General features: G+C 45.9%; 1 long non-coding RNA gene across 1 annotated transcript; it reads left to right on the forward strand.

The window, feature by feature from the left end:
* Positions 1–13649: 13649 nt before the first annotated feature.
* Positions 13650–108454, forward strand: LOC141933817 (uncharacterized). Its single transcript, XR_012626228.1, has 3 exons — positions 13650–14096; positions 71343–71398; positions 108359–108454. It is a non-coding gene; the product is annotated as an uncharacterized LOC141933817 (long non-coding RNA).
* The last annotated feature ends 35725 nt before the right edge of the window (positions 108455–144179 follow it).

Here is a 144179-nt window from a genome sequence, read left to right on the forward strand (position 1 = left end):
ATAAAGAACAAAGGGGAATCTGCCTCTTGCTTCATAACCATCTCTTCCCTTCCTTGGTGAGACCCAAAGGATGGGATTATCCCATTTCATCAGACTGGAAGTGTTGGCATGTCCTGAAGGGTGCACAAGGAGGGGAAGAAGACATCAGCTGGCTCATGGATCTTCAATTCTCTAAGCTGCCACTGAATTAACTTTCAAACAGACTTGGGGACCTGACAGAGCACATGGAGGGATGTGGTGAAAAAGCTTTCCCTGCATGCATTTGGGATTAGCAGCTGAGCCTTTGGCAGTTTTGTCCCCGCAGGGGAGATTATGACTCCACCAGCTTGTACAAAGCTTCAGCCACTCCATGTCCTGGTTGTAAGAGTTACCAAACTCTCAAAAATGGGACTCTGATGATTCAAATCCCAAAAATACCTGCTGAGTTGGGGTTTTGAGGACTTATGCTTTAGCCTTTGGGCTAGGAGGACTGGGAAATGAGCCATAAAACACACCCACATGTGTGCACACCATGAATTCATTAAGTTATATATATATATATATATCTCACATCTGTGTGTGAATTCCTGTTTCCTGGGGTTGTAACTGCACCTGAAGAGACTTGCTACTCACCACCATCCTCAGAAATAGACCACCTCTTTGAACACCTGAGAAAACAAAAAGGAAAGGGGTTTTGAGATGGATGGATGGATGGATGGATGGATGGATGGATGGATGGATGGATGGATGGCAGAGCCATCTACCTGCAGCCTGTGATGGTGTAGCGGTGAAGCAAGTGTATAACCAAACAAACCTGGTAATCAAAGCTGCCTCCTGAGATCTCAAATGGGCCAAAAATCCACCTGTGCAGGTAAATTCCTGCCTGTCCTGCCTTTGTTCCCCTGAGCAACCTTCTACAGCTCGCTAAGCATCACTGTGGGTTGTGCTAATGTCCTGTCTTTCTGCTCTCCAGGTGGCTTATAGATTTCAAAGGGAGGTTATGGTTTTACATGACTATTTTGTTTAATATGCATCTGACCTCAGGATAGGAATCAGCATGATCTGCGATAGAAAAAATTATAGTTTTCCTGGGATTTTAAGTCTTTTTTTAAAAAGAAAAATAGTTGCCAAAATGATTCTCTGGCAGATAGCAAAGTCCCGTGCAAAGCACGTGTTTGGTGCTAAAATATTTTTGGCGAATCAGGGTGGATTTGAAAGCCCGTGCACTGTTTCATTCTTTCCTCTTGGAAAGAGGAACAGGTCCAAACCCAAGCAGTTGAGCAGCTGCCTTTAGTAGTTATGACAGTTAATGTTTTTGACAGGGCAAAGCCATCTGGGTTAAAGAATACAGAGAACCTGCAGACAGAAATGAAGGGAAAAGGTTTTGGAGCAGAGACCTGGGCTTGTATAAAACAATACCTGAGGTCAGTGGTGAGATCCTGCAGGGCTGAAATGCTCTGAGCCAGATCCCAGGAGATGTTAATATTAAACATGAAAAACATAAGATGATCAACAAGGTGTGGAAGGCTGGGGAGCATCCCACAAGGAATAAAGTGAAGGTTGAAAGTAAAAAGGAAGGATTCATTTCAGGATGTTCATAAAGCAATATATTGTATTTTGCATTCCCAAACCCACAGGATTTTGCAAGCTAGGACCTGGGAATATCATGCTTTTTGATGATTTTGTATTATTTTATCCTGGAGCTCTAGGCTCGAGCCCAGGAGCTGTCTCTGGATGGCAGCTCGTGGCTTGCTGAGCTGAGATATGGGGTGCTCTGCTTTCTCGTGATCTCAGCTGTGTAGTTTGTAACGGGGAGAATCCTCTTGAATATAGACTACAAAAAATTCTAATTAATTGGAAAATAAATGAGTGTGCGGTTTGGAACCAGCTGGAGACACAGTCCCTTGTGTTACAAAGTCAGCACTTTCTCTCAAACTTCTACTTTAGGCTATTTTTAATTTGCGATGGCACATATCATTGCTTTTATTTTTTTCCAGTCACAAAGACAATGTGTGTGTATTGGGTCAGGTTCAGAAAGTGAGAGGAAGAGATTGTGGAAAGAAAAAAAAAAGCAAGAAGAGAGGAGGACCTCCAGGAACTGAACTCAGCACTGACCTGGAGCACGTAGCTAACCCCTTCTTTGCTTAATTTAGACCAAGCGTAGGTGTATTCTGGGGGAATATTTGGATCTCTAATTAAGAATAATGATGTAAAAGGAAGTGCAGGCATAGTGAAAATGGATCAGAAAAGAATTAATTGACTAATGCGGGTGTTCAGAGCGCAGACTTTAAGCTATTTCTGTTCCTCCTTGGGCTGGACTGAAGCCAGGGTGACTCAATGGGCTGTGTGTGGGGCAGGGAGCAGACGGCCCCATTGCACCCTGTGCACCCCCAGTGCCGAAGCCACTGGGCTGGTCTCATTCCCAGGTCATTTTTCCATGTGGATTCAGTTCAACCTCTAGTCCTCAGACACTCCAGTGAGCGCTAGTAGGAGAAGAAGTTAACTTCCTATAGAAAATCATGTCTTTGTCCTCAGAAAGGGTGGAAAGCCCAAGCTTGAGACAATTCAGCAGCCACAAGCTGGGGTACATCAGCAGGGTGCCGGGGGACCCACGCAGGAATAAACAGTGGAGAATCACTGCTCCTAAAATGATCCTTTATTTGTTGGCTGCTCATCACAACTGCTGACCTCAGAGTGCTAATAATCCTGACGGGCTCTGGAGGCTTTTTAGCATGTGCATTTTAATGTAATAAGCTTTGGCATCTAAAATGTTTTTTCCCTTTTTGTCTTCTCCTTTGGGCTCGAAAACAACAGGGTCAGATCAGTCTTCAAGCAAATGGACGAAGACAACCCTCTCTTTAATGCGCAGAATTATATCATCAGCGGCCAGAGGTCACATCCTGCTGTCTTTTTAAAGATAACTCCAGCCCCCTCTCTATTTCCCCGGTCCCTTATAAACCTGGCTCGACCCATACCCTGTAGCAGCAAGACGACACAACGCAACATCTTGGATTAGTTATGAGCTTTTCAGATGAGCTCCAACTCATATTTCATATCATTCCTCCCCAGCCATAAGATTTGAGTTTGTCACATTTACTGGAGACTAAAGTACAAACATGTTTTATTCATTATCTGTCCTCTTCTCCGCAACAAGCACCTGCAAAACATTTCGACTCTAGACTGGATCAACAAGGCTTCATTAAGCATGACACTTTCTCCCTGGCTTGGATGACGAAGCTACATTTTATCCCTGCGCTTCTAGGCTGTAAGATTGCCTGGAGATCATCACCTTGGAAGAAGGCAAACTCCCAGGACCTCGTGACTGAGGTGGGGAAAAAAAGATCGAGGTAATTTCGCAGCCCAGATCGTTCCGAGCTGAGGGACATGGAGTTATTTTAGCCTTGTAGCATCGAGAAGAAAGCACAGTCCTTCTTTATCAACAGGGGAACGGAGTAGCACAGCTTTATCACAATCTCATATAGGGAGTTTGCAAGATATTGGGAGGAGACAGCCTCTATTATTATCTTTATTTTAACCAGTAGTCGATATTGGAGTAGGGGTTCAAAGCTCCTTGCCCGCTGCAGCCTCAGCCTTTCCTTCTTGCTGGCTCTTCTCTCTCGGCCAATGAATATTTATCGATGCAAAACAGAAAAGCTTCGCTAGGAGAGGCAGAGAAGCTGTTTTCCTTGCAAAATTCAGCAGCTTGGGGTGAGCCTTGGAAACAAGGGAGGAATAAGTCCCTCCTCTGAATCACGCACAGCTGAGGCTTAAGTGCTGCTTGTCAAGCTTAAATAATTAAGAAAAGCATTTGTGAATGATCTCCAGTCCCACAATGGCTTGGGCAGAGTGTGCTCCTTGGACCACGAGCATCACACCTCTGACTTTTGGCTATTTTTTGCCCACCAAGTAGATTGCCTAGTCCTGCCAGCCTTCCCTGGGGACTGAATTGCTGCCAGCAGCCTCACTTCCCAAATACTCCCAAGTCATGGGGTTTTATTCCTTTACATGAATCGCATTTAATGCTGCGTTGCTCTTTGCTTGCTGTCCCGCGCATCTGTACCCCAGGAGTTTTCGTTACGTTGCTTTCCTTTTAATTATCTTCATAAACTTAAATTTTTTCTCTCCTCGCCTTCCCTCTTTCATTTCCGAAGTCTTTAATCACTTGTTTTCCTTCCATCTCTTCTTGAGTTTTCTGACATGTGCAATAAAAATGCCAGTAAAATATTCATGAAGAAACACTGATCTAGGTTTGCTGAGATCCCGCCAGTGAGATGCCTATTGCTATGTAATTAAAAGATGCTGCCAATAAAGGAAGATATTGTGACAAGCTAATGGCCTACTGTTATTTGAGAGGGGCCAGGGAGATGCAAAATCTGATTTCCACAGCTCTTTTATATTTAGTGTTACAACAGTTGCTGGTTAAAGTGATCAAGCAAAACATCAGGTAAAGACGTTCCCGTGCCTGGGGGCAAAGCAGTGGCATATATTTACTAAGTGCTAAATACAGAAGCAAGCTTTGAAATATCAGGATTTCACTTTTTTGGGGTAAAAGTATGAAATAATCCGAAGAATTGCTACACTCCACAGCCCAAGGCCTTTAGCTAGGCAATAGGGCATAGCAGAGATGCAAGTGCCAGGCTGTGCTGATGCCTTCAGTGTCTGCAGCTTCCCTGTCTCAGGGGCTTTCAGCGCTTTTTTATGAAGAACCATTTCTTTCTCCATTTTCAGCCCTCTGCCTGGTGATATTTTCAAGTGGTTCCTGATCCTTGCAGTGGTGAAGGCATGGATTAAAGGGGAGAAAACTGTTGAATAATCTTTTTGAAAAACGCTACAAGATTTGTCACATCAATTATTCAGCATCTGGGCGCAACCAGCTCTGGATAGAAGATGCTGCTGATGCAAAATACCCTTTTCTGTGCAGTTTCAGAGCAGGAAAGGGTCGTTCCAGGGGAAAAAAATGACGACTTTGGCATTGTCCAAAAGTGTCTTTATGCTTTTCCTAAGGCTGCCAGGAAAAAGCGTTGGTCAGATCCTGGCTGAGGAAAGGAGGGCAGAGATTTATCCATGCTCTGGCAGAGAAGGAGGATGGATCAGGTAGCCAAAAGCAATTCCCCTCTGCTTTGGGCAACCATCATCCCAATTTCCAAATGATGGGCAAAGAAGGACCACAGGAGGAACTGAACCCATCCCTTTTCACCGTGCCCTTGAGCCGGCGTAACATAGCGCGCATTTTGCTGGAAATAGGTGAATTTTCAAGCCCGTGAGGAGGGGAAACAGCCTTTCATCCTCTTGCCTGCCTTCCTCATTACTAACCTGTCTGCGCACAACCGGCTTTTTCATTGTGTGGCTCCAAATGGTGTTTTGCCAGGTTAAATATCAGCCCAGCAGCCAGACCTCTGATTAGATGTGTCCCCAGGGGCATGGCTGAATTTTGCTTTTAACCCCTCATTACTCTCTGCCCTTCCCTCCTCATCCCCTGGTGAGGCCTCCCTACCCTTTCCTGTTATTGTCCTGCCTGCCTCTGATAAGATTAAATACGTGCCCTTCAAAAAAAGGGCCTTTTTTCCCCCACCCCCCCCCATCGTACCTTATTGTTCTTCAAAGAGATGGTGAAGACAAGATCCCGCTCCTAACTCCCGCTAAGAAAAGCCCATGATCTATGAGGCTGAATAAATAACCCTGAGTCCCTGCGGTGCGTGAGAGCAGCGTTCACCTCGGTAATTGAAATGCGTTAACGGAGAGACCTTGGGTTTTGCTTTTCTAACTCAATGCCAGGATTGTGAGAGACTTTTTCTTCCCTTCCATTTTTTCTTTTTTCTTTCTACTTTTTCTATTTTTCTTTCTATTTTTTCTATTTTTCTTCCTATTTTTTTCTATTTTTCTTTCTATTTTTTCTTTCTATTTTTTCTTTCTGTTCTTTTTTTCCCTCCTATTTTTTTTTTCCCCTATGAAAAGTGAACTGACACTCCGCGGGCCGCCTGTGAACTATCTGCCCTGCAAAACCCTTTGATTCTGACAATGCCGAAGGTTTATGATGACTTGGGGTGGGGAGGTTTATACATGCATTATGCTTTTTGCTCAAAGGTGTATCTGGAAAACACATACCTACAGCAAAAATATGGAGATGCTTTGCATTTTCACTAAAACTTCCCTGACAGGGCTGGCTGGCAGAGGGGGAGAAAAAAAAAGCTCAAATGAGCCCCAGGTGACCCAAAGGGATGAGAATTTGCTGTGGTTTAATATAAGGTTGATGGTGAAACATGGTTTTGTTTGCCAGGGCTTTGGGACCTTTGTAGGGAAAGGGACCTCTTGGGCGGAGGTATGAGTTTATTTATAGGGCTGTTTCCTACTGGCTTCAGCAGAGATGATGGCATGGCTGTGCCAAGTAAAGTAAGTGCATTTACATAGACATATGCATTAGAAAAAATAAGGTTTTCACCCTAAAAAGAGGACACAGGTGCAAGTTTGGGTCTGGCAAATGTTATTTTCCCCATTCTGCAGTGGGAAAGCCCAGGGCGTGGTGAGGTCCTTGCCTTGGGCCAGTGCTGGATCTCGTGTGTTCAGCTGCAATCCTGGAGCTGGATCTCTCCCCCAGGAGCTGACAGAAAACATCCCCCAAATTTAATACTGGCACAATCACAGGACCCCTCAAATCCATTTTATGAGCGTTTTTCTCTTTGTGATACCCTCTGCACAAGCAGGGAGTGGTGCTGGAAACTTTTCGTTCCCAAAGCCCGGAGTCAGGGTGTGGAGTGGAAAAATATCCTGATGCCAAGGGTTTGGCATGCCAAGGGCCGGATCTGCCCCTGGTGTCAATTGACACAGTCACCATCAGAAGGGTGGCCTCGAGGAAAGGGGTCAGGGTCCAGCCCTGCCATTCCCCCCCAAATCGCTCCCCCAGAAAGCCTGGTGTCCCCATGGATGGCAATGGGAGCAGTTTCTTTCTTAGCTTGGACAAGTTAAATTAGGGCGGAAAAATAATCCTCCATTATGGTATCATTGAGCTGATGAGCTAAAGAACTCCTTTTCTTTCCTATTTATTGCCTCACCATTGCCTCCAGCAGTCTGAGGGACAGTGAAGCTTCTTTGGCCTCATCCTGCCTCTCCATTTGGGCAGCATCCAAAAGTTCTCAGCTGGGGCTTGACTGCTGTTGCAGCCCTCGATGGGTCCTGCCGGTCTCCACAGGAGGCTTGGAGCATCTCCACCTCTTTCATCCTCAAATGGCAGGTAATAATTTATCCCCAAATAATGTCTTGCAGAATAAATCTGAATGCATCCCTCTCCGAAGAGGCAGCCCAGCACTCTGTGTGCTAAACTAGATTGGAAATTACAATTACTGCCCCATAAGAAAGTCCAGCATTTATTGCAGCCCTGCAGGGGAAAAAAGACCAAAACCAGCAAAGTTGCGTTTTGTGGAGCAAAATGCCATTTTTTCGTTAAAATCACCAAACTCTTTCAAACTGAGCTAATATTTACGGCTGCTCTTGGTGTGTGGGGTGTCCTATAAGCAGAGGTGCTGTATGGAAAGCATCTCCCTGGAGTCATCACATCCTCTACCCTCCAAATCTTCCTTTCCCCCTTTCTTGAGACTGGAAAACTTTTGCCTTCTCCAATACCTGCCCAAATCACCATGAATTTTACAACAAGGGAAATTTCCTTTCTCATAAGACAAAGGGTCCAACCTCCTCCTCTTGCCACCGCGTTAAAATACCCCTGTTCCCCAATTAACCCATCTCTCCCTCAGCCTGTAGGTAAAAATCCAACATCTAATACTCCCCAGAGCATGTCCACGGCTTGACAGCCTTCAATAGGTTAATTTTTCAAAGCAGTAAGCTGATATTTCTGCATAAAATGCACATCTGCAGGGTAAATGCTATTAAGTGTCGGTGAATTATGGTCCCAGAGTACAGATCACTTGAGCCTTAATGCTACAAGCACCTTAATGTTTTTTTGAATGAAGTTGCTGCTAATTGCTTCCATATGATTTCTTTTTTTGTATCCCTAAGTTTTTTTGTCTGACCATGTACGATGTTACAAATAACAAGCAGGGAAATTACACTTTATTTAAGCCAGGATTAATACCCACTTGTGGGAGGGTTTTGCATGGGGTGCTTGACATGGAGTTGTCCTCACAAAGTAAGGGGTTGCTCTTAGCCCTAAGCCAAAGGAGAGTGAAATATGGAAAATTCAGAGCTTTTCCCCACAAATCAAGGGATTGAAGTACCACCTTGATGCCCTGCACCGTTCCTTAGGCAAAAGCCTGTCTTTAGCCTCTTTTGGTGCTTTCTAGCTCAAAGGTGAAGGACTCAAAGGTGGTTTTTTTCCCCCAAGGTAATGCCATGTTCTCTGTCTGCATCTGCAGCCCCATCTGGGTTGTTTCTTCCTCCAAGTGTATCGCCTGGAAACAGGAGCAAAACTTCCCCTGCGAACAAATGGGAGTGAAAAAATGGGCTTTTTAGAAGCAAAGTTTCTGGATCTGATGTAGAAAAGGGGGATACAGATCCCTGGAGGATTTGCAGCAGTTTTTAGTCCATGGAAGGGTCTCCAAACTAACAACAATGGCCATAGGGATGATGGCAGGAGTGGGGTGCTGAGCATTTCCCCTCTCAGCATCTGTATCCAACTGCTTGCTGCATCACATCTGAGTAAATCATGCTTGGACATCTCAACCTGCACCTTGGAGACCCTAAAACCATATGAACATCAACCCAAGTCCCACCAAAGAGATACATTTACATCCAGGGTTTCATATGTCCAGTGATGGACATCTCAAGACAGTTTTGATTCCGCCTTTCTAACAACATAAAATGAACCAAAACTCCCCCAAAAAACCCTTTCTGAGTGGCTTTTTCATTCCTGGGGGAGCAGGAGAGAGGAGCAGTGCTGGTCCTTACAGTTTTCCCCTGCAAAAGCAGAGGTAAGCTCTGCACTGGGGGTAGCTCTTGGGAAATTCATGTGCTGCCCACTTAGAGCTGGTTGTAACATGGGGATATCATGTTGCAAAAAAAAAAAAAAAAAAAAGGCTTTTTAGGAAAATCGTGGCTTGTTAAGGTTTCTGGAGCTGGAGAGGTCTGAGTTCAAACACCCCGCACAGCTCCGGTGGGAAGGCAGGAGGGCAACGCGATGCAAAGCAGAGCTTTGAAATAAAGCAGAAGGTGCTGGGTGATGGGCTCTCTGATTTACAGCCTGTATTTTTTATGGCCAGGTCTTGGGGGTTTACAGTAGAGCCCCAAAGCAGTCAAATTAATTAGTATAACAAAAAGCCCACGGGCTGCTGGAGGCTGTTGCTATGCATCACCCCTTAATTAAAGCCTAAATCCCTTATTCTGGTCATGCATAGGTGCACCTCTGCTGTCTGTAATATGATTAACCTCTATACCAGTGTAAGAGAGAACAAAATATGACCCAAAGGATGTGGATAAGGAGACTTTTAGCTCTTGCTGGAGTTCAGCTCAGGTCAGGCTGTCAGTGGGGACTGTGCTGGGTCTAGTATTTAGCCCCCTCCAAGCAGAGCCAGAAGAGGTAAAAACATTTGGCTCCTCGGCACGGAGGAGATGCACAGGGATGTCAGGATCACGGAGCATCTGTGTTGCCACAGGGACTAGAAAGAAACCCGGGTGTAACAGCAAAAGGGGCAGATTGATCCCAAACCAGGCAAAATCTGAATTAAAATCTTTCTCAGCACTGCAGCAGTGTCGAAGCGCCTTCCCCTGGGTGGGAGGGTAATTGCGCATCCCATGGAAATGCTCACTTTGGGGGTTTGGTTGCAATCGAGAATGTCAGAGGGATGGGAACTGCAAAAGGCATTTGCAGACCGAAGCCAGGGGATTTCTCATGGCTTAATATAAAACAAACTTTCATTCATGGAACGTATATTTCTGCCAGGATTAGTTTTTCATCCACCTGTGCTTGTGTCAATTCGATTTGCAATTCTCTCCCAAAGAGTGACTCTGCATGAGTGTATATATATAAACATCTGTGCCTGTACTATATTTGTATATATTTGTGTCTTAATAGCTATGTAAAATATTAAAATTCAAAGGGAGGAAAAATGCGCATGAGGAGTTAAATCTTTTCTGCATAGGGAACTTAATTTGAATTACAGGAAGGAGTTAATTGAAAGCAGAATTGCTCTCCCCGGTGAACTCCCCCCACCAATGCTCCCTGTCTGAACCGGGAGTGCCGGATTCACCCCGTGAGCGGATCGGGATCAGTTGCATCTCCAAGCTCCTCTCCGCTCCCTCGACAGAGGCTGACGAGAGCTGCCTTTGGTTTAGATGAGGCTTATTTGCTGGAATAAACATGGCAATGTAGAAGGCTGCGTTGCATGAATTAATTTGACTCAGCAATTAGCCAGAAGGAGGTTTACCCCAACCAGTAAACTTTAGCGGAGAGGGAATTCATTAAGCATCTCTGTTTTGCCAAGCACAGGGCTGATCTTGCAAGTCAAAGAAGATTTTATTTTTTAAATTGTATTTTCTTTAGTGGTTTTGCCAGGAAAAAAATCCATGCATGTCATTTCTGAGCTCCAGCAGATGAACGCAACAGAGACAGGCGCTCAGCTTCCCCAGGTTTTGCTTCTTGCCTTTTAATTCAGGAGATTTTTTTGATACAATGTGATACAATGACTTTCAAAGCAAGGTATGGGGAACTTGAGGCTGATGCTGAACATTGCTCACCACTGGGGTTTCGCAAAGGCAGAACCCCTCGCTTTCAAAGCAGGGAACAGAAAGTGCTACATTAGGGACTTTTTTTGGCTCTCTCCTCATGTTTCACATGGTTTTCAGATCCCTTTTTGAGGAAGGCATGGCACAGGTGAGAGGCTCTCCAGATGTTCGGGGCCAGCTGGCTGCAAGACCCGAGCTTTCGTTTCCCAGTGTAAACCAGCAGCACTCTGCTCCTGGTGCTGGTCGCTCGCCTGCTCACCAGCTTCATCCCAAACCATGTACCAGGAGTTGGAGCTGGGTCCGTGACCTCTTCTCTTGCTTCTGTGGCATCCTGGCTATTCCCAGCCAGCTCTGCCTGAATTCCCATAGCAGGTGAATAAAGCAAACCCCTCCATCATCATCCTCGCAGAGCGAGAAAGAGCAGCAGAGGGGCTGCAGGCACCGGCACTGATGTACTGCCAAGAAATTGCCTTGGCTGAAGGGATGATGCGTGTGACAGTGAGCTGAAGGGCTGCAGCATCAGGGCTTCCTCCTCCTCTGCAGCGATTTTCTCCAGCCAGGAGCCGCTGGCAGTTCAGCACCTTGAAGAGGCTGATGGCAACCAGATGGCCCAAAAGCAACAGCACGTTCTTGACTGATGGGGTTGGACCTACACGCAACTCTGTGGTTCATCTGGTGGGCTTGTACGGCTTTCAGAGAGAGCAGGATGCCACCTTTCCCTCTTGCCTACTCCACTAGCTGTTGCTTTGTGTTTACAACTCCAACTCCAAGAATAAGCCTAACCAGAGACTGGAGAAAATTTATTTAATTTTCCTTTACTTCATTTTTTTGCATTTCTTCTTCAGATCAATTTTCTTGGCCAGCTCTAAAGCCTGATGCTGGTGGTGGCTTCCTCAGAGGCTGTTTTGCCCGCAGGGAGCAAAGGGAGTTTGCAACTGGTGGGCAGGAATTACCTTGCTATCTCCAAACATCCCAGCTATCAGAAGATAAAATGTGATCCTTGGCAGCAAATGATATCACCTGAAACATGGTCCTCTTCAGGAAGCCCTCACTGCCTGCTCTCAGGCTCTCAGGGACTGTGCTGTGGGGAGAGGAAGGAGAAATTGAGGGGATCAGGACTGCCATTAAATCTTGTCCTTGGTGGGCTGACCTCAGTGGAGGGACTGTTTTTCACCACTCCTCCATCTCTTTTGAGAGGCACAGTTGGGGATAAGTAATATGTTGCTTGACAGGAGGTCGAGGCAGGTCACCCTCCAGGACTTTAGGGGTGTGTTTCCCCAGGGCAGCTCCAGCTGGAGCCGAAGCAAAGGCAACAGCAGGATCCCATCCCATCCACAGTGTGGTATTTCCTTGGGTGCAGGCGATATCGGAGCACCCACACAGTTCCTATGAGCTTGAGATCACACCAGTGGACTTTTATATCTGGCGTCCAAAAAGAAGATGTGCTGCTGGTCCCTCACACTTGATTACTGATGCAGAAGGTTTTTCCTTTGGGCTATGAACCTCTTCTTTGGGGTCATCACTCTGCTCTTTCAGCCTGATGTTAGAGGGAATCCCTTTGCAAACATCTTGAAATCCCATTTTCTCTCAGTTCTTGGAGAGAAAAGTGGCTGAACATTCCCATTTTGTTGTATTTCTGCATGGGGAAGGAAAAGAGGTTATGCAAAGTGTCAGTCCTGACAGGAGCTGCAGACAGGCTGTGGCTGGGAACACCAGGGCTGGGTTTCTCACAGCGTAAAACAACCCAAAAGCTCTCCACCGAGGCCAGCAGCAAAAAAGACAAGTTATGTTTTCTTAAGCCTTTTCCCCTCTGCTTTTTCTCTTGAAAAAAAAAAAAAAAAAAGCATTAGAGCCCAGGGCAAGCCCAGAGCTCTCTCCAGCCCAGAAGCAGTGAGAGCATAGCCATCTCCTAAGCAGTCCCAAATGGGATTTTTTTTTATAATGGTTTTATAATGTTAGCTGTTATCCTTGCAGACAATCTGCACTGAGGATTCAGCGTGTCTCTGCATGCGTTTATCCCATTACCTGTAATTACCAAGCCTTGTTTTCCAGGTGGGGAAACTGAGGCACTGCGCTCGAGCTATTTCCAGGTCAATACTGAGGTCTGGCTGCAGCCACTCTGATGGGGCTTGTTGTGTTTTACTGATGAGGATGTGCGTGAATTTAGGAATTTAATATTTAGGGACTGTGGCTCGTTACTAGCCTGGATGGCAAGTGCTCCTTCTTCCCCATCCCAGCCGCCCCGGGAAAGCCCATCACAGGTATCAGCTACACTGTGTTACGGCTCTGGAAATGCTGTTACAGGAGAAAACAACTCCCACCTGCTCAGGAGCATGCTGGAAAGACCCAATTTTCAAATTCAGAAAGAAAATAAAAATTACAAAATATGCCCTGGAGAATATGGAAGCCGACTCATCTCACTTCGGGACAAAAAGGGTGCGATGAAAAACACAACTTTATTTGATGGGCTTGAAACGTGTCTGTTTGGACAAGGATGTGCACACGTAATGTGGGTATTAAGGAAAGGCTTGGATGGTTTCATTCCTCCTGCCAGCACGCTGCTGCACTTCAGGGTTTTCCAAGGGGGATGGGGGGAGAGCTCAGATGTGCCTTTAATGTCTGGGAACTCAGAAAATTAAGCTTTGCCTGAGGGAAATGAAAAAGAGCTAGAATCCATTGAAATAAAAAAAAAATAAAAATAAAAAAAAAATCCAATCCCAAATAACCCAAAAAAATTGGCCAAGTCACTGCCTAGGATTAAAAAATTATTATATTAAATCATTTGCTGAGCATAGCTGCGTTTGGATGGAGGTTCTTCATCTGAAGGGCTGCACTGCCATCTCCAGGTCTGCCTGCACAGCCCGGGAGACACGTCCGCATCTTCAACATCATCCACGGTTAATTCTGCAGTGGCTTTGCAAAGAAAAGCAGTAAAATATTTTTGTTGAACATTTTTTTAACTAAATCCCCTCTCATCTTCTTTTCCCTGTAAGAATTTACCACTGGAAAAAAAGCCAGCCTGGGCATTTTGCTTCAGGACATGCAACATGTGGATGCTCGCAGCGACAGCGGGATGCAGTGGTGTGCTGGCAGATTGCTCCCATCCCTGTCTGGGTCCCCAAAATCTTGGGGAAAATCAGCCATTTCCATGAGAATCCCCCCCCCCCCTTTTTTTTTTTTTTTATGTCTTTCTTTTTTGTGTGTGCAGAAAGTCCTGGTGTGACTGTGAGCTCTTTCTCCTCTGGTGCCATCTCCCTCAAATCGAGGTGTCCCCCCGGTGTCACACGCACCTGCTCAGCTCCACTTCTGCTGCAAGAGGGTCTGGATGCAGCCTGAAAAATCCGTCCATCGCTCACGGTGCAGGGCTGCAGCATCCCAGCGTACCCATGAGATGTCACTGGAGCCACAGCGTTGGTGCCAGTCCCAGGATATGCTCCAGCTTGGATTTGGTGAGCAAAGCTATCTCTTTTTTGGGGAAAAAAGTAAATCCATTATAAAGGTTAGCTCCACCCCCCACCCCCCAATATACTCTTGTATATTGGGCACACGACCAGGATTTCTTTCCTTCCTGGGGACCCAAGTGATGTGTGGAGGAGCTCATAAAGAGGGAAGAGGTTGGAAAGCAAACAAATTGAGACGTGGGGCATGCGGCGAGTCAAAGAAGTAAGCTGGGGAGCACTTTGCAAACTCTCTCCTTCCCTCCAGCCCCTGCTTTTATACCCTGCCAGTGTCTGAGGAGCCGATGCAGGAGCTGCCAGGCTGAGCTTTCCCATGCTCTGTTGAGCTACAAAACCCCAAACAGGCCAAAAAAGAGGCTGAGCACACAGGGAAGGTGCTGGCAGGGGGTGCGGGGTGGTTTTGGGTAGTGCATAAGTGCACAGTAGTGCATATATCAGTACATATAATTAGTGCCTAAGTGCTGATTTGTGCAGAGCAACCCACCAGGTCTCTCACTTTATAATCTCATCCTGTTTCAACACCTCTCTCTTCTTCGCAGGTGTCTAAGCATTTATTTCTGCCTGGTTATGCTCACAAACCTCCTGCAGGGATTTTCCTTCTGTAAGAGGCATGTTGAGATGTGCCCATGGGTGTCCCAAAACAATGCGCATCTCTGCCGGCACCTCCAAAATCTCCTGAGCCTTTCAGCTTGGCCGGAGTCATTTCTGCTGCTGGGGCAGGATCTGGAATGGTGTCACGACCCTATAACTTTGTGGTGTCAATCACGCTGTCCCTCAGGGTGGTTTTGGGTGGTTCATTTGCACAGTTTGGGCTCTGCTTGAAGGCAGCTCCTTTGAGGTGAAGCAGTTGGATCATCTCACCTCATGTTAGGTGGGAATGGGTGGTGGTGGTGCAGCTGGGTGCTGTCAGGCTCTGCCTGTGGTTTGGGTGGGTGCTACAACAGCAATGGACAGGTCAGGATGAATAGCTTGAAGAGTGGTTGTTTGCAAATCTGGGACTTGTGGTTTCCTGAAAATATCCCATACTTTCACCAAATATATCATTTAACTCCCTCCTGTCCTTCCAAATCACAGGCTGGTGCCAAAGGTCATGACAAGGTGACATGGGTGTCCAAGCACCATGGCATGTTGCCTTTAGATGTGTTGCACAGTTGCATTTGTGCTTCCCACATCCAGGGGATTATTATTTCCCCACACACAGGGACTTGGCTTTCTGATAGAGATTCGGTACCCATGAGACAGCAGAAATAAGTTAACAAGCCCTGGGAGCCACCCGAACACACGTTTTCCTGTTGCATCAGCTTGTCATCTCTAAAATGAAGATGACTGCTCCTGGGTGATGGTGGACTCTGCCTGCTGTGGTCAAGAAGAGCCTTTCCCAGGTGTTTAGGAGCACTTGGCACACAGATCACCATGGAAAAACCTCCACCACCCCATCAGCACAAGCCTAAGGGATCTCTGTATCCTTACCATTTCTCCACTCTGCATTTCCGCAGACACTCAGACACCCTTGCACTTGACTGGTAATGGGATTAAAATGTCATTTTCCCACTGGGCCTAAACAAATAAATGAAAAAAAAAAAACCCCTAAGATTGGCATTGAAGCACACATATTAATATCAAAGCCACTGGAAAATACCAGCAGGGAAAACCTGGCAACCAAAAACCCACATCAGGAAATCACCTCCAGGGACAAATGATATGAGCTGCTGCCTGCGTGGAGCTTTGCTCACCATTCAGTAGCTCCGAGGTTTACCACACGCTGCCTTATACCTGCGGGAAAACTAATGTAATTTTGTCCAGGCAACTCCTCTGTCCTCTTTCTGTATCTCAATGCAAAGCAGGTGGAATAAAGACATTCAATGCAAGCAAGATGCAGGGATTTTTTTTTCCCCAAATCCTCCTTTCATCCCTGTATTTGACTCCCTGAATTTTTCTGGTCTGCCAGATCAGACTGGGACAACAAGGGCACGTCTGGGCCATAAATACACCACAGTTTTCACTGCTCAATAGTACATGTGTGTATATACACATCTATACATCCAGGATGCTCTGCAAATGGAAAATCAGCCAGTTATATCTTGCAGATAATGATTTGTATTATTATTATTGTTTATCAAGCTCAGGGAAAACAATTAAAAGTTCTCCTGAAAAAAAAACCCTGCAAGAAATCAGAGCCCACATTTAATCTGCAGTCTTCAAAAGTTTCTTGGAAAGCTTAATTAAATGGTAATTCATCTGTGCATTGGCTCTGTCTTGTAAAGCCTGATAATGCCGGAGTCTTAATTAAAAAAAACTAATGCAGCTTTTAGTTTTTATTCTGCTAGTTCAAGGGGAAAAATCACCAGCCAGCACCGTCAATAGAGCTGAAAGATGCCTCAGCATTGCATTGATTTTATTCTGTTTAAATTCCCAGTGTCGGTTCAGGTAATCATATTAAAAGTTATTCCAAATTTATTTATTTATTTGCTCTTACAGGCAAGATGAAAGAGCACCAGAGAAATTTCAGTGCCTGTAAATATTTCACCCCGAGCTGTGACCTCAGGGCTGAGCATCTCCCATGGTGAAGGACATTTTTCCCCCACAGATCACAAATCATTCTTGTGCCTCTGTTTGGAGTTTCAAAATATCCTTTAAAAATTGCCCCAGCATGGGACTTGGCTCCTTTCCCTTCAAATTTGGTTTTTCTTTTGTGGAAAATTGAAGAGTTGGGTTCATCGGACCCATTTTAGATGTTTCTGTTGGGTTAAAAGGGGCTTTTTTCACTGTCCTCCCATCAGCATCATTTCCTGTCACTTCTGTCATCCCCAGATTTTACCAGAGATGATGAAACTCAGACACCACACCAGGACTTCCCACCCCATTCCTCTCCAAAACCTCCAGCTTAGTTCTTTCTCTAACCAATTTTTGGGGCATTTTGCCTTCTTTTTCAGCAGCTTGCCAGGCAACCAGGGTTAAAAAAGCACCCAAAGTCAAAGAAGCTCCTTTCAGAGCATCTCCCAGGAGGTGACCTGGAGAAAACAGTCCTTGTGACAATAGTTCTGCTGCCAAAAAACACCAAAAAAGGGCTGATCTTGCTAAAGATCTTACTTGTGCTCCAGCCCCTGAGGAAGTTATGGAGAGTCTTAAGTGGATTTACCAGCTTTGGTGGGTTTAGGTAACATCGTGCTAACAACATCAGGGCTTCAGTGTCTTTAATTGCTTAAAAGGAAAAAGTGTTGGTGGGGAGATATTTTCCCATCTGTGAATATCCATTGGGATGCTGCATTGCTGCTGGGAAATGGCTTTTTTTTCATAAAAAGCCTCATCCAGATGTTTTTCTTCCACCCTTGTGCCGCACTCTGACAGGGAATATGGAAAAGTTTCTCTGCGGTCTCCTTGCAGCTACAGACAGTGATATAAGGACCTCTTTAATGCTAATTAATGCAATGACACAATGAATTAATACTGTATTAGGCAAAGCTGTTAATTATACCCAAATAAAACAAAAGAAAAAGGGGAATCAAAGCAGGCAGAAGTGATAACCGGTACTTGACTTCCCTCTCAGCATCTTTCCCAAACACCCTGTTCTGGCTCAACCGAGGGGAAAACCGACCTCAGGAGCATCTTCCGGGCAGCCTCAAGGGGTGCAGGTTTATTTTGGAAGGAGAAAGAGGTCTTCCCTGCCCTCTGAAGGATCTCGAGGTGCTTGGCCAAGGATGAATGGCTTCATCCTCATTTTACAGATAAGGAAAATGGAGGCAGCAGGGCTTTCCCAGGGAGATTTGTCTTCTCCCAAGGAAGAGGAGGGATTCAAATCAGCCTATCCATCATTGGGAAATACAACCCCAAAGCCATATCAGGTAGTATAAAGGCTTGACATTCCCATTGCTTTGAAATTCCCATTGCAAAATGGAGCCCATCAGAGGGACACAAAAGCTGAGTTTATCCCCCATCTCTGCCTCAGTTTCCCCATATGATGCAGTGCAATCACATCCCCGTGTTGCCTCTTTAACTTCCCAAAATGCCGATTAAAGAAGCATTAAAGATGTGTCTGGCATCCTCCTGACCTGAGCACAGTCGGTGATGTCTCTTCCAGAAGGCACGTAGTTTGGTTTAGATAGGAGAAACAAGTCTTTTTTTTTTTTTTTTTTTTTTTTTAACTTTGCTTGCCTTTTTATTTCCAGTCTTGATATTAATTCAGGAACAACTGGAAAATAGAGAAGTTAGAGGTGGATTTCCCTCCCTCCCCCCCTTTTTTTTTTTTAATTGCTTTTTGTTGCTGAACTGAACTGGGTTAAAATACATGATTTTTTCAAGTTATTTGGGACTCGATGGGGCTGGTGGCTGCTGGGGTCTGTGAATGTGGGAAACAGTGGAGGGACTGCACTGTGGTGTCTGTGCACAGTCTCATTACCTTGCCCAGGCACGTGTTACCCCAAAATTGGGCTCAGGGTGGGAGTATCACTAACACAGGGTTTGTCTCCAGCGTGGCATTTTACACTTTGCAGCTCTCCCTCTCCACAGTTTAACCTCACCCAGGTTTTTTCACCTTTGTCATGCCCCAAGAAAAGAGCTAAGTGAGCGTTTTCCTCCCTGGATGCAGGGTTGAATGGATGACTGCATGACCAGCAGCCTTGAAACGACTCCTTGAAAGGCCGGATGGGCAACCGAGGGCAAGCAGAGGGGATGCAGCATCCTTCTGCCAGGCTGGATGGGCCTGGCTCCTGCCTCGGCTCCCCGGAGCTGCCTCTGAACAGTTGGGGAGCAAAACAAAGGGTGAGCAGAAGTGCTCATGGTCACTCTGAAGCATTCAGGCTTGCAAAAAACAGCAGAAATTTTGGGCTGTGGCTCTCTTTTGGACATCTTTCTTGCTTTGCCGGAAGCCAAGAGGTGACAAAGGATGCTCTGTGCCTTCGGCACTGCTGCACTGGGGTGATTTTTTAAGTAAAACTGGGTTATAACCCTACCTAGATCTACCTAGAAGGTGCAGAGCAGCCCTGGGCCTCATTCTGCCACCCTACAGCCCAAATTAATGTGTCCAGAGAGATTTTTTTAAGGTTTCACTGATAAACAAGGAGCAGGTTGCTGTCCTTTTCATCTGCATCCTGGACCTTAGCAGGAGACTGGGGAGCACCACCAGCCAAAACTGAAGAAATAAGTAGGAATGGGCCAGTTTAATGCTGTTGGTGGAGATGTTGTGGTCTGCCAGGGCAGCTGAGCTTAGCCAGCAGCAGCTTAAGCCCTCCATCCCATGTAAAAAACTGGTAATAGGAAGGGTGCAACGGGCTTGTAGGAGGTCAGCTCAATGGATAAGCTTCTCCAGGCTTCTTTTCCCTCCTCTCCCCTTCTTCCAAGCATCTATCACCAGAGATTATAGCCCTTTAATAGTGTCCTTCCCCCCTCTATTTACTGCAGGAGCTGGGATGAGCCTCGCTCTCTCTTTTCCCCTTTCAATGCTGTTAAGTACATCTCTCCCTGGCTTTTCTCGTGCAAAGGGACATGGTGCTTTGGAGAAACTATCTCAATGGCTTAACTCATTTTTGCTTTCCCTCTGTCTGCCTCTCATCCCACGAGGTTGGCTGGTAAATGAAACCCTGCTGAGGAGCCGCGTCACGTTCAGGGAGCAAATTTGGGGCTTTTGGGTTGCTTCAAGCCTAAATTGGCAGCTGCTGTGGTCAAGAGGATTTGGGCATAGAGCAGAAATGGGCTCTGGTCTCTTGGTTTGGATAAGCAGCTTTGGTGAGTCTTAGAGGAGGTAAAATGAAGTGGGCACAAGATCCTGGACTAGGTATTATATAGGGGTTAGCAAGGGGATGAATGCAAGGAGAAAAATAATATGCCTGATTCTGGCTGGGTGTGGATAAAAGCATAAATAATACCTATTTTGGTAAAAACGTGCATTGCAATTATATATAATACATCAGCAAGGAGCTAGACAGGACAACCAGACCCTCACACTGCCTGTTTGTACTCCCTCTTCTTCCTACACATCCTTTCTTCAACACATCCCCCAAAAATGAACAGCCTGGAAAGGGTTAAAGAGCACACTTGCCAAATTGGAATTAAACTGTGCTAATATCGGCTAAGTGACTGTTCAGGGTAATAGCAAAAGAGAAAAATTATGTGGCATGTATTTATAAATAATAAAGTATAATTTATTAATAATCTGGAATTGAACAAAGAGTCTATGAAGCTTAATTAATTATTACTTGTAAAGTGCTTTTGAGATTATTGGATAAAAACTGCTACAGAAAGGTATTGCAAGAAAAACATATCGGCGTCGTACAGGAGCCATCCCACACGAGAGCAGCCCCAAGACCTGGCAGGACAGACCCAGGTGACGCGTATAACCCCAGGGACAAAGTTTTTTTGGTGTAGAGCTAAAAGCATTTCTTCACAGCACAGCACGTGCGTGGGGACAGAGGGTCGGCGGGGCGCTGTGTCACCCCGTCCCTCGGGCAGGGTGGCTGGAGGGGAGGAGATGGACCCTCTCAGCAGGGTGGTGTGGGCTCCAGGGCCTGATCCTGCAGGCAGCTGGTAGCAGGCAAGAGGATGGGTGTTTATGTTCGCACTTCAGCATTAGAGCTAGTATGAAAGTGCAACCGTTACTAAAATTAATCATTTTTTTTCAGTGAAATGAGGCAAAATTGAAAAATGAGCAGTTCCCAGCACCCCACCCTTCTGCTCTCCATTTTTAATTGCTCTTAAAAAGAAAAAGATGGGGAGAAAAACTCTTTGAATGCTCAAAACAAGCAGTGGGAGGGAACAAATAATTCTCACCTTTCTCTCTGTGAAACAACACACCCAGCCATGGTCTCTCTGTCTGGGGCTGAGTGCTGGTGAAAACCATCTCTGGCAGCACAGAAATGTTGTCCTGCTCCAATTAGCTCATTCTTATGGCTCCAATTTGCTTTCTCCCAGGAAGAAAACACAACCCCAGACAATTAAAGATGCGTTAAATGCAGTTCATCAAGCTTTGAGTGAGTTCATCTCATTAAATACCCCTTGCAAAGAAGCTCATACAGGATACCCAGCCGACCATCCCCGACTGTGGGGGCTCATGGGGTCCTTCATCACCCATCTACAGGTTTTGGATGTGTTATCCCGGGATGGAAAGGGGATGCCAAGGTACCCAAGGGACACCTCATCCCCCTGCACCTATAGCTCCTATAATTACAGCTTGTAACCAGGTTGGACCACTTCGAAAATGTTTTTTTGAGCTTTATTTAAGCCCATGGGCTTTAAGCACAGTCTAATTGCTGGGGTGCTGCTATTGATGGCTGTGAGATGGCTTATTAGACCCTGCTTGAAAGTGGGGAAACCGAGTCACAGAGCAAAAACTTTAAAGTTATCCTAAAGTGAACCCATAGATCATCTCTAGTAGGTGGGGAGATGCAGAAATCAGGGGACACCCCAGATTAGGAACTGGAAGTGGTTTCTGCTGCAAACAGGGGTCAGACATGAGCCGTCCGCTCTTGCCCCAGAAAATCAGTGCAGTGCACTTGCGGCAGCGCTACCTCTCCTTTATCGCCCCCAGCATTGCCAAACAGCTTCCAAATACAGGGGATGAAGCTTGCTGCCTCATCTACCCCACCCAAATCCCCATCAGCATCTTCTAGGAGGTGATATCTCCCCTTCCAAACACCATCATCCCCCTCCAGGATGACCACCTGCCTGTGTGTAATGATTCTGCCCACTGGGTCTGTGCTTGCTCACCATCCTCCCTCTTGCTCTAAATGAACCTTGTTACGCATCCTCTGTTTCTATTTTTATTAAAAATATAATGCATTGCCTATTTGCCCTCTCACCAGCAACAACTGCAGCAGCAGCCGCCGTAAGAATCCTCCAGAGAAATAAAAGGAAGCATCATTGAATGATGTACAAGCAGCAATTATTATCTGTGTTTTGTCTTTTAAAGCATATATAGCTTAAAAAGGAAGGCTTGGTGGAGCTCAGAGGGAGGAGAAAGATCTCTGCTTGCTGTGAGAAGCTTTGATTTATGCGAGAGAAGGTTTCTCTAAGCCCCTCACTGCTCCAAGCAAGGGGTGAAGAGAGGTGATGCTCTGAAACTTCCTGAAACTTAAGGTCCTTTGCCTACATAAGCTCCTAGTTCCTGGTCATTGACCAAAACATCAATTTTTTACACCACAAATACCCACTTGGAGCTGCATCAGCCAAAGAAGAGTTGGTTGTTGATCCCCATCTCTGATCCACGCTATTTTTGTGCTTTCACTGTTTGATGGAGAAAGAGCGTTGATGGGATCTGTCTTCTCACTAACCTTGATTTCTAGAGGAAAATAAGTATGTGCTTTATAATAATCATAGTTTTAAAAAACAAGCAAATCTGTCTAAGTTAATGAAGGCCACACAATCAGCCTGCTGGCATAAATCATGCTATTTTGTAGAAGACGTTGACAAATGACACCCAAAAGTGTCGAACAAAGGAAAACAAACATCACGACTCCCCCTCCCAACATTTCTGGGAGGAATGCAGAATTTGGCAAATGCATCAAATTTCCATCTTGTACTCTTACAGTTATGCCAGATAAGAGGCCAGATTAAAAAAAAAAAAAAAGCAAGTGACTGTTGGAAAAGAGGTGTTTGCAACTGATTTAATGCCAGCATCGATTTAAATGTGAAATATCCAGGCTGGAATTTGTCTGCCTTTAAGGGATGCTGTTTAAACTCATGCATCTTCCTTGTATTTCCCTGTCTACCTAACGCACATCAGTGGCTCCGTGACTTCATCTTCAGCTTGAACCATCCTGAAATGAGACCTTTCTGTAGTGCCAAGAAACACTGTGGTCTTTGGCTCTTTTTTTTTTTTTTTTTTCTTTTAAATGTTTTTTAAAGTGCTACTGTGTTCTTTTGGAGTCATATTAACCATGCAATAAATTTGCATAATGTGTATCCATAATGTTTAATCAAAGCCTCTCTGGAAAGCTGTTATTGTCCATGAGCTCTCATAAATTCTCACTATCACCTCCATGTTAAATACTAAAGCTGCCCGGGGTATATTGTGCACTAATCACCTGCAACATTGAGTTTGAAAGAAATTACCCTTTTTCTTTCTCTTCCCTTTCCGCGCGAGCAACCTCAACCTCCAAAAGCACCGTGTGGAGGCATTTTTAGCAAGAAATGCTGCTGGAGGGGAGCAGGTCACCTCCATCTTTTTAAGTCTTTGTGGGTGTATCTGCATCAAGCTTGGGTTCCCCCCAGTTTTCTTTGCCAGCATCCAGAGGTTGAGTTATGTGTCCCCATCACAGCAAGCAAGCATAGGACAAGCGCGTCTGCAGACAAGAAAGAGATGGAGAACCAAGTGTCAAAATCGTTTGCGCTTGGAAAATTATAAGACTCAATTAACTCCTGGGTTTCTTTTTTTTTTTGGTTTTTAATTTCCTTTAAATGAGTTAGGCAATAAGGCATGACAGGGGGGAGGCTGAAGAGCTGCAATTGTACCCGTGGGGTGAGCCTTAAGAGCAGAACCAAATCCTTCCCAAAGTGACTTGTCCGTAAAAACACCTCCCTGGGGCCACAGGATCAGGTCCATTAGGGCAATAAAATATGAGAAGGCCCGGGGGGGGGAGAATTGTCCCACTGACCCCATCTGCATGACGTCCTCCTGCCCTTGTCCTAGGCAGTTAGACTAGATGATCATTGTAGGTCCTTTCCAACTGAAATTCTCTAGTCTAGTCTAGTCCTGTCTAGTCTAGACCATTACCACCCACATGTTTAGTTGCAAATGCTGTTATCAGCCTGAGGTTACCCTGGAGGTGTCCACCAGCTCCACGCCGGTGTCTCCTTTGAGACCCATCTGCTTTGGTGAGCATCCTCAAGGTGGAATACAATCAGGAGGATCCCTTGTTTACCAAAATGGGGGGAAAGGACTCAAGGTGATGGAGAGGAAAGTGGATTAAATTGGGAAATGGGTTTTGGATGCCTCCAAATCTGAAATGGGAGTGAAACGCTAATGAAAGACAAAAATGATGCTGGAGCAGAAGATTTCTTTCCTGCCTTTCAATGATTAGAAAAGTTAGGCCTGAAAGACAAGAAAAAAGAGGACAAGAAAACCCAACCCGTGTGGTTTCCTAATTTCTGTAGGTTACCTGATGATGAGATGATCTGGACCAGTCCTTGTGAGTGTATTCACCATACAAAGAGGACTACAAATAATAGCAACTTACGGGAGGTGACATCTCCAAGCCTCTTAGGAGGCTAATTCTGTAACAACATTAATTCAACATAATGCGTTCATGAATAGAGATTGGGCTAATGCATTTTTTGAAAGTTAGGCGGCTTATTCTTGCCGATCTTAATTTAACTAAGTGCCTAGTCTTGAAAGGCATCGTGGTTCCAGCTTATTTCAGTGGTTTCTTTTGAAAAATCCCCTTTTTAGTGTGTGTGTGCTTTCTCCCCTCTTGCTGCTGGGGTTAGCTCCCCGGCTTAAACTGGCCTAACTTTTTATTCCTAGACTTTAGGCTCAAACCCAGATTGATCATGGGATAAATCATTTTATGTGCTTGCTTCCCAGGGAGCAGCTGCACTTCCAGTGCCAAACACAACAGGCTCAGAAAACTTCCACTGGGAGCAAACCCAGGGCACTGCCTGTGAATCTGAGAGGCTCAGAAATTTGTAAGAAATGGGAAAGGACCAGAGTTTACTCTTCTTGAAAAAAAAAAAAAAAAAAAAAGTGGAGAAGAAAATAGCCCACATCGCCCACAACTGTAATATGAGCAAGAAGGATTTGTGCTTGAAGAGGGTCATGCAATAGATCAATAGGAAAACCAGGTGCCCCTGGGATTGCTGCAGCTCCAGACATCAAAAACAGCTCATCTGGGGGTCATGACTCGGCAAGACCAGCTCTCCTCTCCGTGCAATGCCCTTTTATTTTAGGGACATGTGGTGTGATTGCCCCATCCTTCTCCTTTGGTGCCAGGCAGGCTTGGAACAAACCATAGGGAACAGCAGTGGTTGGCTCGTGAGTTCATGAGTTATCATGAGTTCGTCAGGCATCAGCACCCGTTTGGGAGAGCTGCAGACCTCACTGCCAAAATCCCTCGTTCCACGGGAACGCATTTCCATTCCCCATTCCCAGCAAGGGGGTGGATGGATCTCCCTGCCTGGGAATCCCCATCTCAGCTGAGGAGCCACCACTTGGCCACCACCTCAAAAATGGGACTAAATAAAAGACCCAAGGTAATAGTGTTGTCCTTCGCTATTTAGGAGCCTCCCTCTTGATTTGAAAATAAAAATCCAAATAAATTCTATGGGCTGATGATGATAATCCTCAAAATATACATGTACTTTTTTTCTTTAATTTTTTAGAGATTGGAAACATTTCTTTTTCACTGCCCACCCATCAGAGGCACACCTGGACCGTGCATTCCTGTCTGCTGGCAGCAACACAAACCTGGGAGATGAAATAAATAAATGAAAAGCGTCTGACCTGCAGTGGAAACATATTGTTCTTGTGAGAAGACAAGAACACCTTGTTTCACCCCGATCAAAAGGTTTTGTTTTGCTTGGCCTCTTCCCTTTCATCTGCTTTTTAATTATTTGTGTTTAAATTACCTTTGGATACACAGGGTCTCAAACCTTACCTTTGGAAACCAGGAGTGCAACATTCCTGGCTGCTCACCCATTTTTTTTCCTCCCCCTTATAAACTGTTTGCCACCTGCTAGCCAGGTCAGTGAATAACTCCAGCCAACATGAGATCAGGCCGAGCGTCCACTCGACTGTAAGAAGATGCTTTACCCACCCAGGGAATTGCTCTTCAAAAAGGCTTTCGTCCACCAAAAGGAAGAGCTGCCACTTCTCATCATTCAGTTTTCTCCCTTTTTGCCTCAATACTTGGGTAAGACAGAAAATTGATTTTTTTTCCCTGCAATTACCTTCAAGCAGTGGGCTTTAATCCCCCATTTATGTGCATTTTTACCCCAAAGCCATCTAGCATCCCTGGATCAATCCAATCTCCTGGAGCCTGCATGAAGACAGGGATGGGACAAGCCTCAAAAGCAGATTTCGGTGCCGTTTGTGGCATCGGCAGCAGCTGGAGGTATTTCAAGGTTGCCTCGGTGTAAGCACGAGCATATTTTAGCACGTAGTTTCTAGGCGACCGATGACGCTGCCTTAATTACAAAAGCGGGGAAATAATTCTGACTTCGGAGCCGGGAGCGGAAGAAGATGAACAAGCAGTGATAAGGTCCTACCTCAAACACAGATAACTTAAAAGATTAGCCAGGCAGACAGGCCTGGTGCTCACCGCTGAATTGAAGTCAAATAGATGGCTTAATGCTGGCATCGAATTAAAAAAAATGTTATTTAAGGATTTAAATCTTGAAAGACCTCATTTCCCAGCTGGCCTCCTAATGGAATTCATGTTAGTTTGGGGACCAGATCCTGCACGCAGCAAAACGCATCCATCACAAGAGCATTAATATAAAGCTGCCGTAATGCATCAAGAGCCTTTGTATAATGTGCCTGAGATGGAATAATCAAGAGCAGGGCCAATTTCTTTTTATATACAGAAGCTTTTTAGAAGATAGAAAGCAAAGGTCTTTCCTACCACCCTCTTGACCCTTGGGGTCTTTCTTCTTGTCTCTCTCCTGCAAACACTGCTGCTCCAGACCCCCATTAACAACCCCAGGACCTGTGTCTATCTCTCTGGAAGGCACTGTGTTTCTTTGGTTTTTTTCTTTAAAAAAATCATTTTTTGGTAGGTTTTTGGTGACTCTTTTCCTTAAGGCTTGGGATCTGTCTTCCCCCCTCCCACGCGGCTATTCCAGGTGAGAGTCTAAATACCTCTCGGGTTTCTGGGTGCTGAGAAACCCCTGGAAATCTTCTGCATCTTGATTTTGAGAAAGAAAAATTGCTTTTTTTCTGAATAGGCTTTAAAAAACATAGTTCCTGAAAGCATGATTTGCAAACCCATCTAAAATTCTGACCATCCCCTGTGCCTCTGGCCTGCGTCTGATTACGAGGCAATGATTCAATTTAATAATATCTAATTTTTATTGCAATATCAATAAGGAAAACTGCCAGTCAGCTGAGCAATTCAGAGTGTATTAGTGCATTACCCTCCTCCAAGCCAGAGCATCCTTAATGCTTGGCGATGGAAAAGCAATTGGGTGCTAACAGCATCGGCTTTGACATTGTATTAGAGCAGAGTCTAGCCTCCCCGGTGGGGGGAGCTCAGCTAGGGACACCCAAAATGTTGCTGGGGTATAAATTAGAGATATTTAAGCAAACCTAACTCAGAAGTACCTCGACCTGAAGGTAAATCTCAACCTGTATTTCTGAGCTGCCACCCAGGGTTCTAAAACTGGCTGATTTTCTAAACTCATCAGTTTTGCAGCAAAGACGTGAGTTTCATGTTCTGTTCTCTCCTCGATCCACCTCGACATCCCTCTTCCTCTAAATCTGAGCTGGGGGAGCTTGGCCAAGGTTAGGGGAGAGGTTTTTGGTGCTGTTTTGGGAGGTATCACATTTCTCTTACTGACTGAGTCCCCTTGCTCAGCTGCCTTGCGATGAGAGGGGGATGGAGCTCCACAAGCTTGACCTTAAGTAAGGTTTCCTCCATACCTTATCCAGCATCCCAGAGTGATTTAAAGGATTTAAAGCTACCTGAGTTATGACAGATGAATGGACTTGGATAAAGAGACCCTCTTCATCTCAAGCATAAGAAATCAAATATTCCCAGAGGCGAGAGGCTTTTTGAGCTTGATGGATCTAGTTGGATCTGGTGGAGCAAATCCCAGGAGCCTAAAGGTTTAAATGCCTTAAAAGTTTAAATATTAAAAAGCACAGATTTATTACACAGAGTGACCTTTAAAACTTGTCTCATTAAACTACATCTTCTGGCCCTTCTGGGCCTTGGTGCCTCTGAAGACGAGACTGGGAAGTTCAAAGCAATGAGCAAAAATGGTTAAAAATGTCACCATTTTATAGACTTTTCTGTAAAACTGAAAATCGAAAAAGGGGAAAAAAACCCAACTGTCTTAATATCCCTGTGGGCTTCCCCATCCCCTGGAATAATATTTTCTGTCTCTGTTATTGTTTTTCATTTGAGGAACACCCCCAACAAGGAAGAAATGCTTCTGCCCCTGATGCACCAGTGTGCAACATGACTTGCTTCATGTCATGCAAAAAATACAGATAATTTTTATACTACCCATGTCCCTGGAGAAGGCCACCCCCCAGAGAGATTTGGGGGTGCAGGGGAATACAGGATCCCTCTAAAGTCTGTCTAAATCCCTGCCCACCATCATGTTAATCAGAAAAAAACCCCAAAACACATTAAAATGCTTAAATTCCTTCTACACCCAGCTGTGGAGAGTCACACGTACACAATAGAGGCCAAATTATTAATCTCCCGGGCATTACGTGTGCATCCCTAATGCGAAGCGAAGGGTGTGATCAAATTAGGGGCAAGACAAGAGATGGGATTGCATCAGCCACGCGGAGGGATGGAGAGGACGGGATTGATCCTGCCCCTTCCCATCGCTTCCCTCCCCAAATCTGGTTGAATTATGCATGCTGTCTGCTCAGATTAGCCCTACATCGAGGACCCTCAGCGAGGGGATTTGCAGGAGGAGAGCAGCCACGGTGATGTGGGATGGCAGGAGTGAACTGCGAGAAGAGCTTTGGGAGACAAAAAAATCTCCCTAATAGTTTTCAGAGGGAGTTTTGCAGCACGTTTCGCTTTCCCTGACGAGATCCCAAACGCCTCGACTTTTAAAAGGGTTTTTAAAATGCAGAGTGTTTATCCAAAGTCTCAGCTCCAAGAGCACCGAGGAGGGTCAAGAAATACAATGGCTGATGCCAGCTCTGCTCTGCACCTGCATGGGCTGCCCCAACTGATTTCAACTTCTTTTCTCAGCTCTTTATGGGATTTTTTTTCCTCTAGAGCTAAGGGCGCTATCCTGACCATAGAGGTGGAACCCAGTGCTTGGGCTGGTGATGGTGTCAAGTTGGCTGAAGCACTTGAAAGGGAGAATTGCGCATCTTTAAGAGGAGTTTGGCACAAATTTATGAGGAGATGGGGCTATTTGAGTACTTTGCTAGTGAAAGATGGCTTCAAATTTCTTACTCTGCTCTGATAACATTAAAAAAAAGGAATTTTACCAACCTTCAGATGTTCCATTAACTGCGGGATTGAGTTATGCCATTTGATATTAATACGCATTTTTAACACCCGGTGTCATGTAGCTGCCTGTTTCTAAATTGAAGCTTTTTGGAGTTTCGTGAATCTCCAATTTCACTCTTTCTCATCCCTATTTGGAGTGAAAACACAGTTTGATAGGCTGGAAATTTCAGCACCACAGACGGTCTTGTTTACGGATAATTTTAAATAATAGTTTGCAATGCAGATTGAACAGGGATTGGAAGGGGGAGGTTGTTTACTTGCTCTTCAGCTCAGTCCCAGGTATGTCTGTCACTCTGAATAATTAATCTACAATTAAAAAAATAGTTTGCACCAAGTTTGCTGAGTGCATCTTCATTTCTATTTTTTCACCTGCACACAAAAAAAAAAAAAAAAAAATCAGGAGTGTAATAAAATAATGTGATAACTTCCCCAAATGCAATTTGCTGCTCTTCCCTGTAAAATCAATCTAATTATAGACACACCGATTAAATGAATGTCACAATCATTGCGGAGGCACCTGAGCCTTAATATTTTAGAGCAGACACAGCAAGGAGGGATCTCTTCTGTAGGCAGGGCTAGGGACTGGTCTCAGCCTGCTTTCATGACATGTAATAGTGTTGTCACTTGAGTCCTAGAAAAATGGGGTTTGAGCCCTGACCAAGGGGCTTGTATTCAGAGCATATTATCAAGATGAATACACATTAGTAATTTTGAGCAAAAACTTGATGGTTGGAAAGCTTCAGTCCTTTTTGCAGTGGGACTTGCAAGTGAAAAGCAGAATTTGATGACTTTGGAAGAAAAGATGGGGAAGGGGGATAAAAACCAAGTCCAAAACCTCTAACCAAGGAGGTTGAAGTTGTCAATTGATTAATGAAAGGAAATCATGCTCTCCAAATGCTATTTGTTTAAACTGCCACAGAATTCCTTTCAGCATCGCGCCGAGCAGCTCCATGGGTGATTAGGTATTGAAAAATCTTGATGTGGATCGCACCACTTAAAAACCTTATTTTCCAAATTACTTTCATTAATACCGTGGGCCGTATCGACAGCAATATTATGTTGCCACGCAGCCCATGGCATCTGTATTAATCAGAGGCCAGTGAGCATCTCTTCGATGTGCCTGGGAGGCTCCCGGGGGAGTGGTACCCCCAGGGATGCTCGGGGGGACCTTGTCGGGTGCAACCCAATGACACATTCCCCATGAGTCTTCCCCCTGGAGAAAAGATACAGCTCAAACAGCTCCATGCTCACCTTTCCCTGCCCCTCAGATTTCCTTAGGACATGGGAAGGGAAAAATTAAATGTTTTACTCCCCTAGCTATCTATCAAGGTGAGGACAGTGGGGTTTTTTGGGGGGGAAAGGGTGTAATTCACTGCAAAGGGAGGTTTGCAGGACAGGGGAGGGGAGGGGAGGATAGGATAGGGCAAGGCAGCTGGGGAGATATAACCAGATGGGGGGGAAAAAGGTCCATAAATCTTTTTCCAACTCAACATTGACATTTTTAAGCACATGCCAGGCACATAGATAATTTCAGCAATTTGTCCCAAATCAGGCTCCAGCATGTTGTTGGCTGCCAGCACGGCAGGGAGCGTTAGGGTTTACCCAGGAAGACTGTGTAGCTGCCCCCAAAATCATCACCAGACCCCAGAAATCTGAATTATCCACCACAGCCCCTGGTGTTCCATGGCTGGGGGTCTTGTGGTGTCAGTCACATCACAGGTATGTGCGTGAGTGTGGATTCTCAGATGTCTAATAAGGGTTGAGCTCACATTAAATCTGCTCTTCTGCCGGTCTATTCAGTCAGCGTTTTCCCTGAGAAGAGTAGGACCTTTTAACCAAACCTGGAGAAAACTGGGTTTAGAACTGAGGCTGCACGGGAACAACTCTGGAAATGTAGATTTTGAAGGAAACACAGCTCCCAGTCACCACAGATCAGCACCTGCTGAAAACCTCCGGTTTTCAGTGAAATTGAAGCAGGCGCTTTGCTCAATCTGATTTTTTTTTATTTCCTCGAGGCACAGGACATGTGGTTCAGGGGGATCTGGAGGGAGATGTGTAACCTGCTGTTGATTTTCAGGATATATTCATTCAACCACCCACACTAAATATTTTCAACAGATTTATCCGGAGGGAGCAGCGAGAGTCTCAAGACACCTGTAGGAAATTATTTAGGGTTTCAGCCAGCTCTCTGATGAAGCATGAAGATGAGAGCTGCTTGGCTAAATGCCAGACCAACATTTTTTGTGGGATTTTTCTTATTTTTTTTTGTCACTCCACACCGATTTGTCAAAACCTACGCAGAAGACTCTGACCAAAAATAATGGGGGGGGGGGGGGGGGGGGGGTGTTGGAGCAAAGCTGGGTATGAAAGCTGTCTGGTCCCTTGCCAGCTCGTGCGTCTGATCTTTGTTTTTTAAAGCCATTTAACCTTTGTGCTGGTCGCAGTGGCGACATTTCCCATGGAGCATCTCATCCCAGTGTAGGCACAGCCTCTTGGTGTTATGCTCTTAAATTAATTCAGCATCTTTTCGTGGCTCTGATTGAAAGAAATTCCCTCCCTGTTTGTGGGAAGAGTTATATGTGGGATGCCCAGATATGGATTTTATTCCAGCTCCCTTTCAGATTTTACTAAGCAAATGAATTGCAGGAGCACAGAGAGAGGAGAGGGAAGTTAATTGGGTAGCGTGGCCTCCTGAAAGGACACAAGTACCGGTGTGTACCTGCTTTGAAGAAGACCTTGACACCTACGAAATACGGTGATTTATGAACCCTATGAAACTATCACTGCATGTAATAAACCCCATACAACCCCAGCCTGAACTTTATTTTGCTGTATTTTAGCAATTCGCTGGCATTCAGAGCAATGTAGAGCATCTAGTTCTCTGGGTAAGAATTTGCAGGAGCAGGTCCTTCATGTTTCCTCCTTTTCTAGGTAGAGATAAGTCAAGTCAGGACTTATTTTTCCAGGTTGAGTTGCTCCTAAAAGTCAGTCCGTAGAGGTCGTGTACCAAGGGTTAAGATCTGCTGCAGCCTAAATAGCACCATCATCCTTATAGTACCTTACTCCCAACTTGCTGGGGGATTTCTCGGCAGCTGAGAGCAGACAGCCACGATGCTCCAGTCCTGATGAGGACATGCAACAGGTCTGGCATAAATAGATCAGGCATACACCAAAAAAACTTACCTGCGGGTTCTGCATTCATCCCTGCTTCCTCACATACCTGTCTCCTCTCCCAGCTAAAATCTCAGCGTGCCTCTCTGAGGTAACCTTGGACATGCCTGTACACAAGTAACACTTTTTCCCCCTTTTTTTCCCCAAGACAGCATGTGATGGAGACTGTGCTCACATTTGTAGCTATGGAAACCATTGATTGCTGTTAATGAAGCCTCTCCATCCTCCTGGACTGGTTTGGCTGCATGCAAGGGGTATGTGTCACATGTGGCGGGATATTTTCCAGCAGGATCTCACCATTCCCATGTAGGGGTTGGGTTTTGCAAGGAGGGCTCTTGTGCAGACACAGCCCCTCCCAGCTGTCCACAGCCCCTAGCTTTGGATGTCCAGGGCTCCCCAGCATCCTCCCAGTTACAAAGTGTTTGCTGAGATGACAGAAATCAGGATGGTTTCCACCAAAGTCTTCCTGCTTTTGGCAGCAGCTTGTTTTCTGCAGGGACTGGGGCAAATTCTAACTGGTTTGGGGACTCTTTCGGCCTGACAAATTGATTCACTTCAACAAATACCCACTTAGGGATCAATTAATCCCCAGGAGCAGCCCGCTTGCCCTTGATGGTGATGGTGGGCATCTCCATCTCAGCTCCCCCAGCTGATATTTCTACCTATCTGGTCTTACACAAAAGCTCTTTCCAAGCTTTAGCGCCTTCCTCCCATCTCTCCCCAGCCTAACCTCCACCAACCACTCCAGTCTGCAGCTGCTTGTTTGATTTTTAATTATTCTTCATTATATTTAAGGCAATTTTGAAAAAAAAAAAAAAGAAAAAAGTTTATGGCAATTTACTCTGCTTTGTAATTAGAGCCGGTGATTAGAAAATCTTTTGCTTCATGATGGAGTTTTCCTTTAAAGAGAAAAAAAAAAAAAAAAAAGAAAGAAAAAATCAGAAAAAGGGAATAGAAAAAGGCCGCCAAAAGAGCTCAAAGACTAGAATTAAACAGATTATATCTCATTACTTCCAAATGGAAAGGAAAGTTACAGCTTATTAGAGCAGTTGCATCTGCAGCTGGGCAGGAAGGGAAGCAAATTCCCTCCATGGTAGCAGGCTTGGGCGCGATAGCGGGTTGCAATTGGCTTTGGGGGGCTGATATTTTTCCAAGTCTTTTGCTCTTGGTAGGAAATAGATGACTTATTTTATCAGTTTATGTTTCTTTTGTTCTGCCAGGCTGACTTTGCAGATAAATGCCACCTTGGTTTCAGCCCATTTAAAGGCCAAAGCTAATTAAATAATGCATCCTACAGCCTGCACATCTCCTCTCCCTGGTGTCATTTCTAGATGCTATTTGTGCACAGTGCTCAAGGAGGGGGATCCTGATAAGGAAAAGAAAGAAAGGTCGAATTTGGGCACCTTAAAATGAGTTGGTTAACTCCCCTAGGGTGTGTTTTGGTCCCAGCTGCAAAACCAGAGAAATTCAGGTAAAAACGTTCAGGTAAGGTGTCTGTTCAGGCACACAGTGCACATCAGTGTGGATTACAGGGCTGTTTGGCATCCAACCCTCCCTGTCATCACTCCCCTGCAATCAGGAGCCCATCTCAAGACCGTATCAGCCACACATCCTAATGCCAGGGGAGGGCTCCAGCACTGCTATGCTGTTTTTTTGCCCCTGTGACAAGTTGTGAAAGTGTGAAAAAGTAGTCTGAGCAGAAATGGGAGGGTTTTGGTTGCACCCTCTGTGGCTGCTCGATCATCAGTTTAGCACACAAAGCCTTGGGGCACTTTCATTTCCCAACTGTGCATCTCAGGGGAGACTTCTCATTATATGGGAAGACTCCCAGGAGATTTATCCTGATGGAAGAGGGATTTTGGCTGAGAGCAGCAGAGCTGTCTGCTTGAACTGGGACCTGCGCAGCAGAGACCCAACACAATCATTATACACATAGACTGAGCATCGTGGCATCCCTGGGTGTGAAATCACATGCTGTCAGTACATGGACTTCCTTATCTCCAGGTTTTGGGGAGTTTTCAGCATGAAATTTTCTTTTGGGGGTGAAATCTGAACTCTTTTATTTGTCTTTGTGGTCCCAAAAGCATCGGGAGGGGAGCTGGGTGGGTACACGTGGAGCTCTCTCCTCCCCAGACCAAGGCTTGGTATCTCAGCATCCTCTGGGTCTTGCCAGTCCTCGGAGAGCGCGTGATGCTGAACTCTTGGCGCGACGCACAGCTCCTGCCCAGCCAGCTGCTGACCTTAACAGAGCAAGTCAGAGCTGGAGACAAATACAGGCAGACAACGAAACCCACTTAATTGGAGCTCAGAATTGCTGTTGGCGCCGTCTTCTTCTCTTTTTTTCCCCCTCCTAAGGAATTTTTTCATTAGCGAATAACAAAAATTATTTAGGTGCTTGACATCTCCAGAGTGGTAGTGGATTTGCAGCATGCATTAGCTGGAAAGTTTATCCCAGCCCTTAATAGGCTTGAAGAGGGATGGATGCATTTTGACTAAACCAGGGGAGCTGATTGCTACCTAAATAACTAATTCATCTTCATAGCAGACACCCGTCAACGGCTAGTAAAAAGGAGTTACACCCAAGGTCATGCCAATTAGCTGTAGAGGAGAGCTGCAGTGTAGGGTACTTGGCGATGCAAACAGCTCGGGATGCACATGGATGCTTGGAGCTGAAGTACCTGGTTTGGGCGGGATTTCGGCTTCTCCACGTAGGCGGATGAGGCTGAGCTCCTGTTAGGGATGCTCAAGGTCAGCCCACGTTACAACTGACTGCAGCTATTTTTAGTGTTGGGGAAGAGAGGGTGGAAGCCTGGAAAGATTTTTGAGAAGTGGAGGAGAGAGTTACTTGGGGCTGCCTTGGAAACATTTGAACGAGATGAGATGCAAAAGCTCCGCTTTTAAAGGTGTGACAGATGGGAGAGGAAATGAAACTGCGTGAGGATCTAAATGGGTCATGGCAAAAAAGCTTTTCAATAGTTTTTAGTGTCATAAGGGATCCATAGAGCCTCCTGCCCGCCCGTATAACTCAGCCCATTGAACTCCACCAGAGCGAGGGCGAGACTTTAGCTGCTTTCTAATCTCTTCTATAAAGGGGGAAAACAACACTAGTCAGGATTCAAAGGTCCTAAAACCCCAGCACTGTCTTTGCAGTTGCATTTTCTCCTTCTCTGGGGACATTGCAACGAGGCGGGCAAGGAAAACCGTGTGTCCAGAGCAGAACTTTGGGCAGGAGGTCAAAACAAGCCCCAGATGTGTCCCACCATCCCTGTGCACCCCAAACCACTGTCCCCACACACACTTTCCAGAAAAGAATTTTCCCAGCAATAAGTGTGAGCTGTCACTGTAACAGCCTCCCATGGCTTGTGCCGCCTTGCGATTGAAGCTTCCATTAACTTGCATATCCCTTTTATTTTTTTCCTTTTTCTTTTTTCATTTTTTTTTTGCTTGAAGCTTTGCTCGCCTTAATTTGATTTCTTTTTTCTTAAGCGCTGCCGCCACCGCTCTTGTTTAATAAGTAGTTAATCAACTCTGCGGAGTTGCTGCAGCCCCACTGCTCCCAGCCATGCTAAAATGGGATGCTCTGATTAATTTCCCGCCCCCCCCCCCCGTTTGTTTGCCAGCAATTCATTCTGATAACTCCCCCCTGGTGACTCGGGGGTACAGGAATGAGTATTTCCATGGCACCGATGTTTTGCCCCATGGTTGGCTCTGGAGATGATACATTTCCTGGGTGAGGCTGGGGGTGATTTGGGTTGGAAGCACAGAGGGCTGGCCATAACTTTTTCTTGCCTGCAAGAGTAGCCTAGGAATGACAACAAAGAAACCCCTCTGAGGTAAGAAAACCCTATTCCTGCTATTTAAGGGGATATTTTGGCTAAGCTCTTGGGTTGTCCAAAATGGGGACGAGTGGTCTTCAATTTTTGCCTGCTCTTTGTTCTGTGTGCGTTTTCCCTTTGCTTTCTTGCTGCAGTCACTCTGCTATTCATAGGACTCTGCTCATCACTTTCTGCTCTTGCAAAGACCCTTTGTGCAGATGGAAATATTATTCTGGAATAGCAACAGCTAGAGACAACAGTTAAAGAATGGTAAGTGCTCGAAAAGAAAGCAAAACTAGGCTTGCTGCTAGAGCCCATATGGGAAAATCACGGCCATGATCCAATAGATCCCATCATGCAGTGCCCTTGCAGCATGAATAAGCTTCAGATTTGGAAAAGGGACTAAACTTGTCCTATTTTCATGTAGGAAAAGGTGAAATTGGTCAGTTGAGCAAGTTACGATCTATTATTCAGGATAACTTGGAAAGCTTTGCAATTTTTTTTCAGGGGGGAATGAGGTTCTATATAGCACTGGAGTAGCTAATTTTCTACAAAACCCCTGAAAGCCTACTTCTAAAGATAATAAAACTTGATCGGTTCACCTGGGTTTCCATTTTAATTCACTCTGAAAGAGTACTTAAGCCTCCCTCCCTGTTTGTGAAGACACCTACTCTACATGCTCGTAGCATGCCAAGATAATAGACCTAGGAGTTATAACTTGGTGATAAAAATAATGCATAGATAATGGAATAATTATCAAGTGCTTCCTCCGCGAATGCAAATCGAGGTTTTCCCTGTGTGCTGGTTTTCCCCCACGTACAGATTTTTACAGCCAGGCTTTTGACCAAGCTGAGACGTTGCGTGGAAAGGGAGCAAAGCAATTAACAGGCTTTGATAAGGCTGAATCTCCAGCCAAACCATTCTGCAAGAACAAGGAGGTGGAGGTAACCACGTGGCATGTAAGGGCTCTCCTCTATCAATGTGACTGCTAGGGAGATGGAAGCTCGTCTTTTGGCACAAAACCAGGGAGAAACCATCCATGGGAGTCTACTTAGTTTACCACTGTGCTAAGAACAAATTTCAATGACCCAGGACCAAAGCAACCATCAGCTGGTCTCTGTTATCCAGCTCTATCTTCTCAACTAAACATCATCATTTCTGCCATATTTCCTCCCTCTCCTGCTCCAAAAAACCCCTCAGGTTCTCAGAAAGTGTCCAAAAACTTCATGGTTGGCTTGAAGCTCAACTGAGGCTGCGGATGTAACTCTTGCTTCCATCTCAAACACTTATCTTCTCCCATCTGCATCCATTAGAGAAGAAAATGCAGGGTTGTTTTCAGAGTGCAGGGACATGCAATGGTATTCCCAAAGGTTTGTTATTTAGTGTTTTCTTTTCTGGGTGATTTCTGGCTATCTGAGACCCCCTGGGAATGCATCTCTGTGTTTTAAAGGGTAATGCTCTTAATATAAAGAGTGGTATTTAGGGGTTATGAGTATACTATACAGAAGAGTGTTGTTACAGTCATTTTTAATAAAGCCTTTATTCTAATAGAAATAGCACTTATAAAACTTAAATGAATCCATAGAGCTGGTGGGAAAAAGGACAGGATCTTTGCCAATTATTTTTCTTCAAAAATACTTCAAAGATTAAAAAAAAAAAAAAAAAGAATCAACCCACTCCATTCATTTATTTATGAATTAATAAAAGCAAGAGAGAAATAAGCAGTTAACATGCAGAGATTTTGAAACCCAGGGGGTATAGGGGATAATGTAGTCTGACCTTCTCCCTACCAGCAGCGGGTTTCAGGGAGGAACACCTCCAGCCACTGCTGCCGAGCTCCAGGGCTGCAGCCCAACCATTCTCCAAAGGGCTTGTCTACACACACAGGCCTGAAAACCCACATGTGGACACTTCTCAGTCAAAAAAACCCTCCTTTTTGGCTTTTTTTTCCTTTTTTTTTTTTTTCCTTTTACCTAAACGATAACTTAGGTGAATGACAAACTTTTTTTTCCCTACAAAAATATCTTCTGCAATTAGCTCTAGAAAAACTCTTGTGCTTTAAATTCTTTAATATTTATTAAACCTCTATGTTCAGACAGTATAAAGACCCCTCCATGTCGATTTGCAAAGCAGCAGATGAAGGCCCCATGTGCCTGGAGCATCTCTTGTAGCAGGCGCATCCCTTTCTCAGTGGGAGTCTCAGAGGAAATTAGTGCTATCCATATTGCGAGCAGGACGCGAGGGGTTTGACCTGCATTAAGTTCCCTTTCCTATGTTTGTTCCTTACAGCCGGACTTTGCAGTTCAAAAGTAATTCATAACCCTCTTGCCCTGACACACGAGAAAATACTGCAAACAGGCAGCATGTTTGCACTTAGTTTATCTCATAAAATAAATCAGATCCAGACTTTGCTGAACCCAATCAGTCTGTGGGATTCACTACTGCTGGGTGAAAGAAAAAATTAGCAAGATTCAATCTTTTTTTAAGAAAAAAACTTTTAAAGCAAAAAATCAGACAGATGTAAGGGACAAAATCCATATTCTGAAGGTTTTAAAAGCTGGAGAGGAGGGGAAATAAAATACATATGTGGCAATATTTTTTTTGAGAGGATCATATTTCCATTATATGCGATGATGGAGCTGTTTGCATTTGCTCGGAAGCAAAAGTGGATGCTCTTCGCATGGGATGCTTCTCTTGTCTGGCCTTGGAAATGCCTTTATGTGCATCCTGACCTCCACACTGAGACCAAGGACATGATACCTCTCCAGATTAGGATCAAAAAACCTCAAATGATGTTCTTAAAATGCGGTCAGCTTGGAAACCACAGCTGCAAATCCTTTCTACGGCGACTGAGACCTCTGGGTTAATTTAGAAGAAACTCAACTACAATGGTAGTGCAACAGAGCCCAATGTGCCTCAAAGGCGAGCTCAGCACTTTGGGCCACTCACTTGCTTTAAATTTCAAGGCAGAGGTAAAAATTTTAATGAAAGGGGAGAATGAGAGGCAGCATTGTTACCTGGACCTGAATCTTTTGTGTCTCCAACAAGAGATTTCGCTGAGATTGAACCCACACGTTGATAAGGCTCCCCCTTCTTAATGGCTTTATTCTCCTCCATGCTGCTGTAGATAACTGATTCCCACCAAAACCCTCTTTATTCTTCAAGCAGGGCTCATTTCCCACTACCTTTTTAGACCAGAAGGGCATGGAAAAATAATAAGCCCTGTGCACTGTGTTCAAGTTAAGAGCCGTGATTATCTTTCTGTAGTGCTGGAGTTGGTATTTTCATGACACTGGTGGTTTATTTTAAGTGCATCTCCTTTGAGGTGAGAAATGGGTGTTTACACTTGAAGTAGATGGAGAAGAGCAGTCAGGGTTGGTTAATCTTCCTGGGAAAGTGAGAGGCTGTGGCTGTGTGTGGGGGCATCCAATTTAAAGTCATTGAGTCTTTACCATAGGAGCATCACTCTTAAAGCCTAGATTGAAGGAGAACTTCAGCATCACCCCAGGGCTAGCCAAATAATGGCAAAAGAAATTCAGGCTGGCTTCGTAATACCCACCTGATTTAGTTTGTCAAAGTTGGGTTTGTAAAGACCCACTCTGGCTTCCGCACCTGCTTCTGGCTGCAAAACTGCATTAAGGAAAAGTCAATGAGAATGATATTTCAAGGTGTGTAAGACGCATTTCTCAAAGTGACTTTGGGAAGATGGATGGAGATCATAGGTTTTTCTTACTGTCATCCAGACGTGTGTCAGGACACCAAGTAGCACAGCAGAAATGGGTGATGAGGGGCAGATACAGCTTGCCCAGAGTTCAAAAACAAGTTGGTCATGTTTGTAGGTCATCTAGAGATCTCCTTAAAGACCTCTGTTGGCATCTTCATTGCATTTTTCTGGAGCAAAGAGCAAAACGACTTGAACTGCATCACCTCTCCGCACCATCTCATTCTCTTCTGCTTGCCATTAAAGTGTCAATATTTTGAGCCCTGTTTGATGACACTCCCAGGGTCCTCATGCCACCCGGGCTGAATCAACACCTGCCAATTCTGCACCGCCGGGGAGGGGAAGAGGGTGTCAACCTGGCTGAGATGCACAAAGACACTGCAATGATAATAAATTGGCTTGTCAAAGAGGAGGGCAGATTTGCTATTAATGGAAATAATAGTAGATTACATGGGCTTTTGTCACACAATATAATCAAAGGCAGGATCAAAGGAAGGGAATATAGCAAATGGTTAGCAGGCAAGACATGCTAATGAGATAAAAACGCTAGCCTTGCCACCTCTCTGAGCTTCAATCGAAGGATAATTGATACTAAATAATGTAATTTTGAGCTGTGGTGAAATGCACTTAAAACCAGCAGACAAGGCTGTGAAAATGTTTTAGTTTTTCTGTTACTCTGCTGTCATCTCCATCACTTTATTTTTTTTCTCTGTGTGGCAGCTGATTGTGTGTGTGGGAGCTGTTGGGGGAAGAGAGAATAAGTGAAAAAACCCTACTTTGGTGAAATACCGGTGCCTTTACACAGCTTTAACTTTGTGATGCAAAGCCCCTGGGTCTGCCTCTGTAGTAGGTCACCTCAATTCATCTGCATTTGGGTTTGTGCGGTGAGGACAGCCCGGCAGCGGCACTGGCACCGCTTGTTGTGAAGTCCCCAGGGATGGCACCGCTGTGTGGTGGTGGCTCTGCCACCTCCGCCGGCACCACGGTGCTCTTAAGCAGCAGCTTCAGCTGGCTCAAATAAAGGCTGCCGTTTCAACCTGCCACTTTAAATGCAATTTAAAGCTAACCGTGATTTAAATGTAAACTGATGCAGTTTAAATGATTCTCTAGCAGTAATGCAGTGAAGTGCAAGGGTCTGGCATGGTGTGGTGTCAGAGGGATGTTATTTTATTCCCTGAAGCCATGTTGGCTGAAGCTCTACTGCATTCCAGTCAGCTCTATCTAGCTCGAGGAATCCATGGTAGTCTAAAAGACTTCTGTAATGCCTGCTTTCTGGAAAAATAAAAATGCCAGACTAGACATATCTTAAATATTTCTTAGTACTTTCACATGGCCCTTCCTATGTATTTTAGGGCAACCCTAACCCTGACACTGTCTGATTTGAGACCTGCCATCCACGTTGGTGTTAGCAGCTCAAGAGAGACACAGATCTCCCTTCCTCCCTTGTAGGACTCATCTTTTTTTGTTTCCCAACCTATTGTGGTACATGAAGATGCATCCATTATAGTTGCAAGTACCAGCTCAAAGGGCTCTTCAATCACCACCCAACGAACCCAGCTGTCAGCACAAACTCACCAGAGAGCATCTGGAGAGGGTTAGCAGATCGGGACGGTGTTGTAAAGATTTGAAAGCAGTGAGCAGCGCAGGAAGATGGATACTGCCTGGGGACAGCACAAGAAGAAGCCGTGCTTGGGGCAGAGCTGGTCCAAGGAGCCATTTAATCCAGCCCAGAAGATCCCGCATGTGGAGAAGCTTGCTCAGGAATCGCAGGCTTAAAGCAATGACAGCGTACACCAAGGTATGAGCATCCCAACAGGGAAAAGCTGTAAATTAAAAAATAGAGAGTTATCATCCTCTGAGGAACATCCTTTTGGAACTGGAGGGAGAAATATTCATCCTTCCCTCCAGTTAATGACAATCATCAGTTCCCATCAGGCTTTGCTGGGGTAGACTCCTTGAGTACATCCACATTTTTAACATGTTGGAATTGCAGCAGGGGTCTGGGAGTATGAAGATACACAAGTGCTTTGCTGAGTGTGGGTGGAGGAGAGATTTTCCGGGGTCCAGTAATGGCTGCAAAGGCCATCAGTAGCGCAGCTGATCTGTGCAAGCCTATCCCTTGCTGCCAAGGTAGGAAGAGCTCTGTGACAAATACAATGAATGACAAGCTAAAAATAAAAATTATTTTGGTGGTTGCAGATCTGATTTTTTTTTTTCTACTTAGAAGTTCCTTGTGGCAAAATTAATCAAATCAGGATGTTCCCCAGAAACTTTTTGGTTTGTTTATTTATTGCAATGAGTTCTGCTAAGCAGCTTCCCTGCAGAAAGAAGACTGTTCTCTGTCACAGAAAATAAATAATGAAAAATAAAGGATCTTTTCTCCTGCATTGTCAACCCCTCTTTGCTGACTGATTCCAAAGGCAATTACCAAGACTAAATTAAGACTAATTTTGCAGATCTCTTCTGAAGAACCTTGGAAGTACTTTTTCACGTAAAGGTGTCCTGGGGGGTTAGAGAACACAGGAGAACATATGAGATCCAGGTTCGTGTAACGTATGGCTTCAGTACTTGGCTCATTGCTACATCAATGTGAGGAGATGACGGAGGGATAATAAATGGGCCCTGCTCAGTTAGACTTTCAGAAATACCAGCAAAATCTGAATTCCAGTGCACTCTTGAATGCAGCCACTAACCTGCCTCCCGCCTTGTCTTTTGAAGCTTGCTGACCCCTATATGCTGAATTCCTCTCCTAGGACGCATTAAAATTAAAAGCCTTTTCCTCTGTCCTGACTCCTTGGCGAACACTGCTACATCCTCTTCTTCTCGCCTCCTTCTCCCTTGGTGCTAAATAAACTAACTGTTGGTTTTTGTGCCCTGTTTTCCCTGTGGTCAAAGGCTGAGGCTGCAGCTTGTGTCCCACATAGCCAGACCAACTTTCAGCTCACCTTCTTGGATGCTGCTAAAGGCAGAGATTGGCACAGGCTGCAAAGCCAACCACCACTGCTGTCAGCACACACTCGAGCTCATGTGTCTCTGCCTACATCTGTTATAGAGATGGACCCTAAGAAACTTCTCTTCTGCAGACACTCAACATCTCCTGTTGAGTGTTGGGGTGGAGGTCAATGAGCAGAGATGCTGAAATACTAAACTGGAGTTTGATGAAGCCAGCACCTTCTTAAAATTGGGTCCAAGCTGTCACATGAGCTATTTTCACATTGGAACCATATTTCCCAAGGATTGGAACCATATTTCCCAAGGATCCCTTGGGAGACGGTCCTGAAGGGTGTAGGGGTCCAGGAAGGCTGGGCGCTCCTTAAGAAGGAAGTGTTAATGGCTCAGGAGCAGGCAGTCCCCAGGTGCTCTAAGAGGAGCAGGCGGCAGAGAAGACCACCCTGGCTGAACAGGGAGCTTTGGCTGCAACTCAAGGAGAAAAGGAGAGTTTACAGCCTTTGGAGGAAGGGGCTAGCCACTCACAGTGATTACAAAGATGCTGTGAGGCTATGCAGGGCCGAAATCAGGAGGTCCAAAGCCCAGCTGGAAATTAATCTAGCTTCAGCAATCAAAGATAACAAGAAATGTTTCTATAAGTATGTCAATAGCAAAAGAAAGACCAGGGAGGGTCTCCATCCCCTGCTAGATGCTGAAGGAAACTTGGTAACAAGTGATGAGGGGAAGGCTGAGGTCCTTAATGCCTTCTTTGCCTCAGTCTTTAATAACAAGACTAGTTGTGTTGAGGGAATCCAGCCCCCTCAGCCAGATGATAGAGACTGGGAAAACGACCCCCCCGCAATCCAGGAGAGAGTCAGTGACCTGCTACACCACATAGACACACACAAGTCTATGGGGCCAGATGGGATACACCCGAGGGTGCTGAAGGAGCTGGCTGGGGTGCTCGCCAAGCCGCTTTCCATCATTTACCAGCAGTCCTGGCTGACCAGGGAAGTCCCGACAGATTGGAAACTGGCCAATGTGACGCCCATCTATAAGAAGGGTCGGAAGGATGATCCGGGAAATTACAGGCCTGTCAGCTTGACTTCGATACCCGGGAAGCTGATGGAGCAGCTCATCCAGAGTACCATCTTACAACACATGCGGGACAACCAGGTGATCAGGCCCAGTCAGCATGGGTTTATGAAAGGCAGGTCCTGCTTGACAAACCTGATCTCCTTCTACGACAAAGTAACCTACTTATTGGATGAGGGAAAGGCTGTGGATGTAGTTTACCTTGACTTTAGCAAGGCCTTTGACACCGTTTCCCACAACATTCTTCTGGCGAAACTGGCTGCTCGAGGCTTAGATGATCGCACACTTTGCTGGGTAAAAAACTGGCTGGATGGCCGGGCCCAGAGAGTTGTGGTGAACGGAGTTAAATCCGGTTGGAGGCCGGTCACGAGTGGTGTCCCCCAGGGCTCGGTTTTGGGGCCACTCCTGTTCAACATCTTTATTGATGACCTAGACGAGGGGATCGAGTGCACCCTCAGTAAGTTTGCAGACGACACCAAGTTGGGTGGGAGTGTTGATCTGCTTGAGGGTAGGGAGGCTCTGCAGAGAGACCTGGACAGGCTGGAGCGATGGGCCAAGGCCAACTGTATGAAGTTCACTAAGGCCAAATGCCGGGTGCTGCACTTGGGTCACAACAACCCCCAGCAGTGCTACAGGCTTGGGGAGGAGTGGCTGGAGAGCTGCCAGTCAGAGAGGGACCTGGGGGTGTTGATTGACAGCCGGCTGAACATGAGCCAGCAGTGTGCCCAGGTGGCCAAGAAGGCCAATGGCATCCTGGCTTGCATCAGAAATAGCGTGGCCAGCAGGGACAGGGAAGGGATCTTACCCCTGTACTCGGCACTGGTGAGGCCGCACCTTGATTACTGTGTTCAGTTTTGGGCCCCTCACTCCAAAAAGGCCATTGAATGACTCGAGCGTGTCCAGAGAAGGGCAACGAAGCTGATGAAGGGTCTTGAGCACAGGTCTGATGGGGAGCGGCTGAGGGAACTGGGGTTGTTTAGTCTGGAGAAGAGGAGGCTGAGGGGAGACCTCATCGCCCTCTACAACTACCTGAAAGGAGGTTGCAGGGAGCTGGGGATGAGTCTCTTTAACCAAGTAACAAGTGATAGGACAAGAGGGCATGGCCTCAAGTTGCGCCAGGGAAGGTTTAGACTAGATGTCAGGAAGTATTTCTTTACAGAACGGGTTATTAGGCAGTGGAATGGATTGCCCAGGGAGGTGGTGGAATCCCCATCCCTGGAGGTGTTTAAGAGTAGGGTCGATATAGCGCTGAGAGATATGGTGTAGATGGGAACTGGCGGTACTAGGTTAATGGTTGGACTAGATGATCTTCAAGGTCCTTTCCAACATAGTTGATTCTGTGATTCTGTGATTCTGTGTACCTCCTGGATGTAAAGGAAAGAGAGAAAAATGGGGTTTGAGATGGGATCAAACTCCTGTGCTTGACCTGTCTGCATTAAGACTTAGAGCGGCCTCCCAGGACTTAAAGGGGCTACAGGAAAGGTGGGGAGGGACTCTTGATCAGGGGGTGTGGGGTTAGGATGAGAGGTAACAGTTTTAAACTGACAGAGGGGAGATTTAGATGAGATCTAAGGAAGAAATTCTTCCCTGTGAGGGTGGTGAGGCCCTGGCACAGGTTGTCCACAGAAGCTGTGGCTGTCCCCTTCCTGGAAGGGTTCAAGGCCAGGTTGGACGGGACTTTGGGCAACCTGGGCTAGTGGAAGGTGTCCCTGCCCGGGGCAGGGGGGTGGAACTAGGTGGTCTTCAAGGTCCCTTCCAACCCAAACCATTCTGTGGTTCTATGATTAAGGCAAGTCAATGTCATAAACTCCTCATTTCTGGATAACACAATTGTATTTGCAGGTTTGCTTTTTATAGATACCTTCATCTCCTTTAATCATTAAAAAAAAAGGAAGGCAAAATGTACCATGTAAATCCAGTGAGGTTCTTGTGCTCTGCTTTGACGATTGCTACCCATTTGAAGTGTCAGCGCACATATGCTTAGAGAACATGTGAATGTCAGCACTTTTTCACATGAGATGTTTTGGTCAAGGTTTTGCATACACTGAAGTGTCTATATTTCCCAGAACAGAAGGATTAGTTTCCTGGGCATCTGATTAGATGGTTGTGGTTGTTATGGGGATGATGAAGGTAATTAATTTATGACAATATAAGAAAGGATCCAAGTAGTTTATTCCATTTATAGCCTTCTGCATGTGTACAGTGTGTGCGTTTAAGACACATCACACATAACGGAAGTGTGAACTACCACCAGCCACATTTCAGCTGTTCTTGGTAAAAGGACCTGATAAGGTTCAACAGCCTTTTACCACTCTTACCAAGGGTAAGAGAGTCACAGAGTCTGGGGTTCATTTTCTGGGGAAAAAAAAAAATGGAAAAAATGGTTCAACTCAGGCCAGAACAAGAAGATATTGTCTCTTCCTGAGTTCCCAGTTGATTTGGAGTGGAAGTGGTGAATCTTTTTAAAAATTCTTCCTCTGCCCCTTCTTCCATTCCATTTTAATCTATTCTGAAGTGAAATAATAGCACTGCAAACCAAAAAGCCAGAAGCTACATTTTAATGGTGTTAAAATAAAACATTTTGAAGCAGTTGATGTCTTCCTTGCATTGTTTCTGTCTATAAGGCTTCAGTGGTGGCTTGCATTCAGAATGAGTGGTTTTTTGGGTCTACCCAAGAGGGCATTTCCTAGTAAATCTACTACTGTCTGGAAGAAAAAAAAAAAAAAAAAAAAAAAACAACAAAATAACTACTGCCCAGGTCTCATTCTCAATGTTTTCTATTTGCTTTTATGAGTAGAGCTAAGAGCTGGAGGACAACAGTTGTTGCACTGGCTCTGCTCAATCTGTGGGAGAGAAACTGAGGTGAGAATTTTATATAACTTGCCCATGGTCATACAGCAGATACACTGCCAGACGATGGCTGGGCAAGGTATATTTAGAAATGAGTTAAATAGAGCATTCCACCACCTGGGATGGGAGCAACGGCTCCAAGTGCTGCTTGAAATCACATGTGTGGGCTCACAGTGGCTGCCATCCCCCACAATTCCTTGCATGGAGATGAGTGGAAAATGGATGGAGATACTTGAGGCGTCCTTGCTCCTTGTTTGCTCTCCAGACGTTTTCCAGGCGTCTCATCTGACACAATGCTCGGATGGAGAAACTTATGACAGCCTGAACCTCCTCCAGTTTTGACATTGAGGAACTTTCTTTACAGAATAAAGTGTCCTGTAGGAAATGTTTTCAAGCCGTGGGAGTTGAAACAGAGATTAAACATAAAAGAAAGATAAACTGCTGTGTCTTAGAAATGTGATATCTGTGCTGAGCCCATGTCTAATGAAGTGATTCGTGTAAAGCTTCCCTGGAGAGGCGGTGAATATTGCTGCTCTTCCAACCCAACACTGGAGTCAGCAGCTTTGAATATCAGCTTTATTCCTTGGAAATAAGGAGTTAAGAGGGTGATGCTGTGAAGTGATGATGGCTAGGAAAGATCCCAGAGTCAGGGACAATTCAGTGCTGCTAATAAATTCCTCTTTCTTTCCCTCCCCATCCCCACTGAAGGCTTCTTGGTTGGAGTGAGATTGTCTGTAAGCTACCGCTTGTGCATCATTCTCCAGAGCCTTTTTTACCTGCTTGTTTGCTCTTTTTTAGCATACATTTTGAAGGTTTCTGGATAAGCCTGTGTTTTATTGATCCGGCCACTCTCAGCTCCTTTTCTCCAGCCCTTCATTAAAGCTGGGATCACACTTTCTGAAGGTGTCCCTCAAGACTTCTTGCTTGTGGAAACAATATGATTATGGCTAAGGCTGTTGGACTTGAGAACCACACTTCATATTTCCTTTTTTGTTTAGTGCAGAGATACTCTATTTAACATAGATTTTTTTTTTTTCACACTTGTTTTCCTCTGGCCTTCAGAGCGGGGAGGAAAAAGAAGGCTCTCAAATTTTCTTTGTTGGCTTCATTGATTAGTGTATTTTGGGTTTCATGTCATTTCTTTAAAAACAAATTTATGAGAGATGGGATCTTCTGGGTTTTTCCTTTAAAGTGAAAAAGGCCATGTTAATTAACCATCCTCATTATGACAAGCAGTGCTAAGGACTGAGTGAAGAATTTGTTCTGTTCCTGTCTGTGTGTGGGAGTTTGTATGATAAGGATACTCCGATGCACATAATACAATCATTGTAATGTCTTCAGACTGTTATGTAAACTGAATAGCATGTCACTCTCTTCCTTCTTCTCTATTAAATTAAATGAACTGAAGTTTGAAAGGAAAGGTGGAAATTAACTCTTTAAATACTGGACTCCAACGTTCAAAAAAAAGTCCATCAAAGTTTTCTCTGCCCTCTAAAAGAAAGTGCTCAGAGTTACCTAAAACAAATATTCATCAGCTGAAAAAAGCCAGAGCTTCCTTTATGTTTTTAAACCCTTTTTGTTCTGTTCATTTGGGCAAGGTGTCTCATTTGAAAAACACCTGCACTCATTTAGAAAGGAATGAATCAGGATAATAAATAGTACCCCCTTGCCATTCATTGAACCGAGAACACTTGAATTTTATTTTTTTTTCTCTCTCCAACTGTTATAAAATAGACCAAAAGAGGGCTATTTTAGATCAATAATCTTTTTTTTTCCCCTCTCCCTTGATATTCCAGGTCATCTGGCAAATGGAGAATTATTCTTTGCACAGTTCTAAAAAGCTCCCGTTATCACCCATCTGAGACAGCCACTTGCCCCAGATAAGGGAACCGCTGTCTGAGTGAATGGGTAATAAAGCGAATTGTTTTTGGAACAAGCAGCCGTCAGGTTTGCCCTTGACGGTACCTTCTTCCTCACTGTATCCCAGCCCCACGTTTGGATGCTTCGGCACAGAGATGAGCAGCCCTTGGTTCCTCCGGGTTCCCTTTATTCACGTTTTTTCTGCTCTCTTTCAGCCCAAGCCGTTCATGCCGTGCTGCTCCGTGTCAGAAATTCATTAACTAACTTTGCATTTTGATGGTAGACGTGGAAATGCCATCTGCTACCCAACGGCTGTGCTTTCTCATCTGCCCAAATCCTGCCAAACCCCGCCAATGTCACTGAGATTGGTTGAGCTGCTACTCGCTTTCCTGTTATTAGCAAATTAAGATACACTTCCCGCTGTTGATTTCCTCATCTAAACACTGTGCTGGGAACAGAAATAACCCTATTACTGGGCCAGGATATAATTTAGCCATAACACTAATCTTTGCTGGTCTGAGACGGGGTGTTATTCTGCATCTGTTGTTATTCTCCATAGTCCTTATTCCTAAAGCTGGGGAAATACATTTCCTTATCAAACAGCTTCATTTAAGTCTAATTAGATAGAGGCCCACAGGTGACTCAGTCTAATATCCTCCCCTCTGTCGGCACTACCTTAAGTACCCCAGGACGTGTGCTTGAGGAAGTCTTACTGCAGGAAAAAAGCTCAGCTCCAGCAGAGAAAAAGTCAGTTTATTCGTGCATCCTTCTGTGCTAAACACGGGCCAGGCAGCGATTTCCACGCTGATAGGGAGCATTGGATACCATGAGGAATAGCACTGGAGTCATGATGGGCTTCCCGTCGAGCAAGATACAGCTCGGGGTAATGGCACCAGCTTCTGCCTCCTCGTAAAGATCCAAGATCCTGATCAGTGCCAAGAGGCAGGGGGAAAAGTAAGAAATTCAGAGCAGGATTTCTGATGATTTGGGGAGGGATTTACAGGGCTCTTGTTCCTTTCTCAAGGTGCCAGAGGTTGGTAAGTTATGAGGGGAGGATTTTCCTAAAGAGTGAGATTTGCTTGGCCATGCTTCAGGGTCAGCCCGTGTCTGGAAGGTCTCCTTGAGATAAGTTGATGCATCTCCTCCAAAGAGAGGTCAGCCCTTGGCCACTGCAGCTTATGGCTGTCTAGTTTTTGGATGCCTTGAGGACGGTGTTCATCCAGGTAACAGAAGGACAACATGACTTTTAGATAGGGAAATCAATGCCCCCAATATGGTACTGCTCCTCTTTGGCTCTCGAACTAAGTTAAATGGGTACATTAGGCTTAGACAACCTGCTCTTGGACATCTGTTAGCAGAGATGCTGGTGGGAGGAAGGACTCAATGAAATTGGGCAGTAACTACCCCCCCAGCCTTCCTTCCCCATTTTTCATGAGCTGGATCATTTTTACCCACTCAATCCCTGTCCATCATTGCAGTGCTCTCCTGCACCAGGGTATTACTGCAGACAGGTTGCAGAGAGTTTGGAAAGGTAAGAGGAGCTGGTAATTACCTCATTTGCATTCTTTTCCTCCCTAAAATGGACTGAATAATGACTTCATGTGAGTACAGCACAATTAGCAGGAGGAAAGCTCGCAGGTGCCATCTGGGAATGTCACCCACATCGGTGACTTTAGATAAAGAGGAGGGTTCATCTCCCTCAAATCGCATCTGAAATAATCAGAATTTCAGTTATCTGGCTCCTTGGAGGGTCTGATTTCACCTCGTGGAGACTCACGTGTCCCTGAGCAGATCCCAGCGCATCATGGGGACCAGAGGGATGTGGTGCTCCGTCCCCATCCACGTGCAGTTCTTGGCAGTGAGGACTGTCGTCCCGTCAATATAATTAGAGAAGGCAGAGAAAGGAAGGGTTTGTTATGAGAAATGACCAAGAATGAGAGTCAGGTCTCTCAAAAACACGTGACTCCCGTTTTCAATCCCTTGTCACAAAGCCAAGACTTGTAAGTTCTGCACAAACACATTCACAGCTTTCATTTGACTATCTCATTTTCTTGTATCGACCCAGAAGGGTTTTGGGAACTCGGTGAAATCAGTGCTTTTCTGTGAATTGCTTCAGCCTCAAAGAAGCTGCAATTTCCAGCATTCCCCAGCACACAGAGGAAACCTGAATATTGCTGCTGGAAGGGTTTGAGGTTCTTGAATCCATTTGGATTATTTAGCAGATGCAAAAGGGCTGCCCTGAGTGCAGGCAAAGGAAGCGGACACAGATCACAGAGGCCACCCCTGGCAGAGGCAGGATTTCTCCTTGGAGACACAGCTGAGGTCAAAGCAACCTTTACCCCCTGCAGAACTCAATTAGCAAAAACCAAGAGTAAAATGAAAGGCATGAGAAAAAAACCTGACCCTGCTCGCAGCGTTGTGGCATGGGTTATCAGCAGCATAACTCGGTGCAGGGTCATTGTGGTGGGTGCAAGCGTGCCAGTGTGTATCAGTCAGAAGCCAGCCTGCTCTGCCTCCAATGACTTCCAGTCGACTTGATTTTTATTCTTATTTTAGCCCAGGCAATGCTCACAAAACTTCCTTGGGGGCTTCAACTGAGCTGTGAATTCGTCGGACACTTACAGCTATTCCCAGTGCTGGAGGCAGCTGCTTTGCTGCTCCGGCGCCCTGCAGCAGCGAGGCAAGAGTTGAACTGCAAAGCACCCTCGGCAGGGAGCCAGGAAGATAAATCCAAATTCCCCCATACCCCCTGGCACCCATCTGCCCAGCAAAGCCACCCACGATGGGGCGAGGGGAGCTGCAGGAGCCGAATCACTGCTGATTCCCTGCCAGGCTCCTGTGGGATGCTCGATGTTGATTGCTCACACGGGCTTCCAGTCTCCAAAGCGAGATGCCTCTCAAGGCTCTTTTAAATCCCAAGTGTTGCTTCAACCTTGTCCTTCCAAGCAGCCACCTCCATCGGTGAAAGAGCTGTCTCCCATCAGTGCTCTCTCCTGCTTCCTCGCCGCTCCCGGCTACTGATCCAGGTCTCCTCCAGCGATAATTCTCCGAGGTCGCTGGATCAAGCGAAGCAATTTAGAATAAATTGTGGTCGCTTCAGACTTTTACATTAAACTCTGAACTTTGGGAGCTTCACTGCACTGAAACTGTTGTAGATGCGCACCCGGGGGGGATTTGTATTTATATCCAAAGCGCTCCTTACTGCGCAATCTGCAGAGGCTAAGGAGATCAGCGGGAAGGAGGGGAGAGTGGGGGAAGCCAGGAATATGACTTTGGCCTTTCTTTCCTCTTTTAAAACCCAAAGGCAACTCTGAGCTTAATGGCCTCTGCTCGCACAAGAGGCCAGCAGAAGGCCACTGCGTGGTCAAAAAAGGCCTCTAACGGGGGTTTCTGCTTTGCAGAGTCTGTCTCTGAAATTCTTTTCTGCAGTTTGTTCAATATGGCTATAGCAGGAGGCCAGGTCCCTGCTCAGTGTTGCTGCCATTGAACGTCTCTTTGATCTCCTCAAAGTGTAGAGAAGGTGGGGAGGACCTCCAGGGACCCCAAAAAGCAAAAGATAGGGGAGAAGATATGAGCTCAGATAAATCTCTAAACTTCAGCAACAGCATTCAGCTTGCTTTTACTTTTGAGGGGTAGAGAGAAGGAGACTAAAAGCAATTATTTAGGGATATTTCATCTTGGCATCTTCTGAAATACATTTTTAATTCTATAATTAATTCTATAAAGAAGCTGAAAAATCACAGTTTAGTCACTCTTTTCTTTCCAGTTTGCTGAAATGCCTTGGATCAGCCCTAAGTGAATCTCACTCGAAGCTCTGGAAAACTTTAAATATTATTGGAAGGAGTTTATTCTGCATGCCTCTTGCCCAACTCACTGCTAGAGCCCCAGCATCCCCTCACACATAGTACGGGTGTGTCTGGATTTAAGTGATGATGGAATTAGAGTCCATCTCCACAACATGCCCATCTGCTGCCGGTTCAGTGACCTACATGAGGTGAAATGAGATGTGCTGGTCTCTATCCAACTCCCAGAGCCAGCACGTTGCCCCATCATAAGCATAAAGGAGTGTTGCCCAGCCTCAGTGATGTAAAATCCCATTGTGACAGGCATGAGAGGAACCTTTTCGCTCCCTATATTGTAATTCAATCACGTTTCAGGCTGGGTTTTGCGTATGTGAGCCAGAAAACTTACAGAAAATGGAAATAAAAAATCATACAGGAGATTTATTCCCATTCACCTGGATCCAGATGCTGTTTTATTTTAGGAAAACTCCAAATATTGTGAACTTGGTGATGCTTGTGCATCCATGGCTTACATCCCTAATAGAATTTGCAGACCTACAGATGTACTTTTCTTTCCTCATATTCCCAACCCATGCCTCTTAGACCAGATGGAAAGTTTACCCTTCCCAGTCTAGTGCTATCTCTGCATGTAAATGAAGAAATTTGAGCTTAAAACCTGTCAAGCCAACACCTTCCCCCAGGATTAAATTGACTTTGAAAGTGTATGCTTCAAAAAATACCCAAACAAACAGGAAAAAATCCCAAAAGGAAAAGAATTAATAACTGCAGTGTTTTCTAATATGCACACTAAACAACTCCTTAAATCTAAATGAAATCTATATTGCATTCATTTTCTATTTTTGAGCTGAAACTGGGCTAGTTTGGCTCCACATTCATTCAAATTTCATGCTTCTCCTTTGAACCCGACTTATCGGAAATGTTCGCTTTCTTTTTTTCTCCCAGTTGCCTTACGGTGGGGTTTCGAAACTCAAATCAAAGCAACAGCCTACACAGCAGGAAAGAAAATGACTTTTCTGTGTCCTTGTCCCCCTGTACGCATTTTTGGGCACAATGCTCTCTGATGGCCAGGATTTGGGTATCACCCTCAGTGGGGACCCAGCCTACTGAAATCCTACTCTGTTCCATGGGCCAGGGGGAGAAATCTCAGCTTTGGGTGTTTTGAAGAGTGTTATCGGATGAATACAATCTGCCAGTCACATCACTGCTGGGGATTTATTCCCGTACCTGTGAAATTTGCATCTGTGACAACAGGATTTGGTAAATTTGGTGTATTTAATCTCCCTTCCACACTGGGCTTGATCTCTTCTAATGGATGTGTATTTTTGCCTCTTTCAGTGTAAAAAAGGAAGATGTTACCTATTTGAAATGGTTTTCATTACCTCCATAGGCAATGCAGGGGATCTGCACACACCGACCATCCTTCATGTCATCTTCAGTTTGTTAGGAAGGGGATTAGGAAGACGTTTCCTGTCCCGTTCAGGTATTGCTGGGACATTTTTGCCACCAGCCACCACTTTGCAGCATTGAGAAAAACAAACCTGGGATGTTTTCCCAGTGGATTTTGTTCCATTCAGTTTGCTGATACAAAACGCAGCACTTTGGAGCAGACATTTGGAGTTGTGGCTCCAAAGAGCACCAAAATGTCATCATTTTCTGCTCTCTAGAGGTATTTATGTGAGTGCTTCTGTGGTGTTGGTGGCATCCCCATGGCAGCACCACAGGCAGGGGATCTGCCATGCTATGTGAAGGACCGTCAAGACCATCACCAGATTTTCTCTGAAATTGCCCAAACTGGTTCCAAAATTTGGTGGGAAGCCAGCAGACAGACAGACATCCTGTGCACCGCCATGAGCAGGATTGAGGGGGAAAACCCTGCAAGATCCCTGATGGACCAGAGAGGGCAACCACAGAGACGATATTTATTTAAATTATCCGTGGCTCGCGGGGCTACGAGCAGCGCCTGTGTCCTGAGGACACAATTAGAAATACAAGCCTGAGCAAAGGAGCAGATGGACAGCAGTTGTTTTGCTGTCTGCCTGCACCTGCCAAATGAGCTTTCTTCCCCAAGCCGCAGAGGTTTCCAAGTGCTCTTGAAAGCAGAAGGAGTTGACAAGCTGGCTGCTGCCTCCCCATGCCGCTGACGTGATGGAACCAGATTTGGGGAGCAGTGTTGGGGAAGATCATTGGAGCTGCGTTTGTTCCTTGGAGGGGCTAGATACTGGGGGGGAAAAGGGTTTGAGATGTGGAAGAAGAGGTGCCTTGAAGACCTGAACCTGAAAACCCTCTCATGTAACAGCATCGAGGCGTGGAGGGCAATTCCCACCACAATATTCAAGCCTGCTTTCATATGCACCAGGGAGAATTTAGCAAGTCTGAGACTATTTATTCTCCCACAGGTTGATTTGCTCATCCCCAGAGGTCTTGGCTTCCCCTCCTGCAAAAAAAACAACATCCTAAACCATCATGGGCTATTTCTGCAGACATTTCCATGCAAGCCCTGGCCCTGCTGAAGCGGGTTTTGTTATCAGCTTAGTAGGGCCAAGACTTCAATTCATCCTTGCAATAAACTAGAGAAATGCTGTTGGTCTTGCGTTTTCTAATTAAACAAGGGTTTTTTTCTCATAGAGGGGGCCATTTGCTAGCCCTCAGATAGCCGCCTGGCCTCAGCATGTGGAATTACAGATACTGCCAGTGCCTATTAGCTGTACAAATCTTTGCATTGATAACTAAGGGAGAGATTTATGTCTTAAAATGAGAAATACTATCCCCAACAACAAAATTGAGCCCGTGGATCAATCCAAATCAGAGTCCGACGATGAAGTAAATGAGGCAATTGGCATTAATTGGCATCTGTGTCATTTTAACAGCCTGCCAGGAGTGCTGGGCCAGAGGGATGGAGCTTCTCCCTTGCCCTTGGGGGGCTCCTGGCCAAGGTTGAGCCATTCTGGCAAGTTATTGGGGAATTTTTGTGGAGTTTCCTCGGTGGCGCGTTCTGGCACCTTCAAGGAAATAAATCAAAAATTTACTTGCAGGGCTAAATGTGCTTTAGAAAACAGCCTCTCGCTTTTGCATACCAATTGGCTAATAAGCCACAAACTGGATTTTCTCAGATTAATTCCCATACACCTAATTTACTTGCTGCTTTTTATCTGGCAACCTTCTATCCCTGGGCTGGTAGTGGCAGCCACAGGCAGGACTTCTCTAAATGCAGCCACTCAGGGGGCATCATCATGCCATATCCTTCCTAACACCCCAAAAAGTCAAGACCTTGTGCAAGATCTTCTGGGCCTGTACCCCAACATAATATTCAACCTGAATGTCCATCATGTATTTTTAAAGGAATAACTGCTCTGCTGCTTTTATTTGCATAGGTGTACCCGAGACCCCATTTCTTGGGATGCCCCTGGTTGAGCTGTACAAACTGTCAGGGAGCTGGGGATGTCTTGTATGCTGAGCTCTTGTCCCCAAGCCATCAAATCCACCTAAACTATTCCTGACAGCTGCTTGTCTAAACTGTTCTTAGATGGAGAGTCAACAGTCTCCCCAGGTAACCGTTTCCTCATCAAAGCCGAGCTGTGCTGGTAGTCTCTTCCTAATGTGCCCTGGAGGAAATTATAAGACATCACTAAAACTTCGTAGGCATTTAATCTTCATTATGAAGGAGTCCCGAACCACTGGATGAGTAACAGATGAGTCTCAAGATACGGCTCTGCCAGTCTTGGGAGATTTGGGCTGTTCTGCAAAGCCCTGTCTCCCCCAGGTACGTGACTAGGCCAAAACCTCATCCTCTCAGCTTTGGTTAAGAAGACAATCCATTTTTAGGTCTAACAGTTGCAGGAAAAAAATGGCCTGGAAAGACTTATCTCATTCTTAAAACCTCAGGAAAAAAAAAAAATTAACCCAGTCTTGCAATCCTCTGCTTAGTCTTAACGTCACCCAGCACTGGGCTCTTCCCAGAAAGAAATAAGGAGCCTGACCAAGCATCTCTTTGCCATTCAGAAAGGAAACCCATATGAATTAGAAAAACCTTGAATTTCCCTGGGTGTTTCTGAGTACCCAGCAGGACGCAGAGAAACCCCCCAAGCTCTGGAGCAACCAAGAAGGATTCGCCCTCCCGTTTGCCTCTAGTTGGACGGGTTTGTTCGTTTTTGCAAAACCAAAGCTTATTTGCCATGAAATGAAAAGAAATTGTCTCTTGGGAGACTGGAAGGGCTCCAGAGAAGAACTGCTGCCATGAGAAAAGCTTTGTATGCTGACCCATGTGGGATGAGGTTAAGGGAAGTGAGCAGGGACAGCCCCAAGCAGGAGATTGCTCATTCCTGCTCCGGGTTGTGGCTATAAATAAAGACCAGGATCTAAGAAAAAAAAAAAAGGAAGAATAACTTGGTTTATTCTCCTTCATCAATGAGAGAGGACAGCTTTAAAGAGGCACAAGAACAATATAGAAAATAATGAGCCTGGCTTCCTAGAAATTAAGGCTGAGCTAAAAGCAGACCTGCCAGCTTAGCCAGATCAGCTGACAGGGGGGTATCACAATCTGCTAGAACTTGCTTTTACGCCTGAGCCCTTCATGTCATCTGGGCCTGTGCAAAATAGAGCTAAAAAAAAAAAATGCTTTCTGCCCAAATTTTCCCTTTTTCTGCCCATTTCCAATGAGAGCTGCTGGGCTTGAGTATGAAATGCAAAGAAGGACGAAGCTGAAAAGAAAAATTGAGTCGGATCAGAAATGTTATGGCCTCTCTGGGTCCTTTGCCAGGTTTCCCCCATGGCAGTATGTTCCTGGCGTGAGCATTGCCAGAGGGCAGGAGGGGTCGGATACGGCCCCGGCCGCATCAGGCTCCAGCATCTGTAATGAGCCATCGCTGAAGCCGGGGGCAGAGCAGCCTGCTGCGGTCCAGGCATTAATCAGATGAAATGGGAAGATATTAAGGCAAGTGCTTTTTAGTGCCACATTTTGTTAGATCCCAGGAGCTGACTGCTGCCACGGCGCTTTCCACTCCCTCCCGAAACAGTATGAGAAAGGCTTAATGGCTTTCATGGTGAAGACATCTGTTATTACACCCCACACGCTCACCCCGGCACTCAGGTTTTAACAGATTTCTAAGGAAAAATCTAAGGGTCTCTATGCAGCCTCAGACATATAAGATGAGTGACTCATTGGGTATTCATCCTTCCTATCATGCAAGGATTGTATTTCCTTTGGCTAGCTCTGCCCTTCTCCTGCATTACATTTCTTAATGGTCCCCATACCTTCCTCCTGAGGCGGCCCCATGATGCTGCTGCATGTTTGGCAGCTGCCGAAGACCTTGTCCCTCTGCTGCTGAAGCCATTATAGACCTTACCAAAGCCTGGCATGGATTGCCAACACTTCAGCAACCTTGAAAACCCTTCGGTGGCCACAGCATCTGTCATCACAGATGCCAGCAGGAATGTTCCCGGGGGGGGGCACTGGGCACCCGCAGAGGTGGGATGAATCTTGAAGGATGTGGGAGTCCCCATCGGCCCCCAGGTCCATCCTTGAAGGTCAGAGAGGAGCACACATGGAGAGGACCTAGGGGTGTCACCTGGCAAATGCTGTGGTCACTGAGGAGGGGACAGCAAACAGACAACAACAGATCTCATCTCCTGTTCTTGTTCCTACTTTATGAATGAGGAAAGCAAAAGGAGCAGCCAAAACTATCCTTTTCTTTATCCAAAGTGGCTGACATTTGAGCATTTCACTTCAAAAAAAGCCAGCAACCACACCCAAAACCTGCTCTCCTCATTCAGGGAGCTGCTGCTATATTTTGTGGGATCTTTGAACAAGTTTCTTGTAAATTCTTGTACCTTTCTGGGAAAAGGTGCATTTTCTTTTCCTATCACAAGCTGAATATTTTTTTCTCCTATAATAGGAGCTGAAGGTTTCTTGTGTTTTGTTGCATTAACTGGACTATAGGGAGACGAGAAAGTACAGTTAATGTTCCAGGTAGATGTCCAAGAAAAATCAAAAGAGTCCAATAAATGGAAACTCAAACAGCTCAGCTTGCCTCTTTCCACTGTAAAGCAATCAGGTTCAGCAAAAGTGAAGCAACTTATTTTGTTCCTCTTTTTAAAAACAACTGTCTCGATCCAAGCAAAGCAGCCACAAGATTCCTTAATTGTTGGGTGCTGTCAGGAATGAACCCAGCTGCAGAGCTGGCAGGGAGAAAACAAATATATGGGGGGAGCTTGTACCCTGTCGCCCTTTCTGGCATAATTCTGCCTGGTTTGGTTCATTTTTAGGGACAATGGGTTCATTTAGAGCTGCCAATGAGCCAACACTGGCTTTGCAATTTTGTCGGTGAGCTCAACCAGTTTGCTAAGAGCCTGGGCATCTTGTCACCCACCAAAAATAGGGACGCAAGTTGGGAGTTAGAGAGCTGGAACTTCGGTAATTGGGTCTCAGGCAGGAGGTGGGATGTGGAAGAGAGGTGTTAGGCCAGCCTGGGGAGACACCAGCCCTCCACAGACATCCAGCGTGAAACATATGGGTTACGTGCATCGCCCTGGGCTCCGGCTGGCACTTACTTACCACACCGTCTTCTCCTTAAAGAGGAGGCTGTCACACCTGCCTGCTGCCTTGACGTGACATTGCTTGGTTTTTTGCAGCAGGGAATCCTCTCCCAGCTTCTTTCTCACCTCTCCATGTGCTATTTTTTTTCCCCCATTCTCCCTGGGGTTTTTAAGAGATGAGCAAGCAGATGCAAGAAGGAAATCAGTATGTCGCCTTCTTGATGTATTTCCAAGCGTGGCATTTCAAGGCTCAGGCACTAAAGAGACTCTGGGGATCTGTCAGAGGTACCTTCACCCTCATCATTAAACAACCACTTTGCTTATAGCTCTTTCTAAGTCAAGTGTCCCGTAACCTTTGAGGCCAAGTGATGCACAGTGGTTTACATACAGCTCAAGTTTAAGGTTTTGCGCTAATGGGGGACTGTGGGCCCAGAAGATTTCAATCTTGCTGATTTTCTCACTTTGAAATGAACTAAAACATTCTGGACCTGTTAAATGTCACGGCCTCTCCATCACTGGCAGATGGACAGACACTGTGTGGCTGGCATGCAGGCTGCCTGTTTTGTTAGGGACGCCTCGACAGGCATTTCTCCTTGTCTTCCAATAGCCACTCTCTTCCCATATACATTTATAAAGCAAGCTGAAAATAGTTTTGTGATGTATTAGACCCCATGAATAATGCACTTGCAAAATGCCTCGGTGCAACCAAGCATGTTTCATCCCATCAATATGATAAATGCAGGTACAGTTGTTTTAATTGTCGAGATCATGTTATAGTGAAAACACATCTGTGCTCAGCCTGGGGGAACATTAGTGTTGCCTTGATCTTGACAAACCAGTTCATTTACACACGGCTGTTTGGCTGCCTTTAGCCAAAGAGCTGGGAGCAGCGAGCATGGGTCAGGGTCCAGCAAAGGGTGAAAACATCTGCAGCTTAGGTCTCTGTTGTTTCAGCCAAAAGTCTGCAAAGCAGAAACTAAAATTGAGAGCTGGGCACCGCCATGTGCCCCAACCCATTGATAAGTTTAGGGGTGATCCCAGACCTCAGGGAGATGCTCAGTTGGTGTAATATGTAACGCTGAGTATAGGGTTTGTCTAAAAAAATGGTATAAAGGATGTCTATCATATTCTTTATGTCACCTCAAAGATCACATACAGTTTGGCTCTCGCCATTCCTGATGAAGCAACACAGAGGGACTCTCCTCCATCTCTGCTCCCCATCCTGATCGATACGGTGGGCATCAGCCCTTCGTTTCAGACCCACAAAATCCCTGCAGGGCAAAGGGCCATGCTGGGTGCACGGCAGAAGCCACAGCAGCTCTGCTTCCCACGTCGCTTTATTTTGGCATTTTGGCGGCCGAAATGGGGCTCAGGCCAGAGGCAGGAGTAAAATATCTCAGTAATAAACTGAAACATTTGGCTCTTTGAGCTGATGCCAGCTTTTATAACAATTTCCATCTTAAGCCGGCTCAATACATATTTAATGAAATCTTCTATAAAACCTTTAACAGCCCTCAATTCATTTCAAGTGGTAAATGAGTCAGCAGTTTGAAATGATGAGCAGGATTCAGACTCTGCTGTCGTTACTTAAGGAGAAGAAGTGATTCTTTTTTAATGCTTTTTCCTCTAAATAACATTTCTTTTTCTTTTTTTTTTTTTTTTTCTCTTTATTTCTTGTTGCTGGAGTGATGCTGCTCAATAGAGGTGAAGGCAGGCACACAGGCACAAATCCCTCAACAGTGGTACCATCCCTCCGGTCCTTGCAGACAGACCTTGCCATCACAGGCTGATGTATCTGCCTGTCCCTTATCCAATCTCTTGGTCGGGTCAGCTCCAAATATGATTAGTCTCTCCCTGTCTCAGTTTCCCCATTTGCTTAGTGCTACCAATCTTCTGTGAGGCATTTTTGAGAGCTCTGGAGGGAGATCCCAGTTCTTAGTGCAGTCTGAATACCTATAGCATGGGATGTGAAAGCATTTGGGATGTGGACATCGCATCCACCAAGCACAGCCCACCTGAGGAGCAATCACCTGCCCTGTTATTCCCATTGCCCTTGGTATCAGACAGCAAAATCCCCTAAAGAGTTCAAGTCGCAAAGAAAGGCAGATACCAGCTGTGTAATCACTGCTATATGGTACCTGCTCATTTGAATAATGAAATGGCATCTTTGTTAAAGGCAAGGAGACTTCCAAGTTGTCTTGTTCTGCAGCTCACCTATAAAAGCCAAGCAAGCTTTGCAAAACATTTCAATTCTCTTGATCACTGTAATTACTGGACGGGATCCAGCGCTGCTCTCTGGCTCGCGTGTGCCAGCAGGTTAGACAGGAGGGGTGTGGGCAAAGGCTCTAAAATAAAGTGAATCATGGCTCGCTTCTTTTCTTTTGAAGGCCTTTATTCTGCATTATACTGATTTTTCGCTTCTTCCAGCAGCTCACTGCAATGCAAAGCAAGCACCTGACAGCGTGAGGATGGGTCAGGCCGTTTTGGGGAGGGGTGAGCTGAGGTTGCAGATATGTGTCACCGGCTGTAGTGTAACACAGAGCCAGGAATCTCCACGGGGAAAAAGTGCCCTTAAACATTGCTTTTAAATTTCAGTGAGTGGATGATGGTGGCACACAGCCTAATGCGGTCCTCTGGACCGCACTCAACTGCTGGCTCTGCCATAGGACTGCGTGGCTGGGGTCGACTCACCTAAAGCAATTTGATGGCAGGTTTTCTAGCACCCCCATGGCTACAGTCATTCAGCATTTCCAATTAACTTTTGCATTTAAATGGCTTGCATTCTGCTGAATTTGTATCAGATGCACGACGGGTGGCCATCCCTTCTACTTTTATTCTGGTGCTGCTGGGAGCCATCAGCCCCGGTAGCAGCTTTCGGGGCAGGTTTGTGCAAGGTCTCTGGTTGAGGGGGTTATATAGGGAGGTGAAGTGGGAAAATTAAACATGGCTTGGAGAAGCTGAACTGAGGAGACAGCTTGGACCCTGGTATCTGCTCATCCTAAGTGCCAGGTGCCGTATGGATCTGTCTGGTGGGCCAGCACCCCTTGTGTACAGCTCAGGTTTTGAGTGGCCATGGTATGGTATGGCCAGAAAAAGAAGAAAATCCACTTGCTGTCCTCAAATACTTGAAGTATTTTCTTCCAGGTGTGCCCTGAGTGAGCGATAATTCTAGCCAAGATAAGGAGGTATTCCTGTTAACATGCTAGACCCAGGTGAGATTGCCTCTGAACCCCACTGCACACTTTTAATAACCACTATTGAAAAAGATTGAACTGGCCCCTGGAACAGCTGCTAGAAAGAGCAACTTCGTGTCCTTGAAAAGGGAGAGCAATCTCAGGAGAGGGAAGGAGCAGAGCAGGGCTCCTTCAGCCTAGCTAAGCAAAGACCGAGAGGGGACCTGACTGCTCTCTATAAATATGTCAGAGAAAACATGAGGGGAGGAAATAATGGCTGAAGTTAAAGGCTATCATTGAACAACAGCCAAATTTAGACTAGGAGACAAAGGAAAGATCCCAACCGGCAAAGCAATTTGGTTCAGAACAAGCCAAACTCCTTCAAAGATTAAACTTGATTAGTCGGTGAATGGAATGACGTGAGGCCAGACCTAACCCAGCAGCCAGTGATGGTGGTGGCTGCAGATACCTCTTGATCAAGGGCAAGCACTGGGGGATGACCGGGAGTCATAGGAACCCACAGCATGGGTTGGAAAGTACCCAAGGAGCAAAACAGGGGAACAACCCAAAATACAACAGGAAATGTTTCAATCCAGATTGCTGTGTTTTTAAAAGCTAAATTTTTAGCAGATGTTCCATGCATGCATGCTGCTAATGAGAGCTGAAGATGCTAAATGCAGGGGCTGTGTTTTAAATTGTTAATCCCACTCCAAATCCATCAGCGAGGAGCGCATCTGCCAAAACCAGTTGACTCCCAGCTGATCCCATCTATCTTTCATGCGACTCCAGTGAAGGCAGCCTCGGTGGCCACCATGCCAGGATGGGACCTGTCACTTCTTCTCAGCCCGCGGGAGAGCCAGTGAGGAGTTTGTTAAACAAAACCCATCGCAAGCTGTTATCTTCTACACACATCACCCAGATTAAATGGCACTTAATGGAATAATGAACCACAGGGAGAAACATACAAGGAAACGTCATTAAATCTTGTTAAAAATGAATAAAATTCTGAATCAATTCCCATTAGTGAATGCACTGATATTTCACATATCTTTAGGAGTTTTATTATGCATTCATGCATAATCTGATATAATGATGGCTATTTTCCCCCAAACTCCTTTCTTCCTAATAAAAATGAACAGGATGAAGGATCCAGTAGTTTATTCTCTCATGCTTTTTTTTTTTTTAAGCATTATATGAAATATTTAAGCGATGTCTTTTGCTTCTCATGGTCATGCCCTTATTGTGTCAAGTCAAATTAGTTAAGTATACAAATGAGGGTAAACAAAGGTGACAGATAAATGAAACACATGGTTACCAAAGTGTCAGAGGCCCCCTATGTGTGGTCCATCCATAGGTTCCTCGATGGGCTCTGCGTATGCAACCCTGTGAGAAGTTGAGAGCAAGAAGCTCCAAGCTTCAAACAAACAAGTTCCTCAAAGGACGAGCTGTGTTTGCCTCCCTCCCCCTTCTTTTCCTCTTGCACACTTTCCACTCTCATTTAAACACCGAGTGTACACTAAGAGGAGCCAAGCAAACACCAGGAAACAAATTCCCTTGAATATTCAATATTCATATTTAATAATATTTGGGAAGAACCATCATGTAGAAGTTCCTGCAAGGTTTGGGCCTCATGCTAAGAGCTGGAAGAGCACGGCGTGAGGACAACAGCAGCTTTGAGTGTGGTTAGTGTCTCCCAGGCAAGATGCAAAAGCTGGATGAGAAAAGCCAGCAGAAACCTAGAAAAATTCGGACTGCAAACTCATCGGTGCAATGCCCAGATACACAAGTTTGTGCAGTGCTCAGCGCTTTCGCACTGCAAGCTTGGCAAAGATCTTTAATCCAAAGTCTTGCAAGAGGTTTTGATGCATATCCCCCATTTGTAGCCCCAGCTGTGGGACACGACCATTGTCAGCAAGACAAGTTCATAACAAAAGGTGCCTGAGACAAAACAGTAAGTGGATATACGCATACAGATGGAAGAGCAAAAAGTAGCAAGGAGGCAATATTGGTCAGCATGTTAAACAGGAGTCAAGGCATGATAGACAGCGAGACACCAGCTGCTTAGCTGTTGTCAGGATTTTAATAATAATAACAGGCTTGTTTTGCATAAACTGGCTGTGTGCATAATTCATAGATGTAATAAGCTGATCATTAGGAGAAGTCTCAACTCACCTCCTAGCTGCATGTGGTCAGACCGAGGTATTCGGTCTGGATCACGGCAGAGGAGAGCCATTAAGGAGGCATTTGAAAGAGGATAATTTATTCTAATTCAAAAGACAGCTTCAGCTTGACCCTTTTGTGCTCACTCACCTTGAACAGAGCCAGTCGAGCTTCGCTAGCGTGAATTCTCCTCAAACCCAAACTTTTTCTTCAAATCTTCCCCGTCGCGGGCATTTCAAAACCTCTCCCTGATTGCAAAATTCCCAGTTTGAGTTGGGCTGGGTAGGTTTTAGCAGACATGTCCCGTTGCTTTGAATCCAAGCTTGGCTTGGTTTATAACCGACCACAGCCCAAATTGCAAATGAAGGGTCCTGGCTTTGCAAAATTCAAGTGCTGCACTTGAAACGGTGGACAAGGCAGCTGCGATAATTGTTGGTCTATCGGCAGCCGCACTGGGAGAAGCTTCAGAGAGCCAAGGGATCTTTAGCAAAAGCATGACAAGAGCTGAATGTAAATTAGAAATGTTCAGATACAAATTAAACAGCAAGGGTAATTAAGCCTTGGCTCAGCTAACTGAAGAAGGCGGTGAAGTCTTCACTACTTCAAGGTGCTGAATCAAGGCACTGAGTTTTCCTAAAAGTTGCTTTTTTTGGGTAGTTTATTAGACTCGGAGCAGCACTCACCAGAGGGAAACCTTTTGGAAGTCAAACTAGAGGATTTTGTTTCCTTCCGGCCTTAAAACTGTGCCTTTCTGACTTCTTCGTTGCATATTTATGGTGCAGAAACATCAAAAGGCCACGGCTGGGTCAGCGGGAGTTGAGCGACTGTGAATTGTAGATTCCATAATCACATTTTTGACTCGAATTGATCCTCAGACCGTGAAGAAATTTGCAAATATTTTCAAACGACGAATATGGCGGGGACTTTTTCAATCTGTTTGCAGGCAATTTGCAAACAGAAAACCTTGGCAACGTTGGCTGAATACGTAATTAATGCTGTGATTTATGTGCCCGGCTATAATTTCTCCCAGCCTCCCTACTCCATGCTAAACAGTTCGGGAAAGGAACAACTTGTTTGCCTCATGCTTCATTTTGCTGGTACTGCTTCCTCTAATTCTGTGATCTGAGATGCCCATGCATGGAAGGAACTTCTTTTTCCAGGGGAAATAAAAGGGGGAGATGGTTTGTTTTCATGATGGATATGGGCTGAGAGGGCAGCTTGTTCTCCCACTGGGACTTTTAGTGTATTCCCTTTTTTCCCTGCCACAGACAGTGGATAAACTTGCTCAATACCTGTGAGTGTCAGAAGATGCAAATTGGTCTGTATGTCATGTGGATGGAGCAGGTATTTCTAGCAGCGCATGAATATAGAAGTATTTGCATCGCAGATGAGCTTCCAAGCTATGTTCTCCTCCAGCACTTCAACATCTCCCTGAAACCCTACAGAAACACCTACATTTAAACCACTAAATCCACAAAACCCTTTTCTCCTTATCTTTTGGGTTCAGATAGGGAGGATAGGTGCTCGGTGATTCTCAGGACAGCAGGGAGAAGACACATTGAGGAAATAAGGACAGATCTGCCTCTTTCCCAAAATGTTTGGAGGAAACCAATGCATGAAGGTCTGAGCAGAACTATTTGTTTTCCATCAAGCCAAAAATGCCTGCAAGATTGTTCTCACAAAGCCTTTGGTCTGTTGGAGGGTTTGGAGCCTGATGCCTGAAATTCTGGCCCATCTCTCCTTCCTTAGGCATGTCCTCAAGAAATTGGGACCAATCTCATAATGTCTGGCTGAGGCTCCTTGAAGAAAAGTGAACTTTTCTCAATTTTCAGTGGAAAAACCACGTTTCTGGAGAAAGGGAAGGAGGGAGAAAGGAGAAGAGCCTTTTTTTTCCCCCAGCCACTTCTTCCTGGCAGACCAGAGTATGATTGATAGGAAGAGATCCAGTCTTGATATTAAGACATCAAGTAATGGAGAGCCTACCACAGCTCCTGATAAGACTTTACTTAGCCAGTCACTTAATGCATGTGTATCCATTCTTCTTCTACCTTAAAATGAAGACAATTATAGTTCCTATTTCTTGAAGAGTTGCTGTGAGCCTGAAGTTATTAAGGTCTGTAAAACATCTCGGAGTCATTAAAGTATTTTGTTTTTCTATCACCTGAAAGCATCCTGCTCTCTATAGCACAGCAAAGGGTGTTGTCTCCAAAGCATCCCTTGTATTTAGGTGAAAACAGAGATGTCCAGCCACAGAGGGGCTGCCAGGAGCCAGGGCAGCCAGCACAGCCAAGCCAACGTATGCCGACTGGTGTGCCATGATTTTACATAATATTCCAAAATTCCTTCATTTTGCACAGGCCTTTTCATAAAACAATCCCAAATCGCTTAATTTCTGAGTTTTCAGGGGGAAAACAAGCTCTTTGCTGCTGCAGACACAGTGGGGTCCTCTCTTAGGAGGTCACTGATGCCACTGACTTTCAATGGACCATTCTAGGTGGAAAATCATCTCCAGCTTCATTTTACAGCCTGGAAAACTGCAGCGAGGAGACATGTGCTCTCCCATCACGGCTCCATCCCCATCACAGCCCCATCTTTGTTGAACGTGTAACTAAAATAAGCCAATCTAGGTAATGTAAATCCCTGTGATGAATCTCAGCCCGCAACAAAAAAACAGCAGGTGGACCCAAAATTCTGCACACGCACCCCCCCAAATAAAATTGTTTGATAGTGAAATAAATCCCTGGGGGCATGTTAGCTGCTCAAAAGTTTGCGGGGGAAATCCTGGGATGATGCGATTTGTCTGTCAAATGAGAGCGAAAAGGAATAAATATCCCGAGGGCAAAAACTATTATCCTTTCAGAAAGTGACACCAGAGCTGTGATTTACTCCATGTGTGGGTGCTGAGCCTCAGCAGCTGGGATGGAGGTGAGATAATCCTGAGAAATACCTTTAAAAGAAAAAAAGAAATCCCAATAAAGCAACATCTCCGCTTCGGAGCTATCGCTCTGTAATTGCGGGATGCTGGTGATCTTTCACAAATAACATTTGCTGCTTGCCAGTGGGAGACATTCATAAAGAGAAAGAAAAGAAGGTGAAATATCCCTAACGCCCCCAGGCTGCATCCTCATGATGCTGGGGGATGATCTTCTTGGGTTTTGCTTCGCTGCGACCAGAGAGGGTATTTCGAAGCACAACACTCCTTGGCCTAGTTTCCAAGGGGCTGTCAGACATCAGTGATGCTGGAAGCATCACTTCAGTCCTCTGTGCCTCAGTTTCCCTCTTTGAAAATGCAGATTTTCATTATTTTTTTTTTAATCTTTTAAAAAATTGCTCATTTTTTAGGATAAGTGAACACGGGCAAGTGGAAAGCAGCCAGGTGGGTGGCACGGGCAGAGTATGGCTTGGGGCTTGGCCGGTGGCAAGCCTTCTCCCTCCCCTGTCCTAGAAGCTCACCATGTATTCATTATATGTTTAATTATGCATCGTTTCCTGTTCTCATTAGAGACCTTCAAACAGCCTTGAAAATATCCTCATTCAGGGCTTATTTTGTCCTCGTTAAATTTTTATCTCAGCTAAAGGAGGAAGATAATGACATTAAACCCTATGCAGAAGCACATGAATGTGAGACAGGAAAGATCTCAGGAGTTGTTCTCGATCTGCCCCACCCTGCCATGCAAATACCCCCCTTCAGCTTTGTGGCAAAACCCACTTGTAAAACCAAGATGCATCTTTTACGCTGCTGCATGAAAACAACATTTCCAAGCCTCTGTTCATTAAAACTCTTGGGGAGGACTTTAAAGGAGAAAGGGATTTTTTTTGTATTATTTACATTTTTTATTATCCCCATCGTCCTTTGAGCCTTTTTTCCCTCCTGGCTACTCTCTTTTGCTTGCAATCTCTGCACTTTTGGGGCTTGAGTGAACCAGTTTGCTTGGGCCATTTGGAGGCTCTTTGCTCATCTCCTGCGGCTGGTTGGGCTCTGCCACGGGCTGCCCTTCCCCTCTCTGCTCCTGTTCCCCAGATCCTCCCTCCAGAGAGAGGCAAGGGAAGGGCAACCACAGTGAGTTTGTGACTGATTGGCCTGGAAAATCAAAGGAAAACAGAAAACGTGCATTTCAACCCCAAATACATCAAGAAAGTTCCCCCATGTCCCCTCCATTCTTGCCCTGCTTTGTGCCTTCTCCTTTGCACTCCTTATCACCTCTGCTCCTTAAAAAAAAGAAGATTGAGGTGTCCTATCACTAAATTCATAACTATTTGCCTGCAATTTCCCCCAAGGGAAAGTTATTAACAGCAACTTAGTGTCTGATGGATGGCTGTGTTGCTGAGGCTATGTTTTGCATCAAGGCTTCTGAAGATACATCATTTAAATTCACGTGGGCAGGCGTGTATTAAATAAACACCAAGAAAAATATTTATTACATCGGGGAAATTGGACTGCAGCTTTGTACGTACACTTATTTATAGTGATTTAATAATCAATTATTGCATTGGCAGTCAATACGTGCCTTATTAAATCTTTGCAGGAAGTTGTCTCAAGAACTTTCACTTAAAAAGGTGATTTTAATTCTCTTCTGTAATTGTTCTTTTGTCTCTCTGTTGGCCGCCCATGAGCCGTACCATCTAGGTATGATGTACCCAAGATGGACTGTGTCGAGGAGGCTTGTGGTTGTGTGTTAATGGAGTCATGAATTGATTTTATTTTCTGGTCTTTATTCACTTCCCTCCCCACTCCCCCAAACTTTTTTTTCCCCTCTCCTAAGGGATAATTCATTTCATGATTGCAAATAGATCACTGTAAACTCAGCATAATGGACCAGTAATTACCTAAGAAGTGATGGATTTGGGTGGATTTTGTAGGCTAAACGATCTGAGATGTACTGTACAAAGTAGGAGCAACTATTTTGAAGCTGATCAATGAAATGCTGTGAGTTTTCTGCTTATTCCTCTTATAACCAGCTGCCAGTTTAACCTTTAAGGGGGAGTCGAAGCTCGCCAGGTCTCCCTCACTGTGCATTTTATTAACACCTTTGAAAACTGAGCCATCTGAGACAGGAACTCAGCAAACATTGCACTTTATAGTGCCAGAGTATCTGCAAACCCGTAATTTCCAGGATGTCATTTAACCCATTATTTATTAGTCAGCTCCCTCTTTCCCAGGCAGGTAAGGGACATCTTGGCAAGGCAAGGGTCGTATCTCACCCTCGCAGATTTGGTTGTAAACATGGCACAAAAGTGCCTTTTTTGGCAGCAATCTGCAAACTTTTCAGGTGGTGGAACAGGATTCCTGTGTTATTGCAGGGATGCAGCTGTGTACAGCATCCCTGCACTCCGGGGCACAGGAAAACAGGCCTGTGATCCCCAAAATTCAGGGATGCAGAGTCAGGCCACCTGGAAAATGATTGCTTTTAGGACAAACCACTAGTGGGAGCCGTGGTCCCACACAACCCCCAGCAGACCCTACTCTCGGTGTCCAAGGGCAGAAATGGTCCAGCATCCCTGCGGGCTCTGTCTGAGCTTTCCTTTACCCCACGGATTTGCCAAAGTCTTTCCCATTGCTCCTGGCACCCGTCTTACGTTCAAAGCTGGGTTTTCTGGGAGGACAAATGGAGGAGCATGGGGGTGCCGGGTGGATGGAGAGGTCCCCTCTGCCCTTCGCACTGCAATGGAGATGCCCATGGCACCAGTGGGGAGCACTTTCCTATCAGACCCTGGAATAAGGACAAAGTTTTGTATTCCCACGTGGTTGTTTGGGAGATGGAGTGAGAAGCAAGACAAAGTCAAGGCCAAGAAGAGATTGGGAGATGGAAGGAGATGCAAGACGCAGCCAAGACTGGGAAGAGGTCTTTATTCACTTCTAAGGTGAAGGCAGCTTTCAGGAGCATTTCTGAAAGATTCTGTCAAACCATATCCGTTGTAGTCTTGGTTTAGCATCAGCCCTTTTCCTCCTCTCCTCTTCCAGTTAAACTTCATCTTTCCCATTGTGTCTCTTCTTGGGCACCTGGCTCGTTGCCTGAAATAACTGATTTTCATGGGTGTATTTTGGGGGTTCATGGCTCGGTTACTGCCCAAACGCTTCTTCCTCCTTAGCTGTCACGTCTTAGGAAGGCAGCGCCAGAAACCTGCTGGGATGAGTAGCAAGAGAGGAAGAAATACACAGTGTTGAGTTCAGGACGCCTCCGCTTCCAGATCAGTGCATCCAAATCAGAGCTGAACAAGCAGCTCCATGTTGTTTGCTCAGACCTTACTGACTGGCCTTGAGGAGAAAATGATATCTTATTAGGGACTCTAATAATGTTCCACATCATCCTCCGTACAGAGCAGATCTGAAGGATTAGCAAAACAAATGAAGTAATGACTTTTCTGTGAAATTAAAATTTTGTAAGATAATCCAAAGAGGAAATAGAAATTTTATTTCAATTATGCATTAAACTTTCTCAGCTCACTTTGGGTCAGGGTTTTAACTCTTGGGGAAATTTATAACAATGTTAGGCCAGAATAGGCTCAAACCCTGCAGCCCCCTCCCGGATCGTGCCGTCACACTGATGCACTCCTGTGCATCACCCGGTGTGCGTGCAAACGTGCATGACAGCCCCTAAACCTGTATTTTCCCAATTAAAATCCAGGCTGCAAAGCGTGAGCATGCTGCACGGGTGAGATATTTTGTCCTGTGTAATAACTGCATGAATAATTGAAATTCCTCGCATTGCTCATAGCTGAGGACTCCTGGACAGATAAGTGGTTAACAGATGGACTATCCTTTTTCCTTACTGCATCAGAGACCAGAGCAGCATTGGGAAGGTCTTGGGCTTAAATTGGGACAGGGGTTTATTCTTGATTTGATTTTGAAGTGTTCTACTTCGCGCTTGAACTAGCTGAACTCATGGCGGTGCTATCAGCCCAAAATGGGTTACTGGGAGAAAACCATCCTTGCATTTTAAACAAGATTTATTTATTTTGTTAAAACAGAATTCAATAAACACCTTTGCTTTTCCCTGTAAGGAGGAGAAGGATGCATCACACCACGGAAGCCCTGAGGAGCTGCAGGTATGAACAGGGTAAGTATCTACCACCAAGCCCATAAGCAATTGCTTTCCAGAGCTCCACCATAGAATGCTGCTCTAAAACGGGGGTGAAGTGAGTTTCTGGAGCAGAGAGGACAGTTGTGACAAAGCCACACTATCTGTCTCCAAAAGGTTAACCGTCATGAAAGATTTGACCAGAGAGAAACCTCCAGCAGAGATTTTATTCCACATCCTTTTAGGATTTGCTAATGTCCAGGAAGGAGAAAATAAATAAATAAATGAATAAAATCGGGTAATTCATTAGCAGCCATAATCTGGTGTGTGTCACATCTGGTTAGGCACTGCAGTACATATCGTATGCCTCAAAAGCAAGGAAATGAGAGGTTAACGCATTTCCTTGGTTTTGTGAGCTGTCTGCAGACCGCGCTCTTATCTTAATTGATACAGCATCAGCCTTTCTCTGCACGCCTCCAACAACAAGCCCTGCTTTTTGTCCTCTCAAGTTATTAAAGACTCCACTCTGGATCATAGAAATAACAGACAGACTTGCTGAGAATGTGGCTCTCTTGATGCAAAGCCCCAAATCTCCTTTTTTCCAGCTTCTCAGGGCACAGGAGACATTTAATTCCTTTTTCAGTATTTGAACGCTTTGCTTTTGGGCTCTGGAGCGGAGGGTAGGATCCAACCCCATCCCCACCCTGTGTGTTGAGAAAGGAATCACAAAATCAGCCAGTTTCCCATTCCAAATGGGAACATGTCCTGGTCATCTGGAAGCAGGTGGCTGTGCACAGGTAGCATATGAAGCTCACAAAACATTTCTGTGAAATATCATGCTTTCAACATTGTTTTCCCACCCTGGAGAGAAAAAACAAAACAAAACAAAACAAAACAAAACACACAGCCAGTATCACTGGGAGGTACTCAACGAGCTGAGGCTCACACCCAGCTGGTCACAGCTCCAGCAGGTCGCACACACATCTGGCTGTGGGCAGAGGATGAAGAGGGGATGGTATCCTTCATTAGAAGCCTCCATCGGGATATGATGCCTTTCCACTGGGGCTGGATACAGGCTTTTTGCACCTGAATTTAACCACTGGTTCCTAAAATACCATGTATATATGTTCATCTCCTCCATGAGGTACAGCAGAGTCCCTCAGGACAAGGGTTGAGATCATTCCTCACTAAATAATTGAGTTTCCAGCACTTCAGCCACCAATGCCAGTTTTCTCCCAAAGATCTCCATGCCTCCAAGAATAAAATAAGTTCCTTCTTTATTTGTATTTATTCTTTAGATATTGCCAGCAGGGTGATGAGGATTTGGGACCCAAATCTGCTGAGTAACGTGGTGTTTATTTTGTTTCTCTGCTTTTCCTCACCGAAGGGCATTTTCTAGTCTCTGGATTGACGGCTGTGTCACCTGCACAGCAGCGTAACTGGGTTTGCAGACAAAGGAGACTGACAGCTTGGTAACGATAGCAAAGTAAATAAATAAAAGTCTGGGTCTGCGCACTGATAAATCTCTTACCAGGGACTCTGATTTAGAGAGGGGGGAGAAAATAGGGAGAAAAAAAGAAAAAAAAAAATTTTTTCAGCAATAAAGCTTGAAAAGCAGAGCTGCAAATCACTGGGGGCACAGTCGTGTCCCCTTTCTGCCACAATGGAAAGAGGAGGTGGAGCCCCAAATTATTTGTAGCTTTTAGAGGACACATCCTATCTGTGTACGTGGGAGGATGTAAAGGGAGTTTCTCCCCAGCCTGACTCAGATGAGGATTTGGAGACACCTGGGAGTTGATGTATGGCAAAGAGCACATGGTGAAGATGCTGAGTCAGGGAAGAGGATGGCAGCGCTTTGCTTATTCAGCATCCAGATCCCATAGGATCCCTCACAAGCAGCTTTGGGTTCGATGTCCTGGGCCAAGAGGTTCAGGTAAATCTGAATATATATAGGAATAAGGAAAATGCATGCAGGATTTAAAAAAAAAAAAAAAAAAGGATTTCTATCAGCCATCCAGCGTGGGACTTCCAGCATGGCAGCACCGAGGACGAGCCAACGGGGAACAGCATTAGCAGCGTTTACCGGAACTACAACCCAAAATAGTCTCATTACTCCTCAATATGCCATGTCAGCACCCAGCAGTGAAAATAGTCCACACTGATGCCTTCAGACTTCAGCAGGGCCATAATGGGAAACAAATTGCCCGAGACTCCCGGGCAATGGAGTGATGGCAATCTGCATTTGTGCTCTCAAGCGAGCTGGGCTTCAGCCGGGAATTCAATAAATACTGGTAGAGTTAATTCTGCAGAAGCATCTCTTTGGTGATGGACAAGATTGACAGCTGTCAATGGAGTTGACAGCTTGCCATGCTTCATCCCTGGCAAAAATGGAGATGGAGAAGGGGAGCCGATGGCTCTTGCAAGTCTAGAGGAGCAAAAATCAGCGTACAGGACGGCCACTCCTGGAGCAGCCCAGGAGGTGTGCAAGTCTTAAATTCTGCCAAAAGGGGGAAAACCCCCAGTAAAACTAAAATCCCACCACAAATGGTGCATGCTTGAGTTATTCCAACAGACAGCCCTGTGTGCCAACCTGCTCTTCCCCATACATTTCTTTTTTTTGTGGCATAAACAGCAGTTCAAGCTGTCTGGGAGATGTCAGGAGTGATTCATAGGCTGGCTTCTTGAATCACAAAGCTGTTTTAAGAAGTCCTTACATATGTCTAGCTACTTTGGTGGATGGTTTTTATTCACCTTCTCCTTTCCGACCCCTTTGCAGTTCCTGTTTCCAAGCTTATTCCTGCTGAAGCCACCAACACTGATTTTTAATAAAAGCTGGGACTCCTGTATGACTCTAGGATCAAGGGATTTAAGGCAAAGCCCACCAATTTTCACATTACTTAGACCCCAAGAACCATCAGTGCTTCAGCTCGGGGCTTTTCCCACCAGAAGTTGATTAAAGCGAGAACTGGAGAGCTGGAAATGAGCCGTAAGAAATGCTGGTCTGAACTTTTCACCGGAGTAAAGGGGGAAAGTGGCAATGAATTGCTATTATGCACATCATGTAGTCCCTGAAAGTGCTGCTGAGAATAGTCATACATTCATATAGAGTCAGCCAGGAGTCCATTTTTACCTCACAATGGACAGTGAGATGGATATATGGACCATTATATGTTCCCAGCTGGAGAAGAGTGGCTTTAGCTTTACGTCCAGATAGCCCTGACATCGCTGCGGGCTTTGGGGTGGCTCCTTCTCCTTTTTTTCTCTCTTACCACCTCTTGCTTTCATGAGATGATATCAGGCAGAGTATCCACCGTTGCTCCTGCCTCCTTGACTGTCATCACCTTTCCAGGAATGCAGGGATTTGGGAAAAGAGCCCAAATCCTGCAGCAATGCTCTTAGCGTTCATACACCAACCTCTGCATCTCCAAGTCACTCCGAAAAATACCTATAGCACCAAATCCAGATTTTCCTCCTTCCCTTAAGAGCTGTGGCTCTGGGCAGGTTTTGGCCTTCTGTTTTCTCTTGGGGAGTGGATTTTTTTGGTTTTCTGGATGCTGTGAACAAGATCCTGCCTCATGTTGGCAGCCATGGCAGCCCCTCGCCCCGCAGAGCAATGCTGTCATTTGGGAATATTTGCACTGAACAGTGTAACCATTTGCTTTTTACATAAAGGCAAAGGTTTTTCAGAGGGGAAGTATTTAATTTTAATTAGTGGCCAAGATTGCTTTCTCATCTTCTGCCTCTGTAATCCTTCCCTTAAATTAAAATGAAATTTTTGTAATTGGAAATTAGAAAAATTATTACAGATTCAGATGAAATAGCAGCCTGTATTTGAAGGCCAAGTCACTGCGCATCCCTTTCAGAGGAAAACTGGGATACAGGTGGCTTCACCCATCCCCTCTCCATTTCAGTGCCCGGTCTGGAGACCTCCCCACACCTTTGAGTTAAAACACATGATGCTTAATTGAGTTATCCAAACTCTTCTCCCCTTTCCACTGGGGTGGACTTCTCCTGAGGTTTTGAACCGAAACAAATTGCCTCTTTTCCTAGTTAGATCTCCCTGGGGCAAAGCTCTGCAGCAAATTAGGTATTAACATCTGTACAGCTCTGTTATCCACCATGCCAATCACAGCTCCATAATTGCCCACAATGTCTTCCCTGAAGGATGCCTGCTTGTATGTTTAATAAAACAACCAAACCGGGTCTCAAATTTCCTTGCTTGTATGAAAAATTCATAGCTGCAGTTCCCAGTAAGTGTTGATCCGTCGTACGCCTGCCATCAGCTGCGAGGGGAAATCCTGAGCCCGAGGAAGTGCCGACAGCGTGACCGTGTTGAGTGGCTCCTCTCCCAGCGCATCCCTGGGATACGAGGGGGAAACTGAGGCAGGGAAATGAGAAGCAGATAGAGGATTTAGGGTGAAAAACCCAGGGAAAGGAGTTTGCCTCTTTGCAGCTTGGTGCACGCTGATTTCAAATATTCACCAAGTCCAGAAGCGAGTTTTAACTCACCCCCACAGAGGCTGCAACACCGACTGGGGCTTTCCAAACTCCTCCATGACTCGAGCACTGCCGGCAAGTGATTTCAAGCTCGTCTGCTAAAATATGCACCCGAAAATGTAGCGTAAATTGTATATTTGATTGTAAAAATTGCAGTTCATGCTGTGTTGCTTAGTGACATAAATCATCCGGCGGTAGGGCAGAATACTAATGCTCGACTTCTGTAAGGAGCTGACACAGAGCAGCCTAGGTAAGGATTTATCTACCAACCAAATGTTGTTCCCAGGAGAGCGGCACAAGCAATTCTGCATAACAAACACATTCCTCGGCTGCGGGATATACGCATGGACGCAAACCGAGGGAAAACGCATCCCCCTGCTTCTTCGTGACCAACTATTTGGAAGAGGCTGGTGCAGCAGAGAGGAGGAGGGCAAGTTTTCCACCTGAGTTTGTGGTTCTGATAGAGAAATAAAAGCGCTCAAACGCACACAGGCAGAGCGGTGTTGATCTGTCATCATTACTGGCCGAAACCTGAAATGAAGAGGAAGATTCATAGGGAAGTTTTGCTTCAATTTGGTAACATTATGGAGCTTTTTGTGAGAGGTGATTTTTACAGGTTGAGCATCATGAGGTCCTCTTTTTGGTGTGGGGAAACTGAGGCACGGGAAGGAAAGGTCCCATGGGAAGCTCAGGGTGGCTTTGAATGTAGATGAGCACCCAGGAGGTGATGCACAGAGCTGTATCCCTCCTACTTTGGCTTTACCATCCCTTTCATCTCTTTAAACCACTTACCATTCCATGTTGGCACCTGCCTTTGGGTGGGATGAAGCCGCCCTGAGCCACGTTCCGGGGTCTGGCAGCTCCCAAAGGATACTGAAATCCCCGGGGATGCATCCAGTGCTAGGTGCTCTATAAAAAGGCCCTGGGATCTTTGAAATCACCTTCTCCCATCTTTGAAGCTGAGCAGACGGCTGGCAAGTTGGGAGGAGAGATGTGTTTAATAGTAATTAGAGATGTTAATAATTGAACAGATGATGAACCGGGACATGGGGAGATTAAAGCTGAGATTTGCCGAAGGGGTTTAGATGCACAAGCCCAATTAAAAAGAACAAGAGGAATTAGACTGAATTGAGGCTGAGTTCCCAAATCTCTTAAGCCCTGGCAATAGATGGAGGGAGAAATGAGCTCTGTCCATTCTCTGCCATGTCCTGGCGCTGGATTGGGCCCTCTGCAGCTGCCACAATGGTCATCGTGGTGTTGATCCATGGGACAAAAGCGATTAGCAGAGCTCAGCAGGACCATATGCACGATGGGCTACGATGACCGATGGTCAGCCGGTATTTGGGGGATGCTCCCGGCTCCCCGGGGGACGCTCATCTCAGCACGTGCTGTCGGCAGAGTTACCTGCTCCTCCTGCCAAGCCGCGTCTCTGCGAAGCCTCCCTGGGCACGGCGTCTCCACAGCTCCTTCTTCCCAACAAGCTCTTATCTTCCCGTAGCTGCTTCCTCAGGCGTTGCAAATACCATGATCCCCTTTTTCCCAAATGATCCAGAGGGGAAACTGGGCATTTAATTTCCAAATAAACCCCTTGGATTTCCGCCTCCCCCCCCCCCCGCTGCTGCCAAAGTGGTTGTAATAATAACAATTAATCATAAGCAAAGCTCGCTCTTTTGAACGGGACAATATTAATACTAGTTGCCAAGCTATATCATGCTTTACAGACATTAACTAATTAATCCTCAGAATAACAAAAGGTGTTTTTTAATACCCGAATTGTGATGAGCAGGACAACATCCTTGGGATAAAACCCTTCCTTCTTACCCAAAAAGAGATGGTTTGGGTTTGGGGGCTGTGGGCCATGCTTGGGAGCATCCCGAGGGGACCAGCAACCCCTTGTGCTGTGGGTTGGACATGCTTAAAATAAAATAAATAAAATCATATAACCCCCAGGTCAGCAAGCAGAGGGGAGCAGGAGGCTTGGAGCACAATGCCCCTATTTTTGAGGGGGTCCCTTTCCACCATGGAGCTGTTTCTTGAATGATGAATAGCTTATTCTACTTTTCCCTCTTCCCTCTAATTTACTGACTTGTTCTGGGTTTTTTTTTTTCCTCTCTCATCTAGAACAATGGGAGGGTTTTGAAGCTGGAGATGTAATAACACCAGAGTCTTCAGTTTCCCCCGTTATAATTCCTCATTATAAAGTTATTTCCCCACGATTTGAAATATAAATGATGCCTTTGATGTCTGCGTTTTTAAAATTGCTCTTTTTAATTTTCTCCTTTTAATTTTTTCCCAACAAGATGCTCTTCCCCCCGCCCCAACCACCAGCACCGCTTAACTCAACCCCACTGCTCCGATGCGGCATTGTAAACACGGCTTGGGCAGAATAAATAAAATGCCTCGAATTGCAAGATTTTGCTTTGAACAAATGGGATAATTGGGGCAGCTGGAAAAAAAAAAAAAAAAGAAAAAAGAAACAGCCTTGAATGCGATTTCTTTTATTATTTTTTTTTTTTAAGGAGGGGGAAATAAAGCCCAAGCCTCCCTGCTTTTGAGCTTTTATCAATAAATAAGAGGCTGCAAACCCATCTGGGCGAGGAGCGCTGTCAGATGTCCCTCCGAGCTGTGTCCCCGCCACCATCTCCAGCTCCTTTTCCCCTCCAGTTTGCAACGGTGGGGCGGGACGGGGGGCTGCAATGTGTTAGCAGCGGGGAAGTGCACACTATAGATAAGCCCCTGCCAATTTTGCTCTAAACTTACTTAATTAAAAGCTGAAGACTCCTGATGCTGGGGTGATGCCAGCTCCTGCTATAATTTCTTTTGCATGCAGATATTTTAACCTCTGCTTGAGCATTGCCCAGAGGGCAGCAGGGACATATAGATGAAGGTATGTAGGTGTATAGGAAAAGCATTTTCCCACCAGCATCCCTGGGCAGACAAGTGCCCTGTATCCAATAAAGCTTTTCCTTGGCAAAGCCGATGTTTGCAGGCAGGAGGGAGCCCGCGAGCGCCAGGCTCTGCCTGCCTGATGCCGGCGATAAAAACCCCGTTGCTGTGAGTTTAATTAAAAATTATTGTTTCATTTGCGTGGCTGGGGCCCACCCTTCGCTTGCAGATGGATCCGTGGGAGCAGGTTCAGCGGGGTGTGTGTTATCCGTAACGGCGATTAATAGAGCACGGGAGAGAGGGTGGCACCTTTGGGAGCAAATTGGGAAGAGGGGAGAGGAAAATTGATGCCAGCCCAGGCTGGCAGCATCCCTCAGGAGACAGAAGATGCTTCCCAAACAGCAGGACCAGGCTTCTGCCAAGGCAGATAAGTCAAGGGGAAAGCGCCATTCTATTATTTTTTTATTTCTTTGGTTTAACATTTCCCTCGCCTGATCCTTCAGCTGAATTTCCAGAGATGTGTCTCATTGGCACTGAGCATCCCAGGAAATCAGAGGTTAATGCCATCCTGGCTGCACAGCCCTGCACCGGGTTTGTCCAAGGGATTCTGGAAAGAAGCATCTCCCTGAAAAATTAATATCAAGTCGAGGTATTCCTCTACCCTCTAGTATACTCAAAAATTGTAACCGGTTGGGGATTAAAACTGATATCTGGCCACCACAAGAAGCAGTTCCCAGGGCAGGGAGCAAGCCCAGTTCACTAGCTGGATAAACAGCTCGGCAAAAGAAGGCTTGGGAGTGGAGAATAACTCTTGAACTACTTAAAACCCCATGGAAACCCCCAAATCCAGGGCAATTTGGTCCCATCTCGTGCAAAGTCTAGCACCCTCCTCCTGGCAATACTGAGCATCCCTGGGAGGCTGTAAATCCTTGCGAGGTGCCAAACATCCCAATAACTTTGCAGCACACGAATACCTTGAAACAAGCTGCAAATTAAGACGAGAGTAGGTGAGATTTTATCTAAAATCTATATTATACTTGTTTTTAACAGACCTCCAAGCTGGATGTATTATTATTTTATAAAAATAGGATATTAAAAAGAGAATCAGGCTCAGATGAAAAATTTAACAGTGAATGCAATTTAAGTCTTCATCTTCTAACGATGTCCAGAGAATGGATGTCTTCTTGAAAAGGACAAACCACGAATTAAAGTGATAGTCAGATGATAAAAACCTTCACTTAAAATATATATTTCTTCCCCCATGTTATTAATAACATGTGAGATTAATATTTTAAAGCAGATACATTGTAAAAAATGTCATTTCCAAGACAGATTGAAAGCTTTTCACTGCGATTATAGCATCAGGGGGAGGACCCTTCCCTATATTCATTGCAAGAGCGCTATGTATATTTTATAGGTGTTAAATATCAATATCACTTTCCTCACCCTCCTCATCCTCATTGCATTTTCTTGTGTCTATTTGCACTTTGGAGCCAAGACTAGCCTGGCTACTTTCAAAGGAGGCAGGGATTTGCACTGGGAAAGCCAAAAAAGCCCTCTTTGCCAGCAAAAATGCCAGTCCTAATGGATGTTACACTGTTAAAGGGCACAGGAGCATCTCGGTGCTGGGTCCTTATGCGCCGGAGCAGGAGGGAGAAGTCCATAACTCACTGCCGGGCCTGGGATGCATAATTTATCCCTTGCAATTCTCCATCAATTGGTTATTAAAAGTGCCCTCCCTGTGATGGGCTGTATTAAGTATGTACGAGGGAAGAGATAAATCTAGTTCCCAAGGTAACTAACTCCCGATTACAGTCTGTAGGGAAAACTTGGCTTACTTTGCTACAAAAGATTGGTTATTTGGCCCAATTCGGGGTCAAAAATTAGTATTTTGGTGCAAAGCAGAGCAACATCCCCATGTATAACCTCCACAAAGGTCCCTGCATCCTCACTGGAGTCTCCAATGACCATGGGAGTGTGGATATAATTATATATTCAGAAATAAAGTTGAGGGCTGGATCTGCTGGCATCCAGGGCATCATTTTTGTAGAGCTTGAATAAGCAAAGAGTCATTTCCCTCGACGGCCTGTCGATGAGGCACAAAGAGTGTGCCGGCGTCACTGAGCTAAACAAAATGGAAATAATTAAGAAAAAAAAATAATTTCCTGGAGCAAAGCACCCTCCGAGTAGCCATTTTCTCCCTGTTAAATGCCAAGGATCGGAGTTCAGGGTCTCATTGCCGTAATGACCATGAGCTGATGGAGAAACTCCCTGGGGCAGAAGAAAAGATTTAGGACAATAAAATTGCCCGTGCTGGAAAATATTCAGCTATGGGAGGCTGCAATGCTGGGGGCAGCTGGGGATGGCTTTATCGAGGCAAAGGTGTCCTGAGACACACGGGAAGAAGATGGGGGACTTAAATTGCCTTTGGGTGATTGTGTGCCAGTAGCTTGTGCGGTCTTTTTGTTCTGATGTAGATATTTGGACATAATCCACCTTCCCTTGCTTAATAATGCTCTTTATCCTGCGAGGTCCAAGTTTGCATGGTGTCTGGTGCTCTCAGCTGTGTTTTTTGAAGGGTAAAGTGGAGGGAAGAGGTTGACGAAATTGCTCTTTATTTACAGCAATAAATAAAAAGTAATAAAAAGTCCATCATAAATAATGAATAAAATTAAAATGCCCAGAGCAAATCATCTTGCTATGTCCAAACTCCACTTTTTCCCTATGGAAAGCCATATCCAAAGGCCCCAGGTCTAAAAGATCTGGGTTTCCCCATTCTTGCCTCCCATGGGGTTTATTCCCTTGCAAGATTGTGGCACGTTCTTATTTTCAGGCATTTTTGGCCCCCAGCGATTTTATTACCCCCGTTTTCTCCTGCTCAGCAACACACACGTAGGTAGTGTGATGACCTGAAATTCTCCACATCTGATCGCCCTACTTCTTGTTGGGCATCATCTGCAAACCAGGAGAACTTTGTACCATAATAATGGCACCATAATAATGTACCACTGCCATAACCTGTCTGCAAAAAAATAAAGGAGGAAATAAAGAGGAAAAAAGCCAACAAAACTAATAAAATGAGAGTGTTGATGCACATGGGCCCAAACGGTGAAAGATGCTGCTCTTTGGGAATAAAGGAAGAGGAGTGGCTCCAGACATATAAACATCTAAGTGGGGATGTTTAAATAATTCAGGCAGAGGAATGAATAAAAAGAAAAAGCTTTCAAAGATGGGAATAGCTCAGAAGGCATCAGATCCAGACAGGGCCAAAGCAGAAAGAGGCTGGACTGGGCTGAACGCAGTGGCTGGGAGAGAACAGGTTGCATCCTGCACACCTCCAGATGCTTTCCTCCACCTCGCAGGGATGGCATCAATAGATGGCACTCCAGAACTGCTCCTTCCTCCTATTGCAAATCTACAGATGGTGGAGAGGCGATGGCTCAACTGGGAGGCAACTTTTGGAGCAAAGAGGTGTTCCAGGGGCCTCGTAGCCCTCCTTGCATTGCTTGGAAAGGCAAAGCCCTGTGCTCTCACGTATTTCGTGTGTCCAGGCAGGACAAGGACTCATTTAAAAATAGAATAAAAATTGCTAAAGACTTTACAAGGACACAGATCTATGCTGTCAGGATAGCCCAACATTCCCATCTCCAGTGCTCCCAGTGCCAGCAAAGGGATAAAAAACCCAGGGAGAGAAGGAGGGCAGAATCCCCCCTAACCTCCTCCACCAAATTGCTTTTACTTAACAGTTTAGGTCAGCTTCAAGTAGGTCACAAGGATGTGTGTATCTTCAGAATAAAGTCTTTAATCGGCTGATGGATATGAAAAAATAAATTACAGTGGCAAAATGTAATAAACGTTAAAGGGAAAATGATGAGGGTAATATAACTACATTGATTTAACTAGGATGATATAGAGGAATTGTCTGGTTTATAGGTCTTTAGATGTCTATTAGTGGCTCTGTATTAAGGAATAGGGCTGTTCTCTTGATATACTTAAGAGCTGTCAGTAATTCCTATTTCACAGTCCACTGCTTCAATTCAGAAAGTGCGGTGCAGCCCCAGCGACCCCATCCCGGGCTCGCTGGAGGGTGACCGCCTGCCAAAGGTTTCCTTTTCAAGCCGGCGGCGAGCTAAGCAGCCAGATTATTCAAACCCATGCCGCGGCAAAGAGGAGCCGGCGGTCCCCTCCCCGGGGACTGCGGTGGCATTTGTTTTAATAACTTCTTCGTTACGCTCTGCTCTTCCTCCGCTGCAGGAAAACTCAGCTTGTGTTGGGGGAAAAAAGACCCCCAAGGCTTCAATCTGCGGGGTCCAAATGATCTTTTTCCCATGTTTAGGGCCATATCTCTATTTTCAGACCTTTAAATGCTATTTTACATCTACTAGTGTGTGCCTAATTTCACCTGAGGGGTGGGAAATTGGTCCTGCTCTTACTGCTCTCCCTTTCCTCCTGCTAACGAGCTTTTCAGCCCAGCTCTCAGGGTGCCAGCAAGGCCAGCCTTAATGAAAGTATATAAATATTTTTCTGAAGCAGAGGTGGAGGCAGGGAGTCGGGAGCAAATTCACCCCCCTGGCCCTGCCTGACCTGCTGCCAGCAGGTGGGTTGGTCTTCAGCCAGCTCCAGCGAAGGCTCTGGCTATCCATCGACCTGCGAAGGATGCTTGTAATTTGGAAAGTACGTTTGTAATTGAGAAAAATAAATCCTGGTTGAATTTCCTGGATGGAAGAGGTAATACCTGGCCATGGAAGCCCAGTACCACAGAGATATCTGATGTTTTTCCCCTTTCCATTTACGCCGTAAAGCCCACCAAAGTGAGGAGCATCCCAGCACAGCAGCCTCCACCATGGCTAAAACGAAAAAATTAAGCTAACCTAAATAAAAACATGCAGTATCACGCTTTAACGTTGAAAAGGACAGACCAGCACAGTTCTCTTCCCAGCCTCCTCACCACAGAGAAATAATAACACTCCTTAATTAGACCTGCAGGGTCTATGTCCCTGTTCAGGCGAGGCTGGGATGCAGCTGGCGGCAGTGATTATTCCTGGGTTTTTCTTCCTGGGAGAGCTCATGAAGGAGCAGTTGAGCACCTCAGTGCCATCGGCCACCTTCCCCTCCACTCGCTGCCCTGCCAAAAAAAAATGGCTTTATTGAAATTGAAATTTTCCAGGGGAAAAAAAGCAATTTTCCACTGGGAAAAGGTGAAAGGGTAGGAGCACAACAAGGTTTGCAGACACCCAGCATAGCCAGGGGAGGAAAGAGCAGAGGAGTTTTTGGGAACGTTACATCTTCATCTCACCTGAAAGAAAGCAACCAGTTCCAAGTTTTTTGCAAAATAATTGCAAAAAATGTGCAATAATTGCTTGTCCTCCAGGGTTTGTAGCTGCAAAGGTTGTGTGGCTCCCACCAGCCTTGGGATGCTCCTACCATCCTCCTGTTGGGCTGCATTTCCATGACACAGCATCCTCCTGGGGAGCAAACTGCATGTCATGATAGAGCACATTTCAGCTCGATACAGAAGGGTTCAACCCCCCAATGATGGAGCAGGAGGGATAGCACAGACCTCTAGACCAAATTCCAAACAAAACACTGGATAAAAAAGGGATAGGACAGGTTTGATCCCAAAACTACCCTTTCCTGCTTCTTAGCAAGAAAGAAACATTTCAAGAAGTATCAGAAACATGATGGAAAGTTGTTTTTCTTGATATTTCATAACATTTTCACCTGCAGCATTTTGGCTGCTTTTTTTTTTTTTTTCTTATAGCTTACGAGTAAAAGAGGTTTTTATCGAAAATCTGTTTTTCAAGAACAAGAAAATCAATAAAAATATATCAGTTCAAGCCTTTGTTAAAGAACTAGGAAAAGGTCCCCCTGTGCAAAAAAGAAAGCCTAAATATCTCTTCAGATCAGACACTGAACTTTTAAATGTCTCGTTACATGAGACAAATCCTGCACTTAACACAGAATTTTTTTGCATAACTGTTTGTAAAGATCCCAGTGCCATCATGAGCAATTCATAAACCAAATCAAAGAAGGCTAAAACCATCGAATAACTGGTTTGCAGTGATTTATTTGGCCAATTCCAGCCATAACCGAATTCCTGAGGCTTCGATAATTTCTTTAGCACCGTCATATTGGGCTTTGCCTGTGACAGTTTTATCCATTGCCATTCTCCTCCCTTCTTTTATTAACATTAACCAAAAAATAGGGATGCAGTGCAATTGATCTGGCATTTTTCTGAGCATCTCCTGCCCTCCAAGTGTCGATGTTTTGCCTTTGGGAAGGGCTCCAGAGAGCTGGTAGCGATCCGCATCCGGCATGTGTATTGGACTCCTTGGGAGCCATTAGAGTGATGTGGAGATGAACTTTGCTTCAGTAAATCCAGTAGTTATTTAACCCCTCCCTGAGCACATATATATATAATTTTCACCATCCCTTAGTCCAAGCCAGGGAGCTGAAGGACAAAGTTGACTTCTGTACTTTTAATATATTAAGCTCAGCTGCTCTTTACTTTCTTTTCCCAGGGTTTTTCACCTCTACTACCTTTTCTTTTTTTTTTTTTTTTTTTTTTTTTTTTTGCTGGACGTATCCAGAAGATCCAGGATGTAGTTGATATTGCTCCCACCATAACAAAGCATTCAATGCGCACACATTTCAGTGATTTGTAAGGAAAGCGAGAGATGTTTTTATCTCTCTGCCGTTTCTCTGAATCGCCCAGAGCCTGGACTTCTCTCTGCCTCAGCCACGTGATGCAGCTGCAGCCCCAAAGCCTCTCTTCAAGTCAGGGGAGGAGGCTGGTGTGATGGGTGAAGCATCTGGAGATGGGACCAAGCCTTTGCTCCAGCACAGTTTTTCTGTACGACCTTTGAAAGAGCAAGTGGGCTTAGAGCTGTGCTTCTCCAAGGAGCTGGAAAGCTCCTGGTTCTTGTATCTCCCTCCTGGTGCTTGCATTTTGCCCCTCTCATGGTGGGCACAGCCAGGTTCAGCAGGCAGAGATTTCCCTCAAGCCCTTGAGCCCAGACTCCACCACCCATCAGGTGGACAACACAAGGGGTTTGTAGCCTCCCTGTACGTAGCCTCCCTTGGGCATGTAACGTGAGATATGTTGGGTTTTGGTCCTCCATCTACCCCTACGACACGCTAGGGCTTCGTCAAGGACCACGCACTGAATAGCTGAAAGGGGCTTAGATGGGCCAGGCACTGTGGGGGTAGGAACGGGCAGGATATGTCCCAGCACCCCCAGGGTGAGGGATGAGCCCAGGAGGGAAGAGATGCAAAGTCACCCCACTTCAAGGGACGGCTTTTAGGTGAACACCCAAAACTCGCTTTTGCTTTACTAAAATGAAGACTGCCTGCCTGCCAACCCATAATGCAGATTGAACCCACAGATGGTGAATGATGCAGCTGAAGATTTCTGCTCCCCAAGTGCTCTGATTCTTAATGAGGGGGTGGCTCGAGTCACCCCCAAACCCCACACTCAATGTCCCCATGTGCAGGTGTCCCACCACCTTCACCCTGGCTTTGTATTTCCATTATGGCTCTGTCAAGTGGGATAATACAACACATAATATGTAATAACATCTATTGCTCCAGCTACAGAGAGAAAGAGCATTTCTTGAGTGCTATAGGAGACGTATGTGGGGAGCACATATATGTCTCCATAAGGGTTTTTCAAAGATTGCTACAGGAGAGCAAGCTGAGGAATTAGGAACAAAAAAATGGGGGAGAAAAAGAGACTCCCCAAAACCCTTTGGCAGCGACGACCTAGATGGAATGTAACATCTTGAGAACAAAATACATGCAATATGGAGAGAAATAGCTATGTCTAATGGACAATATATATAGGCAGAAAGAAAATTGTCAGCATCAAGCTGTTCTTGTGAAATATTTGTCAACGCTAATGTTGCATTTCTCAGCCTGAAAAAATAACCAACCCCCCATGAAGTGATGTTTCATGTTCAAAAACTTCTGGTCCAAGCTCCCAGGATATGTGTGCTGGGATTTCGGGTCGGACACGTGTCAGGGAATCGCTCTCAGCCCCAAGCTGTAAATGGAGCCTGTTTTTCTCTGATAGCCAAAGACAAAAGTCCCCCTCGCCACTCTGCTTTCTGCCAGTTTACCCGTCACCCCAATTAAAGGGCATCCAGAGCATGAGAAAACCTCCCTGGAGTTAATCACAACGGTAACAACCTGCATCCACCAGAGCAGTATAATAAGGTCACATCCAGGCAGCAGAGTAACCCACTCCTCCTGTCACCTCTCGTCAGCCCTTTCTCCCCAAATGCCCTTTAATTAAGGGTCGCTAAAGACTTTCACTGCTTGGAAAAGATCCTAAGCCTGGGTTTATAGCTGCAGCAGAAGGAACGGGCATGGATTTTTGCAGTGAGTAGAAGGAGCGAGGGGCTAAAAATGATGCTCCGTTAATGGACATTAATGGACATTAAAATGAAAATAAACCGCCCTGGGCTCTCCCATCAGCTCCATGTCCTTTTGGTGCTGCCTGCCTTGGATAAATAAAATATCAGGCACAGTCCTGCAGACAGAGCTGGGAGAGGCAGAGCCACCACCGGGGTCACTTCCCAGCCCTCCCCTTCCCTGTGTGCTCAGCTGCTTCCCAGATGCTGACTAATCCATTTGTTATTAGTTAATAATGAGCAACGCCCATTAATGGCGGGGTCTGCATCTCACTCTGCTTTGTGCTGTGCCAAACACACCGCCAGCACGTGATGAATAAATAAGGCTGTAAGGAGGCAGCTCACAGGTCTGCATGGGGCAGGAATGTGTCTGCCTCCTGTCCTGCTTTTCGGGACATGTCCAGGTCTCCTCCTTTCCACATGCACCTTCACAGTCAAAGCTGCTACAAAGCTGTCATGGAGGTTGCCAAAGCCTTAGGGAAATTAGGAATCCCCCTCTCCACAGCTGAGAAATATTTGGACCTGTCAAGAGTAGCCTTTTATTGGAAGGAGATGAAATTGTGGTGGTGACTTCCTATCTTGGGGAAGCATGGGGAAGTACGACTGACCACATCAGTGGGTGATAGAGTTGAGACAGAGGATGGGGTGTCTCATTATGGGGCATTTTGCCAATTAGCAGCTGCCAGATGCTGGACATCGCAACGCTCCTGGGTGGGAAAGGAGATATGCCATCTCATGGGACATACCTCTCCGTTCGGGGCTGGTCAGACCTGGTGACCAATTCCAACCTGATTTCAAAAGACATCAGTCTCAAAAATCAGGCTCAAATCTCCTTAAACAACCATAAACCCAAGTAAATCCAAAATCAGGGGACTCTGTGGGTATCAACATGGGTGAGCAATGACCGGAGGCTCACGGCTGGTCGCTCCCAGAGGCCACATGCTGGGAAAGGCATTTTGGGGCTGGTGGCATCTAGGGGGGGACCACTCACATCCAGGAGCTGCACGGGCTCATCAGGCACCAGCGGGAGCCGCCTGCCTTAAAGCGGCTGGAAAATTGAGTGAGCTCGAGAGAGAGACACGTCTGTAGATGAACATCTCGGGCCCCCTCTAACTGCCAAGCTGCTAGCGAAACAGATGGCTCCAGGTTAAATGTGAATTGCAAACTTAAAAAATAAAAATGGTGTTTGTGCCCTTCCCTGCACCTTTATGATATATAAAGATACAGAAAGCGGTTTTATTTCCTTCAGAGAAAAAGTGTTGGGTTTTGGTTTTTTTTATTGGGTTTGGGTTGGTTTTTTTTTTTCTTGCATTAGGGAAAACAAGGCAGGTTTTTGCCTGCCATGAGCTGGGGGAGCTCAGCTGCTTTTCGGGGGTATTTCAGCACTGGGAAGGGACAAAACCTAGGAAAAACACAAAGATGCAATGGAATTAGTTGCACAAAGCATGGAAATAATAGAGTCTGGGGACTCCAGGGTCCCTTGCCCATTTTATAGAGGTGCAAAGTCCTTCACAAGAGCAAGAGAGAGACAGGAGGATCTAACAAGCCCGAACTGGGACCAGAGCAGGGAAAAACCGTTTGCATCTCCCAGAGAGCTCTGCAAAATCAGATTGTAGAGAGGCGGCTGTAAGGGCCCTTTCCTCCTCCAGCTGGGGGTTAAGGCGTAATTAAGGTGGCATGTCAGAATAATTACCTCTCCCAGCCAGGGAGCTTGTCCCTGGCTCCAATTTATTCTCCTGGAGTGGAATTAGCCGGGAAGTCATTTGTGAAGGGCTGTGTTTTTATTCAGGTTGGCTTCAAATAAGCCAGCAGAGAGGTAAAAATATCCCTTCAGCCCTACTTTCCCCTTCTTTCTTGGCTTCAGGGGCAGATTTATTCCCCGTGACAGTCACTCAATGCTGTATCCCAATAACAGCCCAGTCACTGACTTTAAATACAGGTGGGACAATTAAATAGAAAAATAAGATCGTGGTTGCTACATACAACGGGGCATTTAAATATCTTTTGTTAATGTAACGATCGCTATTCAGACAGAGACAAAAGAATGTATGCGTCTTTTTGGAAAATAAATCTTGCACTGCTTTTTTTTCCCCATGTAGTGAGAAAAATATATTATTCATATTGAGACAAGGACCAGCTGAAGGATTTGCAGCTGAGGCTGTGGCTGGAGCAGCAGGAGTTGTGCCTGGCAGGTTCGGAGCGAGGTGATGGCTGGGAGTGTTGCAAGACAAAATCAACATCGTTGCAAGCAAAGAGGCAAAACCCATGATGGCTTCACCCAAAGTGGCAATTTCCTCTTGCAATCGGTGAAAGTGAGCATTTTGGTTTGGTTTTGTCAATTAATTAAACTTCTGGTTCACCTTTTAAAGAAAGGGAAAAGGGGGAATAAAGCTTCCTAAGAGCTTTCAAAAATATTGCAGCAAAATGTTTTGGCACTTCTGAAACAAAGCCTTTCACTTCAGAGATACCAAGATGAAACATCTCAGCATTTTTCAAAGGTTTTCTGCTCTTTAATTCTTTTTTAACCTGAAATTATTCATCTCATTAGCATAATCCTGAATTCACACTGCTCTGGTCCTTCTCAAACATAATTTCCAGCAGATGCACAAACTGATCAAAAAAACTCTTTCCAGTGTATTGACTTAAGGCCACAATTCTGCCCATATTCACACCTTATTTCTAACTCCTAATTCTCTGATCAATAAACACATCTATCAACTGGTGGTGAGCAATGCAGCCCCATGAGAAACTCATCTTGGGTTCCCAAGATGCCCAGGAAAATTTTCAGGAGCCTCCAGGAAGCTTCCAGCCCCAGGAAGGATGGGGCTGAGATGGGAATGCACGCTCCTCTGTGATGCTATAAATATAAATATGGGTGCGTGGCGCTTGGTTTATTGAGATAAATTCAGAAGATGTTCTGCTGGCTTTATATAACACGAAGGCAACACATGTTTCCTTCTGTCTGTCACTGACATAAATATATACAGATATGGTCGATCTCGTTTTGGGCACATCCTCATCGCTATATATGCATTCTTATAAACTGCTCATCCCTCAAATGTCTTTATGCCCCAGATGAATGTCTATACCCACAGCTGGGTGCATTACTTCAAACATCACACCCACATCCCTTTGCATTTGGATGTGCCTATGGAAAGATGAGCCTAGCTTGAGAAACTTGTGGGTGTCCATAAATCTCCATTTCTAGGCACGTGGAGAGGTGGGTTTGCGCGTGCACACACCCAAATCCAGGAGCTTAATAAAATGCTGGCAGGCAGGGAGAGTCTGGGAGAGTTTTCTCTCCTCTTCAGTTGGTCAAAGCCACTTTGCTGTCAGTATAATTCCCTGTATTTCATCAGAAATGTGTTGAAGATGCCCTCCCAGTCTGGGCAAGAGCCTTGCAGTGCAAAAGGACTGATGCAAACTGGATGCCACTGGTGATGGGGCATCTGGAGAAGGCACGGGGCGATGCTCATCCCTGCCTGCTGGCATGGGAGCTTGCAGTGGGGTAGGCAGAACAATGCGGGCATCTTTTAGGTTGTGGGTTTGTGCACACCCCTCTTCTTTCCTGACTCTTGTGGTGTTAAATAACATAACGGGCCACGTTGTGCTATTTATGGGTCTCAGCTAGGTCCTTTGGGCTCACCCTGCCCTGGGCACTGGCACCCAAGGCATTAAGGGAGAGGGGATGCGACAGCTCGGTGCCCATTATGAAATATGCTTAAGGCATCTCATTAGCTGAAGGGCTGAATTCTCATTTACACTCCAGCCTCTCCAGGCTGCACGGCGAGGGCTGCAAACGCAGCTCCCGGAGCCCTTTTATGTTCAGAGCAGCTCAAGTGTAAATGAGAATCAGGGGCCCTCCAGTGCCATTTCTTTTCTTCCAAAGAGAAAAAATCTCCTTGACTACAGTGAGTGAAGTGGGTCAAGAAGGTTTGGGGCTGACTTAAATCTCCTCGATGCCACGGTGGGTGATGGCTGTCCTTCACTTGAGAGTGGAAATGTTTAAGCTCCTTTCTGAGGTAAGGGCAGTTTGCAAACCAAGGCACAGCATCCGCGGAAGAAAGAAGATGCTTGCCCCATCACGCTGGTATTAGAGCAAAGGGGCTTTCCCAGTTTCCCTCTGAGAAAAGGTTTCCTCTGAGGAGCAGATGAGCAGGCGATGGCCAAGGTCAAGGAACTCTTCTGGACTTCACTCACAGAGAAATGACACTGCAAAGACATGCCCAGCAGACAGCTGGTTTCGCTGCAATAATCTTCCTGAATTTTGTGCTCCATTGCTCTAAAAGAGGACACAGTGTTTTGAGTGTAGTGAAATAAATCTGGGTGCACTGGTAGCTGCAAAGCCTGCGTCTCTTGCTGTCAGGGATCAAAAGGTTTCTAAGAATGGCAGTGGTGGAAAGGACATGGGCCCATGTGTAGTGTAGATACCTGGGGATGGTATTAATTAGTGCAAAAAAAGAGGGGGAGGAAAGAGGGATTTGGCTGTGATACACACAAAGATGTTCATCTTCTGTGGAGTGGGTAATGAGGCTGTACCAAATTAATATCTGGGGCTGGAATGTGTTCAGATGAGGTGATGAGGATGTGCTGATGCCTGGGAATGATTTTGGAAATGGGGATGTCAAGACTCCCTAGGATCTTCAGAAACTCTTGGTAAGGCCACTCTGACCCTGCTGATGACCGTCATGAGGACACCCCCTTCCACATAGGGTGCCCATTCCCCTCCCAGCGATGTCCCCGCTGCAGCTCCCGGCACTGACACAGCCCCTTGGTGACTCCAGACACCTGCTCTGGGGCTGGGGACACCAAAGCAGCCTGTCCCTGCCATCCCTGCTCCCATCACTCGGCTCTGACGGAGCAATGGGATGAGACACGCTTGCTGATTCATTGCCTCTCCTGGCGATGTCGAACAACCCTCTCAGGAGCTTCCCTTAGCACTTAATCAGAGAAGAGCTTGTCTGTGGCATCTTAAGGACTTCTCAGGTGAGACACATCCTTCCCTGAATAAAAACGGAAGAGCTCTGACCTCCATATTCTTCCTTTACACCAAGGAGAAGATGCTGGAGGAATCTGAAATTCAGATTCCTTCCTTTTGAATCACATCTGCCTCTATCGCTCGTGTAACAGCAGCTTGCAGAGCCCGGTGGAACCAGCACCCCGTGTGCTGGATGCTTCCCACATCCAGCCCTTCAGTTATTGTCATTGCTATTGTTATGGTATAAATCATTCCTTAAGCTTCTCTCTTTCATTGCAAATTGCCCATGAAATACTTGCAATCTCTGCAGAGAGACACCCGGGTTGACAGACTAAATCAGATCAGTAATCAAATCCAGATCCCATCTCCTGCTACCTGGTATGAGTTATTAGCACCAGAAGGTGTTGAAGGAAAAGGCAAGAATCTCTGCAGGAGAAAAAAGAAATGTATAGGAAAGGTTTCTTCCACTTAGATCTGAACTAGAAAGATGTGGAGCTTTCTCATATATGTTATTTAGCCAATTATATTTGCTCTTTTATTTCTAGATATTTGAGGTCTGGGTCTTAACAGCAGTTATGCCTGATGTCTGCAACAACCAGACCTTAGGTCGAGTTGTTTCACTGGCTGCCAACACAAAATAGATACGGAACACAGGGAGCAGGGTGGGTAGGGCCAGCGAGGATGGAGCAAGAAGGCAGCTCCTTAGGTTACTCCTAAACCTGGACAAAAACTATTTGGAGCCTTAATTGGGCAAAAAACCCATGTTTTAATGTCTTGCAAAACTTGTCCTGAATAAAATCCTACACCTAGTTGATAGGGTATGACCCGTATGCCCCATTTGGCATGTTGGCTGGGGCATCGAGAAGGGAAAATTTGCCCTCAAACAAGAGCTCCACATCTTTTCATTGATTTTTGTTTTCCTTGAGATTTAGGTCCTATTGCCCATATCTTCTAATAAAAGCCTTATTTTTTTCTCTGCCTGTGAACCCCTCTGCCCAGCACAGACATATTGCCGGGGATAACAGGCCCCGGGGAGCGGAGCAGCACCGGCTCCCTGCACTGCTCTGTGCCGGGGTCGATATCGAGTCGCTGTCTCTAGTAATTGGACTCCTCGTAGAGACAGGCAAAGCTGTGGGCTTGAAACTGCACTTGCACCTTCTCCTAGGATTTTTTGGCTCAAAATCTACCCATCTGGAGAAATCAGATGTTTTTGCAGAGGCTGATGATAGGGAGAGGGCAGCGTGTATTGCACCCTTGCAACCCTCCTTTAATTATGCAGTTGCACCAGAAAATGATGTTTTCTTCATTTGCAGGTGAAGATTCAAGGCTTTATCTTTTATGATGGATTTTTTATAGTGTATTTTGTCCCATTCCCCTGCTGCTTTGCTTGGCAGAGAAGCCAGTGCTGCCTGGGCTAGCAGCCCCCACCTTCTTGCTGCTCCAAAAGGCAGCCAGCTCTGGAGAAAGCAAATGGGAGGATGGATTTTATTTTGTACCATTTTAATAAAGCGACAGGGAAGGAGTTGGATGCCTCATGACATATAGCAAAATCCAAACAAGCTTGAAGCTGCCCCTCTGCTCTGGCCTTGATTTCACATTTGTTTCTCTATACGACTGAGCGCCAAAGCATCAGCAAAGGCTTAGAAAAGACCTTTCACCACAAAAAAAAAGTGGTTCAAAAGTGGTGGAGAGAGATCAAGCACGTAGTTTCTTCTCGCTGGAGAACAAGAGGCACTCGTGGATGGGTTTGATCCCTGCTCTGGAGGAGAGATTTTCACCCTCCAGATCTGCACTGCCTCCCGCCTCCTTCCCCACTCCAGCACTTCCCCGAGGATTGTGTCTAAATGGGATTTAAACTCCCCCATCCTTATCGCAGACTGGTGACAGCTGACCGAAGCCTAAGGCTTATTCTTTCTCATTCTTGAAAAAACATGTATACATATATATATCTCCTTTTTTCCAGCTGCTGTAGCATCGACTTTATCCTCTCCCATTTGCACTTTCTCATTCTTCCAGGTTTTTTGCATCGCTTGGCAAGGAGCATGCATGTTTTAAAACACTGCAACGGTGTTGCAACCCATTTAGCAGGCATAAACCTCACAGGTATCACCTCTGGATTTCGCCCAGGGCTTTGCAGGGGAAGGATTTAGCAGTCCCAGGGTCAGGGCACAGCCACCCTGAAGTTGTATATGAGTACTTACAGAGACATGTATTTCTCGCTATATAAGAGATTATATCTGAACAGTGGGATACAGCCTATAAAAGGAAAAACTCTTGACTTGCCTCATGCAATACTTACCCAGCTGTAAAAGAAATCCCTCTCTTTTCTCCTCTCTGTTGGTAATTAAAATCACCAGCTTTGTGTTTCAAAGATCGCCCTCAGGAAGGCTCAGGCTGTGCCCTGTGAGGGATCGGGGAGACGGGGGATTTTGGCACGCTCCAACTTCAGAGCGATGCTTCGTACACTCATCCTTGCACCCAGGCAAAAGCCCTGGCAGCTTCATCTCTCCTCCAGCCTCTTCCCTTCACAATGTTTCCACACGCAGAGGGTGGGTAAGAGTGTGTTTAAATCCCCTTAACAGGATAAAACTGGGGTATACGACCTGAATTAGGGTTCCCAACATAGTTCTGTAGGAGCTTTGGGTTTATTTTGGCAGCATCATTTCCAGAATAAACCTTCTTAGTCTACACAGGATAAAAAGAAAAAGCCTTTTCTGATTGTGAGAGCTATCATTTGAGCAAGAAGTGCAGAAACAGCTATGGGTCCCCACAAAGACCAGACTGGAGGCACCTCCCTCGGTGCCTCTGTGCAGCAGCCCAGAGCTGCCCAGCCTGAGCAAGCGGAGGCCATCTGCCTTCCAGGGGAAGAGCAATTGCAAGGATTTTGCTCTGTTTCAGGGTGTATCTCCTCCCAAAAGACCAGGTTTTAGCAACTTTGGCTCTTGCCATTCCTGTCACGGGTGTGAGCAGTGACCAGCTATTTCTCAGCAGTGTAATCTCACAGCCAGAGCGCTGGGCTCATGGCTGGGCCCTTCCCTGGGCGGCAGCTTCACCCCCCTCCTCTGTCCCACGGTGTCCCCCCGGCCCCTTCTCAGCTGAGGTCAATACAGGTACAGATAAAGATATAGATGATGTGGATATGGACACACACATGGACATGGATATGCGTGATAAGGATGTAGATATAGATTTTATGGATATGGATGATATGGATATAGATATATGTAAATATATAGATTGTATGGATATAGATTATATGGGTATGGATATAGATATAGATTATATGGATGTGGATGTGAATGATATGGCTGTAGCTACAGATGCAGATACAGATGATGTGGATAGGGATGATACGGATATAGAAGATAAGAACATAGATATCAATATTGACATAGATTATATGGATATGGATACAAATATGGCTATTGATACAGGTGTTACGGATATGAATATGAAAGTGGATATTGAAATGGACATACATATAGATGATACAGATATAACGATAGATATAGATATAGATATAGATGATATAGATATAGATATAGATATAGATATAGATATAGATATAGATATAGATACAGATAGGTATAGGTATAGGTATAGGTATAGGTATAGGTATAGGTAAAAATAAAGATATAGGTATAGGTCTAGGTCTAGGTCTAGACCTAGACCTAGATATAAATATAGATGATATAGATATAGATATAGATATAGATATAGATATAGATATAGATATAGATATAGATATAGATATAGATATAGATATAGATATAGATATAGATCCAGACATGATGCTATGAGAAAAACAAGTTATTCTGGGGCATTAGCACAGAGTTTGGGCCACTCAGCCCCTGCTCAGTGCTACGTGGGGAGAAAAACATCACCCACAAGCTGAGAGGTGAAGGGGAGGGCAGAGAAGTTGAGCCGTCCCCCTTGAAGCTCCTGCAAAAGCCCCTGCTGGGACAAAAAGCATTTGTTACATTAATCGGCGCTGGAGATAGCACCAAACAAATGAAAGTTATTAAAGGAAGGGAGATGAATGGAGCTCAAGGCGTCCGTTTGTTTTGCCAGCGCCAAATTCGTTTCCAGAAAAAGCCCTTATCAATTCCCAGGGAATAGTTTGCCCTGTCAGTGCCGAGCGGGTGTTAATGTTCTTTACGGCTCCGTTAGAGCTGGTGCAGTGACACCAATCTAAATAAGGGAGGAAAGAAGGCTTAATCAGCCTGTCACTGACCAGTTATTAACATTTTAGAACAAGGGCATTAAAGGAGAAAATTCTGAGAGGTCAATTTGTACTTCAAGTGAGAAGCCAAAAAGATAAGGAGGAAAAACTAGGAGAGAAAAGGGACATCCGCCAGCCAGCAGGCACGGTGATGGCCATGAGACCGGGGCGGATCCACCTGCCCTCGGGGTACCCAAAATGTGCAAAGGACCTGAGATGGTGATAGATGGGCACAGGACCCCACAGAAAGGCATTTCCCCCTAGTGAGGGTCTCCAGCTGAAGTCAAGATTTCCACCCATGTCCTTGGCAGTCCAAGATTTCCACCCATGTCCCCTCCTCCCCGCACTCACTTGCAGTCTCTGCACCCCAGAGGTGGCTGCAATTCAGCAAGGCCGCGCGCGATTGCTCTGCAAAGCCCTGTGGGATGAAAGCTGTGTGCTTAGATATGGTTTATCCCTTCCAACCCCTGATGATAATCCGGGATTAGTCCTTCTAGTGTATGATTACGTTTTGCCCACTCTCTTTGAAACGACACCGTGCTGGCCCTTGTCTCTGCAGCTTGTCCCACCAACCCTTAGGAAAATGGTTTGCCAGGCTCTGATTAAACCCTGCTTGCAGCAAAGTCCCGCCAGGATCCCAAATGACTTGACATCCGTGTCCCTCACAGTCTGCACCGAACCTCCTGTCTGCTCCTTGCCCCACGGCAGAGCTCCGCATCCTCCAGCCTCAAAACACCCATCACCTCTAATGTCCCCATAGGGACCACACAGGGACCAGGCACAGAAGTGCATATATTCATCTCCCATCATAAATAAACAGCCTTGCCTGCGATGGTGGCTTCTGGCTGTCACTCCCCCAGGCAGCTCAATCTATAGCGAAACATCAGCCAGGCTCCATTCGGGAGTCGGTATCAGCCGGGAAGCTGGCACCGCTGCTTCCCATTAGGTTTATTCGTTATATGTGTTGCTGGGCCATTAAAGGAGCTGTGTGATAGCTGTCTGGCTGTTTGCAGGAGCAGCGAAGCAGCGGGAGAGACAGCAGCCGTCCCTCAAATCATTTCTCCAGGGGGAATGAAAAGAGAGAGAAATAAAAAATTTTTAAAATAAAATAAAATCTGTGGCGAAGGAGTCAGGAGGGCCAACTCTTCCAGTGTTCCTTTTTTAAGAGAGCTGATTTGTTTTGTTTTGTTTTCAAGCTCATTATTCACAGGGAATCTGACTCTGAGGTGTCTGGTCTCTGGAAGGGCTTGGGATGCTCTTTAGGATGGCAGTGCCTCTGGTGGTTAATGCAGGTCCTGCCAAAATAAATACGTGAAGGGATTTTTCCGTGGAATTGAGTGCTTTGAGATGTAGCATTTGCATCATGGAGCTGCCTTCAGCTCCCGGTTCTGTTATATAGGCCAATTTCTTGCCTGAGACAGACCTTCATCGATGTGATTTGGAGGAGGCCAAAAGGCAAAAGGATGCGCCCAGGGGCAGGCTGTGAATCAGAAATGCTCACTATATTTTGGCCTCTGGGATAGCAGCTTGTCCTCCTCATTCATCCTGCTTTTCTGCCTCCCAGGTGGGGTACACACAGCTAGGACCCCCCTCAAGGCCTGCCATCAGGTTTTATTCTGTAGCTCATGCCATTCTGCCAGCAGATATCCCCCCCTTTCCCCCAGATGCCCGGAAAAGAAGGGCAAAAAGAAGAAGCAAGTCCCAGGGTGGATCGAGGCACCTTTGCAGACCTGTCACCAACATCCAGGTGTCTGATCATCCTCAGCCAGCATCCATTACCCTGCGCAGACATAGTAATTATTGCCCAGCCCATAATAACTGACTCAGCACCACTAATAAATGAAAAAAAGCCCTTACGTCCGGGGGCGTGCAAAGGAGAGCAGTTAATTGTGATGGATTTTTCTGCTGCAAAGGTGTCTGCAGCATCCAGTCCCTCTGGTCCAAGGCTTGTCATAACCCTGACATCCCCAGTCAGGGTTTGGGGACCAAATAAGGATGTTAAGTCCATAGCAGTTCATTGGAAGTGGGGGGGAAAGTAACTCTGAGTCTCCAGTCCTGGTCTTCTCTTCTCTGATGGCCCCTCTTGCAAGATTTGAATTCATGAAAGATGGTTTTAATACCCAGTGTGCTGCAGGGATATTTGTTTGGTGACAGCTTGCGTTAAAGTCAACCAGTCTGAATCTACCCAATAAATAAACGGATGCTGAAAGTTGGGCTCACCACGATGTGCTTGGGAGGGGAGTGGGGGAGATAGATGGATTTTATTATTGCCATTATGGCAATTATTATTATTATTATTATTATTTATTGGGCAAATGGAAGGAAAAGCAATTCTTTTTCCTGGTCCAAAGGCCCCATTGCCAGGGCTGGCTCACAATGACAGAGTGCCGTGAAGCAGTACAATAACGGCAAATTATAAATCATCGCCTTTTGTTTCGGATTGAACGCCGTGAGTTAAGGACTTATCCTCCATCGCCTTCCTATAAATGGGGTGACGTGTAGAAGGAAAATAGACCCCGGCACTGACCCCAAACCCAGCGGGGATGGTGTGGCCATGTGCTCCCATGATGTCCCAAGTGCCCCCCAACACGTGTGGGGCAGAGGAGCTGGGGTTGCCTGCGATCAGCCAACCCAAGCAGTAACACAAAGTGTTGAAATTGGCTTCCCTTGCCTCATTAGAGCTGATTACATTAATTGACATGTTTGTTTGGGGTTGGATATATTTTGTTGTCCTTCTTTTTTTCAACTCTTTTATTTTTTGTAGCTAGAACAAGATGGTTGTTGCCAAACAGTTGTAAGAGCGGGTGCTTTCCAGGGAAGATCCCAGATCTACAGGGACTCCTCCTCCTGCAAAGCAGGGCCAGGAGTAGCAGAGCCTTTTATACCAAAGGCACCACGACCTTGTGCCTTTTTAGCACACTACTTCTTTTGCAAGGTGCCCTGAGCCTGTTTTAAAAGGATTAGCTGCCTCCTAGAGATTCAGCCATGACTTTCCACGAGAAAATTTGCTTGCACTCCCTGGTTTCCCCCAAGGAATCGCAGGTCTTGCTCTCTCCTCGCTGTTAGATTTGGTTAATCTCTGTAAAGCAGATATTTTGGGATGCTGGAAGCTAGGGAATTATGGGATATGGTACCCAGAGCAGCCCAGAAATGTTTCTCCCATCTCTTGGAAGCGGGGTCCTCTGGGATGGAACACCTTAGCCAATGCACAGCTGCCGAGTAGCTCACATTTTCAGGCACTGCAGCAGTGAGACACTGGTATTCACACACTTTAGTTCCTTAAAAGTATAATAAATGATCCCCTTGGATTAAACAGGGCCACGGCTGTGAAGTTCATTTGAAAGCTATCACCGTCGGGAGCGTCGAACTGCCCCCAGCCTGCCAGGGCGCATCGGGGAGAGCCACATTACCTCCTCAATCAGCATTAAATTCCCGATCAGCCTGGCTGATTTTTGAAGATCTCCCATCTAAAGGTCGAGCAAATCATCTGCTGTGGAGGCACAGAGAGGGAACAGCAGGGAAGCGGGCACCAGCGCAGCGGGAGCAAGGGATGTTGCTGCCGGCTGTGGACCATCCTGGGCTCTGTTTTGGGAGCCGGTTCCTGATGCTGGCTGAGCCCAGGGACCAAAAGGAGCAAGCAAAACCCCGAGGCATCCTCAAACCCAACAAATCTGGAGTTTTCTCAAGAACACAAAACCTCTCTGAAAAGAAGGTGGTGCTGAGCAATAGGAACATTACATTGTCCAGAGCAAGAAGCCTTTGTTAAGTGGAATCTCTTTTCTGTACATCCTATATATGAAATTTTAGGAGAAATAGGGCTTATTTTGATCCAAGAGCCAAAATCTGAAACCATCCAGTAGAAAAGAAGCAGGAGAACACCCCCCTTCAGTCAGACTCATCCCGCCCTCTGCCTTCCTCCTCCTCCCCCCCTGGGAGCATCCTACTTCCAGCCCCACATCCCTGCAACGGGTACCCAAAAGACAACCAGACCCCAATAACCACGGCACACAGCAAACCAGGCACCAACCTGCCACCCTCTTCCCTCATCCCCTTGATCGCCATTAAAAAATCACAGAGATTCATTTCAACATGCCTGTTTCTACCAGGCAGATGTGTGATAACACGCCTGGCCCGTTAGCAGATTAGTTATATTGTGCTGTGAGGCACCCAGCGAAACCATCAACGAGGCACTTACAGAATTAGGACCCGGCGTTTAATCGCTTTGCTGGTGGCTGAGTGTTATTAAATTCCCCTGAGTTCAGCAACTTTGTAGCCCTGCTCGTTTTTTCTTTTTTTTTTCCCCTGCAAGGCTCAGAGCAAAGCTCAGAGCTATATTTGGGGTGGTCGAACCCAACATTTCTTCCTGTGCTTCATCCATACTCAATCCCTGTGCTCCGAAAGAAGGCCAAGACTGGGCAACTTCATTTAGAAACCAGAGAAAAGAAACAGAGAAAGAGCACAGACTAGAAGAATATTAATATTTAATCACAACAGGCCAGAGGTTGCCGAGGCAATCGCTGTTAAATGTTATTGAAACAAAGCATTCATATTCCCACCGTAGGCATAGTTTAGAAGAGATGCTTTTCTCCAGTCCACGCTCAGGATTGGTGCCTGATCTTCCTGTTAGGACTTTTCCCTGTGAAGGGGAGGGAAGGGATCAGCAGATAAAAGGGGGAGTTCAAAGCTGATTTTTGTAGGAGACCTTTCTCTCTGCCCCAGGGATGGATTTGAGGACATTTTGCTGGATTTCCAGCAAAAAGCAACAAATACGCTGGATAAAGAGCGACAGCCCCATACACTGGGGCTCTGTTTGGTAGGGAATATACATGTGCATACCTGGTTGTCACAGTGGGTTAGTACATACAGAAGTGGAACATGCAGCCCTCTTGTTGCCCTTGTCCATCTCTTGATGAACCAAGAAAGGCTTTCTCCATCCAGCTGTCCTGCCAAATACTCCCTCCACCTTCTCTCTTCACTATCTTTCTATTCAATAGAAGATCATCTTAAAAAAAAAATAATTTCATGAACTGGTCCACGGCTCTGCTGGTGTTTCACTCCTCCACTGATTTTCGGTGGCAACCTGCCCACACGTCCTGAACCTTGGGCTTTAGAAAGCCCCAGGGAGATGTTTGGGAAGGAGCTTCAAGGGTCAGCATCGCATCTCAAAACCACGCTGCTTTAAATCCTGCAAGGGGTTAAACCTCGGGCAGAAGGTCCTCACCACCTGGTTTGACATGTCATTAACAGATTTGATATCTCACTTTCGTCAAAGCGGGATTTCTTCCCTGAGAATTAATTCTAATTTTTTGCCCGCACACAAATCATTAGCCCGGCTCTCCAAATGAAGTGCTAACGTTTCCTGTCACCTTCTGCTCCTCACTCCCTGCAATTCCTTAAAACTGCTGCAATCAAGACCATGAAAAGCTAATCAATTAAGCCCCAATGTATCAAGAGCTCATGAGCCACTGTGAAGAACCCAACACATCATTACTGAGCTTGTGAAATTTCTGCCTAAAGAGCAGATGTGTGGAAAGCAAAAGCATACTGTGGCCCAAGGTCCTTTTTCTTCTCCACTACCTTCATCTCAGTTCTCCTGGCTGTGCCAAGTCATCTCTTACTTCTCAAGTGCTTCATCACTGGGAGAGGACACTTGTCATCTTCCTGTTGGCAAAGGGAGATATTAGGTGGAGGCTGGATCTTCCATTATAGATATGTTGAGGTGCTGGTTATGCCCCAGATGATTTCATCATCCCTACGTGTTTGGGGTTTTTTTCATTTGGAAAATCTCTCTGTAGAGGACTGAAAAGGATTTTCTTCCCCCTTTTTGACTGAAACCCCCACACCAAAAAAATCTCCCCTGAAGTCAAACCCTAGCATCTGCATCAAAACACAAAATACAGAGCTTGCCTGCCCTCAGATTTTAGAACAGAACAGTTGTCTCCATGGAAACCCACACTTTTGATTTTTTCCTTTTTTCTTTTTTTTTTTTTTAGTTCAGAAACCAGAACATCAAGGCATGGAGCAATCCAACGGGTGAGTTAAGAGTGTCCATTTTAGGTACCAGCATTGCAGGAGGGATGCATCTCATTTTTCTGGAGAAGAGCTGTTTGTACGGGATATGACTCCATGCTTTTTCCAAGCAGAAGACCTCAGTTTGGTTAAAGAAAAAGCTTTATCCATAATGTATTGCATGTGGGCTCCCAGAACATGAATCATGGCTGGACAGTCCCATGTCAGCCTGGTGCATGCCTGAAATCCAGCTCTGTGCTTCCAGACTGACTCCATTCAGGCTTTTTGCTCTAATTGCCTTAAAGAGAGGCCAACTTCACTCAGGGTGGACATCATGAACCTGGTGAAGGTTTCTTCCTGCCCTCAGAGCTGCTCTTAAGGCAAATCTGCCTGTGGACTTGGGCAGATCTGAAAACATCATGCCTACAGGAATGAAGACAAGATTCCACCTTCTCAAATATTTTTAGTTTCCAGATCTAAGTATCTTTCCACAGGGCAAAATACAAATTTCATATCCAAACCACCTCAAATGCTGAAGCAAGGTGCTGACAAATAAGCTGTGGCTGGTCCCACTCAGCACCCTCTGATATCAGACCCTTTCTCAAGGTCATTCATCTCATCCAGCATCTCATGTCTTCCTCAAACTGTTTGGCACTGGCCACCTCTTGGGAAAAGGCTACCAGATTTTCATCTGGTGATGAAAAGTAGGTTTTTTCAGTAGTACATATGCTTATGGTGATGCACTTCTTTGGGTAAAAATTGGAGTTATCTCTTCTGCACATCTTCCAAGTTGTTATTAAAGATGGCCCAGCACCTGGCGTCCTTTGAGGCTTTACCTGGTGCTCTCAGCCAGAAATTACTTTCCATAGCACATTCAGGATGCTTTGCCCAACCCTCAGGAACCTGCATTTCAGGGATCCTATCTCAGCCGCATAAACTTTAATATATGTACACACACGCATCTGGTTTCTAAAGCCCGTGTTGTTTTGTAGGATAAAAGCTGCTGTATATTAATACCATTATCATTAGGTCTTGAATATTGCTGGACTTCCTAATTACGCCTGACAACATGCTGAATGACAGAAGTGAAGTTTAAGGTCAACCATGGAAAAAATTAGCAGCGGCTTCTGCCTCTTAAGGGGACAAATGGAAACCACAAAATGGGTCTAAAATTTTAGCCAGGCAGCCCAACCTCTCGGTGTTGTGCTTGGACCAGAGCTTCACAACTCTGCTCCGCCTTGCACAAAATGTTCTGGAGCGAGTCTCCTCATTTTTCTGATTTAAGAAGTTTGCCGTGGCCCTTTCCTGGCAAGTAATATTTACAGGTGAAAATGCAGAGTGATATTTAGAGGTAAGTGGTATTTATAAGTACATATGCAGGGAAATGTTTACAGGCAAGATACTCATGGGTAATTATAGATCAATACTTCAAAGCAGAGTAAATAGAGAGGTAAAGGACCTTTGCTGGTATGTTACAAATAAATATTTAGATATAACAGATGCACATAAGTACATGTAGGCTATATGGAAGAGATAAAGATTAGAATTTAGATGGAGCCCTTTTACAGGGAGGCGAGGCCGTACCATTAGCAGCACATCCATAACTCAGCAATGTAAGAGCATCTGAGCAACACTATCAGATCAGCCCCACGGTCCATCAAACCTGGTGTCAGGTTTCCAAAAGAAGCTCCTAGCAGAGATATAAGTTAAGAAGAGAAGGTCAGAGAAGTCTTTTTCTTCTGTTTAAGGAGCTCTGATGCCTCCCCATCCCACCACCCCTTCACAAAACCTGGGACCAGAGCTGCATTATGTCCTTCCAGCTCCCTCTGACTCGCCGCATCCAAATCTCCCTTGCCAATCGCGCAGCGGCTCATGTTTGACAAAGTTCAGCCAAGCAACGAGCAGCCTGGAAGGCTCTGAGATCCCATAGAAATCCCCATCCAATTTATCAAGTCAAAAATTCAGTCGGGTGGGAGCTAACTGGGATGAAGCTCTGATGAAGGCAAGAGATTACGGCGGAGCTGGTTACACAAATCACAGCTCTGACTCGGGGAGGGAACGGCAGGGTGAAGGGGAGTTTTTCCAGAGCTGGGCAAAGCTGGAGATAAGAGCCTGTTGTTGGTAAATAAAAATGCTGGAGAATCGCATGTCTGATCAGTGTCCGCTCCCATCAGGCTTGCAGAAGCTGGCAGCATTATTTCCAGGCTTTTCACTGAGAATACTAAGGGCATTTGGAAAGGCAAGAACAAAGCTACAACTTTATTTGAGAGCAAAACAAAAGCAAACAAATGCATACCCAGAAGACTGATCGTTGAAAGAGAGCGATAGACTATTCAGCCACCATCTGAAGCGGCTCTTGGACAGCTCATGACTGTTAAAAAGTTTCCTGAGGAGCAAAGGCTTTTTTTTGTTTGTTTGTTTGCAGGGAGAAAACAAAGTGAAAGGATTGCTGATGCCTTTAGTAGTAAATGAAGACAAATATCCCCCGGCCGCAAAGATTGCCGGAATGGGAAAAACACTAGTCGCATCATTTTGGAAAGTGTCTGAGAGACGCTCTCAGGGTCCTCAGGCTTATTTTCCAAAGATGAGCTCTTGCACCCCAGATCCCAGGGGGAGCCACACAAGCTGCAGCTCTCAGGAAGTTGGGTACTGTTCTCTCAGAGACATCCCTTCTTGCTCCGAAGATGTCAAGAGCCTCAGAGACCCCTGGTTTTGCATCCTCAATGTTTTGGAGAAAAAAATGCAGTTTCTCACTTAACTTCAGTCTGTCTCTGCCTTCAAACTATTTGTTCCCATTCTGCCCTTCTCTGAGGGCTTAAAGAGCCCTTTAGTATCTGGTATTTTCTCCCTGTGAAGCTACTTAGACATGGTAATCAAGTCACCTCTCTGTCTCCTTTTTAATAAATTAAGCAGATGGAGCACTTTAAAGCATTTTTTTGCCAGCCCTTGAATTATTTTTCATGCCTCTTTCTCAGCCCTGGCTTTCCATCGGCGGTGCTTTACTGGCAGAGCTCAACGAGGGCACAGCCACCACCTCTCCCCATGCCCATCCTGCTGGTGTCTGCTCCCCGGGTATCAGGGTCGGAAAGCTGTGATCAGCCTCAGTGAGGTTTTATAGTTTTAAACCTCTTGCCAGTCAGATACTTCAGACAATCCAGCTCATTAAATGAAAGAAAGACTTTAAATTTACTGCCTCCATCAATGTATAAAGCCCTCGGCTTCCCAACGGCCGCTGCCCAACCAGCAATATAACGTAATAGCCTTTTCCTTTTTTTTAAAAGCAAGAGATAATAATTAAAGATTGGATTATGAGCTACCCGACATCACAAAAAAGACACAACTTCATCGTATTACACAGCATCAAAATTAATTAGAAGCGCGTTAATCTCTAATCTAGGAAAATATTGCAGGATCTCTGGCCTCAATATAACATCCCCCATACGCTGACTGACAGCCTGCCCCTTTGAAAGTCTCCCTGCATCATCCCTGCAAAGAAACCTTTGCAAAACTCTGTGTAATCAATGTTGCTTTGATTAGTAAGAGCTTCCAGACGCTCTGGCAGACAGCTCCCACGATGCCTGCTGCGGATTGCCTTTGTGTGTGCAACTCGGCGCTTTGAGAGAGTTGTTTTAACAGCATGAGTGAGTCAGGTCCCACTCCTGGTCCGCTGGCAAATCATCACTTAAAACACCTAGGAGCATATACGAAGGGGCCTAAACTCACATTGCTTTTGGGATTGGGGATAGAGAGAGCTGAGCAGAGTGGAAATGCGGGCGGGAGAGCCCAGGCTGGACATTAGGTGGATGCAGCTGAGATTTTCCAATCAGTTGTTCCTTTCTGCTTTGCTTAATGAAGCCACAGCAGGGGTGAGGTGGCTTTGACACAGTGTTGATGACGCTACCCCTTCACCCTGTATCGGTCAGGATTTGGGGACTCTGTTGAAACTCCAGCTCTTGCGTTTATTTGATTTTTCAGACCCATCTTTTGGTCACCAGCTTTCCCTGTGAGCAGGGGTCTGATCCATGAGTGAGAGCTGCATCCCCCAAACCCCAGATGTGGGTGCATGTGCCTCCTCTCCAGGAGAGCTGAAGATGGATACACTGACTGGGAGATGCCTGAGGATCACAGTGCTACCTGTATTTAATTTTGACAGGCAGTTATCGGAGCAGCACAGACATCCTGAAACAAGGCTTGAAGTGTCATACAGAGCAGCAAATCAAGGACAGCAGCATCACCATAATTTTAGCAACACTCTCACTCAGTTTTAAAGAAACACCTTCATTTGAACAGCCTGGAAAACTTTGCATTGGGCACAGGAGGGCTTGGGGTTGGGGGGATTTAGACCTCTGACAAGGAACATGGACTCCAGTTGCTCTGAAAGAGGGTGTCCAGCTGCAATAGCAGTGCCCAAGACTCCCCACGCCTTCAGGCAACATCACCTCTCTCCATTTCAGGCTTCCAGCTTCACATACAAAGCTGAATTCCCTTTGGAATCACAATCTATAGGGTCCTGTAGGGTCACCTGAATTCGGGACCCACCAACCAGTACTTACATTTCTTGCAATAACCTGGAAGAAGCAAGGAAATGATGGTTGCTCAACATCTTTCATATAAGAAGGACAAGAAGCTTTGGGGTAATTGGCTTTTCTGACCCGATCCAAATATTTACATTATTCAAGTGAAAAAGGGTTTGAGAGAAAACCAAAGGAACCAGCCTGGGAAGGTACGGTCCCTGGGCGATGAGATGGGAGATGTTATTCAGCAAAGAGAAGTGCAAGGTAATGCGATGTGGGAAGACTGCTTAAACTATTCATGCACTGCAGTGGTTTCTGAATTAATTGTAGCCTGGCAGGAAAACACCCAGGCATCCTGCTGTATAACCTGATGGAAGGATCTGCTGTTAGCCAAGCAGCAATTAGGAGGGGAAACAAGTCATTAAGCTGCATTAAGACAGGGACGGAAGGTTTTAATGCTGTGTTATTGGTCAGCTGGGCAAATTTTGGGGGAGTTGACTCTTCCCCTGTTCATCTTTGGAACAACCTGCCCCAGGACACCCAGAGGACTGTGGTGAGATGGGATTGCCCATGGTCTGATGCAGACAGGCTCAGTGCCTGCCAAAAAAATGAGGATAAATCTGAGGTCCTTCAGGCTCATTGCTGCCATCGAGACAGATGAGGTTCCTCGGAGCCGGGCTCCAGCACGGCACATCAGCTCCTGTAACTTTATGGAGTCAATGAGACTCTCTCCACCTCCCTGAGCTGAGGACAGGTACGGGAGATTGAAAAGACTTAAATTTGTGTCTGCAATTTGGGTATCACATTTCTTAAACCACAGGGATCAATTTGTTATATCTCGAGGAGATCAGCACGAATGTACACACATAAATACATATGAGCACCTGAGCATGTATATGGTTCCCCCTCCCTGCTTTAAAATATCCTGTCAGCCTCCTCTTGATCCTAATTGCTGCTACACATTGAGTTTATACCACAGACATAAATATATATTTATAATCTCCAGGACATTCTGCTTGCCAGCTGATAAATTCAAAGATGCGTAGATCACCCTTTGGGTGTCACCTACTGTCACTTGACCTTTAAGAAAGAATAAACTGCAGCCGTTTCTCCGCTTCATTTTGCACGTGCTGGTGTTACGCCTCTGTAGTATTTGAGCATGTGGTAGGTTTTGCCCACAGTTTATATCCTTCAGGGTGCCGGTGAGCGGGGTTTAGTGATGAGGTGCTGCTGGAAAAGCATTTTGAAGGGTGGGAGAAACATGCGGAGAACAATGTTACTTCTGCGCAGCATCCCTGTCAGCTCTCTCAAAGGGGGTTTGCAGGACTCGGGGTGAGAAAACTCCTCAATTCCCTCCAGCATCCCTTGGGGAATTTATCCACCCCATCCCATCCCATTCTGTCCCATCCTAGCCCATCCTACCCCATCCCATCTCATCCCATCCCAATTCACGGATTCCTTCCTTATTGTCCTGCTTTCTAGATCCCTGATGACCCTTTTACCCTGCAAATGCTGCCCTGGCTGCAGGGGACTCTGATTTTCAGGAGGAGAGCGGGCAGCAGCCGCTCATCCATCCCCCCTCATTTCCTTGGAGCAAAGCAGGTGAGGATGGAAAATCCGATGCATGAAACAACGCAGTGTTTGCTGCAGCAGAAGGGCAGAAGCTCCAGGTCAGGGTCTCACCCAGCACAAATCAGCCCAGTTGGTAGCCGGATCCGTCCTCCCCTTCTCAGCTGTGTCTGGAGGAGATCAATAGCAGAGAAGCAGGAGGCCAGTTTACCAATACAGTCTGGATGCAAAAGCCAAAGGCGACCTAAATATTGACCATGATGCTCACAAAGCACTGAGAAACTGCAGCTTTACCGACCCCAGCGGCTGCTAAGTCCCAGCCCTCCCTGGCTGGAAAATGCAATAATTAGGGAGCTGGTGCACTCCAGTTCTGAATTTTGTTCTGTTTAATGAGCCTGTGTGTTCATGTGCGAGCACATTCACACGCCTCTCCCTGTAATTGCTCTTCAATCGCCCCAAATACGGCACCAACGCAGCCTTCAAAGCACGTCGCTGGTCCAGGATGGGCTGGATTTGGTCCAGAACAAGCCAATGGGAAATGGTGGAGCTGCAGCAGCTGGATCCAGTTCAGATGGAGACATATTTTGGGTTGCATCTACCTCTCCCAGGGCCCAAAGCAACACCTCTTCCTGCATATTTGTCACTGTATCAATATATCGGCCCAAATGGCAAAGCTCAAACGTCAGCTAGCTCCATGCAAGCAGCTGTTCGGCGGAATCTGCCTAATTTAAGGGCATTTTAAACTCATAGGTGTCCACCCAGCGAGAGGAGAGCTGCAGCCTTTCTCATGCTGTGTCCCTGCTCCATCTCTGCTGTATTTTCTTCCCGACAACGATGGCAAACCAGATCTGGTGTGAATGAGGGTTAGCTCCCTGCAGAGCTTTGCCAGCTTCTGCCAGCTGGTGGTTTGGCCTGTGTTAGATTTAATAATCTCTTTTGTCCATCGGATTTTATGACTAATTATTATTACAAAAAGACCACACACAAATTATAAAACGCAGCTGAATGGGAGTGATTCGATCTGTGACTCTTTTCGATAGGTGTTTAGAGAAATTTTTTATAGCCCCTCCTTAAAAGACAAGCAAACCCCCAGAGGAAGAGGGAAAAGTGTTTAAAACAGGAATAAAGAGGCTCTCTGTCAAAGATTATGGCTTCAAAAGGGGGCAAAGAGCCACAGGAGCCGTATGTCCAGTGGCCACCTGCCTTGCCACAACTCCTTTGCCAGCAATAAGAGATCTCAGAGAAAAACTGAGCTTAATTAGAGCCATCCTACTAGCCCTAAATATTGTTTCCCCCCTTGCACAGATGTTTTCTCCATCATTTATTCCTTGTTTCGTCCCCGAGTCCAGCAGAAAGCGATGTAAAGCCCCTCTCTGCCTTATGTACATGCATTGGGTGCTGCAGCCTTTTGAGGGGTAAAAGTGCCCAAGGCATCACACAGATGGTTCCCTGGATGCTCCAGCAATTTTCTCACAACTCTCTTATGGTCCATTTTGGGTTTTACAGCTGCCAAACTGCACCTTTTGGAGTAAGGATTGAGCCTCCATGCTAATGCCAGAGGGCAGGGAGGGCAGGGGATGGAGGTGCCCAACACAGACGATGCAGGGGGGGATGAACAGGGATTTGCAGTGCTGCTCCCAGGGAGGAAATCCTCTTGTTGGGTTCTGGTGACTTCTCCGGCGGGGCAGGGAGGGGGGGAAGCAATGAAAATAACATGCAGTTTGCATCTGCTCGGGAGAGATGAGTTTGTCTTTATTGGCTGCACATGTTAAAGATCCTGGTGAGGGAAGAAATCCTGACATGAGTGATTGGGAAACTCAGGTGATGGAAGAGGGAGAGCGAAAGGAAAAGGGTGCTTTTTTTTCTTCTCCCCTGCTGAAGACAGCAGGAATTGGGGAAGGATTGACTTAGCACTATCCATCAGGAAAAGACTTTCTATCAAAAAGTGAGCAAGAAAAATAGCACCTGGGAAAAAGCAAGAAGCCTGCAAGGAGAGCAGCCCTGCTCGGCACTGCAAACTCTCCTCGGAGGTTGACAAAGTCTTTTTGGGGAAGAACTCAGTGGTGCTGGGGGGATCATCACTTGCAGGGCTGGAGCAGAGCCCTAGGCTAGGCAGGGGGGAAGGCAATGAGAAATTAAGCATTATAAGAAGAGATGAAACAGGTGAGGAGGGGGTGTGAAAGAAAAGAGGACCCCCCGGAGCGTTTTGGGAACAGAGATGTTCTTCATGTGGGATGAAAGGCGGGGGATGTCAGAGCTGTGCCAGAGGGGGGGCCAGGCTGTGAACGGCGGGGATATGTCTTGCTCAGCGGCTCTTTGAAGATTTATCTGGTCGCTAAGAGATTGGAAAACGATGCTGTCGGCTTGGTGGGTCTGCTTTGGCCCCAGGAACAAGCATCTTGGGGGATTGCAATGGAAATATCCTCATTTTAGCTCAAGGCTGGGGTCCAACTGCCTGGTGGCACGGTGATGCAGAGAAAGGCCTAAATGGGGGGCGGGGGGGGCTCAGACCACCTATTTTTGAAAAATTTCAGCTCACATGTCCCGCTGGAGCTGGAACAGTTTGGGATGAGAAAAGCTGCGGCATGGCAGAAACTACTGCAAAGAGCTGACACGGCCCAGCGGGGACAGAAAGGCAGATTTTTCCCGGGATCCCAGAGGAGGCCTTGCAGAATTTGTTGCAAGCCAGGAGAGCATAGAAAAGTTGATGGAGTGAGGCTGAATTTAAAGGCAAGGATATGCCCTGCAAGGACAATGAGATTTGTTAGCAACTCTTTCCATCTCTCTCCTATTTTGTTCTGTGCTTTCTCTGTTTTAATCAGTTCCTGGTACTAATTGGTTTTGGTACCACCCAGCTGCACAGTGGGGAAGATCCTCAGAGGGTCCTCTGGAAGGACACAGCTCCAACCCCAACATTTCACCCATTTTGGGTCCCGTCACAATTCTCACAAAACCAGCCACAGTATTTGCATTATGCAAATTTGGCATATGCAGATCAGCCCTTCCGAAAATAATATGCAATCAGGCAATTAACAACTGCCTTGTCTTTAACTCACAGGTAGTCTCAATTCCTGCAACTCTTCATTTTGGATTGCCCAGCTCTGCAACCTTAATAATGTCATTTTAACTCCCTGGTAGCCATTTTAAGATGGATTTTCTCTTTAGTTTCCTGCCCCGAGCCCTCACTGCCACCCACCGGTTGCTTCTCCCTCTGCTCACCCACAGAGGGGAGGATGACAGAGGGATGCTTTTCTCACAGCAGATACTACAGCCATAAATTTCACTTATATCCACTAAAACACAGGCATCCAATTAAACCCATAATCCTATAAACCTGCCAGGAATCAACCACACTTTTAAAAATCAAGATGGACAGGTACTTTAAATCAATACATCCAGGTAACAACTTGCAGTTTGTAGGATCTTCTGACACTGCATCTTTGCAGCTCTGTCACCGAAAGAATAAATATTCCAGGTTGTGGGCTGTTTTTATGGCTTTTTCCCCCTTTTAGCTTCACCAGATGAGATTCCTGAGGTGCGAGTGATGACTGGGGATTGGGATTGAGGGAAATCAGGAGGAGTTTGGGTCTGTTGTAAAAATAGACAGCCAAAGCTTGATACAGCATCACACCCCGTGTTATGAGACATCACTGCTTGTTGGCTTTTTTCCCTTGAAGATGTCGGGGGGACCAATGGTTTGGGATAGATTGTTATTATCCAGATTTTTTTCCAGAGGGGGAAAAAAAGGGTTTTAATTTACGACCCATTTTCCGATAACAGCTAAAGGCTCTGCCAAATTCGGAAACCTTTTCTATCAGGCGCGGTACAAAGCGGTTGGCAACACGAAGGGACAGGGCAGGTGATTGATGCTAAGCAGCATCATTGCCACTCATCACCCTGCCGGCAGCGCCGGGAAGAGAGGAGTCGCCGGTTTTGTGGCCATTCATCAGGTCACCGCAGATAAATTGTGGGCTTTCTTCTCTGTTTTCAGGGAGATCTCACCCCGAAGAAGTCCAACTTGCTGCCTGCTGATGGTGGTGCCTCCTTGGGGCTCTGCGGACACACAGCTGCTTGTGAGAAGCACAGGAGAATGAAAAAAGAAACTGTTTTAGTGTAATATCCAGGCATTTGGGCTGCCACTACCCAATTAATATGGTTCAGCAAACCCAGAGGGTTGAGTAACACAGCGCTGGTGTTCATCTCCCACTCTATTCACAGGTCCCAGCTTTTAGGAAAAAAATGTATTGTGGGTGAGACAATGCATCGAGTACCTCTTTGTCTCTCTCTCTATATGATGCACCTTGAACTTGCTCAAAATAGCTTGGAAATTATGTTTTCACCTTCATTTTCGAGGTCGCCTCAGCAAGGCTGGCAGGCAGCATAATTCCCATATTCTGCCTGCCTATGTCTATGCTATATTACATTCAGTGTTAAAAATGGTTGGTTTTGCCACATAGGAATCATGATGGTCAGGAAAACAAGAGTCAGATGGACTTTTACACCTCACACACTCCCAGGAGCTCTGCCTGGGCCAGCTCAAAACCCTGCGGAAGCCACAAACAAGATTTCCAGCAACACCAGCGTCTTTGCTGGGCGCTTAAACACCACCCGTGCAGCAGCAGTGAAGTATTTTAAGCATATTTAAGAGTGCTTTAAACTATTTTTTTTTTTTTATCCCTTCACCTGTAAAACCAGGTGCTTCCATCATCAGAGTCCGAATGCAGTAAACGTGGAGGTAGTCATAAAAAAGTCTTTTAGGCTGACCTGGAATAGCTTTTCCAGACCTCAGAAAGTGGATGTTCAGACTTGCAGCTTGTCAGGAGCAAGCTGCTTAACCATACGAGGAACCAGCACGTGCCCCAGCCCAATGGATGTCACACTCCCTTTTTTTTTTAGCCCTTTCCAGCAATAAACCGTAAGCTTGAAATTAATGACCACTTCATGGAGAGAAAATGTAGCCATTGACCTGGGACTGAACTTCAGCCATTCGAGGCAAAGCATTTGCTACTGTTCAAATGTTCATTTTCAGGAGTCGCGGAACAAAACCTTGATCTTCTGAATACAAAATGTTTCTAATGCCATCAAGCTGTTTCATCTCTCATTCTCAAAAGTTCATTTTGCGGAGAATGTCCAACAGGTTTTCACTAATTTAATACCAAAAGGCAGCCAAAGAAATCTCCAGTGCAAATTTCCCCTGTGGCTACAGCTCCAAAATATTATTTAGTCAGTGAAATAATGATCCAAGTGACACCCAAGTCAAGGGTCCCAGGATCTGCATCCCAAGACCCATGATCTCAGCATCTCTCTGGTTATAGAAAAAGCCATTTTCTCTTTTCACAGGTTATTGGTACCTGGTCAAATCATCAGCCAGTGCAGAGTACATGGGAAATTACTCTCATATTCATCCCAGGTCCCAGGTGAGCGAGTGGCAGAAATCCACCTCCCATACACCCCTATAAAATACCATATTCACAACAGGTATCATGGAAGAGCATCTACCTCATCTGGTGTGTTTAATCAGCTGCAGACCTGGAGTTAAGGGAAAAAACCATAAATCTGTCATTTATGAAGTCCTGTTTCCTCTCCTGGCTAATAGGACTATTCAAAAATGTTTTAAATCAAAATCTCAGAGCTTGTTGTTGATTTTTAAATGAGGCTGAGCCTTTCTGGTACGGCTTTTTTTTGATATTTTTGCTGAATGTTGACTCCAGGTCAAAGTCCCAAACCTCTTTGGGGGTCATAGGCAGCTCTGAGCCAGATTGCTTGGAAAAAGTGGGGGTTTGGGGTCAGAAAAATCACTGATTTTCAATCTCAGCACCCAGGGCTGCATGGAAAGCATCTCATGGGCTGGAGAGGTTTTAGAGCAGCCAGTTTTGGTGACAATACTGAGCTGCTCCAATCAGTCCCAGGGGAGGCAGCTGGTAAAAAGAAAAGATGCTGAAAAATGGACAGGAGCGCAAAGAAAGGCCCAGGGAAAACACCTTACAGTGGGAGACTTTAAAAGCTTTGCTTCTTTATCTTATCAAGAAGCAGAATGAGAGTGAGTTGATTACAGCACACAGGCACCTTCTCAGGGAGAAAACACCAGGCACGGCAAAACCTCTTTAATCCATCAGCCAAAGGCACAAGGAGAAGCAAAATCTGGAAGTAGAAGCCAAATCCATTCAAATTAAAATTTAGGCACTGGCTTTTGAATTTTTTTGAAATTTTTTTTCCATTAACATGAACAATTAACCGTTAAAACAAACCACCAGCAAAACGGCGCATCCTGCTCCAGTGCCGCGGCGGTTGGCCCAGGCTCAGTGGGGATCAGCAAAGGCGGAATATGGGGGTTTATTGCAATAAATTTGGGGGTGCTGTGCTACAGCGGCTGGGACTCCCAGCCTCTGCAAGGCAGAGGAGAACTGCAGATATTTCCAGGCCCTGCCCAGTTCCTCCACCCTCGGAGCCCTCTGCGAGACGGCAAAGTTTGCCACTTCCCAGCCCCTCGCTCTCATCGCAGCCCGCAGATGCATCTGATCCACACTGCAGATAATGATAGAAAATTACAGTGTAATAAGATAATGGGATTTATTTATAGAATTTGCTTTCCAATCACGCCCACATGATATATGTATCCACACACACACGCACGCACACACGCACATACACACAGCACTTGCTATGTATATATATTAGCATAAGTGGTTGGCTTTGTGGAAGCAAAATGCCACCTGGGGGATGTCGAGATGTTCCCAAGTGGTTCAATACCAGCGAGAAGGGTGCTGGCACATCACAAATAGTCCCCCTCATCATCATGACAATGACACCATATTTCCATGACACTTTTATCTCAAAGCACTTGAAAAAAAAGAGGGGAAAAAAATAAAATAAAATAAATGTAAACTGCTACACACACCCCAGTGTATGCAGAGATGAGAATTGAAATGCAATGACAGACTTCACCGGAGACAAATCCCGTCTCCAATAGAAACAAGCCAAGGGAAATTTAAGGAGGCAGCATGTAATTAGCTGGGGATGGTCAGCACAGCAGGAGTCTTAACGAGCTTCCTCCCCGCAGGGCCATGTTAGGTTTAAGAATACTGAGGTGTGGCAGGTCAGTGGCTCTCCAAATCCCAAACCGGCATGAAGAAGCCCAGCAAGTACAAGCTGAGGGTGATGAAGCACCGCAATAACTGAATTGACGGTGCAGTGGCTGTTCTGCCTCTTGCTGGGGTCCCAGCTGGGTTTCCCAACCCACAGCAATGCTGGGTTTTACCACTCAAACAACATCATGGGGCTGTAAAAGCTTTGGGATTCGCAGCCTTGGAGGATTCATCCTCCTGCCATGAGGACACTATGTTTTATTATTTCTTTCTTAATCCCTACAGCAATCTGCATCCCAAAATCCAGCTACAGCATGAGGACAGCAGCTGTTAATCAAAAGGTGAATGGGCCAATCGCCCCCTCCAAAATAATCCTGCACCCTAATGAAATATCAGGCATGGGACATGGCGATGTTTGCAGGTGAAACGATGACAGAGTTGTTGAACTTCCACTTCTCCAGGTCACTGCTGCTCTGAGCTTCCCCATCGTGCCGCTCACCCAGCACCCAGCCTGCTGCTGGGGACCACCAACAGCCAGAGGACACCTGGTACCACCTATCTGGGTGAAACACCAACTTTTTTTGGAGAAAAGACTTTTTTCAGCACCTGCAGACTTATCAGCAAATGCATTTTTTCTGTACACTTCACTAAGACATCTATGCTCCACAACGGGATTGTACCTGCCCATCCATGGTGTCTGATTAACTGGGGGGCAGACACGGGGGGACAGGCAGCGAGTGAGCATCCCTGCTCAGCATCCCAGCCCACACGTTAAACCCAGCCCTGGCAGGCATCTCTCCCCTCATCTGCAGCGAGGTGCAATTATTTTCCGAGGGCTGCTGAGCGTTTCCACCGAACCGGCTTCTCTGGGGAAGATCAAAGCCAACCTCTGATCAGGAGAGCCGAGCAAGATCCCTTCACAGTACGGGAGAACAGGGAGGAGAAAACAAAATATGAAGAAAAGGGGGATGGCTGGGAGCAAGGGGAAGTTTTCCATTATTGGGGCTGGATAAACCCTAAACAAACCCTGCTGTGGTTAATGTCTCAATTCTAACGACTCCATCACAGACCGGGCTTTCGCAGCCCACCAAGGAGCTGCTTTATGCCGATGGCTTTGGGTGGACAATGTAGGACTGGCCGTACCCGGCCGAGCTCGGCCACCCCTTTGTCCTCCAGCATCCATAGCCCATCTCAGCTAGGCTCTGCCGGCGAGGCAACTGAGGCTCTGAGGGCTTTTTTTTGGAAATGCAAAGGACCAAGAGGACCCAGTTCATCTTTTATAGATGTTGTTGCCTCTGGCAGAAAAGCCAAAGCAAATTCCAGTGCTTCATTCCTTTGATTTTGGCACTTTTAACCAGAGAGGAGAGAAAGACCCCCAAGCCTGCAGGCACCAAAGCTGAGGTGGATCCTCGAGGGTGCCCCACCACCACATTCCCTCCTGCTAATCACCTCGCAGCAAAAAACTCATCAATGACACTGATTTTGGGGCTCTTTCCAGGCTGCGGGGAAGGGAGGGGGGAAGGTGTGGGACTGGCAGAGGTTTCCTCTCCCTCAAAATTTAGTTGTGCTCTATATTCAAATGGCAGTTTAATGAGCCTTTCCCTATTTCCAGCAACTTTATCACATCATTAAAGCGTAGAAATGAATAATACATCTAGCAGTTGGATTAAGCTGAACTCCAGACCTGATGCAGCTTCAAACGGAGGAGGGAAGAGAGGCGGCTGGAGGACGGGGCACTGGGTGACGGTGGTAGTCATGCTGGGGAGAGGACGGAGTTATTTCGGCTCTGATGTGCCAACCTGCACGCAGAGATGTCTGTGGTCCTTCCCAGCAAGCCAAACTCCTGCCATTTTAATGCAGTGATGAACAGGAGCTGCTCTTATGCAAAGCACCCCTCCTTCTTTCCTCTCTGGCCTACAGAAATAAAGCAATAATTTTTTTTTTAAATTGTTTTAATATTATTTTTCATTATCACTTCCAGCAAATTCATCCTCAGACACTGTGCAGTGGGTAAGGGGGTGAACCAAGACCAGGCACGGGCTCCATGCATGCCTCTGTCCCCAGCCCGGCTCCATCTCTTCCCATCCTTAAAAACGAAGCAAATCGGGCAAAAAGGCCTGATCCAGGTCATATCACACCTCACTGAGCGCTGGGTCAGGTCTTAGCCAAATTATCCCATTGCCAGAGCAGCGTTCACTACATCTGCAAGGATTGGGGGGCAGATGGAGGTTTTGTTGCTCTTGGAGGCAGGATCTGTGCCCCAGGCACCCAGGGGTGTCCTGCACCCCAAAGTCACCTCAGCACGGTCTCAGCACCCAAAGGAAAAAGCCCAATCATCTCATTTATTAGAATGAAAGCTTATTTAAAACAGGACAAGGCAGAAAAAAAAAAAAAAAAAAAAAAAAAAGCAAGAGGCCAAAACAAACCATCTTTGGTTCAGGATGTGAAGTGTATCCTCCCCAAGGGAAAAATAAGCAATTAATGCTGGAAAGGTTCACAGATTTTATTGTCTGAGGCTTTTTTATAAATAAATTGTACTCATCCAAACTGGTCTTTATATATATTTTTTCCCCATTGTTTGTGGGCATTGATTTATTTTTCTCTTATTCTTTCCAATTGTTATATTTCGGATGGTGCTTACTGATGTGAAAAAAGCCATCTTGTGTTGCTGATAAGTCTGGAGATAACTGCAGAGGTCAAGGAATGGATGGGGAAAGAGAAGAGAGGAGGGAAAAAACTTTCAGCACCTCCAGGTCCATCCTCACTCCCCCCCAAACCTGACAAAAAGAGCATCAGGTGGCCCAGAATGGTTAAGTAGATGGATTTCCCCCAGGGCCAGACCAGAGGAAGAAAGGAAGGAAACAATTTAACTGTATTTCCTCGTTATCTGATCTCAGTCATTTTAATTTGTGCTCTCTTTGAGGCTTCTCCTTTTTTTTTTTTTTTTTTTTTGTGTTCATCTTCTCCTGTCTTGTGTGTGTTCAGGCTGAGTAATGGATGACATTGCAAGAAAATGGGAGTTTTTTCTTGTCCAGCCCAATAACCACTTCCAAGGTCACACGTGATGGAGGGAAACGGTGCTTTCAAGGTGAGACAGAAAGGAGAGAAACCCTTCTTTTATCAAACCTTAATAAAATAAATTCGCCGCCGTATTCCCATCATGAGCCAAGAACAGCCTCATCCTTTCCCATTTTTTTCCCCTTCAACAATGGTAAAGCCGGTCCTAAGCAACCACCCAAGGGAACCAAAAAAGTAATTGCTCGGTAAGAGAGATCAGTCTTTAAGGAAAGGTTGAAGAGAATTGCATCGGAGACCCAGGGATGCAAGGGGCATACGGGAGGCTGAGAAATAGCTGAACCCAGAAGCAGTGACTCCCTAAAGCTGGAGGAAAGTCCTTTACTTGGTTTGAGGGGTTTTTTCCTAGTATTTCAAAGAAGCAATTTGGTAAAATGGCTATTAATTATGCCTGCTTTTGTTTGAGCAATTAAGGGGCCATTTCACTTATGGGAGAGCCCAGACTGAGCCTGAATGAGGTCAAAGCAAAACAAAGCAAAGCCACCTTAAGCTTAGTTGTAAAAGCAGTCTGATGATCTGAATTTGGCCTCTGGAGCTGTATTTAGTTGCAAGACCAAGCAAGAGGTCTCTGCATCCTGAACCATTCGGGGAAGCAGAAATAAGGATGCTAACGAACCTTTTGGTCATAAAAACAACGTGGTGGCAGGAGCTGCCCAGGAGGAATCACAGCCCGCCAAAGCCTCGCCGGCGTGAGGACAACATTACGGTGCCAATCCAGAGTGAAACGGAGCCCTGCAGCTCTAATTAAAAGGGCCGCTGTAGCTAATGATCTGCCCAGTGCTAATTAACTTGAAAACGTGGCGGCTCAATACGCTTTCCACTCTGCTGCTGGGTTTGCTGTTGTTCGTGTGTACAAATGCCTTCTCCAGGCTCCTCCTCGGGTCGGCATTTTTCCTGAGCTATCCCCAGGAAGATCTCCAAGGAGGGATAACTAAATCTTTGCAAACCTCTGAGATGTCTCCTTCTCCTCTCTCCTTTTATTATTATTATTTCTCTTTTTCAATTTGCCCAATTCTGGTTCCGAGTCTCAGAAATTGGTGACTTATAATAGAAGTGTCTTCTCAGCTGTATTTATAGCATCACACCAGTGTGACGCTCGCATAAAGTTCAGGTAGCATGGCAATTTAAATTTAGCTCGGGGAGGCAGCGAGGATGCAGCCATGTCCTTTGGGAGCGGATTTTCCCCACTTTCCCCCCAAGCTGGCTACGGATCCATACACTGAACCTCCCATGCGCTGCTTTGATGGGGCTGATTTCGGATGCGGGATGGCATATGATCTTTGCACCCAGGCTTTGTGTTGAAAATCAGGCTTCCACGCTGGTGTCAGGTGGAGAAACCATCAGCTTTAAGTATCAGGTTTGGGGCTTTTTTTAAATTTGATTGCCTGTCATAGGTGAGGGACTATTGCACAAGGGAGAAAATTATTTCCCAGCCCAAAAAGCTGACCTGTGGGGTCTTCATCCTTTGCTATATTTGTCTAATCCCATCCCATCGTTTCCTCCTTAGAGAGATACAGTATTATGGAAGAGTGACTGGCAGCCAGCCTTTGCCATCTGCTCTGGCCCCTCATCACGGATTCACAACAAACATATGTGACAATTAGATCCGTAAAAACATCTCGTAGATCATATGCGATTGAAACGCGGGCATATGCTCTCTGCCCAATAAATCCCACGTCTGAGCTGGGTTTGCTCCTGAAGAAGACACCGAGGAAGAGGGATAAGATGTTCTCCTCACCTACGCTCACACATCAGAGGGAAGGTTTGAAAGACAAATCCTGCTCTGCTAGAGAAGAAGGGAAGTAAATGATGGTGAGTGAGGGTGCTTGGAGGTACCTTGGGCTTTACAAGAGGCTGAACCCTTTCGGTGGCTAATTCCCTAAGGCCGAAAAGCACAGACAGGGCTTGCTAAGCCAAAAACTGCATGAAGACTTGTCTCAGATGAGCAGCCCAGGGTTTACACAAGGTCTCTGTGTCTCCTCTGTTGAAGAAGTACCTCTCTGCAAATGCTGCTGGTTGCATGAGTGACTGATTATGATGATAACTGCTCACAGTAGCCGTAATTGAATTGCTGTTAGAAAAGAAGCGGCTCAGAGGGAGGACGGCCGGAATAATAGTTATCAACTCCTCAGCAGCCCCTGTAGACAGGAAATGTTGGTGCCTGCAGCACCACTGCTTCATTGGTGGGATGTGCCCAAAGAGCAGAACACCAGTCTGTGTGGCTGGAGCTCCTTGTGGCTTCAAACCCCTTGCAATCCAGCAGAAGATTATCATGGATGAGGCAAAAATCATCCTCGAAACCTGGAAAGCCACCTATCAATTCTCCAAGCTCCATCTGCTCTTCAGCTTTTGGAAGAAGTCATTCCCTGTTGTCTCATAATGCTCAACAAAACCCTGAGACCTGGAGAAATCCACTTTTTTACCATGTTTCCTCTCCTTGGCTCCTCCTTTGCCTTCCCTCTAAGAAGTAGGAAGGGGAGACACCCCCACAGTCAGGCAGCAGCATGCCCATAAATAGCCCCTCGTGTTTCCCCAAATTGCCATTTCATTACTTTGTTGTAGCAATTACTTGGGCGGGTGGCGTCTGCACATCAGCTCCTTTCAAGTGTTTTGATAAAGGATACCTTTTTATTTTAGTTCCCTTCTACCCCAGAAGAGGGATGTGTTGCAAGGTTACCACGCCAGAGGAAAGCAATGCTGCAGTACTGGAAGGCTTTGGGTAGTTAGTTTTCATTTAAAAGTTTAAATCGTCACATCCCTGGAAGATGTTCCTGGGGTGAATCCAAAACAGAGCCTTTGTTGGGGATTCTGGTTGTCAACAGCTCACTGGAAGGAGAAACGGCTGCTCCAGCCAGGTTAGAGAAATGCTGGAAATCCCAGGTTGATGGGTAAATCCATAAGCACATCAGTATTCCAGGAAGAGATTTCCTTCTTTCCTGAAGATGAAAACATGGAAGAATGAATACAATTGGTCATCCACAGTCTCAGTCTCTATGGAAATAGAGACAAGCTGAGTTTTAATTTAATGAAGGCACAAAACTTAAGGATGAAAATAAAAGTGAAGCCTTGACAAAAGCCCCTCAGGGGTTGGGAGACAACAACAGGGAGCCGGAACGGTTGGGGACTGCTGCAAGGGAAGACTTGGGCTCTTACAAGGTGTGAGGGGTGTACAGGGATTTGCAATTTCAGGTTTGCCACTAACGCTGGGGAGAGCCTCTGTGGAAGAAAAAAGAAGATGCCTTAATGCAAGCCCCTTCTGCTTGCCTCTGACCCAGCCCACATTTATCCATGCGCCAAATTAAGCACATTAGCCATCCTGCAAAGAATATTTAGAGATATTTGGAAAATGCCAGAAGATGGGTGGAGGGTGCATTTTGGGTAGAGGTCAAGATGTACCCAGAGGGCAGTTTTGAATAGCATTGTGTAAAAAGCAAGAGATGCTGATGGGAAATAAGGGGCATGAAGCACAAGACTTGGGGCAGGGCAAACAGCTGCATATGAAGTGCAGAGAGGATTTTGTTTTTACCCTGTATCACTTTCCCTCCTGGTCCCCTGTGTGCTTGCCAGGGAGGGGAAAAAAGCACCTTTTTGGAAATTGCACCATACGTCACGTCACAGTGGCCAGGCAGTGGCAGGGGGTAAGTGATGGGCTTGGTGTCGCTGGTTGGGCGACACAGGGTGGGAAGCAGCAGGAGTCATGTGGATGCCACTCCACAGACTCCCCTGATTAATAAAATAATCCAAATTGCTGGAAGGACTTAACCCCAAGGAACTTTCCCCACACACATTCTCTCCTGGGGCTTCATCCTCCTTCATTGTCAGTTATTGAAACTTTCGATCACAACGCGAAGATGATACGTCTCCACTGAAAATCACCCAGGGCCATATACAGAGGAGGAAAATTCATCTTTTCCATCAGAACTTGCTGAAACTACTTGTTTGATTTTTTTTTTTTTTCTTTTCACTATCCCAAACTGGAAAAGAACCCCAAATATTTTTTAAAAATGGAAATCATTTACTATTGAGGTTTTCTTATGAAAAATTAAGGATTTTTTTTTTCTAGAAAAGCTTCTCTTTTTTTCACTGTTGCATTAAGTTCTCTGCTGGAAAAAGTTTTGGTTCCCAGTGACATGCAGGCACTAACACTATTCTTTTTCCCTATGAAAGGGGAAACCGAGGCAAGAGGTTGAAGAGCCTGTGCTGCACCAAGAGTCACATCTCCCCAGCACAGTGAGAAGCACATGATGCTGAAGAGGCTTCAAAGCAACCCAAAATGCTCCTTTTCAGCGTATATCTGCATAGCAGCAAGAGGAGCCATGGATATATGAATTAAACACTGGGCAATATTGTGCTCAATGAACTGCTGCTCCCTGGGCATCACGTGCTGAAATAGGGGCATCTGTATCTCCCCACCACCCCTCCTTTCCTCTCCCTTTCCCCATCCCTCAGCCCTCAGCAAATGCCACTGCTAAATATTACCCAAAAAAAAGGCTGAAGAAGGAAAAACAAAGTCACTGGACTCCGAGACAGATCATGAAAACGGAGGAGATAAATCCTGTGAATACAGTCTGCACGAGGAGAAAAAGACAAATACTGAAATAAATATGAAAAGAAGACAAGTTTGGACTACAGGGAGAGGGTGAGCCAGAGAGAGAGGAAATTGCACTAAAATAGACGAGGTTTCCTGGAGACAAAGGTAAAATTGGGGAAAGTGTGATCTAAACCGAAGGGGGATAAATCATGAGGGCAGCAACGTCTGAAAATTATTGGGAATGAAACCTTCCCAGTAAGTGAGACATCCCCTGCAAGATGGATCTGCTGAGAGCAACAAATACAGCTACGGTGACAAAGACAAAGCCGGAGTGGGGTGGATAAATTTGTTGGGTGACCCTGACTTGTCCGCTTCTCCAAAAGGGGTTTCTGCAGCCACATCCTCAGGTGGTTTGGGCTTTAGGAAGCTCCTCCTGCTCAGCTTTAGCCATAAATCCCCCAGAAAGCAAGTGTTGGGGCAGGAAAACTATACAGGGAACAAGTATTTTTGCACTGGGAGCGGTGTCTCCAAAGTATCAGAAATTCTTAATTTAAAAAAAAAACCCAACACATTTTTTTCAGGAAGTGTGCTCAGGCTGCAGCTGCCTTCTGAGTAGGGTTCAACCATGCAGACAGAGCCAACCGTCATTACGAAAGGTTTTTAGCAGAAATATTTCTTTCTACAGCTTCTTCCCAAGAAAAAACCCAGTTGTTAAACTCTCCCCAAAGCCACTAAATCCTCCACAGAGGGACCAGCGCTGGACCACGAGCGAGCGCTGCGGTGGGGCATCTCTTCAGCCCTGTGAGTCATGAAGACCAGCAGTAGTTTTACCCTCAGGCTCCTCTCTTGCTCCTCATCTAGATGACACAGCACAGATAAATAACAGCAGTAATCCTAAATTGAGATCACAACATGCTTTACACTTCTATGCTGCACTGCGAGCAAGGAAAGCTCTCCCCAGGCTGTAGGAAGGCAGCATGGGATTTTTTTTTCCTTCGTGCCAGGCAAAGCTGTGACATAAAGCCTACAGCTTGTTACACGCTTGTTTTTTCCACATCTCCCCCACTTTGCTTTGGCAAGAAACCGAGTTTTCAGCTGGGAAGAGCATGTGCCATGCCAAACACACCCCCAAATTTCCACTGGGAAAGCAGAAATCTGCACACCAACACATGAAAACTTGGCAGCTCTGTTTTATTGGGTGGGGAGGTATTAAAAAGCCAATGGTTTCTGTAGAGAGAAAATACTCTGTTTTCCCACCAAAAATCAACTTACTGCTTGCTCATAAACCTAATGCAATGTCTTTACTCATTTGCAGCTGTTTGTGACTGGCATGAGGCTCATGGTGAGGTTGGTGGTGGAAGCATAGAAATTAATGGGATTTTGAAGGTGGATTTGAATCTGATCTAGATGGGGACAGCAGGGTCGGGACGGCTTGCTGTCCCCAGAGGCTTGGGAACAAGCTCAAGGTTGGTGCATCCCTCCTAGGCATCATCGAGGCTGCCCAGCACTGGGGTTTCCCAGACACCCAAAGATTTTCCCAGGGAGTTTGCTCCAGAGCCAAACGCAGAGGGGAAAATTCATGAGCCAAAAGAGAGGTGCAAAAGCTCGTCTCAAGTCTCAGCTCACGTTTCCATCCAGCAGGTCCCACTGATGTGTTCTTGTGTTTGCACATTTGACACCTGCTTCCTCATGCCCCGCTTCTTATATGCCTATATTCCCCCTGTGCTCGCTGCTCTCTCGGCCTTTCCCCTCTCTTCCTCTCTCTGATTTATGTAATTTGAAGTCCTGGTTGGGAGCTGATATTATGACACGTCCAGACTTCAAAATAAACCTTCCTCTTGATACCAGGTTATTTTATTGGGTGCATCAAGGCTGAAAACAACCTCATTCATCTTAAGAAATGTATTTTCCCATTTGCTGTATAAATACATACATGTTTCCTTGCATTATTCACCTAGGCACGGCAGATAGATGAGCAGCAACAACGGCACCACATTTTTATTTCTCATTCTGTAACAGAAAAGGCACCGGGGAGGTTTGTGGCAGGAGCTCAGCGGTGTGGAAAAATCAGCTGGGGCAAGGGGTGGGAAGAAAATTGAATGGAGAGGAGATATCCCACTCCAGCCAAAGTCGCCCAGGGATGGGGACAAGGTCTGGTCTTCAGGGTCCTTGTCCGGGTCAGAGAAAATGATCTGGAAACACAGGAATTCGAGGTGGAGAGAAAGTCAAAGGAGAGATGAAAAATAAGACAAGGAGGGGAAAAAAATAGGCAAAGAAGAGGGAGGGATGACAAGAGAGGGAAAAAAAATGAATAATTGAAAGTCTGTAATAAACACAGTGTGGACACAGAGAAAAAATGCCTATGTGAAAATGTAATTACTGGCTGTATCAATAACATCAGTCCACAACACCGGCTGCACTGGGGTTATGACCAAAACAAGCCATAAGTCTTGTGAATGCTCAATTCAGATGCGCCTTAGAAATCATCCGTGTTAAGGTCCAGGCATCTTAATTCCCCCACACCTCCATGGTGATTTCATGAAATAATAAAGGGGAAACTCAGCCTTTCTTTACATCAGTTATGAGGCTCATATAGGACTTCGAACCCTAATGGGTTTTAACCACACTTCCACTGGTCCTGTAGAGACCAGGATAGGAGAAAGATGCCTGTGGCCAACACCAACAGCCCCCACGGCCAACGGCCCCAGTGGTCAACAACCTCAATAACTAAACGGCTCAATAGCTAAATGTACCAATGGCCAACATCCACGATGGCCAACAGCCCCAATGGCCAACAGCCCCAGTGGCCAACAGGCCAGGGTTTGCCAACATGGCCTGGGGACGCTCTTCGTCAGTACTCATGGAAGCTGATTTCAAGTCGTGCCTTGCCCTCACAAAGCAGAAAGTGCACTAGAAGAGTTAAAACCCCATTTCCCCTCCTTTTGAGCTCAAGATGACTTAAAGCCTACATCTGCTATTTTTAAATCACTGCCGGGGATATGCAGTGGATTTCTCTTAATTGGACATCATTGCTGACTGTAATGAGTCCAAAATAAGACTCTCTTTCTCTTCATTAACTTCCTGTGTGAATTTGGAGTTTCATTTCATTGCACCAACAATCCTGACTTACCAGCGGCTGCAGTGCTATGATGGGATACTGGTTTCTTAATTGCATCCTGAGTAATGGGATAGGAAAATCAAATTATTGATCCCCAGAAACTTTGACCTGCACTGCCTCAGCCTTGTGCAGCTCAGTGGCCTCATCGGCCCTGCAAATTCATCATCTTCTGGGTAACTCAACCCAGCGTGCCGGTGTCCTCTGGGGGTGCTGCTTCATTTAGTCTCACCCGTACCCCGACTCAGCTGGGAGAACACCAGAGGCAGGAGGGTGTCTGTGCTCCCCCACCCCGTCTCCTCCTCGCACACCATAACTTGTTGCAATGCTGCTCCTTCCTCATGCGCCAGCCCCGCTAGTCCCCAGAAGCACTGATAAACCAACAGAGATGCAGATTTAATGCTATCAGGAGATGCAGGGCATGTTTAGCAGGAACTTGAAGGATCATAGCAAGAGGCCTGGATGTAATCCAGGCTGCAGCGGATAAGGAACTGAAAAGCCGCTGCTGCTGCTTCTTCTTTTCCTTTTTCTTTTTTTTTTCATTTTTTTTTCATTGGTTCAAGATTGCAAAGAGGCTGAGAGAGAAGAAAGGGAAACACGGGGACCTAGTGATAACGGGTGATGGACGTGACGCTGTATCCTCACCGAGAATACCAGAGATTGTAAAGCATTGAGAAATCAAACTGACAAGTGGGAACACAGGCTCAGCATAAGAAACGGCGGCTTGTTCAGAGCTCCTGCAGGCCTGGAGAGCTTTTCGCTTCTCCTCACGATGGATTAAGTGGATGTTGGCGATAGATAATTTTGAACTCCTTCTGCAATGTGTTCTGGCTTGTCATATCCTCGGGGAGGCCTGGAGCCAGAGAGACAAGCATCCAGTGTGACGCTCGCAGACATGAAACTTCTCAAACAAGGCCAGGGGATTGGGAGAAGCCATATCTTGCGTGACTGGTGACACTGGGGAGCCTTTTTATACCTGGCCAGTCTCAGCCATGGCTTTCCTGGGGCTGTCAGGGATGGGCAAGGAACCAGGTCATGATTACAGCTGGTTCAGTGGCAGGAGAGGACATTGTCCTTGGCCAACGAGCAGCTCAAAATTCAGTAGGTTCTCCAAGAACTCACGGAGATGTTAACCTTGTCAGTCTTTGAGAGTTGCAGCAGTTTTTGGCAGGTTTGGGAAGAGAAGTAACCCAGAATCCCAAGCTGCTAGGCCCCAGAATAGCAGAAGTAGGTTGCAATACAACCAAAAAGTGCTCCCTCTCTGATGCACTCACCTTGACTCACCCTTTTTGCCTCAGTTTCCTTCCCACCCCAAGTAAAAATCATTTCTACATCCTGTGATAACAGAGTCAGGGAAGCTGAATTTCAGGGGGATAAAAGAGAGGTAAGTCCCAACATCAGCACAAAAAAAGAGGAAAAAACCTCCCAGCACCAGGCAGGTGCAACGGTGCCTTGGGAGTAAAACATCCTAATAACAAAAAATATCAAAATACAATCCTTCTTCCTAATTATTTTGCAGTCCCATGTGTGCAGCACCGGCTGGGATCCAATCCTTACTCCCCAGGAATTCTTTTTTTAAGCCTTTCATACCTCCCCCTTTCCCCATATAGCTCTCTTCTGCACGGGCTGAGCTGGTTTCTGTTGTTGAGTGCAGCAGAAGGAGCTGCTCTGAAAGGCCACGGGATGCTCGACGTGTAGATCAGAGCCAGAGGCTCCTTTGAAAATCCTCAGGGCAAAGGAGCAGGGCCAAAACAGGATGCCCTGGCTGAGCCACCATGCGCTTGAAATTGGCTGAGAAATCTAGCAGCTTTGATGAAAAATGCCTTTCCTTTGCCTTTGACGCTCCTGTCCAAACAGTGTTAGGTGTTGAGCTGATAACACGGCTTTCACTTGAGGTAGGGGCAAGAAAAAACATGCCTGGATAGATATTCTGTCCTCTGCTGAACTGGAAGCGACAACAGGTTGTGTGGAAGTTTTAATGCGTAGGTTCAAAGGCAGTGGATGCTGGACAGTGTCTATAACCCAAATAAGAAACAAAGATTGCAACGTGAAAGCCCCATCAGTGGGAGTAGCAAGTGCTCACCCAGTCACGAGCGAAATATTCCTGGGCCAGAAAACCAGGATTGCAGTGAAAAGAAAATCATTTATGGAAAGTACTCACTCTGGGCATCCATATAAACACACAGCACTTTGGGTCGAAACCCTGGGGATTTCAGGGCATCAACGTATTTTGGGGTGTTTGTGCATATGTGATGAGCACAGGTTTTGATTTTAGCTGTTTTCTGACCATTTTCTCCACTGCTTGTAAGAAATTAGTTCAAACCCTATAAGTGTAGAGTTGAAATATCTCTGAATTTTGATTAATAATGAGATTTCCATATGGGATGCATAATAACCCAATCCATGCCCGTGCCACCCGGTCAGATATAGGTCAGCCTACGATACTGATCTCCAATAAACCCTTGAGCACTGGGAGAGATCCAGAAAGCTGAAAGAAAACGAACATTGTGCCAATATGTAGGAAGGATAAACAAGATGACCTGTGTAATTACAGCCCTGTCAGCTTGACATTGATTTTGGGCAAAATAATGGGATGTCTGGTACGGGACTTGTTTAATAAGGAATTAAAGGGAATAACATAAAGGATGCCAATCAAGATGGATTTATGGAAAATAAATCTTTTCCAACTAAGCTGATATCTTTTTTTGATGAGGTTATAAATTTGGGCTGATAAAGGTGACGCTGTCAGCGTAATGTACTCGGGCTCCTGCAAGGTTGGGTCCTGCGTGACATCTTGATTAAGAAACTGGGAGGGTAGGAAATCACTGTGGCAGAAATTAGATGGATTAAAAACTGGCTGGTTTACAAGTTTCAAAAGGCACCTCTTGAAGTGGGAATCAACAGGGTCTTCTGCTCCCTGCTGCCTGCAAGGGCCGGCTTGCTGATATTTGACATTTTTATCAACGACCTGGAAGAAAACACATCACCCCTGATAAAGTTTGCAGCTGACACAAAGATCAGGGGAATGGCACGGGAGGAAGAGGAAAGGGCATCGATACAAGATGCATCTTAATAAAGCAGTTTGGCGAGCGCTGGAGAAGGAAGGCTCTTCCCTTGGCAGATGGGGCTGATAGGTGGACAGACAAGATTTGGAGGATGAAATGCAATGCTTTCAGCTGAAAAACATCTTTTCAGGCTTTTTGGTATGAAAAGCTAGAAACTCCAGGGTATTTTGGAGCAAACCCATTTTGGTTTGCCCCTGGGTAAGCCATGCAACACCCATGTGCGCACCAGGTCCATGCTGCTCAGTTCCCTCGACTTCAGCTCATTCCTCACCCATTTTGCAGGATTTCAAGGACTTGCAGCTCTTAGACTTTATTGCAAATCCCACAAGGCACCTGGCTGAACCTTTTGGCTTCAAACTATATTAAAAACGTGGCCTGAAGTGACTTGCCTGAGGCCGGGCGCTGAAGGACTGATGCTGCTCAGCAGAGCTCCGCATCGGGCAGGCTTCAGGCAACGTGCAGCCAAGCTCAGCGCTCCCTCCCTGCTCTCCAGCTCCCACCCCTTTTCCCAGGATTGTGTCTTTCACCCCGAAAAAACCCTCTTGCAAGCCCCATGTAGTCGCAGCCACTGTGATTTTGAAGCTGCCTTCTGTGATTTCTCCCAATGCCAAACACACACGACACTTCAGGGCTTTCCGTTGCGAGCACTTTATTGCTTCCAGAGCGGCTTTTTTCGGCTCCTGCAATCCAATGCCCGAGAATAATGGACAGGCTTCAGCCGAGGGAATTTAATTCTGCTCCCACTCCTTTCAGATCAGAGCCTGTGTCAGCGGGGTGCTCTTACAACAAGAGACTTTATTACAGCTTATCCAACACTTGGCAAGTTCTCAATCTGGAGAACTGGTTTGTACTACAGAGATTGCTGCTCCACGTTGCATGCTAATAGAGATCTATAGCTGCGCCTCGTACCTATAGGGGAAGGGAAGGGTTTTGAGTCTTTGGTAGTGAAAAAGCACGCTGGAAAACTTTGTGGAGGTTTGGGGTTGGTTTGAATTGGAAGACCTGCGTCAGATGCAATGGTCTAGCTGGAATTATTGAGCTCAATAACTCCTTTCCATCCAGCTGTTTCCATCCATGAGAAAAAGAAAGAGGCAATTGCACCAGAGATGTATGAAATTCCTCAGGGGTGGATTCTGGTCCCAGGTCCATGGAGCATCATCAGACTCTGCACTGGACTCACATTCAGGGACAAACCCCTTCCTCTTTTTTTTTCTCTGTCTTCCTGGTGTGAGCATTTCATTCACCTATAGAAAAGCCCTGGGAGCACACTGACCTGCAGAAAAATGACCCACCTAACAAAACAGCTCGCAGCAGCCCTCAAATCCAATCATCTCCCACACTTTTTTCCTCTAATTTATAGTTTAGATTTCCCTGCTGGGGTCAGGCAGAGGGGAATGAAACGCAGGAATCCTGTTTCCTGGGCTCCTGCCTTGCCAAAATAGAACATCTTCCCTTCCTCTGCTCTGAGCAAGCATCAAACTCCCTTTAACTTCAGCAAATGCTCCCCAGGCCCGGCCGGCGAGGTAACTTGAGGATGCATGGCTTGTCACTGCAGATGACACATGCCTCTCTCTCAGGATGTGGTATAATGAGCTTCTTCGTGGTCTCCCAAGGCAGAAATGTATTTATGGCACAAGGGGAGATTTATATAGTTTTTCTTTAAAATCTGTCAGCTAATAATAGCCGTGGCTGGGGCTGGGTTTTGCTGGGCTCACACGCAGGTATAAATCAGGGGTACGCTCTCAAGTCAGGTGCTTCCCTGCCAGGGCACCCAGCCCCAAACCACCTGGATCGCCGGGACCTTCTTGGAGACCTGATACTGCATCCCAGGACAAGGATACCCCAGCAAGGAGAGGCTATCCGTGCTTGGAGTGATTAATTTTTACCCTACCAAGCAACCTATATATCTTCAGCCTCAACCAGAAAGTGAAGTTGATAAAACACCTCCCATTGTCCCCTGGCATCGCACAGCCTTGAATAGTACAAATGCCCTAAAGACATTTTTTTCCAAACAAAATAGATGCTTTCTTTTTTTTTTTTTAATTTTTTTTTTTGTCCGTGGGGGTCTGAATAAAATAACTAACAGGTTCCAGAGGGAGGTATCCTGTTAATTCCACTCATGATAAAGGTCTTTTAAAATGCCACTGATGCCTGAAGCGCTGATGAGTTTCCAGGTTTGCTGATTTGCGGACCATGGGCCGGGCTCCCACTGGAGCCCATTAGATGGCCTATAGATAGGCAGTTGGATGCACAGGCACAATATGCATATATGCCAGTCAAAAGTTGAAAAGCATTACTAAGCAATCCCGTGCATTTCCCATCTCCTACAACAAGGCCAAGGGGGGGACAGGTTTTCTGAAAACCACAGCAGATTAGCCCCTGGGTTTTTACTCTTCATGCCATGTTAATTATTTTAGCGTGGAGCTCAAAGCATGATGCTGGGGAGGAAGAACAGGGGGATGAACAGGCTCTGCATGTTTCTTCATGTCATCGCCTTGCCGTGATGCATCTTGCACCCACTTCTTGCCCATTGCACCCCAAAACTCATGTAACCAACACCGCAGGGGTTAATTTTTTATTCCCTGACCTGTCTACAAATTTGTGCAAGTCCAGCTTGAGAGGTTCCCATCATAATGTCATCATGTCCACCCCATTTCTGCTCTGGGATGGTTTATTTCTTCCTGCAAGGCCAGCCTGAGCTCAGTGGTGGACTGTGTAATTCAATAGGCTTGCAGATCTGTCTCAGGTCAATTTTAATTCTATTTAAAGGACAGTCGATAGAGCCATCTCTGGGGTTTTCTGAGACGGAATTTCATATTGCGTTTAATATGCGCTGAATGCACCGGCCAGGGAAGAAAGCATTTCAGCGTCGATGAGACATAAAGGATGGGATGGGAAGCGCTTTGCAACCTTTCTCCTTTGCTATTTTAGGTTTCATGAGACCCTCGTGAGCTGGCTCAGGAAGGGGCCAGGGAGGAGATGGCTCCTGGTGTGATTTGTTAGAAGCACCCATGAGCTGCAGTGCAATGCCCTGCTCTCCTGATGGTCATGGAAGAACAAATCGGCCTCTCCTTGAGCATCACCAGCCAAAAGCCCGCCCTCACGCCAGATTGACACCACTGTGAACCTGTCCTTGGGGTCCAGGGAAACTGACATGCAGCAAAAAAGAGATAACCCAAAAAGCATGAGATCTGAGTACCGCTGCATGACCATTACAACCTGCTCTACCTCCCTCTTCATCATAAAATAGGGGGTAATGTCCCAGAGAAGAGCTGGATATTAATAAAGAAAGAGGGTTTTCAATGCTGCTGCTCAGCTAAAACATTCCCTTAAGTGCAGGACAAGATGTTCAAGCACTAAGACACAGTTTTTATGCAACTTCATAAAAGGGAAAAATGATATCACCACTGGAAAAAACAAAATGCATGCAGGGGAATTGGATTGCATCGCTTTACACTCGGATCAATCCCGAGATCGCATTGCACAAGCAAAGGGGGAGTTATCAGCACTGCCTCCCGCTGCTTGTGCTAACATGCTCAAGGAAAGTTTTACTCAGGCATTTTTTGGGGGACAAAACCCATCACCCTAGATGGAAATATTTTCCCACTGGACAAAGCAGGAAAAAATGCCAGACCCACCCAATAAACCTGCTGCTGTAGGAAACTTATCAGTGATGAAATTAATGAGCATCCAGATGATAAATGTGGGTCTGTACCAAAGAACAAATCCACTCACCTCATACCAAGGCGATGGCAAACCAGGGGTTAAAATACCCCTCTGGATTTTGCAGTGGGATGGGGGGGACCCCGCGGCTGCTTTCACGTTTTTTCGGTGCGTCACGGGGTTCGCTCCCATCACGGGGAGCATCCAGCCGACTGCCGTGGCTCCAAATGAAATCGTCCGTTCCCTGCTGGAGATAATTAACGTATATCAGAGAGGAATTTAGCTGGAGTGGCTATTTCAGTAACATGCAGCGTTCCCCCCCCAGTTTGGGTTTGTTTTCGAAATTGCACATAAAGTGCAACTGCGGCACATTTACTTTTCTATTATGCCTACGAAATTAAGTTAGATGGCCCTAATAATAGCATTGCCTTTAAAATAACGTTGTGTTTAAAGAACAAACTCTCCAATGTCGCCGGCACAGCATATTTGTCTTGTGCTTAATTTCCACTTGCTGTTGTATTATTAGACATTAACATGATAGTTTTGTTTAATCTCTGGCTCCGTCGCCCATGGCTGACTCCAAACCGATCGCTCGCCCCTGTTGATGAAAGTCCTAATTCATCCTTGTTAGTGCAATTAGGAGGAAATTGGATAACGGTGCCACTTCTCACAAAAGGTCTGTGAGAGGGTGAGTTTCTCCCCCGAGAGGTGAAGCTGACAGCAAGCTCTTGGCTGCAGGAGGATTATTCGGCTCCTGGGAAGAGGACGGGGACAAATAAATTGAGACTTTGTGAAGTTTTGAAGTGGGATTTGATGGATTTTGTTGCTCTTTTCCCAGAACAGAGGTGGTAGGAGTCCATCCCTGAAACTCAGCGAAGGTCATCGTTATTGTGAGGTTGTTTTGAGCACACCTACATGAAGGATGGAAGAAATGTGAAAATAATGGGATTATTTTTTCCAAAAAATAAGTCTCAAAAGCTTTCAGAAAAGTGGCTGTGGTTTTTTTGCAGCGCTTGCTCTCCATGAGCATCTCTCTCCCAACCATGAACATGAGCCCAGAAACAAGATGAAATGCTCTTCAACTGCGGCACTGAAAATAATGTGCATGTTTGTAGAGCAGTTCCCCAAGCCTCTGCACCTCTTGGCATGATTTCTTTAACTCTTCTCTCCTTTTAACCAAGCTTTTCTGGGTTCAGATAACGTCCTCTCACACAAGACAATGTGCAGACCCAGGGATTGCTTTGGGTGCTGCTTCCCATTCTGGTCAACATGGGCAGCAAAGTCCACCCAAAAAACAGGTCGGACCATCAAATCTTGGGAATTTCCTGCCCCTCTGCAAAAATTAGGCACATAGCCCCAGGTGTTTGGCATATCAACCCTATAAAACGGACTTTTTGTATAAAATGAGGGAATTCAGGGCAACTAAAGAGGAGTTATTTGGGGTCTCACCCCACCTCGCCTTCCTGCGTCTCAGAAAGCGAAGTAAACTAAACCAGACAAACGAGCTTTTACTGCTTAATGAAATCCATTCCTCATGGGTACAACTAGAAAAGGTACAAAGGCTTTCATACCAGAGGAGATTAAATAACTTTGATTTCTTATCTTGGGAAAGAGGCGGCCAAAGGAGGATTTGACGGAGGTTTACAAACTGTGGATGGCACGGAGAGGGCGAAATGGAAATCCTCATTTCTGCAAGTGACTTAAGTTTGAAGTGACACTGGATAAAATTAACAAGAGACAGATTTAAAGAAGTAGTTGGTTAAACTGTGGAACTCATTTCCAAAGCATTTTGTGGAAATCAAAATTATAGACGGGGTGAAAGCAAAGAATTAGACAAAGCCGGGGGAAACGATCCATTCCAGTATTAAATACACAGGTGCAGATGTAATCATGGCAGCAGGAGTACTTATTTAGGAGTATTTCTAGGAGTACTTTATTCAGAATAATTTTGTATGTACATTCTCCAATTTTTCTGCCATTGCTTGCGATCCCTATGGCCAGACCTGGTCGCTCTGAGAAACTCATAGAGGAATATGTATCAATAGCCCAAGGATTAAAAAAAAACCCCAAAATTTAGGATGATTAAACCAAGAGATGTCAAAAGCAGGAGTCAGATGATCTGAAATTGCTCAGGACTGTTAAGAGTGTCATGGTCCAAACATCTTTCTCCCCAGAAAATTCATATTTCCTGGTAGGGTTGGGACATGCCCCAGTCTCCACACTGGCTATATTGCTTCTTCGCAATCTTGGGCATTTTGGCACCATCCTTTTATTTTTATGGCTTGTACCATACCTGTCATGATGGCACTGAACGCTGGGATACCTCCCTGGCCAGCCAAAAAAAGCAGCCGGTCCCCCATGGGATTTATAGATGCACTCAGCTGGAGGAGGTAACCAGTACCATTGACTCTCAATTCAGTTCTCACCACAGCGAGCTGGGAATATTGAAATAGAAACAATAAACTGGAATTTGTGTAGACACTCCCCTCAGCTCTACTTCCAGCTATTTTCAAGCTTTTGTATAAATCAGGGTATATTCATACTTTCAGGTGGGCTCGTTATCCATGCAAACAACTTCAACAATAACTCCACAAACCGTCAGCTGCTCTTGACCTCCAGATACTCCTTGTTTTTTTGCTGGCATTTCAGTCCTCCTCCAGGGATAGGAAACAACGTGTGCTTTTGGCAGCCATGAATACATCCTGCTCTGCTGCCCCAGAGGTGGTTGGAGAGCTTGGAGAAGCCACTTGTGGAGGAGAGGTCCTCATGGCACAGTCGTGATGGGGAGGCAAAGCTTGCAAGAGCACTTCTGGTCATTGAATGGTCATCGCCAAGAAACTGTGTGGCAAAATCACTCAGAAATAAAACCCTAAACTCAACTTGCAGCAGGGGGTTAAGATATTCACCCCTGTTCATTCGAGATGCAACCATGCTCCTGGTGCCATGCCATGCACCAGCCAAAAATGGGGCAGCTGCTCCTCTCCCCAGAGGGTTTGCCATGTGTGCTGGACCTCAAAATTATGAGGGTTTTTTGCTTCTTCTGAAACTCTTTCAGAGAGGAAAGACAAAAGGCAATGCAAAATGAAGAGCAAAGAGCTAAAACTTGTATTTTCACAGAGCAGAAACCCTTATTTCCCAGGGGGTTACCAACTAGCACGTAGCATGGCTGAGGCAATTTTGTCACGAGAGGTTTTTGGGTTCAGATACCCCTTTTCTGGTCTGTATTTTAATTTTTCAGCAAGGCTTTCCTTGCACAGCTCACAGCATGCTTGGTGAAACATTAGCATGCAGCTCGTATTTGATGGGCCTGGGGAAAATAGGTTTGGACAGTGAAGGGTGGAAAGGAAAGATTTGTGAATAAATGTCTTGTTGTCACAGTCCTATTAACCTCCTCTCAGTCTAATCCTGTCCTTAATTGACTTTATTCTGATTATATTCTTGATAGGCCTGTATCAGCCTGGGAAGGTGGGGTAGGAGGTGGTGATGAGTGGTGTAGAGGATACAGTGAGCTGGAGGAGAGCAAAACAGAGAGGAGCAGCCAGCCACATGCACTCGTGGGCATACATGTCTGCTTTTTGAAACAGCAAACAGAAGGAAAAGGAAGTTAAAGCTTCCCAGAACAGGGAAAAAAAAAAATCTCCACCAAAACAAACCCCAAGCTACTGTTTTAATAATTAAGAGTCTTTAAACTGCCCATTTAATACAGATGAAAATACCATCTACAGGTAACAGGGAGATGAAGCTTGATACCTAATCAACCATCCTCTTGGTAAAGCAACATCACCCCGTCTGTCTGCAATCAGCGGCAGAGCAGAGGCTGCGATTCCTTGAAGTGGCTCTCTGCAAGGGTTCAGTAATTGTCTCGGCAGAAAGTAAGAGTTCCCCCTAGTGCAGAGCGATAAATCAAGGATAATAATAACTCTTTCCAAAATAATCCTCAGGCAGAAACAAAATCCAGCGGAGAAGGTGGTACGGAGTCAAAACGTGGCACCTGGATCCGAGGGTTAGTTAGGTCTGTAAATACACCGAGCCTTTCCTGTGCCTCTGCTGGTGCCATAATATATTGTTATTAGTAGTACTCAGCTATAAGGCTTCAGATTTTCTTCAGTCTATTTATTTCCTGGCTCCTTCTTGTGCAGTGATGCTTCTCCCATCATCACCCCAAATCTCGGGGCTTGCACCGCTGGTGGTAAAACCCCCATCCCTTGTTGCGTGTAAAGAGGATGGGGACAGCCGGGGGCTGGCATCGGGGGGCTGCGAGCTCCCTTTGCAAAGAAGAGGCTTGACACAGCCCACTTCAAGGGGTCCTTGAGCTGCAGCATCTTTTCCAGCAAGGCTGGGCTTACAGCCAAAGACCCCGGGATGGGTTTGAGGTTTTGTCTCACTGCTGCAGCCCAGAGGTGTCACGGACTAAGCTGCAAGACACTGTGAGATCTGAGATTTGCAAATATGAATGCAGGTTTGAAAACGAGCATTTTACCCCAAATTGTTGGGGAACAAACCTTCCCCAATGGCACCGTGCAGATGCAATGGGTCCCACCGATCCTTTGGGTCGCACGTTCCACCCACTCCTATTTCCACCCACTATTTCCATCCACTGGAAAAAAAAAAAACCAGCAAACCCTATGCACGGGCCAGCAAAATAGTGGGGAATCTGTTAAACCACCCAACACCTGAATGAGGAGAAAACCAGCAACCATGAAGAAAAATCCCCAAACTACATACTTTTTTTTTTTTTTTTTACTTATTCATTTTCTTATTGGTTTTGATTTTCCTTCTTGGGGGGGGGGGGAGGTGTATGTAGGGTTATTTGAATGTTTTGAAGCGATTCTATTTACTCGGGAGCTGATAGGATTGATTTACACCAACGCAGTGAATGCAGAGAGAGGAAAAAAGATACCAGAGCAGAGCAGCAGTGTTTGATTTCAGGGCTGGCTTTGCAGTGAATGCTAATGCCAGGAGCAACTTCGGGCTGTAGTCAACTGAAAATGAAGGGTTGGGAATTGTTTCGCTGAAATTGGGATAAGGAGTGAGGAAAAAAAGCACCTCACTGTCCAAGAGACTTTTCGCAACAATGTCTTGGGGAATAATAATCAAGTTTTAATGTTTTACAGACTTCCTTCAGGGTGGTGGGGGATTTTTCCTCTTATATTTTTATTTTTTATGCTTTTTCTTTAAGAAGCAATGGAGTAGGGGAAGAAAACATGAGAGAACAGAGGTGTTCTTTGAAAAGAAATACAATCCAAAGGAAAACACAAGCACTCAATTCACAAGTTGTTCACTTCATAAGGTAAAAAGTTGCAAACAAGCCTAAACTGCTATTTTTTGGGCTAGTTTGCTTTCCAGAACACATACAGAGCATTTTGTGGGAATCAGAACTACTTGAGAAACTTGTGTTGGGGTCTCTAGATCACAAACTTTCCATCCTGAGCTCTCAGGTTAGACCTTCCAGTATATAAACCAAAATTCCCAACATCCACGTCTCTGCAATAGCAAAGCTCATCCCAGTCCTACGGGGTGTCCTCAGACTGGTCCAATTTGGAAACTCTCCTGCAGCCTTAAATCTTGTCTTCATGAAAATATATTATGACTTGCTATTTTCTGACCTTTAGGAAAGGAAAGAAAAAGGCAAAAATCTGCTGTCATGAGCAAGGCAAAACAGTGCCCACGGAGCAGCGCAGGGCACTGGCTTTGCCACTGTTCTTATAGTGATGTTATTTCCTATGGATGCTTATTTAGATCTCCAAGACCTCAAAACTCCCCAGATTTTCCCAAATTTCTGTATCAATCATTAATCAGCTGTACTATTCCAAATGGAAACCCCCAACTTTATTCTTCATGCCTTTATTCACCTGTTTTTCATTCTTCTGTGGAAAAAGCAATGCTTTTTTATTGGAGATGGTGGATTAAAGGGGATATGGCAGGGATATTGCTCATGCCATTGTGTCCCCTCTGTCATGGCCACGCAGTCCAGCTGCATTAGAGCATCAGTGTTACGATTCTCCAAGCACGAAGCACACAATGTTTTGGAAGACCACGCACCATGTTGGAGCAAATGAGCAATTTGCAAACACTTGGGAGGCTGAAATTTGTTGGCTCCAAAAGTAAAAAACACCCGGGTTGCACAGACGGGGTGATTCATGAGGAGCTCCATGTTACATGAGTCATCTGGGCAATACTCGCCGCTGGTTGGAAATGAAGCCGATGGAGTTGGAGTAGTTTATAAGGAGAAAATAAGTTGATGGCAGCACCAGGCACTTTCTGACACGTGCGTGAAGAGGGAATAGAAATGCAAGTGCTGGAGCGAGTGCAGAGGAGGGCAACGAGGCTGGGGAAGGGCCTGGAGAATAAATCCTGTGAGGAGAGATTGAAGGAGCTGGGACTGTTCAGTGTGAGGAGGAGAAGGGGAGGGGAGACCTCATCACTCTCTGCAGCTCCCTGAAAGGACGTTGTGGAGAGGTTGGTGCTGGTCTCTTCTCACAGGGGATTAGTGACAGAACAAGAGGGAACGGCTTTAAACTGCAACAGGGGAGGTTCAGACTGGACATGAGGGGAAAATGTTTCCCAGAAAGAGTGGTCAGAGAGTGGAATAGGCTGCCCAGGGAGGGGGTGGAGTCCCCATCCCTGGGTGTGTTTAAGGGCCGTTTGGATGAGCTGTGGGGGGATGTGGGGTAGGGGAGAACTTTGTAGAGTTGGGCTGAGGGTTGGACTTGATGATCCCGAGGGTCTTTTCCAACCTGAATGATTCTGTGATTCTGCTGCAATGTGAGTGGGGATGTCAGGCAGCCACTACCATGGCCACAGCCATGCCAGGGGGATCTGGGAGTTTTGGGGTGCAAGGCAAGGGGTGCACAGCGTGGCACGGGGAGGTGATGGACTTGAGCACAGAGATGCAGAGCATCCTCCTACTCAAAAGCACAAGGGATTTATAAGCGACTTCTCCTCAGGTGCTCTCTCTTTGAGGTCACCTCCAGCAGACGACATCAGGATGAGCCTTTTGGGGTGATTAACCCCCAACCCCAGGCTGATGGAGGTGTTAACCCGGGGTGGATGAATCCTCCCAAATTTGCCTTTGAACACGTCAGTGTGCACACATGTGTGCCCACGTCCCAGCCACATTGCCCCGCTTAGCCTTTTTTTTTTTTTTGATGAGCACTGGATTTTGAAAGAGGCTCTTGGCAAGGGACTCGGATGGCAGAGTCAAAGGAAGAAATGATCAAACCCAGAGGCTCCTGCCTCTTGTCTCCTCCGTTCGGCCCCTTTTGCAGCGCTGTGGAGGAGCCCTGCTTTTAAACAAAAGCTAAACACTCTCAGTGGGAGAGCAAAGCAGGAGCTCTCTGAAATGCAAATGCCTTTTTGAGAGCAGCCAGCTTTGAAAACAGGGATCCTGCTGACTCATATTTAGGAATTGGGGGAGAGAGCCTGCTCCTTCACCCTATCCATCTTCCTCTCCTCTTTAGCACTGCCTCATCCCAGGGATGCATATATAACCCCTATGTAGGCCAAGTGGACTACACGGATGAAATGGTGTCAGCAGGGACAGGATCTACAGCCCAGACAGTATTTTCCCTGCAAAGCCATCAGCTGTTTTTCCAACAAGGCAGGGCCAGCGCAATGCCGACGGGTTTAGCAAACGGGGCCGCACGGATTTAAGCCTTGATACGCCAGGTGGATTTGAGGGGGCAGCTCTTCAAATCCATTTCCTCCCCTTTCTCACCTGCAACATCTTCATTTTCCCTTCCCATTTGCTCCTCCTGGTCCTTTCCCAGCTCCACACCCTTTCAGCTCAGTTTGGGTGCGTTAGGGTCGAGCCGGCGCCCAGCGCTGAGATCCAAGAAGGCAGAGAGCTCGTGGCTGCAGGGTCTTGTGCTATTTCCATTTAACAACTACAGTATTGAAGGAGCAGGACCCTGGCCTGTGTTTTTACAGAAAGACGAGGGATGAGGGCAGGAAGGAAGAAAGGGGGAAAAGCGCAAGAAGGAGGAGGCTTAGATCCCTTTCCCTAGGGCAGTAAGTTTCTCCATTGCATGGTGGCAAGGATGAGCGTGCAGAGCTGACAGCAGGATGCTGCAAAGCCACTGAGCTTGCAAAGGGCAGAAGCCAAATCACTGGGCATTTCTGCATTTCTTCTTGCTTTTAAATCTCCCCCATTATTCTCAAGAGCAGACTGTCAACTTTGGCTGCTTAGACCTGATTTCCCAAGACATTGCCAGCCCCACGCCCATCCTTTGAGGGGGCAGAAGGGTCCATATCGAGCTGCATCACTGTGACCCAACAGGTCTGCAGGTGTTTGCAAAGGATCTGCCTGTTTCTGGGTGTGCACATGAGCCTGAGAGGCTAAAAACATGGGTTCATATTCTCCCCATCAACTTCGCAGTATCACTCTATCTACTCTTTATTAATATAAACTCATAAACACCTGCAGGGCATCTCCAATTCGATGCAAAAGTGGCTTTTCCTAAGTGATGGGGACCTGACAGCAGAGTTGTACAAAGTCATCGGCTCCTGACACCTGCCCGCAGACACCGCTCAGACTCGTGTAGGGCGAGATGCCCCCGAGACCCAAATTAGTGTCATCGGGCGAGTGATCCACATCTCCACCCGGCTCCTGGATTAACACCCTGGGATCTGAGCTGCTCGTAGGTGGGGTATCTGAAATCAAAACATGTAATAATAAGCAGAGCAATAATGGAAATACACGGCTTGCAGTGATGTCGAGCTCCAGGGGTGTAATGGAAATTCAGACTTTTTTTTTTTTTCTAATGTGCTTCTGCTCTAATAACCGCTTTTTTTTCCCCCTCATCGCTTTTCATCTGAAAACACTGGTGTGCTGCACCAGCAGCAGCTGATCAAGACTTCACACGTCCTGCTCATTATCCCCTGTTCCATACAAGGGGAAACAAGAAGGATTTATAGCACCCAATTCTGTAGAAGTGTTGCCCAAAGTGAAATACCCAGCCGTGTCTGCTCTAGGAAAACCGCAGCTGTGCTGGGTCTAAGGCTGAGAGAGGAGAGACTTTATGGGGACAGATAAAATTTTTAATTAAACCAACTGATCAAGCTGGAAGCAGCAGACAGGTTTTAGGTGCACAGACCCATCTTTGGGTCTCAGGTAGTCTGCAGACGGCTCCAGAGCTCCTGCAACACCTTCCCCAGCCTGTCTCCATCTCCCTAAACCCCAGAGATGCAGAAGATGAACTAACACCAGCAGCACGGCCACCCTGAAAAGCCTCCAAGCTCCAACACTGACAAAGTCCATAATTCTGCCCAAATTCTTCTTGTTCTGGGTCTCCAGCATACCAAAAAAATCTCCATCATGTGGCTTTTGCTGTTCACCACTGTATTCCAACCCGTTTTTCCCCGCTGCATCCCTTGCTATGGAAACCCACCTTGCAGAAAATGATGCTGAAGGGCAGGTAACAGAGGGAAAATTTAATTTGGGTGCCAGAGCCACAGGCAGTGAAAGCAGTGAGGAAATGGTGAGGGCGGTATTTAGGGCAGAACACGGGAGTGTGCAAGCTCATGGGATCAGATGCTGGCCAGGATCAGCATTGCTGGAGGTGACACCCACAGGGGCACGGTCTTGTGTCCTTTTGGGTGGCTGTGGATGATGAAGAGTGTGTGCAAGGGAGATGCAGAAGGCTGAAATCATGTTCTTGAGCCCTCGGTGCCGCTGCAGCGTTTTCATGCATTTTTGCACATCCATCCCTGCCAATTCCCACCCAAAAACCCCCCAGCCCTGCCACAGACGTACCCCCACAGCCAGTGGCCACTGGCCACTGTGCCCAGCCACATGGCCACGGCATGAGAAATAAAGCACAAGCTGCCCCACGTGCTTTAGCCTGTCTCTTCTCCTCTCCTTGTCTCATATATTAATTCCACTGAGGAACAGCCCCTTGTCCCCCAAATTATTTATAACTGCATAAGGCATATCAATAAGATTTCGCACTTTTTTTTGAAAAATAATAAAAAGAGTTGATCCTGCTGGTAATTTATAGTAATTGTAGTAACCTGATAATAATTTCAATTAAGCACAATACTAATCCACTCATTTACTGAGTAACGTCTTGTCTTTATTTATGGGGGCTGTGCTGGAGTATAAATATCTTACTGTGTTGGCTAATGAAAATTTACTAAGTAGCTTTTTTAAAAAATGTTTATTCATTTTAAGGTATTCTTAGTAATCACGTGTGAATAAGGAGTAATTGCTTGACTTTGGGATGGTAATTAGAAAGTACTAAGTCATTGTTTTCTTCTTGCAAGCGGATGGTTTGTTTAAGTGTACATCTGCTCTCCCAGCATTAATTCAACCTCCCAGCCCCTCATCCTCTGCCTAAGCACCCCGGGGCCGCATCCTGCTCTCTCTGAACAGGAGTTTTTCAGGGCTGGATCAGCCACGGGGTTGTACAGAGCATGGGTGGAGGTGTCCAAGCGGGTGCTGTATTGCTCGATTCATGTTGTTGAGAAACCCTCCGTCGGGTCTTGGTGGCTTTGCTCCAGGAGCAGAGCAGATCCATCGGCATGCAGGGCAGGACTCGCATCTGCTAATCAGAGCCAGACCTGGGGAAACAACTTTCAATAAAAGAATCCCATTACAAAGCAACTGGCTGTGAAATACTGTACCTGTGTTGCACCCTGCAAACCTTCAGCCTCTTCTTTCCCTGCCAAGGAGGTGGGAGCTTCTCCTAAGTGTGGAGATGGGGAAGGAAGAGGCAGGGAATGAAATAAAAATGGGAAGCTGGTGTTGATATTCACGTGCAGGATTGCTTGGCTGGGGAGCCGGCAGTGCTCCATCCTCCCTGGATGGGAGGGATACTCATGGGAAACTTACGGAAAAAGTAATTTTTATCCCCAAATATCCCCAAAGCAGCCAGAAAATACATGTCCCTTCTCAGCATTACCCACAGGACTGACATATTAGAGCCTTGCAAAGCCAAGCCATGGCTCCACACCTGCAAGTATCTGGAGACAGCCCTTCACTTGGGCTGCATCTCCAGCCACAGCCCAACCTAGAGGGAAATGAGGCCAATTGCTGTGATTTCGGGGCTGATGTATGCTGTGCCTCGGTTTCCCCATTTGTAAACTGGAGTTAATTGTCCTGCTCTCCTTTACTAAGATCATTGCGATCTCCTGGGGAAGGACTGGGCTCCCACATAAGGTCGCTGCGTTGGATGTTGGGCAACGTAACATCATTTCAAGG

Source organism: Strix aluco, chromosome 23, assembly GCF_031877795.1.
Source record: "Strix aluco isolate bStrAlu1 chromosome 23, bStrAlu1.hap1, whole genome shotgun sequence".
Taxonomy (NCBI): Eukaryota; Metazoa; Chordata; class Aves; order Strigiformes; family Strigidae; genus Strix; species Strix aluco.